Source organism: Tripterygium wilfordii, chromosome 20 (genome assembly GCF_013401445.1).
Source record: "Tripterygium wilfordii isolate XIE 37 chromosome 20, ASM1340144v1, whole genome shotgun sequence".
Classification (NCBI taxonomy): domain Eukaryota; kingdom Viridiplantae; phylum Streptophyta; class Magnoliopsida; order Celastrales; family Celastraceae; genus Tripterygium; species Tripterygium wilfordii.
Genome location: NC_052251.1, coordinates 8,953,741 through 9,092,922, shown reverse-complemented (window position 1 = coordinate 9,092,922; position 139,182 = coordinate 8,953,741). Strand labels below are relative to the sequence as shown.

At 36.4% G+C, this 139,182-nt stretch overlaps 18 protein-coding genes, 2 long non-coding RNA genes, 2 other non-coding genes and 2 pseudogenes across 34 annotated transcripts; 9 read left to right on the top strand and 15 right to left on the bottom strand.

Annotated features, from left to right (window-relative positions):
* Positions 1–9,133: 9,133 nt before the first annotated feature.
* LOC119986938 (stemmadenine O-acetyltransferase-like) lies at positions 9,134–10,492 on the top strand. Its single transcript, XM_038831627.1, has one exon. The coding sequence runs from the start codon at positions 9,134–9,136 to the stop codon at positions 10,490–10,492; it is 1,359 nt and encodes a 452-aa protein (XP_038687555.1).
* A 3,194-nt stretch (positions 10,493–13,686) lies between these two features.
* LOC119987192 lies at positions 13,687–31,677 on the bottom strand. The gene is made up of 20 exons (XM_038832005.1): positions 31,481–31,677; positions 31,260–31,329; positions 29,824–29,866; positions 27,788–27,865; positions 27,586–27,670; positions 27,372–27,454; positions 26,635–26,692; positions 25,706–25,816; positions 24,517–24,574; positions 24,218–24,314; positions 22,957–22,992; positions 22,175–22,311; positions 21,831–21,901; positions 21,660–21,713; positions 19,070–19,212; positions 17,144–17,284; positions 16,405–16,638; positions 16,166–16,225; positions 14,934–15,179; positions 13,687–14,080 (listed from the first exon to the last, which is right to left on the bottom strand). The coding sequence occupies exons 1-20, from the start codon at positions 31,617–31,619 to the stop codon at positions 13,952–13,954; spliced, it is 2,073 nt and encodes a 690-aa protein (XP_038687933.1). The 5' UTR covers positions 31,620–31,677; the 3' UTR covers positions 13,687–13,951.
* Positions 31,678–37,382: 5,705 nt separating this feature from the next.
* On the top strand, positions 37,383–39,209 carry LOC119987560 (NAC domain-containing protein 100-like). Its single transcript, XM_038832495.1, has 3 exons — positions 37,383–37,913; positions 38,039–38,316; positions 38,417–39,209. The coding sequence occupies exons 1-3, from the start codon at positions 37,733–37,735 to the stop codon at positions 39,038–39,040; spliced, it is 1,083 nt and encodes a 360-aa protein (XP_038688423.1). The 5' UTR covers positions 37,383–37,732; the 3' UTR covers positions 39,041–39,209.
* A 3,767-nt stretch (positions 39,210–42,976) lies between these two features.
* LOC119987193 (pentatricopeptide repeat-containing protein At2g02980, chloroplastic-like) lies at positions 42,977–46,546 on the top strand. Of its 3 annotated transcripts, none has more exons than XM_038832008.1 (2): positions 42,977–44,603; positions 46,417–46,546. In XM_038832008.1, the coding sequence occupies exon 1, from the start codon at positions 43,023–43,025 to the stop codon at positions 44,592–44,594; it is 1,572 nt and encodes a 523-aa protein (XP_038687936.1). In that variant the 5' UTR covers positions 42,977–43,022; the 3' UTR covers positions 44,595–44,603; positions 46,417–46,546. The 3 variants fall into 3 exon arrangements, with proteins under 3 accessions (XP_038687936.1, XP_038687934.1, XP_038687935.1); XM_038832006.1 differs by having other exon boundaries at positions 46,405–46,539; XM_038832007.1 differs by lacking the exon at positions 46,417–46,546 and adding an exon at positions 46,150–46,286.
* Positions 44,613–47,149, bottom strand: LOC119987194 (non-functional NADPH-dependent codeinone reductase 2-like). The gene is made up of 4 exons (XM_038832009.1): positions 46,400–47,149; positions 46,092–46,332; positions 45,258–45,434; positions 44,613–45,118 (listed from the first exon to the last, which is right to left on the bottom strand). Exons 1-4 carry the CDS (start codon positions 46,834–46,836, stop codon positions 44,894–44,896), a joined length of 1,080 nt encoding a protein of 359 aa, XP_038687937.1. The 5' UTR covers positions 46,837–47,149; the 3' UTR covers positions 44,613–44,893.
* Positions 47,150–48,455: 1,306 nt separating this feature from the next.
* Positions 48,456–51,746, top strand: LOC119986937 (annotated as a pseudogene).
* Positions 49,911–52,107, bottom strand: LOC119987195 (non-functional NADPH-dependent codeinone reductase 2-like). Its single transcript, XM_038832011.1, has 4 exons — positions 51,611–52,107; positions 51,303–51,543; positions 50,511–50,687; positions 49,911–50,370 (listed from the first exon to the last, which is right to left on the bottom strand). Exons 1-4 carry the CDS (start codon positions 51,925–51,927, stop codon positions 50,146–50,148), a joined length of 960 nt encoding a protein of 319 aa, XP_038687939.1. The 5' UTR covers positions 51,928–52,107; the 3' UTR covers positions 49,911–50,145.
* Positions 52,108–53,158: 1,051 nt separating this feature from the next.
* Positions 53,159–55,728, bottom strand: LOC119987196 (2-hydroxy-palmitic acid dioxygenase MPO1-like). The gene is made up of 4 exons (XM_038832012.1): positions 55,272–55,728; positions 53,594–53,656; positions 53,403–53,474; positions 53,159–53,318 (listed from the first exon to the last, which is right to left on the bottom strand). Exons 1-4 carry the CDS (start codon positions 55,629–55,631, stop codon positions 53,202–53,204), a joined length of 612 nt encoding a protein of 203 aa, XP_038687940.1. The 5' UTR covers positions 55,632–55,728; the 3' UTR covers positions 53,159–53,201.
* A 3,355-nt stretch (positions 55,729–59,083) lies between these two features.
* On the top strand, positions 59,084–60,957 carry LOC119986535 (thioredoxin-like 1-2, chloroplastic). Of its 4 annotated transcripts, none has more exons than XM_038831119.1 (5): positions 59,084–59,648; positions 59,753–59,935; positions 60,107–60,274; positions 60,356–60,478; positions 60,509–60,957. In XM_038831119.1, the coding sequence occupies exons 1-5, from the start codon at positions 59,409–59,411 to the stop codon at positions 60,647–60,649; spliced, it is 855 nt and encodes a 284-aa protein (XP_038687047.1). In that variant the 5' UTR covers positions 59,084–59,408; the 3' UTR covers positions 60,650–60,957. The 4 variants fall into 4 exon arrangements, with proteins under 4 accessions (XP_038687047.1, XP_038687050.1, XP_038687051.1 ...); XM_038831122.1 differs by having other exon boundaries at positions 59,086–59,648; positions 60,515–60,957; XM_038831123.1 differs by having other exon boundaries at positions 59,098–59,648; positions 60,110–60,274; positions 60,515–60,957.
* A 14,362-nt stretch (positions 60,958–75,319) lies between these two features.
* On the top strand, positions 75,320–77,353 carry LOC119987473 (ribonuclease 1-like). Its single transcript, XM_038832398.1, has 2 exons — positions 75,320–75,521; positions 75,598–77,353. Exons 1-2 carry the CDS (start codon positions 75,392–75,394, stop codon positions 75,858–75,860), a joined length of 393 nt encoding a protein of 130 aa, XP_038688326.1. The 5' UTR covers positions 75,320–75,391; the 3' UTR covers positions 75,861–77,353.
* Positions 77,354–77,854: 501 nt separating this feature from the next.
* On the bottom strand, positions 77,855–81,033 carry LOC119987474. Its single transcript, XR_005465454.1, has 2 exons — positions 78,776–81,033; positions 77,855–78,285 (listed from the first exon to the last, which is right to left on the bottom strand). It is a non-coding gene; the product is annotated as an uncharacterized LOC119987474 (long non-coding RNA).
* On the bottom strand, positions 80,019–80,103 carry LOC119987601. Its single transcript, XR_005465489.1, has one exon. It is a non-coding gene; the product is annotated as a small nucleolar RNA R44/J54/Z268 family (small nucleolar RNA).
* LOC119987600 lies at positions 80,460–80,545 on the bottom strand. The gene has a single exon (XR_005465488.1). It is a non-coding gene; the product is annotated as a small nucleolar RNA R44/J54/Z268 family (small nucleolar RNA).
* A 1,174-nt stretch (positions 81,034–82,207) lies between the features above and the next one.
* Positions 82,208–83,657, bottom strand: LOC119987092 (chlorophyll a-b binding protein 4, chloroplastic-like). Its single transcript, XM_038831838.1, has 3 exons — positions 83,356–83,657; positions 82,656–83,071; positions 82,208–82,510 (listed from the first exon to the last, which is right to left on the bottom strand). Exons 1-3 carry the CDS (start codon positions 83,565–83,567, stop codon positions 82,374–82,376), a joined length of 765 nt encoding a protein of 254 aa, XP_038687766.1. The 5' UTR covers positions 83,568–83,657; the 3' UTR covers positions 82,208–82,373.
* A 3,371-nt stretch (positions 83,658–87,028) lies between these two features.
* Positions 87,029–90,326, top strand: LOC119987093. 4 transcript variants are annotated; one of them, XR_005465367.1, is made up of 6 exons: positions 87,029–87,251; positions 87,635–88,228; positions 89,040–89,294; positions 89,718–89,802; positions 89,852–90,008; positions 90,099–90,326. It is a non-coding gene; the product is annotated as an uncharacterized LOC119987093 (long non-coding RNA). The 4 variants fall into 4 exon arrangements; XR_005465364.1 differs by having other exon boundaries at positions 87,030–87,251; positions 89,852–90,172; XR_005465365.1 differs by having other exon boundaries at positions 87,031–87,251; positions 89,100–89,294; positions 89,852–90,172.
* Positions 90,327–93,065: 2,739 nt separating this feature from the next.
* On the bottom strand, positions 93,066–96,145 carry LOC119987091 (cyclic dof factor 3-like). Its single transcript, XM_038831837.1, has 2 exons — positions 95,861–96,145; positions 93,066–94,797 (listed from the first exon to the last, which is right to left on the bottom strand). The coding sequence occupies exons 1-2, from the start codon at positions 95,999–96,001 to the stop codon at positions 93,538–93,540; spliced, it is 1,401 nt and encodes a 466-aa protein (XP_038687765.1). The 5' UTR covers positions 96,002–96,145; the 3' UTR covers positions 93,066–93,537.
* A 3,449-nt stretch (positions 96,146–99,594) lies between these two features.
* Positions 99,595–101,464, bottom strand: LOC119987370 (GDSL esterase/lipase At1g74460-like). The gene is made up of 5 exons (XM_038832257.1): positions 101,200–101,464; positions 100,986–101,116; positions 100,658–100,897; positions 100,212–100,461; positions 99,595–100,113 (listed from the first exon to the last, which is right to left on the bottom strand). The coding sequence occupies exons 1-5, from the start codon at positions 101,456–101,458 to the stop codon at positions 99,857–99,859; spliced, it is 1,137 nt and encodes a 378-aa protein (XP_038688185.1). The 5' UTR covers positions 101,459–101,464; the 3' UTR covers positions 99,595–99,856.
* Positions 101,465–102,828: 1,364 nt separating this feature from the next.
* LOC119986418 lies at positions 102,829–108,345 on the top strand. 2 transcript variants are annotated; one of them, XM_038830976.1, is made up of 5 exons: positions 102,829–102,987; positions 106,777–107,129; positions 107,263–107,401; positions 107,795–107,880; positions 107,986–108,345. In XM_038830976.1, exons 2-5 carry the CDS (start codon positions 106,863–106,865, stop codon positions 108,115–108,117), a joined length of 624 nt encoding a protein of 207 aa, XP_038686904.1. In that variant the 5' UTR covers positions 102,829–102,987; positions 106,777–106,862; the 3' UTR covers positions 108,118–108,345. The 2 variants fall into 2 exon arrangements, with proteins under 2 accessions (XP_038686904.1, XP_038686903.1); XM_038830975.1 differs by lacking the exon at positions 102,829–102,987 and adding an exon at positions 105,046–105,289.
* Positions 108,346–110,524: 2,179 nt separating this feature from the next.
* LOC119986936 lies at positions 110,525–112,974 on the bottom strand. Its single transcript, XM_038831625.1, has 5 exons — positions 112,635–112,974; positions 111,970–112,226; positions 111,291–111,746; positions 110,890–111,189; positions 110,525–110,779 (listed from the first exon to the last, which is right to left on the bottom strand). Exons 1-5 carry the CDS (start codon positions 112,972–112,974, stop codon positions 110,525–110,527), a joined length of 1,608 nt encoding a protein of 535 aa, XP_038687553.1.
* LOC119986417 lies at positions 111,441–114,687 on the bottom strand (annotated as a pseudogene).
* A 685-nt stretch (positions 114,688–115,372) lies between these two features.
* LOC119986935 (protein RKD1-like) lies at positions 115,373–116,559 on the bottom strand. Its single transcript, XM_038831624.1, has 4 exons — positions 116,471–116,559; positions 116,245–116,363; positions 115,812–116,131; positions 115,373–115,717 (listed from the first exon to the last, which is right to left on the bottom strand). Exons 1-4 carry the CDS (start codon positions 116,557–116,559, stop codon positions 115,373–115,375), a joined length of 873 nt encoding a protein of 290 aa, XP_038687552.1.
* Positions 116,560–118,020: 1,461 nt separating this feature from the next.
* On the bottom strand, positions 118,021–120,312 carry LOC119986557 (protein EMBRYO DEFECTIVE 514). The gene is made up of 2 exons (XM_038831167.1): positions 119,908–120,312; positions 118,021–118,593 (listed from the first exon to the last, which is right to left on the bottom strand). The coding sequence occupies exons 1-2, from the start codon at positions 120,277–120,279 to the stop codon at positions 118,267–118,269; spliced, it is 699 nt and encodes a 232-aa protein (XP_038687095.1). The 5' UTR covers positions 120,280–120,312; the 3' UTR covers positions 118,021–118,266.
* A 3,647-nt stretch (positions 120,313–123,959) lies between these two features.
* On the top strand, positions 123,960–129,586 carry LOC119987265. 2 transcript variants are annotated; one of them, XM_038832132.1, is made up of 8 exons: positions 123,960–124,109; positions 124,874–125,177; positions 125,944–126,015; positions 127,598–127,665; positions 128,024–128,180; positions 128,435–128,515; positions 128,594–128,683; positions 129,143–129,586. In XM_038832132.1, the coding sequence occupies exons 2-8, from the start codon at positions 124,899–124,901 to the stop codon at positions 129,263–129,265; spliced, it is 870 nt and encodes a 289-aa protein (XP_038688060.1). In that variant the 5' UTR covers positions 123,960–124,109; positions 124,874–124,898; the 3' UTR covers positions 129,266–129,586. The 2 variants fall into 2 exon arrangements, with proteins under 2 accessions (XP_038688060.1, XP_038688061.1); XM_038832133.1 differs by having other exon boundaries at positions 124,076–124,224.
* A 2,757-nt stretch (positions 129,587–132,343) lies between these two features.
* LOC119987356 (probable arabinosyltransferase ARAD1) lies at positions 132,344–136,508 on the bottom strand. 3 transcript variants are annotated; one of them, XM_038832244.1, is made up of 5 exons: positions 136,349–136,508; positions 136,058–136,223; positions 135,857–135,952; positions 134,914–135,598; positions 132,344–133,127 (listed from the first exon to the last, which is right to left on the bottom strand). In XM_038832244.1, the coding sequence occupies exons 3-5, from the start codon at positions 135,883–135,885 to the stop codon at positions 132,606–132,608; spliced, it is 1,236 nt and encodes a 411-aa protein (XP_038688172.1). In that variant the 5' UTR covers positions 135,886–135,952; positions 136,058–136,223; positions 136,349–136,508; the 3' UTR covers positions 132,344–132,605. The 3 variants fall into 3 exon arrangements, with proteins under 3 accessions (XP_038688172.1, XP_038688170.1, XP_038688171.1); XM_038832242.1 differs by having other exon boundaries at positions 134,914–135,952; XM_038832243.1 differs by having other exon boundaries at positions 134,914–135,952; positions 136,058–136,164.
* Between the last annotated feature and the right edge of the window lie 2,674 nt (positions 136,509–139,182).

Here is a 139,182-nt window from a genome sequence, read left to right as displayed (position 1 = left end):
GAGTTCCCGTCAATTGTTGCAGTGGGTGCTTTCCATTTTATGTTCTGTTTAGATCTTAATTAAACTCTGTATCTAGAAGCTCCATTCTAACACAGTTAGGAATTCTAATATGTATGGCCGATAGACCATGATATTATTTTGGAGTTACTAACTTCATGTAAATTATGTTTTATTCTTCATTGTGGAGCGGTCTATTATCTGTTATGAGGCTTGCTTGGCCTTGGTGAGCTTACGAGTTCATTGAGGTCATGTGCCGGTCACATGTCCTATTTGGGTCGTGACAACTTCAATGGGCTCCAGTCCGTTGGGGTCATGCGCCAGTAATGTGCCCTATATTGATCATGACAAAAGTGGTATCGAAGCAAAGGTTTCATCTCTAAGTAATGAGGTTATTCTTTGGTCATTGTGTTAAGAGAGCAAGTGTCTTTTAGTAGAGTCCCGATTGAGTGTGAAGCCGGTCATACTACGATTGAGACTCTACCAAGACCTGTTAGGATGTCTAGTCCCTTCCGTATTTGATCTTGTCTTTCTGGATCCGTTGATGTTCGTATTCCTTCATATTCGATTCAGTCTTCTGTTTTTGATGATGTCAGTATTCCTCTTAATCGATTAGTCTCTCTGCATTCGCTTACTTTAGATCTATTGGGTATTTGATTCGATTATTCCTTATCTGACAACTACTGAGGAACGTGGTACATTTGGAACGGTGTCGACAGACACCAAAAATTATAAGGATTGTGACTCTAATTTGTTCCGTTATGATATGGCAATGGTTGTGGATGACTCGACGTATGAGGTCGTCAGTAAAAGATTAGGTCCTAGGCGAGGATTCTTCTTATCTATTACATTTACGAGATTCGTCTGTATACGCTTCTTTACGGATTTAGGATGCTCCGTACTCGTTTGATTATGATCATTCGCTATGTACGTCTCAGCAAGAAACTTAAGACGTAAAATGAAGTTTGGAAAACGATTTAGGTGAATCCGTGGGAGGTATAATAATTTTAGGATATCGACAGATAACATGAATTGGTAATCCCTGATATGATTGTTTTGAAAGAATGTGAAAGGAGAACTATGAAAAAATGGTGAATAGATCTCTAGAAAGATCAATTGTATTATGTGACTATATCCAATGACTAACGCTTACGTGAGATAATGTGGAGGTAAATATCGATGATATTTTGCTGTGCTCAATATTCTTGTTTTATGTTGTGAGTATTGATGTGTTTGGCCAAGGAAGTTAGTACTCCATTGGTAAAATTAATTGAAACATAGACTTGAATATGGGAACTAGATGTATTGCTGACACACTAAATCCTTTTAAATAAAGATAACTCATTATTTGTCTTGGGTTTGTGGTGTTGTTATGGAATGAATGTGAATTAAAAAAGGAAAAAAAAAAAAAAGAAGATGGTAGTAATCTTTTGGTTTAATTAATGAAACTGATTAGCTTAATCAATGAGAGCCTTGAGGGACAGCATATTATATAAATTGAAACGAAGTATTTGATCTGTTAAATAAATTAAATTGAGTACAGTAGAAAAATAAATATTAATCATAATAGCTACTCGCAAAATTAATCATAATAATATATAGCAACTCACAAATTTTGACCTGGAGCGACACATATTACTTCAAATATATCTAAGCACATGTAACCATGACATTAAGAAATGTGGCATAGGACTGCTTCGATCTCGAGACTACTGATCACTTTTTTTAATTGTTGCTTAACATGTCATACAAGTTGCCACGTGAAGATGAAATTTAGTAATGTGACACAAGTTTGACCCAAATAACGATCTAGTCTAATTGGTAAGTTTGGTACATTACAAGCAAATTGCTCATTTGGGACGGAATTTTCCTGTATTAATTCCGTTACAGATTTAGTGCAGTAAAAATAGTTACTTTATACGAATTTATGTCAGGAAATAGATATTAGCGACGGAATATCAATTCCGTCGCTAATTTAATGACGGAATTTGAATTTCCCCACTAATTTTTGTCACTAAAAGTAGATATCTTTTAGGACATATGTTAGGAGATAGAATTAAAATCCATCGCCTAATGTGTGTCAGTAAAAGTTGATTCTCTTATGCAACTGGCCAAGAAATACATATTTTTCTATTCCGTTGTTAATTTGTATTACATATTTTTTAAAGATGTGTGTCATGAGATAGAATTTGGTGACTGATGTGTCAAATATATACATACATTTGTGCATCCTTTACATATAAGTTCATTGCATTTTGAGTTGATTAAGAGTTAATATTGCCTAAGAAAGCTATATTTGCATATTGTAGGTGTCAAGGCAAGAAAGGGAGGAAAAGAGTGCAAAATGAAGACTTGGAGCCCAGGACTAATTTCCGATCGATCGGCCATATTCCCGATCGATCGGACCTGCCAAAACACCTAAAAATATCATCGAGACAGATTGTATTTCCGATCGATCGGACTATTCCCGATCGATCGGAGTACTATTCACAGCACTGCGCAGTTTCGCGGAAAAGACCCGAATTCACGTGTTTCTAAGCCAAAACGACCCCAACTTGTTTTGGAAACGACATAAGAGTTTGGAGAAGTATAAAAGGGCATAAGATAGGGTTTTGGTGGAGAGCTTGGAGGCTGGGGAGCTGGATTTCGTGCTACCTCCATTGGAGAGCTTGGAGGCCACCTTGGAGCTTGGAGAAGAAGAGGATCTACAAGGGGGTTTCCTCTCTCCTTTTCTATCCTAGTTTCTATGGTTGATTTCCTTTGTTTAATGATATATTTTTCTTCCATGAGTGGCTAGATTTCCTACTAGGGTCTTAATGTAACCAAACCTTGAAGATTCAATAAACTTGATTTCCTTATTTCTTGATTTCTCTTTCTCTCTTGATTGTCTATGGGTGTGATTAATGTTTTTGAGTGTTTGGCCATCATTCAATTGATTTGCTGCCTAGATTGAGACCGGAAGGAGATATCTAGGGTTTGCCTCAAGCCATAGATGACATAGGATGCATGAACCATAGGAATATAGGTTTGTGACTTATGCAATCGCTAAATGATTTCCATAGTTCGTAATGGGTTTTTGATATATTAATCCGATTGTTAGGAATAACAGGGATTTATATTGAAAATACGTTTGATGTATCTAGGAATAGAACATTGAATAGGTTGGGAAATCGATTGTCATTATTGAGAGATGAATTAGGGATTAAGGAATCAAGGGAATTGAATTGGATAGGTGAAGTGAAGTTAAGTACCCTAGTGCTTTCCATCCTTGATTTCATATTTGTGTTTGATTTGTTTTTGTTCTTTTTAATTAGTTTAGTAAAAATCAAAAACCAATCGCTAATCATTTTCTCCAATTTACATAATTGTAGCTTGTTTGACATTGATTTCTTTTGCCAACACATCCCTAGTGGAAACGATAATTTACTCATCTTTATATTACTTGTGCGATTTGTGCGCTTGCAATTAAATCCATATCAGCGACGCATTTCATATTTCGTCTAATATATTGACGGATTACCATTCCATGAAAGGAGGGTAGCAACTCGCAGAGGTACTCCAGAGCGGACAATACCTTGATGCAAAATTGTAAACCACATGGAATTGTACCAGCCAACAACTATTCACACCAGAGGTTATATGGTGTTCATTAGTTGACAGCCTAAACTCACTGTCAATATAGCATATAATATATAGCAGCTCGCAAAATTTGACCCGAGAGCGACACATAATACGTAATATATATATCCATGCACATGTAACCTCAACATTAAGAATTGTAGTATAAGACTACTCACATTTTTTTATTGTTGTTTAACATGTCATATAACCTTGCAAATTTTTGTGTTTATAATGGGAGCTCCATCTGGCTTGTGGAGAAAAGAAAAATGGAGATTGAGATAATATCAAGAGAGAACATCAACCCCTCTTCTCCGACACCTACTCACCTTAAAACCCATGTCCTCAGTCTCCTTGATCAATTTGCACCTCCCATTTATGCTTCAAACCTCTTATTTTATTCTGCGAACGATGCTGCCTCCATGTCCATCTCCCAGAGATCACAAGTTTTGAAACAATCGCTATCATGAACACTAACTCTCTATTATCCATCGATTGTAATGTAGTTTGGTGTTGTCCGACACCAAAGTCATATTCAAAGGGTATCTCCAATGGAGATGAAATCATCGTATTTAATAGTTGGTGTAACTCGGGCACTTACAATATTGACTTTGGTTGGGGGAAGCCATTATGGTTCCCAGCTTGTGTTCTTGCCCTAGGGATTTCTGGATCTGTGGTTCAGCTCGTGGATGCAAGAAGCGGTAATGGAATAGAAGCATGGGTGTCTTTGGATGAAGAAATCATGGCTATGGTAGAACATGACAAAGAACTCCTTTCAGCAGCCTCTGTGGATCCTAGTCCTCTTGAAATTGATTCACTCAATTCAAGGCTTTGATCATCGTATTTTTCAATATTGTTGTTTTTGTTTACATCGAATTCAAGGAAAATAATAAATGGAATAACCTTCCTGTGTGTGCATTTGATCTAAGTATAGTTTTGCAAAAGAATTTTGTTATAGAAACAGGGACCAACAAAATCCTTCTTTTTTTTGTTGACCGAGAGAAGGCCTTAGCCTCCCAACGGCCAATTTGTGATCTCTGGGTCAGTTTTAAACCCGACATGACTACTCTATGCATACAATGGGCCACCAATTCATTATTTTGTTGAACAACCTGTGAGGATGTTTTGTACACTGGTTGAATCATTCCTTATCTTGATCAAGTCTCACTTGAACCATCATGATTATCGAATGCTTTTAGTTGACCAGGTGAGGATATAGCCTTATCTCTCCACAACAATTTCATGTACCACCTTCTCTCTACATAACAACTCCTTATTTCCCCTTTTATCCTCACGTGACTGAATGATATCATGATCAACAGCTGCAATCTTTTGATTGCTTTAACCCCTATCATCAATCTTGAACTCAGCGCATTATGTCAAACATGCAAGGAATAATTCTAGCAATATTTCAAAAGTATGAAAAGAAGGAAGATATCATCCTAAAACTTCTTCACATACCAAAGGTTTTACATCAAACTGATAAAATTAATGGTTATTACTTTGGAACAACATGTGATTGATCAACACCACTAATATACCACAATGTCAATAATATGGACATATGGTGGGTTGCTAGATCTCCGTTTGGGGATGACTTGGTTTCAAGAGAGGTGTATGATCAGCGGTCCATTAGCATGTTTTAAATTTCACGCAATAAGTTGAAGCACAGATAGGAATCATTTCCATGGCTCTAGATCTAGAACTAGATTTAGATCTACTTTCATATTTGTTTGGAGGATTGCTCATATTGATAGATCTACTTTACTCAAGTTATTTCCTTTGGTATTTGTTTGTTTAGTCTAAATGGATACATCCCGGTGTAGTTTGTAGTCCGGTTTATTCTTGTGTAGTAGGTATAATCCGGTGTTTGTAATTTCTTAATGTAGTTTGGTGTTGTCCGACGTTTGTAAATTCGTAAACTGCTTTTGTTGCACTAAGCTTAATGTTTGCTATCATTGAATGAAATGTTGGGATTTCAACCTTTTTATAAATAAAAAAAGGAGGTCACGAATAGTATTGTTAAACAAAGAACAATAATGAAGAAATAAAAATTTTGAGATTGTGTATTCCAAATTTCCTTAGTGGAAATCAAGTTACGTTGGCTTAGTTGTAAACTACCCGATTGATCTTTACTTCCACACTACTCCATTTCAATACCTCTGAAGAAGCAGAACCAGTAGCGTGGTGGCGGTTGGAGTGGTGGAAGCCGAGGCAGACAATGGAGGGGGACTGTGCAATAATATCGTTGGTGCTCATAAAGGTCTCCATTACGGACTGAGGGGACCTCCTTCCTCTTTTTTTACCTTCCTTTTCTCCTTTCAATCCCGCTCTCTCTCTTCGTCACAATTCTTTAATCATACCCTAACCAGAGATGAATTCACCAAGACACTGCTTTGCACCAGACACTCGCCTATTATCACCTGCAGCAACCATCAGTCTCAGTGGCTTCCGTCGCCTCCAACCTCTCTACCTATGGCCCCTCCCTAAGCCCCAATCGTCGACGCTACTGCCGCTGTCTACTCTGTCACCATAGTCGTCGAGTTGGATCCTTTGGTGCCAATGATTGACGCCAAGTCATCCTCCCTGTGGGGCAAAAACGAAGTCCATCTCTGTCTCACCTTGTGTGTTAATTGTTTATAGAAATTCGGTTTTCAATTTCGATATTCAACTATTGTATTTAATCTGGATTTTTGTCGTTGATCAAATCTGTATCATATCTTTACAAATTAATCGTTCCCTGGTTTGCCAAAGATTTCTTGGCTTGATCATAAGAATTATGTTGGAATTTCGTAAATTTAGAATGGGTTTGGATTTGGAATTTCATCAACCCCTCATCCAATTTATATAGGATTTCTTCCTCCTTCATTGATGGCCATCTTGAGAGGCAAAATCCTACTCCAATACCAATTGACTCAGTCTGTGGACGTAAGAATCGAATGATTAGTTCACGACTAAACTAGCGTAACTTGGAATCCACCAAGGAAACTCGAAATCCATCCAGAAAATTAAGAGAAATCTCAAAATTTATATTAGTTATCATTATTTTTAGCAAAAGATGGATACAACCCTATAAATGTCAAAACTATAAAATCTTAATAGACATGAACTTATCAAAAAGTACTAATAATGAAATTATAAATACTAATTTGACTATGATTGCTATTAACTAAAAAAAGCATAATAATTCATAACAAAACAATAATAATTCTTAATAATTAAGTAAATAATGTAAATCTTGTCCTACGTCACGACTCATCTCTTCAATTTTATTTTAAAACCAAAACTCTGCTAAACAAAGAGTCTTAACAACCTATTTATATTTGGTTTACAAACTCCTTGAAAAATCTAATTAAATCATAACTTCACTGATATAAAAAAAGATACTTGATTTCTAAAAGATACAACTTGACTTATAATAAAAAAATAATAAAAACTAAAATTATGGTCTTTTAAGCACATATGGGTCCAATCCTCTTGTTGTCGATCCTAATTCGAATAAGATAAAAATTCCCCTCGAGTTCATGATCTTGATTCGTATCTTCTCCTTTTGTTAGAGAAAGTTCGACCTTGAGTTTTGAAGAGTTTCAGTAGGAAACTTCTTGACATCTTGATCCACATTAATTTTTCTGTTGGACGTGCTATCTGAGATATATGTCAGACTACTGTAAGCCCAACTTCTTAAAGCGTTTTCTTCAACCACAAACAGATAAAGCTTACATTCAAAATCGAATTTCTCCAACTTCTTAAAAGGGGTTTTCTTCAACAACAAACAAATAAAGTTGACATTCAAAACCCGTATTCACCAAACAGCCTCTCGGTTTGTTTTTTTTTTATTATAGGGGAAGGAGATAGGGAGGTTCGAACGCGAGACCTCCAGTGGCAGACCTATGCCTAATGGACCAGGGGCACGGGCCCCCAGTGACTTCCAAAAATTTTCACTAAGTATACATGTGTTCTTGACAATTTGATACATAGGCCACAAGTCAGAAAAAAAAAAACAAGGCCCCAATCTACTAAAACCCACTGAGTAACTTTGACTCAATCCTCCTAAGTCATAGTCCGTAACCCCATTCTATTGTGTTCTCTTTAGGCAAAAAGATACTTTTCGTCCCTCAACTATGAGGCGAGTTTCATTTTTGTCCCTAAGCTTTTTTTTCTCCCATTTACGTCCCTCAACTATTGAAAAGTATCATTTTCGTTCTTTTAAGTGAGATTGAAGTTGGGAAAAACCTGATCTGACGAACAATATGATGTCACGTAAGATTTTTCAATGGTCAGATTTATTCGAGGGATAAACAAGGTAATTTCCCATAGTTGGGGGACGAAAAAGGGAAAAAAAAAAGAAGCTAAGGGACGAAAATGAAACCCGACCAATAGTTGAGGGATGAAAAATACTCTTTTGCCGTTCTCTTTACCTTGTCAAGTCTAATTGCCCAAACCCCTCAAATTGCTAACCCAAGTCTATTGTGTGTCATTTATATTGTCAAGCCCAATTGCCCTTTACCTTGCAACCAAATGAATGATCACTTTTTGAGTGATTGTCTTGTATGTTATATAGAAAAAGAGTTGCTTGGAACTAATATTGATGTATAATATCAAGTTATCAAAATATGAAAACTCGTGGAGAATAATTGTGATAAATTACAATGTATTACATAAAGAAACCTAAACAAAATTCCGATGCCCCCGCACCAGTTTTGTGTCCCCAGTGATCACAATTCCTGGGTCCGCCATTGGAGACTTCTATGAGATATCACACACATGAGTGTCATCTGAGTTTGTCGTGATTCTTCAATCTCTCGGTACTTTTGTTGTCGCATATGAACAGAAAATAATTCACAGAAAAATGAAAATACATTACATAATTAACAGCTAACAAACTAATTTTGGACGTTTATTCCATTACTTTTTTTCTTTCTTTGTTTAATTGTTGCTTAACATGTCATATAAGTTTGCTGTACAAGTTTGACCTCGGAAACAGGCACATGGTGTTTTTTAGTAATCATAATAGCAGCTCGAAAAATTAATCATAATAACATATAGCAGCTCCCAAATTTAGACCTGAAGCCACACATAACACTTTATATATATATATATATATATAGATAGATAGATAGATATATACACACATGTAACCTTAACATTAAGGGTATGCAAGTGGCCAGGAAGTACATGTTTTTCTATTCCATCGCTAATTTGTATTAGATTTTTTTTTAAAGATGTGTGTCATGAGAGATATTATATGGTGTTCATTACCTGACTACCTAAACTCACTTAGATCAAACATTAAATATTAGCAGCTCGCAAGAAAAGACCCGAGAGCGACACATAACACTTAAATATATATCCATGCACATGTAACCTCAACATTAAGAATTGTGATATATATATATATAAGACTAGTCACATTTTTTAATTGTTGCTTAACATGTGCATAGAACCTTGCAAGTTTTTATATGTGTGTTTATATATAATCATAATATTGGGAGCTCCATCTGCAAGTAGAGAAACAAAAATGAAGATTGAGATAATATCAAGAGAGAACATCAAACCCTCTTCTCCCACACCTGCTCACCTTAGAACCCATGTCATCAGTATCCTTGATCAACTTGCACCTCCCATTTGTCATTCAGGCCTCATCTTTTATTCTGCGAACACAGCTGCCTCCATATCCATCTCCAAGAGATCACAAGTTTTGAAACAATCGCTATCACGAACACTAACTCTCTATTATCCTTTCGCTGGAAGGAACATCAACAACTTTTCCATCGATTGTAATGATGAGGGGCTTTCCTATACAGTGGCTAAAGTCAGTTGCAAATTATCTGATTATCTCAAGAAACCTAATTTCTCAAAGTTTCCAAAATTTGTGCCAGAAGAAATCATTCTCTGTGAGATGACTCCAGGTTGTCATCTTGTTAAGATACAAGAAACTATGTTTGCTTGTGGTGGTTTTGCAATAGGCTTTGGTACCACACACAACATTATCGATGTAACTTCTTTAATGGCATTCCTCAATGCTTGGGGTAGCATGGCGCGAGAAGGAGCAGCTCTATCTCCCGATTTCAGCTCCTCATATATCTTTCCTCGAAACAAATCATTGCCACTAGATCTAACTGCCTCGGCTTCAATGACTCGATTCTTACAAGAAAAGAGCATCTTTGTCGGAAGGAGGTTCGTGTTTGAAGGATCAGTGATAAGCTATCTTAAGGCCAAAGCAACGAGATTAGGCGTGCAGAATCCAACGCGAGCAGAGGTAGTGGTTGCACTCCTGTTTAAATGCATCATATCTGCATCCAAGGCAAAATCCGGTGCCAAGAAAAAGTCAGTTTTGTTATCAACTTCGGTGAACTTGCGCCGAAGGGCTGCACCAAAATTCCCACAAACAAGTGTGGGAAATATACTTTTGCTTGCACCGATAAAAGCAAATAGTGAAGAAACAGATGCACGTAGTTTCGTGTCTCGGATGAGAGAAACATTATCCCCAATGAATAGTGATTTTGTCAAGAGCCTTCAAGGGGAGCAGGGATTGAAGTCTCTCTGCGAATATTTGAGGAGGCTTGGTGAATCATATTCAAAAGGTTTCTCCACTGGAGATGAAATAATTGTGTTTAATAGCTGGTGTAACTCAGGCACTTACAGTATTGACTTTGGTTGGGGGAAGCCATTATGGTACCCAGCTTGTGTTCTTGCACTAGGGACTTCTGGATCCGTGATTCAGCTGGTGGATACAAGAAGCGGTGATGGAATAGAAGCATGGGTGTCTCTGGAAGAAGAAATCATGGGTGTGGTAGAACGTGACAAGGAACTCCTTTCAGTAGCCTCAGTGGATCCTAGTCCTCTTGAAATTGATTCACTCAAGTCAAAGCTTTGATCAATTTATGTCTTTTAAAACTGTTTTGGTTGTTGTGATTCTCAGTGGATCCTAGTCGTCTTGAAATTGATTCACTCAATATTCTTGTTTTTCTTTTTGAACATTAATAAAAAGGAATATCCTTCATGTGTTTGCACCTGATCTAAGTATAGTTTTGCACAAGAATTTTGTTATAGATACGGGGACTAACAAAATCTTCTTTTTTTCTGACCGGGAAGGGCTCAGCCCAACTACCATTTTGTAATTGGCAAAAGTATATATTTAATTTGGTCCCTCAATTATACCCTTCATTTCATTTTTGTCGCTGAACATTTTTTGTTCTTAAATCGTCCCTCAACTATTCAAAGGTATCCCATTTATCCCTCAAATAATTTCGATGTCAGAAAAATTATACGTGGCATCCCAGTTGGCATAATTTTTACACCTATCATGTCACTTCACTTAAATTTTATACCTATCATCTCACAAAATCCCCAGAATGCCGAAATCTTCAAATTCTCCAAACAATTTTATTGTATAATTTAAACACCAAAAGTACTAGACATTAATAGTTTAGAGATAATATCGTTCAGGTTTATCAAAGTTTGCCAACTAGAATTACTCCGATATATCAAATAGATGTCAAGTTGGATTTTTCCGGCTACTCTCTCGCTTGAAAGACGAAATAGATATCTTTCAATAGTTGAATAAAGTTAAGAGAAAAAAAATTTAAGGACGAAAGTAAAACTAGGGATATAGTTGAGGGAGCAAATGCCATATTTTGTGTAATCACTAGGCCAGTTTTAAATCTGACATGACTACTCTATGCTCACAATGGATCACCAATTTAGTCCTAAGTCGAAATCCAACAAGTACGACTAGTTGTAGGCTCATAATACGGCTCTTAACCCCTCCTAGGAAACAGGTTTGTGCCCTCGGCTCACGGAACCAAGAAATTCCATGATATTACGTCCCATTGGTTCGAACGTCCGACCTAAAGGATCTTTCACCTCTAAATCTAACAATATAACCACTAGACAAATCACATAGTAATTAAGAAAACATATAGACATATTGTATAACTGAATAATAAAATAAAATAAACGAGAGATAAATTGCATAGTATTTTGTACCGGACGAGGGAAACCATATCCCAAACCAATGGCTACCTTTTGAAGAACCAAGGTGATCAAGGATTACACCGGTTCGGCGAATATGTGAAAGAGCCTAAATGATGCAATTTCGCTAAATGATGAACAATTATCTGAATCATTAATTCAGGGTGGTAAAATTCTATCCAGAATAGATGATCGAATTTGTCCAACCATGATTAAATCAAGTTTGAACATTCATTAGTACATTTTATCTTACCACTTTTACACCTAACATAACACATGTACATGGCATCATCAGTTTTGACATTTTTTCTTTTTTTAAAAGAAACTTCAAAACGATTTTTCTCTCAAAATACATGACGAATTTTAAAAAGAAAATTACATACTCTCAATCAACGTGAAAAACTCTTTCAAACAAGATCATTCATCGATATATTATGAGATGAAAAAAACCTCGCATGTAAATTTAATTTATCTACACTACAATGAATTTATCTACACTGCATGTAATTTATCTGCACTAAATTTGTTTGCATTGCACTGCATATGAATTCATCTTCATTTCATTGCATATAAATTTGATTTATTTCCACTGTATATAATTTTAATTTATCTGCACTGCATATGAATTTATCTGCACTTCATATGAATTTCATTTATCTGCACTGCTATGAATTTATCTGCACTGCATGTAAGTTATCTACACTACAATAAATTTATCTGCACTGCATATGAATTTATATGTATTGCACTGCATATAAATTTAATTTATCTACACTTTATATGATTTATCTAAACTCCATATAATTTATCTGTAAAACTTCTTCACATACCAAAGTTCTTACAACATCAAACTGATAAAATTAGTGGTTATTACTTTGGAACATGTCAACACCACGAAAATATCACAATGTCAAAATCATAATACACAGAGTAAATATCCATTTTGATAACCGAAAGATATGGCTATTTTTAAAAGCAGTCACCTAATTTTTAAAATTTTCGACTTTGTCATTCACTATTCTTTTTTTTTTCCTCACGGCGGGTCACTCAATCATTGAAAAGCGACGCGTGACAACCTGTGTATCAAGTGGCATCGACAGAGCTCCACGTGACAATTTTTACCCCGTCAATAGCTTTTTGATTTAAAAAAAAAAACATAAAATCATCTCTCTCTTTGAAATTGAATTCCCTTTGTGTTCATCAGATCTGAGCTCTGGTAAATCAATTCAGTGGAACCCAAAAACCCAACTCCACCACTCCATTCCACGACATAATCAGAAGTGATAGGGATCTCAGTCATCTCAGTAATCAATCATGTCCCTTGATTGATGTGCATCAGGTTTTGTAGGCCCCTACACTTACATCAATCAATGACCAAGATTGATTACTGAGAAGATTGGGATCTCATTTATTGGGATCCCTAACATTTTTGCGACATAATACACACAAAGGTCAGCAACCTAAAAACCAACCTGACCACGCCCGTTTGGGGGGAGAGCCCCCCTCAATAAGAGCTTGGAGACGCTACTAGAGGGTTTCTTGGTTAAGAGTGACAAAAGGCTGAGAGTGAGTCAATTAACATTTGCATAGTAATATAGTATTGTTAAACAAAGACGAATAATTAATAAATATAAATTTTGAGATTGTGTATTCCAAGTTTCTTGGTGAATTTTAAGTTAGGTTGGCTTAGTCGTGAACCAACCAATCGATCTTTATTTCCACACTACGTCAATTTCAATACCACTGAAGAAGCAGAATCGGTGGTGCAGTGGCGGCTGGAGTGGTGGAAGCCGTGGCAGACGATTGAAGGGGACAGTGCAATAATATCGTTGGTGCTCATAAAGGCCTCCATTACAGAGGTGTTATCGTCCGTCCATCCATTCATCGCCATTTAAAATTCACAATTAAATGAAAGAAGATTTCCCACCAAAGACAAATAATTTGACCATACCTGTCCTTTAAAATCAAAATGGCTAGTGCTGATTTATCACACCCTTGCGTTACATTCTTAAACACAAAACTGCAACCATGACTACTTTACATATCAATGCCAAGTCAGGATCTGGGATCTGACAATAGCGCAGGTTGACAGAAAGGTTATTTGAACTGGATACTAACTTTAATAAAAATCCCACCATCAAAACCTCGAGCGGCTAGCTATCACAGCAACTTCTCAATAATTGCTCAATGTAAGCATTAAACCAAATCTCTTGAGAGTTATAAATTACACCCCAAATTAAAAGAAAATTCATTCTAACTCAAGATTTTTTAGAACTAACCGTTCAGCAGTATATTTGGCCACATTCCTTTTGTTAGATAAAGATATGACAAATCTTTCAAATCCTTCCCTTTCAAGCAGCATCTACTCGGAGTCGGAATCTGGCAGTGGCATCTGGTAAGCATCTTTTGGCTCTGGGTCAGTTATGGATGGAGGTGTATTTTTGCTTGAAGTATTTCTCCTTCTCTCTCTCACTTGTGGTCTAATTTCATCCTGGAAGACACATATTGCAGCCTGTTACTAGGATGATCTCACATTTGAGCATCTAAAACATAGAAACAGAGTATGATGGAGGGGATGTACAATGAGAAGGTTAAAAGCATACATCTATTACTAACAAAGCAAGCCAATTATTCATACTTTAACCACCATAAATTCAAACTGTTAGGTTGTATTTGTATGCCAGATAATAGAATATTCACACTTGATGGCTGAAGCTACATAAAATAGAGTTGTCAAGCTGTATAGTAAAGTTGCTTTATTGCAACCCAAGTATCAGCAGTTCAAACCAAATTAACAGCCTCCCTGCAAAACCAGCGTAAAGCTGCTTATACATGCCCTTTCCACCTTTGTTAGTAGTGAGAGATTATATGCAAAGTAATTATTGCAAGTTGCTCGGCTGACCAAGCAGAATATTGACTCTTGCTAACAACTACTGCAGCATTGAATATTCCAACTCAGAAGCCACACATAGCAATAATGCATAATAGAATAAATCTAAATTCTAGCTTCCACTTACCTGTTTGATTAAACTTCCTACCATTTAACGTCTTATATATTTGAGAATATGGTAATTGAAAGTACCAACACAGACCTTCTCAAAAGAACAAAAGAAGAAAGTAAAAGATATGCTACCTAAGCTAGTCAATCAAGTTTCTTGGCATCATCCAGAGATGCAGAATTAAATCCTGATATGAGATTGAGGGGTATTATAGAAGCAGAAGGGCTATTCAATAGACTGTAGCCCAGCCAAGTGACAAGAAAACAAAATCCATATGACATAATGTATAATGATTAACTATCACTCAAAAGGACACCGACGAAAGAGGTTGAAGCCCTTAATTACCTGGTTAGTAGATTGACCAGGTTGACTTGGCTCACGTGGGTGCCTTGGTTGACTCCTAGTCAGCCAGATGGTACCAAAAGATAATAATGCCGCCAGAAGTAAACTTGGACCAACCCTTGGATCTCCTAAGAGATCGTAATTTGCGCTCAAGATGCTAAGAATTCTCTGCTTGATTTTGATCCGTTGAACACCACTGGACCAGTTAGGTTCAGAATCCTCAGGAACAAGCTCAGGAGTTTTTGCCCTCTTCATTGTAAACAGAAATAGCTCTTACTCAGTCAATAGAAAGTCTGCTAGTTTGACCAAAAAAAATCTATAAACCTCCATACAGTATGCACTTTTTATATGTCCAGTTACTTGAGTATTGTTTATAATCCCCATCTAACAAACTGAGCCATCAGCTAAGGATCCGCAAGTTAGAGAGGAATGCCTTACAGCGATAGCTGCAATACCTTCTCTAGCAATCCACGTAGTCCATTGTCAATATTGATGTTCCATTGTTCCTTAATATGAAATTGGTTCCCCATTGGATTTTTGGACTCTCTATCCGCTTACTTTAAGTAATCATACTAATAAGTCAATTTTCTGCCATTCCCTTATATTTGTTGCATCTGGAATGGTAATTCTGTTTATGTCATCCATGTTATTCTTGCAATCTGAAATTTGTGCTATACCCTTTTGTTTTCATCTCTCCCTCTCTCTTTCTAGGGCTAACCAACTTGTTTGTAGAGCTGCTATTCTGCTAATACATTCAACTATCTCCTTTACCATTTAGCTCCTTGATTAAAAAAATGTAAAAAGGAAAAGAAATGTGATAGAGTCGTGCCCATACACGCTCAACACCCAAGGCCCAACCGACACCCACCCACATGGGCCGGCTGTACCCAAGGCCTCCCAGCCCATACTAGAAAACCTTGGGTACTAAGGGAGGCCCATACCTCCCCCCTATAAACAACACCTTAGCTCCACATCTTTCGATGTGGGACAATCCTATCAAAATGAAACCACAGAAGCTTTGTGGCAAACAACAGGTTTCAGCAATAGGTGATTGCAGGAACCAAACAGGAGAAACACCCTTTTATAATAACAAATAGAAACACAGTCAGGTATGATAACAAATAAGGCTGTCAGCTTTGTTGGACCTCACCAAGTACCATAGGAAGAAAAAAAAAGGAAAAACATTGGGATACTTGTTTTAAGATTTGCACATAGGGAAAATAAATGTTGCTTACGTAGAAGGGGAGATCTCTTGTGTCACCATCCCGGATTATTTCTGAGATCCACTGCATAATCTGCAGCACAGTTAAACGGCATAGAGAAACCAATCAGAAAATAGCATTTCTTTAGCATCTGACAAAAATTTCAACAAAAATACAGCATGATTGCAAACGTAACAAGACAACTGCAATAACAATAATAATAATGAAGCCATTTAACACAACCAGCCAGCACATGATTAAACGGTTCATACCTGTGGGATTTCAACTGAACCATTGTACGTCACAACTAGCTGGGATACAGGATCCACATCCTCATCTAGTAATCCATCCCATATATGCTTTGGCTTTCTCTTGACAGTAATATTAGCCTCAGAACTGTTCCTTTTGTAACGCACAATATACAAACGAGGTACGTCAATCATTGTCCTCCTCGGTCCACAAGTTTCATAATTGGATGCTGATTGGACATAGAACGAACAATAACTCTGGAAAATAGTCGATAGTCCTCAGTTTCAAACAGATTCACATTTCAAGAAGTTCAGAAAAGCCTTGAAAATAGATGTGCAGAGCCTATCCAAAATCAACTTCTATTGGACATCAGATTCAAGAAAAAACAAGAAGAATAAACGGTCTGCCATATAATTAGAAGCAATACCCATAACTTAAATTATGCAGTAATGCTAATCACAACCTACACATTCTCGACATACTCTTCCCCAATGCTATATGATTGAACAAACCTAAGATACATTAAAAAACGAGCATCCATTGCATAAACTTCCGCTGCTGCAGGGTCCCAGGATAATAAGATCTAGTCTTACTCTGCATTCTCGAGATGCTACCTATGTAACTTGAATCCTTGATGCTTAAGTTGCTCTGGAGAATTTATTTGACTTATTCGAAAAGTAGTGCTCGAGTGTATAATCTTTGTCGATGTTTATTGATTACTTTTACTACCCACTCGAAAGAAGTGGAAAAAATATCCCTCACCTTTTGGGCTTCGCCATCAAGCCAAGAAAATGTCAGCCGCTTTTCCCTAAGCGCAAATGCCGCTGATGCTAAGGTTTGATCTTTATCAGCTTCATTCAACTCGCTATCACTTGACATTATTTCTTTAATCCTGCACATGGTCTAAAAATGTATGTAATTCAGCAGTTCCACAAAGTCAGAAACATATGACAAAGTAAACAAAGGTGCTCTTGCCAGTCTTGTGGCCTAATGGTGGTGAGCTCCTTACACAAGGAGCAAGGTTCAACTCCCCCCATCCTCAAAAAAATAAGAATACGACCCCTATCTTCTTAAAAAAATGACACAAAATAAGCCATGTCGCATTACAACATAATAGCCAGGAAAATATAACAGAAAATATAAAGGAATTTTGAAGCATAGCACTGTCATAAACATATTTTTTAAAAAAGTAGAATGCGTCTACCAACCCAGAGCTTTGAATAAAGAAACAGATGGCCCCTCTAGTTTAAAAACAACTGTTTATCGCCCTATAGGTATGAAACAATGTACAGCTTCACCCCTTATTAAGCAACTGTTTATTGACATAACAGGAAACTCAAATTACGAACGGAATGCCTAAATTACACTTTATGGAGTAGTTCTTTCCTTTCCCACAAAATCCCAAATGCCCAACTCCCAAGCCATGGTTACTTGTGGCAGCAGAGATGGATTGGGTTAATAAATAGCTCAATGAATAAAGGCCTTCTAGGTTTATATGATCTGAAATTTTGCAGATGAAGGTCCTAAAGCTTGGTAAGGTGGTAAACCCAGATGGAAAAGTTCCCTTTAAAGTTCAGGAGCTTTGAGTTGGGGTCTTCCACGAATATCTTTATTTACAGTTTTTACAGGTGTTAGTAAAAAATCGTATGCTTTCATTTTTTGTCAACTATTGGCTTTTTGTAATTATCAATCAATTGGGTGTTGTGTTTGTATCGTCTTTAAATAATGTTGTAAGTTTGTCACCTGTTATACTTACAGATTTGGAAATCAGAGGGGAAGCGATAGCTGATAAATATGCAAAGAAATCCAACCAAAGACAAGACAAAGATGTATGAAATATCAAGCCCATTAGAGCCTAATGAGTTGCATGTATATAGAGGGATGACATAAAATCCTCAGTCATCTAATCAATTACTTCCCTAGACCAACTCAATTCCACTAATTTTGATTCCTTTCAAGAGTAAAAATTGCTTGCTTAGATCTTTACAAGAGTTTGATATGATGATTTAAATAGCATATTTTTTACAGAATAGCACTGTTTTTAATTGTCGACCTAAATGTGATTAGGAATCCCACATTGAATAAGTAATTAAAATTAAGGTATTCAGACAAATGGATGAACACAAAATCAATAGGCTCAAGGTTTTAGGTTCAGATGGGTATCCTCACATGGAATCAGACCCCCTGTTGCGCTCATACGGCCATAGGTTTGACAACTGTGGAAGCAATGTGAGAGGAAGTTGCTCACCTACTTTTTGTTATTGATAAGTTATAATAAAAAAACATCATTCCAACATTTTAATCTTTGATAGCTTTTAAATATGATTGCTTTTTTAAGATGAGCATATTATAGAGATTAAAGAATCTACTTATTCCATTTTACCCTCTATCCCACCATACCAAACATAATCATTCCCACACTCATTCTCATTCCCTCTGTTCCAAATCTTAACATTCCACTCCCACTCACATTTCAGTCTCACTTCCACTCTCACCATAAAGCAAATGCTCCTTAACCTTGAAGTCTCTTAGAAAAGATTCTGTGATATCTACTAACACTAGCAATGTTACTGCCTTAATGGATTATTAACTCTCCAAAAATAAAGAAAAATAGAAGTTGCTAGTTAATTATAGTGGTATATTACAATTCATAATCTATCCATAGACTATAATGGCAAAGATGCTTACTTCACGCATTTTGTTGAGTTCCAGGCTCTGTCTTCCTGCTAGAACAACACAATACCATGGGATGGTATCATTACCAGCAGGAGAATGGCCTCTAGCATCGCAACCCAGCTGCATCGTTGAGACACTCCTCAATTGGGGTAGTTCTGGAAAATATAATACATAAGGAACCCATACAAAAGGAAGGGGGAAGAAATGACAGAGTAGCTATTCAAATTTAAGATTACATCACAATAACTTGAAAAAAATTATGTTCTGACCGTACTTGTCATTTTTCATCCATATCTTTTTCATTTGCAGGCATCAATAAACTATTTGACATTCTATTTTATTCAAATCTTCATTTGTGTGCCTACTGCCTACGCCTGGTAAACTATGACTTTTTAGCAATGGGGAGAGATGAATGATATATACTTGCAGCTAAAGCACACATAATTTTGAAAGGCACGCAAAGGAAGGAATTGGAACAACATTATAACTTGAGTAATTAATTAAACTGAAAAAAAAAAAAAAAAAAAGGTTGAAGGAAATTGGATATGGTCTATAAAGGAAATGAATTTCTTTTTCTAATATCCTCGGATGTCCGTCTGATGAAATTCAAAAATCATATCTTCTATTTACAAAAAATAAGCCACAATATTCAGATGAAGAGATAATGAAGGTTGATATCATTTGTAAGAATATGGTCAGAATATTTTCATCAGTCTCATATACAATTGATATATGTTTTAGATTTAAGTCAATGCACTCTTGAAATAGAAAGGGGAAAAAAAAAGTACCATGTATACTTCATCTTCAGGATTTAAAGTTGAGAATGGTCAAACAGTTATAAAGAAGTTGGGATTGGATGAGGAAAAGAATGTCATAATAACATATGGAGAATTGTTGGGAAAGATAAGGAGGGAGAAAGAAGAGGAATGTTTAAAATTCCATCACAGACAATAAATACTAGCCAAGCATTGTTACTGGTGAGACGCAGTAAAGGAGAAGCTCAAAACCGCAATGAACCAAATTAAATAAGCCTGAATAACTCAACCAGTACAAAGATATTAAAGGCCAAAATCTGCTTGAACACATAATAAAATCTAATAGAGTGAAAACATCTATATTTTAGAATATTCTACTCATCCAGCTTCACTAATACCCTCATTTTTAGTTTTAGTTCTATAAAAGTCACACCACATATTCCATCTCGAACTAACATCTGCTAATCCTTATAATTCCAAAGCATCTCTCCACAATCCAGCTTGAACCTAACATTGCCTCAAAATTTGACAGCTAATACTTCAACCCATCTAGTACATATGTACATGCAATTACTATAAACGTATCAACGGTCAAATGGCCCACCGCCAATGCTTCCAACGAGTACTCTGCGTCTTTGCAGTATATATGATTCCATTATTAAGTTCCTTGGTTGAAATGAAGTAAACCGATGCTTCTCATGAAGTTTGATTCAGATTATTAGTCATGCATTTAAAATAGTAAAAAAACAGGACATTTTCCAAAACAATTTGAGCAAAGAGTCGAAACTTATGTGTTTGAATTTACTGTATCCATTTCGTCAAAACTACAGAAAGAATGTCATCACGTCCTAAGCAAAAAAAGCGTATTATTACTAATAATCTCTTTTCCCTCTAAAAGTATTGTTCTATTTTAAATGGTGTTCTTCAATTTTAATTTAGAACAGTATTATTCAAGAAAAAATTTGTGAGTTTTAAGTAAAGTGTGTATTTAACATTTTTCTTTATTTTATCACGAGTTACTTAAAAGTATGTATAAAATTAATAGTTTGTAAATATTTTACAAAACTGTATATATATTATAAAAATTACGAACTTATTCGTTCATGCATGAGTTATTGGTTCGTTATTTATAGAAATATTTAATAAAACAGTCAAACCCAAATTTAAAATAGGAAATATGAAAGAATTTACATCATGTCTAATACCAAAAAGAAAAGAAAGAAAAACAAATAGCGAAACATGAACTACAAATTTACATCATGAAAAGACTGAGACTTTCACAAGAACTCAAGAACAAGAAGGACAAAGAAGATCCAGATATTTCTCATTAATAAACAATAAACCAAGAGTACAGCCTTAAAGCTATCAACACAAAGAATAAAATAATGAGAAGAATAGATTGTCCAGTAAAGAGCTCCAAAAGAACCCGCCTAAACAAAGCTAAAAAAGACTAAATACAACGACATCGTTTCACTCCTTTAACACATCACATCTAACGTTGAATGCAAATTTAAAACTAACAGAAATTAAATTAATCAATAAAATTTCATGTGAACAAAGGTAAAAAGGGTTAACAACACCCGTGCACAAGACTCCCGCAATGGCCAAGTCGGAGACAGGTAAGATGTACACAGGCCTTACTCCCACATACTATGTGGAGAGACTGTTTCCAGAAATTGAACCTGTGACGTGACATCTAGGTTGCACCCCTGCAACTCTACCACTAGGTCACATGTTTGTCTATTTCATGTGAACATGGCAATGAACAAAATATAGCCTTCTATTCATGTTTATATAGAAACTTACTTCAATTAAAATAAAAGGCCTTATACAATTGATAGAATTACCTAGTTGCTTGTTTTGTTCCATGATATCTAAAAGTCTTGAATTGTTGATTGGTCCTGCACCAGAATATACGGTCCTTAGCTCATCACATGAAAGCACACAGTTAATACCAGAATGTCCCATCAGCACAAAGCATATATGAAAGTTGGCAAAAACAAGGGTATTAAATATACCATGGTACACAATAGGTTTTACGCCAGGATCTTTCAAGAATACAAGAGCAGGTGCAGATTCCACATTGAACCTGTTAACAACGATTTAAACTCTGTAATGGTCACATGCTATTGAAGAAAACAACAATAACAGCATACTCCTATTGACACTGCCTCAATTCAAAAATTAAATATGCAAGTCGCAATTTCTCAACAAATGTTATAAGTACATTGACAAAAGATAATTCTTGTGCAGCAGTGTATATTAATATCAGAATACTTGTCTTTTAAAGAAACTATAAGATCCTCTTTCAAGAAAGGATTTTAATATGCAATTCAGGAGATATGAAAGCATATCAACGTACGTATTCCACCAAACGGAAGAATCCTCCAGCCTCCATTGTACAAATGCAAAAGATGCATATGCCCAATAATTTTTAGCAGTTTGGCGAACAAATGGAGTAGCACGCTCCCCTGTCTTTGAGAAGAAAATGACTTTCACCTATGAGTCAAAACGTGAACATCATCAATCATTGTCATGCAATTAAGAGCAAATCATGCACTCCAGTACAAAGGTAACATGCCAAGTGGGAAAAAAAAATAACAAACAAACACATAACACAAAACTGTCAAGTAATAACAAAGCCATGAGACACCACTGGTAACATTCCTTATATAATGCATGCTGCAACAGTGACAATGAATTTGCTAAAGAAATCGACTTTCCACGTCAGATGCTAAAGTTTAACTTAATGAATAACTATAGAAAGCAGAAAATAAGACTACCTGGCCATAGTCCAGAACAGAAGGAAAAAAAAATTAAACAAGTTCACAACTTCTTTCATTGAAAAACTGAAACTCACTGAGACCGTGTGGTAAATGTCCTATGTGACAAGCTATCACAACAATAGGGACAGAAGTATCCATTCTAAATTTATAATCAAATGGAAATATGTATATTGTTGAATTAGAAGTAAAACAAATCCTGGTTCCAATAAAATAAAAATAGTTACTGCATTTAGTGCTAATAAATACCAGCATCACTATCAAATGCGAACAAAGGTAACAAATGGAATCATGAAAAGAATTATGTATAACAATCATTAAACATTGGAACTAAAGACAAAAGAGGGGGGAGGGAGAATACCTTGTGTGGACCACTTTTCGCCAGAAATTTTTCTCCCTGGTGCCAAGATATAGTATCATGTCATTTATACCAGTGGAAGAGAATGACACTAAAGCAAGTGAAAGAATATCCATAAAGAAAATGAATAAGGAAAAAATACAGTTCTGCATCTCTTTACACAGAGTTAGCTCTACCATAGATTAAATAGCCTTGTTTTTATTATACCATTCCTCATTGTGCCACACATCTAATGGAACATTCTCATTTTACTATATTCATTTTCTTGAGCACGTACCTCTAACAGCCTAACATTCCGAATCTTTTAGTATAGCCTGATTTCAAAAAAAAAATACCAAATGATCTTCTTCAATTCATCCAACAACATTCAATCCTATGCAATACATCATTTTCAATATATTTGTCATTCTGAATTGTGGACCCAAGATACTCAAATCCCATTTTTTTGGCATCTCTGCCTCCTCTATTTTAACCGTGAATTGTGGACCCAAGATACTCAAATCCCATTTTTTTGGCATCTCTGCCTCCTCTATTTTAACCGAACCTCTCATACAGCATCCTAATTGTGCTAAATTTAAATCTCAAGCTTCTACTCCCATTTAATCTAAAGCCGCTAGCTTCCAAAGTATGTCTCCATGTAACAAGCTTTGAGCTTACTACTAATATAGTCTACCCCGCAACAACCATGCGTGCAAACGACATAAGCTAAAAGATTCATCCAGAACAGACAACGTAAGCACGTTTATCACAATACAAAACAAGAGTGAAACTATTCCTGGATGTAGTCATATACTCATATTGTGATAGAAAATTCTTCCGTAGATCCTCCCCTTGTTCTTAGCCTCGCCCTGTCACCTCCATACAATCATATACATGTAGATAAAAAAATAAAATAAAATAAAAAAACCCACTATATTACTTCGCCAACAACTTATTAATAAGTCATCAACAACTGAGGGCCAATGGAATTTCTTTATGCCTTCCAAATAATTTTACGACTTCATTTTTATTTGATAACTACCATCTAGTGACAGCTAAGATTGAAAGGCAAGAACCACCAAGCTATCAAAATAAACTATTAAATATATGACGGTCGGGGACTTTTTTGTCAGAGAATCGTTCTTTTGCTTTTCTTCTTATTTGTAATGTCACACTTAGAAACACTAAAATAATTTCCAATGGTTCAAGCTATATATATCTCTGAAAAAAGGGTAAAACAATAGTTCCTTATTAAACACATGCATTTAAATAACTCCTTCGTTACCAATGACTCTTTTGGGTAATAGTATATGCGAGGCAAATTCAGCACAGATGTTGCAAACCAATCCATAACTGCATCAACTGTGAGATCTCCTTCATACCTAGCACAAAAAGTACATTCAGTATCATTCAAATTTATAATAGCAAGTAAATTAATGTCAATTAGTACATGATCAACAGAAAATACTATAAACTTCCAAAATTTAAACAAACAATGTGCATTACGCTTCTGCGACTGATTTTAAAATCTTAGCTTAATTACTTTCTCAATCTTGAATTTAAATATTTTAAGTTCGAACTCACCGAATGAAGCAATCCAAAGAGTTACAGCTGGGTGGAAAAGCAACAAGCGAAGGAAGGCCTGTGCATTTGGCTACCAAGTTAAAAGGCAAGAAATAGGCAATACACTTGGCTATTATTGAAGTTAATTATCCAACAAGTTGGTGAGCATGACTGCAAAAGTACACAATTAAAAAAACATTTGAATAGTAAGTCTTGAAAAGAAGCATTGTATGAGCTAATTACAGGAGAGTCGGGAGACAATAACCCCCCATATAGGCATACAATATTATATGCTACAAATAATTTTGCTGTTCTCTAGTTCGATCTAATATATCCTATTTACTCAAAAAAAATGTTCATAGCCAATCGATGACAAGCACGTGAGCTTCCATATACAAGACAACTGAATACCTCGACCAACAGAATGATGCAATGAATTGCAGACAGGCGATCCTTGATGGTTAATAAGTACAACCACATGAGCCTAAGTGCCTAACAACATCCTCTTGCTAAATCTGAGTAAATTATTAGTGCCCACTAACCTAGATGCCAACAAACAGCTGTCTAGGATATCCAAGAATAGAACAAGCCAGACCAATACTTAAAAGAAAGTTTAGAGTAGTAAGCGCAAAGACTATAGATCACTCATTTTATGTACATCTTATTACTTTGGCTATTCAATATGATCACAAGTCCAACAACATGGCATTTATAATACCCTTATGACTAGTCAAGAAGTCGGGTTGAGAAATAGTGGGAGAAATGAACAAAGAACAGAGACAAGAGATGTAATGGAGAACCCACATGAAACATTGATGATACAATTTCAACCATTTCTCAAAGATTTATAACCCAACGCAAAAGAAGTAACTGATGAGATGACTGCAAATGGGAAATATTCAATTCTTCAATGTACAGGGTATCTTAGCCTAAAGATTTATAACCACTTTCACCATCCGAAATGGAGTGTATAGCCAGCTGATCACGTTACAATTAGCCTACCCTTCCATAAGATCTTCCTCAACAGAATCTTTATAAACAATTTCTCTTTTAGTCATCCATCAAATCTTTTTTCTATCACAGAATGAGCTTCTAATTTTCAATCTTTAGAAATTTAAAGTTGGATGAGAACACAAACAGCACTCGGTAATTATTGGTCTCCTTCCTTTTCGATACAATGGTCAATGATTAGAGCAGTAGTAGCACTTACCATTTCTAAAGAAAACTTGTCCGATCATCTTTCTCTCAGCAAGGAGTGTTGCGAGATGAACATCACCAAGTTCCACCATAGCATTCTTTGCAACCCCATCCAATAAAGTAGCTGAATACAGAGAGCAAAACGAAAATAATTAAATACAACATGTTTTATTCACAAAAGATAGTCAGAAAAACACAACAGATAGTCACTCCAACATCAAATGTTGGGAATACTTTAAAACATAAAACACTTATGTTTTACTTTTGTGTCAGTGTCACTAAGAAGTGTTATGATGAAAAAGTGAACATAAATAGTTCAAATCCAGCCCGTCATTTCCTTGTTTGCAGGGCTACAGATCGACATAGTTTTATAAATTTTGAAATGCTTGATAACAGCTAGAGTTTATTTCCAAAAGTCCAAAACAGATCATTAAGGAAAATAGTCTTTTTTCAGTCTACCAAACTCATAAAGTCAATGAAAATATATGCATATATGTAGCAGCGTTTCTCTCTTGTAGATACTTGGAATAGAATGCCACCCCCCATGGTGCCCCATGCTACATAACTTCTTCTTTTGTGTGTTCAAGAACAAAGTTGTCATTAGTGAAAGCTTAAAGTTAGGGCTATGGGTTTCTACAATATTTCAGTTAGAACAAAGTCAGTATTCTTTGTCTTTTTAGCTTCTCATTGAAAATATCTATTTTTAAGTTCAATCAAGTCAGGTTGGCCTTTCGATTGTTTTTTCTTTGGTAGCAAAAAGCCTTATAACCAGGTGTAACTGTCTGACTTGTATTATTATCATTAAGCTTTCATAAATAAGAATTTCACAGTGTTCTATAGAGGCAGGAACTATTCAAATTTTTCAGACATCGAGATGTAACCTCAAACAAAAGCAACCAGCACGGACTTTTGGACTTTCACCTCTTATAAAGTAAAACATACCAATTGTTTTCCACGCAGTAGAAAACTGAGCACAGCGATCACTCCCAAGTGAATATACCTGCACCAAAGTTCCAATTAAACATCTGTTAAATATACCGATAGCCAGGTATTAATTAGAAGTACATCGCCATGCTGGTATGCGTGCAGATTAAAATAAGGTGAAAGATGACACCAGAAGAACATACAAATTCCAAACTTTCTAGCTCTAAAGCACCATCGACCAAAACTATTGTCTTCTTCACTAAATAACTCCTATCCCAAAAAATCTTTATCTTAGAACAATACAAATTAGAATTGTACAGCATCATTCATTGTATTCCATTAGAACTTCTACCACTTTTATGCTGTTCTAGATTCTTTTGAAACAGAGACATCCCCATGGGTATATCAGCACATGAAAAAGCCAAAAAAATTACAGCCAGATGGAGTTCAAAACTCTTGATCATAAGAAAATAAAGATGAAGCCATTACTGTGAAACTTCGACCATTTTAAAAATAATATTTCAGACTCAAGTAGCAGCATAAAGCTTTTAGCAAGCTGATTAAATTTAACCATTTTTTGCATTTAAAAAATTAATTCAGTTAAAAAAACTCATTTTAATTTACCAAATTAACCTCAAAGAAAAGAAATAATTCTTACAAAATTTGGGGAGGAGGGTAAAAGAAAGTAAAGGAAATTAGGAAAAACAAGGTTCTAATTTCAGTAACATGCTACATATTATAAGTTAAGATCATACCTGAAGTAACCATGAGTGAGAATTATTAAACAAAGACTGAAAATCCTTCATTGTAATAACATTGAAAGCTAAATCTCTGGGATCTGATGAGCAGATAAGATCGTATAATCATTAGTTAATGCAAACACTACAAAGAGGTTACTCTAAATGCATATAAATATCACCTAAAGGTAAATAACATGACAATTACTTCAAGGACAAAAATTTGACTAACCGGAAGGAGAAGCATTAAGTAATGGGAGCTCTACGCTTGAGAAACTTTCCCCAGCATATTGCCGTTTGATGTTTTCCAAGACATGCTACCCTCAAGAATCAAGCCATTTTAATTGAACAAAACCAAGCAACGAAAGAAACAAGTTAAACAAGAAAGGATACCAACAAATAGTAATCAATAAACAAAGAAACTAATTACTCACAAGCTGTTCATCAATGCCAAATGTATCGTAGTCCCTTTTCAAGAAAGGATTGCTAAGCAACTCATATGCATACTGGATCTGCAAGAATAAAAATTTTCACACAATCAACTGTAAGGTACCTATCTTGGTCTAAGGTGGTAAGGTAGCACAAAAGCAGTCATCACATAATTCGAAAGCTTTAAAAATTATTTTTCTGGTAAAAATTTCCTTGCATTGCCTTTTGGCATTCTAACATCTTACAAGGTTTTTGAAATAAGTAATTTTTTTCGTCTTTATTGGAAAGCTTTTAGTAGGCTATTCCACATATCCTTGAACTATACACCATTTTTTGGTTGGTTCTATCCTCAATTTTTTTTCATTTTTGAATCTATCCTGAACTTCCATATTACTTTTCCATTAACATTTTATCAGTCATTAGGGGCATGGGCATAAAAATTGTAGAAGTTCAAAGATAGAATACGCGAAGAGAAAAAGTTTGAGGATCAAATCGAAAATCGTTATATAGTGCAAGGATATGTGGAATAGTTTAGCCTTTTATCAATCATTTAAGGAATCCTCTCTTCAATAGGATTATACTTTCAGTTCTCACTATTGTATTTTCAACTCCTCAACAGAGGAAGGACAATAATCATATGCAAGTGAAGGGAAGGCATCAGAATAATCATTGAATAATGGGAATATAGTGCTTGTAGGGGTATGGAAAGAGACCAAAGTTGTGTAGTCTGATGCGGGCCATGCGGCTATGAAGTCAAGGTTGATGGCTCTTTGAAAGCTACAAGCAGTAGCGTGGGTTACTCTAGCTGGCTAATCATAAGGTAGAAGATAAAAAATTGTGCTCTAAAAACAGGTCTTAAATGAACAAAACTTAATCAAGTAACAGTTATGTGAAATGAGATGGTAACAGTTAAGAATTAAAGCAGAAGAAAAAGAAGAATATGAATTAAGTGCTTTGAAAAAGAAGAAGCTGAAAACTGTGTGCCCCAGACCCCAATTCATATACTTAAGCTGATTTTTTTTCTGAGCAGAAAGAAAAACAGAAATTAGAATAAGGGACATCAAGGGCATGAGGGCATCCTATGCCAATACAGACCTAAAGATTTTTCATATGTAAAGACAGTCGAATCATATGTAAAGACTATCTGAGTGGTTTAGTTAGACAAAATCTAAGCTTTTCCAAAGTTTATGAAAAAGTTCTACTGATCAGAAACTACTTAATAACCGAGAAAGTAAAATGACTCACATTTCAGACTATGGATATGCCAAGTGACTATAGTACCATGATACACATAAAATGGGGGTCCACCTTCATACAAAAGAGAAGTCGATAGAACTCTAAACTGCTCAGAAATTAATAATAAATGCAAACTTGCCCCATGGCTGAATCAAGCAAAGACATTTCTGAAGCATCTCCTTGTTATTAATGTTGCGAAATATTCACTCCATAGCAAGCACAATTTTGATAAACTATCATCATTCACAAACTTGCAGACACATTGCTTGTATATTGTCTTTTGAGATAAAAATAACAAATGAAAAGTAGAATTTCTTTACTACATGAGGCCAGAACTACTTAATAACACCAATTAATGAGCATTTGAATGTTATTCAATTGTTTCTATCCTGGACTGAATACAATCTGTTCTCCCTGTCTGGATGTCGGCTATAGGAATATGTCTTATCGCCTCAAGTAATCGTACTTCCCAATATAAAAAGTTTAAGGAAAAAGATGAATTATTCACTCCATATTCCATAGTTTTAACGAGTGATCTGACTCTTCAGTGGATGGATCTTTATTTCCATCTACTTTTGGCACTCTCCCGTCTCTGAGAGGCATTGTTTTAGAGACATCTATCGTACTACATACTCGTTGTGACCAAGAACTTCCAATGAAGTTATTACTGATAAAAAACAATGGCTGATAGCATTTTAACCGTTCATCATGCAGAGTGCCAACACAAAGATCAATGAACTAAGATCCAACAAACATTTCTGTAAAGCTAAAATCAGTCTTGGATTACAGATGAAGAATTACTGACCTTTATAAAATCAATGGTACTAGGAATTTCTGCACCTGAGTTCCTGTAAAAACCACATATACAAATTTCCTGATTCAAAAGTCATTCTAAGAAAACAACCTAGAATATCATACAACAGAGATAATATCTATCCTCCTTGATATTTCTCAAGAAATTTATACATTTACTAAACAAAGAAATTTCAGATAGGAAAAATTAAATTAAAGATCAACAAAAGTTGTATTGATTTGCACTGAGAAAAGAATCGCCAAGACAAAACTACATTTTGTGTTTTAAAAACTGCTGGAGAAAAGAAGAAGCTAACTTAATTTTATTTTACACTGTCATGAAAGCTACACTGGGCACTTGCCAAGTTGCCCAGGCAAGGACCAGACACCTTGTCAGCCACCAGGCAAGACAACGTCACCTAGCCATTGCCTAAACGAGCACCTGAAGGTGGCTTGAGGAACTCCACTTTTGAAGATTATAATTGTGGACTTAAATAAATTACTAAAAGCATCCAGCAGCAGTTTTAGGACCTAAATATATCCCTTCATAGAGCAGTAATTGTAGGCCTAGCTGAATTAAATAAAGAATCCAACAGCTGTGTTTTAAAAGTTCTAGCACCACGAGCATGGACCCGGTGGCTATGGCCCAAGACAAAGGGTATGTTTTCTGTTGAAACAACTTAGCAATATACCAGTCCCATCAGCAAATTTTAACTCTGACAGGATACAATTAAGAGCTTTCCCTTCACCCGCCAGCACAATCAGATTCAAATATTTTGAACATAATGACCACAACAACAGCCCCTAGTATTTCCTCCAGGGAGTTTCTTTGAAGGAAGAAGCCCAGACTAAATATGACTATTATGTAGTCAGTACACAGTACCCTTTCTCGATGCGGCAGAGAGGTTATAACAAAATACTAACAGGATCAACAAAAGACTTGATTTTCCTATCGTAAAGGACAGAATAAAAGACATTGCACCTTACGTTTTGAGGACGTGGAGAGTTAACAGTGTGCTTGATAAGAAGGGAAAAGAGAAATAATAACTGCGAAGAAAGAAAAGATAATTGCAAAACTAATGAGGGGAAAAGAAAGATAGGTCCAGTTTGCCATTAAAAAAAGATTCACATTATCTAAAGTTAATAGCAGCACAAACAAAATGAACAAGAGTACCTTTAGTTGTTTTAGTTGTTGCCAAAACTAAACAATTTGCACAAGCACGAAGTGAAACCATAAGTTATTAGAAACTCGGCTATAATTGACCATCATTCAAATAAATAATTTCAATTGCTTAGTTCCCACTTAACTATACAATCACTAACTAAAAATTACAGTTGAAGTCCATTGACGAATCAAATTGTGTAAACCAACACATAAACAGACATTCAAGCTACATCAGCTAGTGATCAAGTATAACAAATGAGCAAAATCAACGAAGAAAATATTACCACTTGGATGAGAAGCTTTCGTATGCCTCTTTAACTAGTGCGATGGAGCTATGCCTCTCTATTCCCAAAACTAAAATTAACCAAAATTGAACGAACAATAAGACAAATAAACAGAGAAAGTATTAGAAACACTGTAATCAAATTTCATGGCTATGTAGACACTGTGGTTGTTTGTTTTTGCAGACATAATTTACACACAAAGTAAAGAAGGAGAGAATCACCGTCGTAGTGAGAAGGGGGGAAGGAACGAGGAAGGACAAAAAGCTGATAGAAGATGGCAATTGAGAAAAGAACAATAGGAACGGAGTAAGCTTTGATCGTCGACGCCATGGACGACCTCGGTGCTTGATCCCTAGCCATAGAGAACCCCCCACTGATTCAGTCCGGGTTGAGTTTTGAATAGATACGACGGAAACCACAAGTGAGAAACAAAACAAAAACAAGGTTTTTTTTTTTTAAATGTATAATTACAATATAAACCCCAATACTTTCTTTTTTATCAAAATTAACACCGACATCGAGATTGAGGGATAGCCCAGTCGAGTAGGCCCATATTGTCAAACTGAGTTAGCCCAACTTGTTGTGCATTTGCAATGTTTAGGTCCACGCCTAGCTCAAGATCTTAATTTGGGTCCAGCCCACAAGGACAAAAAGGGTTTAATATGTGCATTTTATAAATAATAAGAGAACACATTTTTTTTAAAACATAGAAGGGGAATTCAAACCCTGATCATCATAGTGATAAGCATCATTCTTACCAATTCAACTAATGACCCGGATGTTAAGAGAACACATTTGTAGAGGCTGAAAGGCTAAATATTGAATTGAATATCAATAGGTCTATTTCAACCCATTAAGTAATGGACTTTTCTTCTTCGGCCCATTAAGTATCACATGAGACTTTTTTTTTCCCATTTGTTTTTCGTGATAACATGACATGGAACTCACAACCAATACCTCTCAAATGTGCATTGAGCAAACGCATAAGCCTGTGCTTCCAGGCAAGCATATAGTAACTCTATGTATGTACTGAAGTAGGAATCCAACCTACGATTTATAGAGAGAATGCTTCCTCCTAACCGTAAGCCTAAGAGTTGATTTTCAAAATAATGCTCATATTAGAAATATTACTTAATACCTAGAAGCTTAAGGAAAGGGGAAGTTATGTGAAAGGTGAGCGTAGCGTACCAGTCGAGTATGGTATAGTATTATTGATGTGGGTTGGTTGTTTTTGTATGCGGGTGTAGTTGTAATTTTGAGTGCCCTGGGTAGCTGGTATGTAAGGGTTAAAATCCTAGCAGAATGTACTACTGGAATTCTCATATTGAAAACAATCGTAAACACCGTGGACATAGACAAATTGTTGAACCACGTAAATAATGTGTTCTTCTCTTCTCTCTCATTTTATCGATTATTTCTTTATATTGTTATATTATCTGTGATTGTTTACGGAGGACATGTTTTGCAACAAGTTATATATTTTTAATTTGACCGAAAGGATTGTCCACATGAATAATTATTAGTGTGTCGACCTTGTTTATATACGTGGAGGTCTCATTGTATTTTCTCATACATAATTATTAATTCTTGAATCGTAATCTGGTTAATAATTGATATTTATGTAGGGTTAAGGAATTTTTCTTTTTTTAGGTTGGTAGCAAGTCCTAATCTTTGCTTTATATTGTTGTATTATTGTACGACCTATCCACCTCAACACTTATAATAACAACAAATTTAAGTCGAATAGCTGTCGTGCACTAGGTATAGGGTTTAATTTCCCATATACAAAAATGTTTTTCTATATAAAAATTACAATTGATTAAACCATATATTATAATTGAAAATCGCCAAATAAATTATGCACGTATGGATGCATTTTAATATTTGTTTTACTTTGAAATAGAGAAGATCAACACTCTTGTGTCCCATTTATATAAGAAGAGAGAATGATGACCTGTCAAATAAAGGTACAGAAATATTGATATTTTTATTTTTTTGAAATACTATAAATATGTTTCTCATTGGAATCGAACCTTGGACACAAAAATACCTAACCTAACTGATTGTCAACCGAATCACCTCTCGTTACAGATCAAATTATATTGAAGCAAAACAAACGGAGATACAATATAGGGCATCCGAGGATGGTCTATGATGAATTATATTTATAAGTTTATATAATTTATACTTATAAACATAATATAAATTTAAAAAATAAAAAAAAAATATTTTCCACATATTGTATGCTAGCGTCAGTTATAAATTTCATTAAACATCTTACTGCTTATAAACTACCTTATTTTCCACAGGCAATCAATTGTTTTGAAGCACAAATTGCATATAATAACATCAATCGAATGGTAGAGGGATGAAGAATCTATTGTGCTAAAATCAAATAATTATCCAAACAATAACACCAAATAGGTTGATCAATCAAGCACCAAATCACCAAATAAGCAAGTAAGTCAAACAAGAAGTAAAGAGACACGAAAATTACGTGGTTTGACGGAAAGTCTACTCCACGGGCGGTAGAAATCGTTTGCATATGTTGGTGAAGAGATACAAAGGAGAAATCCACACCATACAATAAGATCAAACTCTCTGTAGCTCTCTCTCTCTCACTCTCAAAGGGTGTATTTTGTCTCACAAAGTTGGCTCTCACAAGTTCTTTTCGAAGTTAGAATGAAACCCTATGAACAAATTATATTTAAATGGGTTTCACTTGCAGATCTGGGCTTGCTGTCCGGACAATCTCAAGGGGTGTCCGGACAGCTCTTCAAAATTGATTGACTGATCGATCTGCTAAACCCCTGATCCAACAATGATGCAGCAGTTGTCTGGAAAGCACCCTTGGGTGTCCGGACAGCCTTACCCAGACAGCTCGAATTGAGCCAACAAATCACAGAATCAATGTCCTACTCACCGCATTAACAATGTATGATAAATCCTAATAGTCAAAGTGTGCTTATCTAAACTTGACACATTTAAACTTGTGTGGGTATCAAAAGTTTGGGAAAAAAAAAGAAGAAGAAGCCTATTATGTATATTTGTAGAACAATTTCATTTTCTCCCTTTCCTTCATTAAGTAAACTCATATATACGTAATCTTTAGCATAATTAAACTATAGGAAAGACAATTATAGACTAGTCAAATGTAACTCTCTAGAGTTTAACCTTCCTTGCTTTCTTATGCACTTTTTATAATTAAACTACTCTCTACTCTCACTATTTTTCTATATATATAAAACAATCTTCATTTGCAATGTTGGCCTCACCACAATCACATCTTACTTAAAAGTTAGGCATACCCATGAAAACACATAAGTCAATCATTTTGAACCCCTCTAATCAAAACCCTAAAAAATTCAAGGAGTTCGGACCAAACACAATACAACACGTTTATATTATATATATATATATATATATACATGAATTTTTCTATAAGTATTCAAAGTAATGACTTAAAATAAGTATAGTTTTTTGACCATTGATTTGAGTGAAATGACTAGTAGGATTCACTCTTTTGGGTCTCACATATTTTAAATCAATGATGAAAACATATGTACTTATTTTAAGTTCTTACTTTGAGTACTTATAGGAGAATTCCTCTATATATATATATATATAAATTCTCATATAAGAGTCTAATGTGAGGGTATAAAATAAGGGTTATATTTTAATGGTGTGGATGAATGAGATGACAAGTAGGATCCACTATTTTGGGTCCCACATATTTCAAATCAAATCAAATCAAATCAAATCAATGGGATAAACATATATATATATATATATGGCGTTTGATCAATACACACTTGTTGGAACAAAAGAAACAGAGTCAACCCTACCCATTCATTTGAAGATATACCACTGTAATGGGCAAATCAGGGAACGCCAAGTGGACTTTGTGTAGTAGGTTCTGATAACTGTCAATTTTTTAAAGAAATTATTTTTTCGAGTGCAGACGTGGACGTTGAAAAATCGTGAGGTTACCGACTCGATCGAAATTCCTTACACAAGCGGAAGCTGACACGTGTCAAACATAATTCTTTAAATGGCAATCCTTACCATAAATAGATATTCCAATTATTACATGAGAACTTGTTATTTTTGTAAATAACTTATGGGGAAATTAATTTAAATTGGCTAAATTTACTTTTAATTGTCTATTAATTGTACTTATTAGGACACAACAAGACAACACACTATACATATCAGGCAATTTTACTTAGATTTTTATTTTGTACTCTAATTTAGCTATATTGACAATTTGAAGAGAACTCTACATTTAGGTTTTTTTTTATTTGGCCTTTCTTTAATATAAGTTTTAAAATGTAATTTATCGTCATCATACGTATTTTATTTAAATTTTAACATCATCAATATACTATAAAAAAAATCTAAACTAAATTGGTAGTTTGTAATTTTTAATATAACCAACCAGAAGTGATCGAGTTGATTGGAGAGGAATCTTTCCAGTAAAAAGACGTAAGTTCAAGTATTCAACTCTCCATATTAATATCCTAATACTCTTTGTTAAAGTAATTGAGAAAAGTAAGACGATTCAAGTACTCAAATTTATGCCAAGAATCACTGATCAATTGAGATGGTTAAGGCATACACTCGACTTAATAGTACTCATATTCAAGTCCCCTAGACTCCTGTCCTCGACTTGATAGTACTCATGCTCGAGTCCCCCGGACCAAAAATACATGACTCACTCGTCATAAAAATTGCAAATATAATTGGTCCAAATTCATGTTAAATATTTAAAGCCTACATAGATATTTTGTTAATTAATTTTAAAAATACGAGGTGTATAAAAGACAGACTCCAAGGATCAATTTTAGGTATTTTTAAATAATAACATTTACCTTCCAAACCCTAACAAGTTTTTCTTCTTAGACAAGACAAATTAGCTTCCGTTATACATATCACAAAAATCTTCCAATCTTTTCAACTTTCTTTTCACCTAAACAATTTCAAATCACAAAAGCACTTGCATCATCCATGTAAAAAAACGAATAAACTTTTATTAATAAACCAAGTTTTAATCTTAATTAACTAATGATCATACGAAAAAAGAAAGATGAATGAGGTTAAGAGAAGTAGATGTATAGATTAATCATATGCATATCTGTTTTTCTTGTCTTATTTGAGGGTTTATATATATATATATTAAAGTATGTGTTGGGAAACAGCACTAGCCTAGTAGCCTAATCATTTTTTTTTTGTAAGGATTAGTATTAATAATTTTGAGAGAGGTCCCATGATGAGGGTACTATAGGATCTATTTCTTTTCTTTTTGCCTATAGGTTTTTTTTTTATTGAATTGAATTTAAAAGAAAAAAAAACATTCTTTTATTTTTCCAATCAATCCTTAAAAAGAAATAAGAGTGGGGTCATATTGGTCATTTGATTGGATTATTGAATTTTTAGCTAAATTTTGATAGTTGAAATGTAGTTTTTCTAAATCTCCTTTTACACTCATCACCATTATCATCCGAGCATTTATCCAAAAATTTAAAGTCAGTTACATAAATCTATGAGAACATCACTGGAATATATTTCTTTTCACACTAAAACCGATAAAGAAAAAGAAAAAGGTCTTGTAATGCAAGTTGGATTGGTCAGGTACGCAGGTGAAACAACCTATCAAATAAAACCAAAACATCATTATTCCGCTCATTTTCCAGGATAATATCTTACTGAATAAAATAATAATAATAAATAAAATTAGGCTTATCCAATCCAACCCAAATTACCCTATTAATAGTTACATAAGAAAGACAATTACTTTCACATTAACTTGATATAAGCTTTGAAGAACATGCATGCAATAGAGAGATGAATTGTGTCTGGTCAATTTTTTTTTTCACAAGGCTAGAGAGTTTTTATTCCATCTATTAGAAAGTGTTTTTTTTAACACATATATGTCTAAATCAATCGATTGGATTGCGAACCAGTTATCTCTTGTTAATATTACAAAGTGTTACTAGTAAGAGAGAGAAGTAGAGAACTACAACACAAACTACCAAAGGTTTCCTTACATACCACGTTTCCTCTACAAACACAAGTGTTTAGGGAGCTTTTTGTGTGTCTTTAACATCTCTTGAGAGCTTTGAAAGTCATTGAACTTTTTTTTTCTTTCTTTTATAGTTTCATGGCTGCCCCTGCTTTTGTGCTCTCTCTCTCTCTCTCCCCTTAAACTTTTTCTTCCTAACTTCCTAATACCTTTATATTAATCTGTTAACTTTCCATTGGAAATCATTTTGAGGTGGTTTTTGTTTTTCTCTGTGAGGTTCCTTGAACACACAAGAGTTGTTTTGGTCACTCTCCATATCCTAGCTAGTACTATTTAGAGAGGGTCTCAAAAGGCTCAATTGGGTATGGGAAAAATTCAGTCTTGATTGCTTCAAGATTAAGACTTTTTTATTGAGGAGACAAAAGGGTTTTCTGGGTTTTCAAGGAATTTAATGGAAAACATTTTGGGAGATCATGAAGATCAGATGGATTTACCACCTGGTTTTAGATTCCATCCAACTGATGAGGAGCTTATCTCTCACTATTTGCACAAGAAGGTCCTTGACACCAACTTCTCTGCTAGAGCTATTGGAGATGTGGACTTGAACAAGTCTGAACCTTGGGAATTACCATGTAAGTTTGTGTGTGTGTGTGTGTACACACACACACACATATAAAAGCAGTTTAATTCTTTTGTTGTGATGGGTTTCTTCAATTTTTTCTAATTTAGTGTTCTTGTTGTTCTATTTGGTTTGAAGGGAAAGCAAAATTGGGGGAGAAAGAGTGGTACTTTTTCTGTGTGAGGGATAGGAAATACCCAACTGGTTTGAGAACAAATAGAGCCACTGAAGCTGGTTATTGGAAAGCTACAGGCAAAGACAAGGAGATTTACAAAGGAAAACCACTTGTTGGGATGAAGAAAACCCTAGTTTTCTACAAGGGTAGAGCTCCTAAAGGGGAGAAAACCAATTGGGTTATGCATGAATACAGATTAGAAGGCAAATACTCTGTCCACAACCTCCCCAAAACTGCCAAGGTAGCTAACTTACTGCTGTGTTTCTTATAATAACTCCTCTGTTTTTGCTCTGTTTTCAGCTTGATTGTCAATTGGGTTTTTGAATCATTTTTGTTTGCAGAATGAGTGGGTGATTTGTAGGGTATTTCAAAAGAGTGCTGGTGGGAAGAAAACCCATATTTCAGGATTGATGAATTTAGGGTCTATTGGGAATGATTTGAGTACTAATTGTGGTCTACCACCATTAATGGATTCTTCCTCCTCACCTTCTAGTGGTGGAAAGACCAAACCACAGGCCAATTTGGCTTACGTGCCCTGCTTCTCCAACAACAACCAAATTACTAGTATTCAAAGAAACCAAGAATACCCAACTCCCTATTTCAACAACTCTCACATTTTCCCTAGAAACATCCCAGTCTCCAATTCACTCTATCCCTCTCAATCCAGCCCAGTTTTGGCAAATTTGGGATACCCACCAAGCTCAATTTTGATGCAAGATCAGTCAATTTTGAGGGCACTGATTGAGAACCAAGGGTCCAATAATCTCTTGATGCAGTGCTTCAAAACAGAGAGGGATATGGTCAGTGTGTCCCAAGACACAGGCCTCACTAGTGAATTGAACAATGAAATCTCATCAGTTATGTCAAATCTTGAGATGGGTAGGAGGCATCATCAAGAGGCACCACCACCACCATCTTCTACCTCAGCTGGCCTTGTGGACCTTGATTGTTTGTGGAATTATTAGAAGAAGAATTAAGATGATGATGATTATCTTGATGTGGGTCTTCGTTGTATGGGTTCTCTAAATCTATTGGGTGTAATTGAAGCATATTGATATATGTTATGTACTATTGTGACTTTGTGAGAGTTTATTATATATATATATATAAAAAAAAGCATATATATTATGTATTGTATTGTGTTTGTTAATTGTATTTGCTTACATCATAGAAGGTATTGTGATCAAATTATTTATTATTTATTTTATTATTGATTGGATTTTGAGTATCAAAGTGTGGGGACACTTGAATATGCTTTTACCACACGTCTAGGAGGAGTTGGTATTTGATGAAATTTCTTTCCAATCTTCACATTCCAATAAAAGAACAAATACACAAACATATGCCCATGCTTAATCTCAATTTTTTTCAAACTTGGGGAGTAATTAATACCATCCCTTTCTCTTTCTCCTTTTTTGTCAAACAATAAGTCTTCACACAATCCATGTTTGGATAAGATTAATTAATAAAGTGAGAAAGGACACTTTAAATTCTTCAAGCTATTTATATATATATAGTTTTGGTTTACTCTGAACAATTGGATTTCAATATCATGTGAAATTATTGATGCACCGAGCAGAGTAGTATATTTGTTTTGTATTGTGTTTTCTTTTTTTTCATAATCGAGTGTTCTATCTGGTGTAATATTTTCGATGTTCATTGTTATTGGTAAGTTTTAATCTGTTTCGTTTTGTTGTTGAGTCATGTCTCGATGAGTTTCTTGTACCCATTGGGTAGAGAAAATTACCACAGGATGTGGTACTTAGTATTGATTGTTTACTAATGCAATCAAGTCTTTTGAACTTTCCTTTTAGCATATGAATTTGAAAATTTAAACACATTTTGGAAATTAAATTATTATTTATTAATGAACATAAATAATAATAATAATAAGAGTTGATAAAAGAATAATTAATAACTAGAAGACTACTATACAAACATGTGGATTTTCTTTTTATTAATTACAAAGCTAATGCATGCATGCATGGTGTGAGAAGCCAAAAAAAAAAAAAGGTAAAAATAGTAACATTGGAGGTTCCCAAGATGAGAAGTCATTCCACATTTATTGATCCTTATCTCATTCCATTCATTCCTTCATTCTTTTACTTTGTCCCATAATTCATCTTAACATATGCATGGCATTATCCATTCTCATTCCACAACCAATTAATGATGTAACAAGAATATCTTGATGTTTTTTAATTTAATTTTTTTGTTTGTTTGTGAATTGAAGCATGTGATGTTTTACATTTAGTCACATGCCTAAATCTAGCAACCTTTGTATGAAACAATTTAGAGTCCTACACGAAATGAATCCTTAACAACATTTGGAAAATAAACGAGCTTTGTCATTTGTGTGACATTAAATGGAATCACCAACACTAATGAGATGCCACAACCAAATACCTCTTTATTTCCCATGTCATTTAATACTTTTGAATTACATGTATCTTATTCTAAAATTCAATGTTAAGGTTAATATGGTATTGCTAAACAAATTGATTTTCGTCATCCCTTAATAGTATTGCTAAACAAATTGATCATATTCAAATGGTCGAATTGGCTGATGATGAATCATTACAAATACGTATGTGATAGCATAACAATTCAAATACTTATTTGGTACACAATTATCTCGTCAAAACATGTTTAAAATACATGCCCCTATAATTAATTAACTCATTTTGTCGCACTAACGTATATCTTGAACATGTTTTTTTGGCATTGAGTGTTAAAAATTAAAGGGAATAATGGAAATCAAGCGAATTTAGTTTTTTTATTTCAATTTTTTTAGTATACAACAAATTTGAGGAGGGTATTTTCGTTATTTAACGAACTTTTCGTTTGTCCAAACAAGGAGTGACGTCATATCCAGAAGCTTAGTTAGGCCCCCTTTTTAACGGTCGACACGTAATAGCATGGGGCCCCGCAAACGATTCCTGCGCTAATGAGACACGCGGTTCTGGTTTCGCTTGCGTCACCAATCTTTTGGGACAACGAACTTGACTTTCCGCCATCTGCATCTTGCCACGTGGAACAGAAGGCCTCATTTGGGCCCCACTTCCAGCTGGTTGTCGTGCTCGCTCGCTTGGGTCCCGATGGAATGAAACAAAACTACAAAAGTATTAAAGAACAAGATTTTAATATTTTATTCTCTCCTCCTCACATGTCCATGTATGGATGGAGAAAATAAAAATTAATAGATCTTAAATTAAATTGAAAATTAATACCAGAAATTCACACCCTAAACCACCAATCATATTATCCGTTTTGAGGTTCAGATTCCCGTGAATACATTGAATCCCTCACAAATTTATTCTTCATGGACCCATCAATTGACTCGAAGTGAGACTCGAAGTCCAAGTCACTAAACCCATGAAAATGCTTGATTGATTGTTTGAAGGTGGGCTTAGTCATATATTTTCTCTCAATAAACTTGTGTCTTACCGAAGTGAGACACATTGTTTTTAGTATCATTTATGAGAGTTTTTCCTTTCTGAAAGCCGTGAGTTTGATTTTCATTGAATGTGAATATAAAATTTTCCTGTATTTACCTAACATGGATGGTTTATGAGTTATTATGTGGTCATATTCAATGCATACCCCAAAAGTAACGATTGGAAACTCCTATATGAAAAATAAAAACTATTGATAAATTAATTACCCCTTTCTATGTACGAGAACAAAAAAAATACAAAGTGAAATCAAAAATTAAATTGGTTAACATGGATTATATGAGAAGGGAAACAAAAAAAAAGATGGAAGTAATTGAATGATAAAAAAAAAAGTTGGTCAAGATTGAACTTTGACCAACAAGAAATCGTTGCGAATTTTACATAATTACATCATAAATATGTCATACAAAATAATACTATAAACATGTATTATCAATATCATTACTTTATAAGAGTGTATTTCATAAATTAGTGGCCAATTCCAATTAGAAATACTTGGTGATTTTTTGATGCAAAACTTGAAGGGTTGAATACATAAGAGCATATATGTGTAGATATTGAAAACAAAATGTAATTAGTGTCATTTGATTTTGAATACTAAAATATATTTCTCCTCTGTTTATGTCATTGGTATGAACAGGGAGGATTTACTATTGGCCCAGGTTGGACTCAAGACCACCCTCGAATTTGTGACAAAAAAGAGTATACTACTAAATACTCAAACCCCAAAATAAACCTACTTATTTTTAATTCAAACCAAGTCTAAGAAACTTATAATGCTAAAACGAGGAAAACAAGTGTAAGGTTGTCCAAAATTATCGATCATAATTGAACCGATCGATAACCAAATCAATCGATCCATTTTTTTCAAAAGATTTACATATTTCTCTAAACAATTGATTGATGACTGAAAAATTAAAATAATCGATTGATCGATCGGTTAAATTTATGCCTAAAAAATGAGGAAAAATCGACCGTGTTCACCTCTAAACAATTGTCTCACTCTCCTTCCCATTTCTTGCAAGTTCATCGTGTTTATGTTTCACTCGTTCTCAACATCACATTTTCACAAAATGACAAGCAAGAAATGGCGAGTGATTGTGAGCCAAACTGTTAATTGTCAAAAAAACTCAAAACAACTTTGATTTTTTAGTGTTGTTCTTCATCATTTTGATTCTTGAAAGCATAATTAATGAATAACCCAAAAAAGTTCAGGTGACGCTGCCCATGGACTCCTGCACAACTTTGTACCCCGCCCGAAACAAAATCCTTCATCCGCCCCTATTGGTATGTTGATACCAAAGGAAGTTTTTCCTTGATATATAATAATAGAAATGCTTTTAATTTATTTTTCTTATTTCATTTTTTTGTAAGGCCGATCTAGGTGGGGCCCTTTGGTGACCTATTGATTAATTGAGGTAAGGGCCATCTACGTAAGCGACTCAAGCCATGTCAGGAGCCTAGGCAGCGCACAACGAAGTTGCTACTGGCAATGACCATGAACTCCTTGCAACGGCTTCGCTACGTCCGACCCAAAAAAGAGCTTGCATATGTTCTATTGTCTCGCTCAAAACACACACACCCTTCTTTTTCTTCTTCGGATTCGGAGATAACAACAACAACGAACCCGAAGCCAAATGACAATCTTTCCCCTAAAGAGCAAAAGCTGATGCGGCATTTCAAGAAATGTTCCACCATGAAAGATATAAACCAAATCCATGCCGATATTGTCAAGTCTGGCTTTGAATGCAGTCTCTATCTCATCGGTAAGATCATCGTCTTCTGTGCTGTTTCAGAGCGAGGAGATATCGGTTATGGTGTTTCAGTTTTTCAGAGAATGGAAAACCCAGATGGGTTTTCATGGAATACAATGATTAGGGGGTTTATCAAGGCTAATGAGCCACAAATGGCGTTTGATTACTATAAAAGAATGCAAGAGAAGGGAGAGGTCGCTGACAATTTCACATTCTCGTTCTTACTAAAGGGGTGTAGTCAGTTGGATTTGGCTGAATTGGGCAGGCAAATGCATTGTAGTACTATAAAACTTGGGTTGGAGTCGCATGTTTTTGTAAGGAACACTCTGATTCATATGTACGGAAACATGAAGCTCATTGGATATGCACGTCAACTGTTCGACGAAATGCCTAGTCCACAGCTGGTGGCTTGGAACACTATTATTGATTGTCATGTCTGTTGCGGCAACTGCAAAGAAGCGCTAGACCTGTTCTCTCTAATGCGGGGAAGTTGTATAGAACCGGATGATGCCACATTTGTGGCGACACTCTCTGCTTGTTCTGCTTTGGGTGCATTAGATTATGGGAGGAGGATTAACTCCTGTATCAATCGTAGTAGATTTCATAGCGTTGTGCAGGTTAAAAATTCACTCATTGATATGTATGTTAAGTGTGGAGCGGTTGAAGAAGCATTTGAAGTCTTCAATCAGATGTGCAACAAGAATACTGTCACATGGAACACAATGATACATGGCCTTGCAACACATGGTCATACGAATGAAGCATTGCTACTCTTCTCAAGGATGTTGGAAGAAAAGTTCGTGACACCAGACGTTGCTACTTTCTTGGGAGTTCTTTGTGCTTGTAGTCATGGAGGCTTGGTTGAAGAAGGCAAAAAATATTTCCATATTATGATCACGGACCATGGAATCAAACCAACGATAAAGCACTATGGTAGCATGGTGGACATTCTTGGTCGAGCCGGCTTTGTGGATGAGGCATACCAATTGATAAGGAGAATGCCAACGGACAGCAATGCAGTTGTGTGGAGGACATTGTTGGCTGCATGTCGGTTACACGGAAATGTTGAGATCGGGGAGCTGGCGAGTAGGCATCTGCTGGAATTGGTACCAGATCATAGCAGTGATTACGTTCTCTTATCAAACATATATGCCAGCGAAGGGCAATGGAATCAAGTCCTGAGCGTTCGGAGATCAATGCACTATAGAAGCGTGCAAAAACCCCAGGCCGGCAATAGCTTCATTGGCTTGCATCCTAACGCAGAATCAGAGATGGACGTCACTGAGACTTCTTATGAGACCAAAAACTAAGCAAACAAGGTGTGTATCTATCGTGTAAACTCTTGGTACATACTTTATTGAAGCACAATCAAACAGTACATAAATTGTTCTCTTGGCAGATCATTCGTCAAATCACTTGCCGAAATTTACCATTTCAGTTTAAGAACTCAGCTACAAAATAAGCTCACACGAATGATTTGATAATACATGATAGTAAATGGGGTTTGTCTTAGATAAAAACCAATTCTTCACTCAACATTAAAAATAGTCCATGAAAAATAGTCCATGCCATTAACTCTCTATAGTAATGATTTTGTTGTGGATGGTGTTCATATCTCTCCGTCCCATAGCTCAATGAGAGACTTGTAAGGACCTTCATCGGAGACGAATTCTTCTGCCAAAAGCCCTCTCTTCTGGGGGATTTGATCAATCTTGTGCAGGTCTTCTTCACTTAGCTTCCAATCAAATATCCCAACATTCTCTTTCATTCTCTCCTTGTTGAAGCTCTTCACAACAAGGCTCACTCCTTGTTCATAAACCCATCTCAAACATACCTTTAATTTGTAAAAATGCACCAAAACCAAGCTCTTCCTATTAGTTCATTATCATCATGAGTATATATGTATGCATGTATCTATATAACTGTGCACTAACTTGGATTTCAACCCAAAATAATGTCATAGAATTAATTACCTGAGCAACTGTTTTTCCGTTAGCATTGGCAATTTCTTTCAGTACATCACTGTCCAACACTCCCATACTGAAAGGTGAGCCTCCAGCACCCAATGGAGAGTAAGCAGTAACATGGATACCCTTCTCATCACAAAACTTCCTCAGCTTCTTTTGCTGCCAAAATGGGTTCATCTCCACCTTGTCCACATAAATAAATTGTTGGAAATTTTTTTCCTTCATTCAATTATTTGTTCTAAAGAAACTTACTCAGTATTACATTGAAGATATTGTTTGCTCTGGGCCGTGGGCCCGTAAAAATTTGTTCTCCATAAACCATTGGTTCTTAGGCCCAGTAAATGTGTCTTTGAGGGATTGGTTTATTCCAACTCCTCTCGTAAGATAATGTCCTCTTTGTTTGGTTCACTGTCGATACATCGGTTTACCCTAAATGGTTTTATTTCGGAGTTGGGGCTTTGCTTATAAAGCACTTGGGGCGAGTTAGAGACCAGTCTAACTGGACTGAGGTCCAAGACTTTTCTATGATACCATGTTAAAATTCTCAATCTAAACACATTGAAGATATTGTCTGCTTTGGGGTTCCGGTTCACTGTGGATAAATCGAGCTATCCTCAACGTTTTTATTTATATGCTTCTTTAATGTGAGAGTAGCTAGACTTTGCTTATAAAACAATCGGCGAGGTTATGACAGATCAATGTGAGATTTTAGTCTTGAGGTAGAATGTTTATCCGGAGTTGAATCAGGAAGGCTTGAGGTTGAATCAGGAAGGCTTGAGTTTGTTCTCACGCAAAAAATAATAAAGCAAACAAAAAAAAAACAAAAACAAAGGGACTCACTTGATTGACAGCAGGAGGGATTTTTGAGATGTCAAGTAACTTGATAAGCTTCTCGCAGGTAAAATTGCTTACTCCTATCGACTTGGTGAGGTTAAGATTTTGGCACTCTTCCATGGCCTTCCAAACAGATTCTAAATCAAGTGCAACAATGTCTTCCTTCTGAAACGGATATTGAGTACCTGGCTTTAAGCTCCCCGGAAAATGAATGAGATATAGATCAATATATTCCAGTTGAAGGTTCCTGCATCAACCACAAAGTAAATTTCCCTCATCTTTTAGAAAACTAATAGCATAATCTTATGACTTACTGCAGGGATTTTTTCAGTGCAGGAAGGACAAGGTGACTGTGACAATCGCCGCTACAAAGCTTTGAGGTGATAAACAATTCATGGCGAGATTTGATGAGGCCGAAACGTAAAGCTTCTGCAATTGCTTCTCCTAGAGGCACCTCTGACTGATAAATTGCTGCAGTGTCAAAGTGACGATACCCAACTTCAATTGCTTTGAGGATAGACTGTTTTATGTTTTGATTCACCCCGAAAGGGAATTCAGCTGTCCCAAAGCCTGCAAGTGGGATACTGGTTTTGTCGAATGTATTCAACTGAGCTGTTGGAATGCTCACCATTTTCTGTGATACTGCACCACAAGAGAAATCTTGCTTGGTCTGCTTTGTCCGCACTGTAGGACAAGCCGGACAGGGTAGATGATGAGGCTTTAGAACTGCCACTCCCAACTGGAAAAACATACTACGTCGAGCTTATGCATCGAGAAACCACTTGGATGATAGCGAAATGGTGAGTCTCTTTGGGACCAAACGACTTAGAAAGTCTTGAGTTCGAGCAATACTCTTGTGGCTAAATGATGAGTTTTGACCCAACTTACCTGTTGATATGTGGAATACTCATGTTTAGACTCACATAGAATACTTGTGTGGCCACTTGCTAGGTTTTGACTTAATTTACCTTGTCTTTGGGTGAAAAATTTATGTGTATACGGCTCTAACGATCTGTGTTTAGACTTATATAGAATGTTCAAATGGTAAATTTGTATGACCTCATTCTCGGTAAAACAAAAAAAACAAACTACTTATGCATCAACAAACATCAGAAAAATGGTGTTACAATTGTTCCCCGACAGATGACTTTAATCTTTTAAGTAGTGTCACATATTACATGTATAGTAGATTCAAGATGTGGCACGACCTGCATAATTGCATGAACACATAACCTAGACATGGATTTTTTAGAGTGTTGGTTTTTTTTTATAAACAGCAATATACATAGAATCCAAAGAAATGCAGGACAATAGGGTATCACATCAGATGGGATGGCACAAAAAAATCTGCAAAATCCTGCTCACCATTGTCTCTGATATTGCACCACAAGAGAAAATCTTGCTTGGTCTGCTTTGTCCGCACTGTAGGACAGGGTAGATGGTGAGTCTTTAGAAATGCCACTCCCAACTGGAAAACAAGTAGGTGGTGCTTATGCATCAAGAAATCACTTGGATGATAATATAGGGGTGAGTCTCTTGGAGACCAAACAACTCAAAAAGTCCTGAGTTTTAGCAATATTCTTGTGACTATACGATGGACTTTGACTCAACTTATCCCGTCTATCTGTGGAAAACTTCTTTGTGCGAGACTTGACGGCTTGTGTTTAGACCCACATAAAATATTCTTATAGCTATGCGTTAAACTTTAACCCACCATAAATTAGCACAAAAAGCCATCTTTTTGAGTTTTGGTTAACAAAAGAAAAACTTCATTGAAGCACATCAAAATGTACATTAAGTTTTTGCACTTGGCAGATTATACATTGGCTATGAACTATTTCTTTTCGTTTGGTTTGAAGTGTTACACAATCAGCTTGCTCAAGTTGGTCATTTCATCTAAGAAATCTTCTTCTGTTTTCTGTCCTCAAATTCCTTGAGTTCAGCTTCAATTCTTGCTTTTACACTTGCATGGAACCCCGGATACGGTTCATAGCCGCAACATGTTTGCAGAACCTGCAAGTGTAGCAACCACCAATCCATGCTATTCTTTAAATCAAACAAATAACTCTACTATTAAACTGAAGGAAGCGAACTCACCTCCAGCATTACAAAGAAAGGTTCCATCACAAGGGCTTGAATAAAGTAGTCCACACGAGCGGAAACCCGTTTCTGCAGAAGAATATCTTAGTGACATGAATACGATGATAATAATAATAAGAGGATGATGAATAATTCAAAATGATACCTCAAATACTCCATGGCCTAGAAACAGTCCAGTCCCACAGAACAACTGTGCTGGCAGAACAACCTGAATACATGATCAAGTCACAAACCATTAGCTGATGCGGCATTTCAAGAAATGTAATGTAAATAACGAACCCGAAGCGAAATGACAGTCTTTCCCCCAAAAAGCAAAAGCTGATGCGGCATTTCAAGAAATGTTCCACCATGAAAGATATAAGCCAAATCCATGCCGATATTGTCAAGTCTGGCTTTGAATGCAGTCTCTATCTCATCGGCAAGATCATCGTCTTCTGTGCTGTTTCAGAGCGAGGAGATATGGGTTATGGTGTTTCAGTTTTTCAGAGAATTGGAAACCCAGATGGGTTTTCATGGAATACAATGATTAGGGGGTTTATCAAGGCTAATGAGCCACAAATGGCGTTTGATTACTATAAAAGAATGCAAGAGAAGGGAGAGGTCGCTGACAATTTCACATTCTCGTTCTTACTAAAGGGGTATAGTCAGTTGGATTTGGCTGAATTGGGCAGGCAAATGCATTGTAGTACTATAAAACTTGGGTTGGAGTCGCATGGTTTTTGTAAGGAACACTCTGATTCGTATGTACGGAAACATGAACCTCATTGGATATGCACGCCAACTGTTCGACGAAATGCCTATTATTGATTGTCATGTCTGTTGCGGCAACTGTAAAGAAGCCCTAGACCTGTTCTCTCGAATGCGGGGAAGTTGTATAGAACCGGATGATGCCACATTTCTGGCGACACTCTCTGCTTGTTCTGCTTTGGGTGGATTAGATTATGGGAGGAGGATTAACTCCTGTATCAATCGTAGTAGATTTCATAGCGTTGTGCACGTTAAAAATTCACTCATTGATATGTATGTTAAGTGTTGAGCGGTTGAAGAAGCATTTGAAGTCTTCAATCAGATGTGCAACAAGAACATTGTCACATGGAACACAATGATACATGGCCTTGCAACACATGGTCATACGAATGAAGCATTGCTACTCTTCTCAAGGATGTTGGAAGAAAAGTTCGTGACACCAGACGTTGCTACTTTCTTGGGAGTTCTTTGTGCTTGTAGTCATGGAGGCTTGGTTGAAGAAGGCAAAAAATATTTCCATATTATGATCACGGACCATGGAATCAAACCGACGATAAAGCACTATGGTAGCATGGTGGACATTCTTGGTCGAGCCGGCTTTGTGGATGAGGCATACCAATTGATAAGGAGAATGCCAACGGACAGCAATGCAGTTGTGTGGAGGACATTGTTGGCTGCATGTCGGTTACACGGAAATGTTGAGATCGGGGAGCTGGCGTGTAGGCATCTGCTGGAATTTGTACCAGATCATAGCAGTGATCATGAGCGTTCGGAGATCAATGCACTATAGAAGCGTACAAAAACCCCAGGCTGGCAATAGCTTCATTGGCTTGCATCCTAATGCAGAATCAGAGATGGACGTCACTGAGACTTCTTATGAGGCCAAAAACTAAGCAAACAAGGTGTGTATCTATCGTGTAAACTCTTGGTACATACTTTATTGAAGCACAATCAAACAGTACATAAATTGTTCTCTTGGCAGATAATATGTTAAATCACTTGCCGAAATTTACCATTTCAGTTCAAGAACTCAGCTACAAAATAAACTCACACGAATGATTTGATAATACATGATAGTAAATGGGGGTTGTCTTAGATAAAAAACAATACTTCACTCAACATTTTAGCATATGAATTAGTAAGATATATGATTCCATGAAAAATAGTCCATGCCATTAACACTCTATTGTAATGATTTTGTTGTGGATGGTGTTCATATCTCTCCGTCCCATAGCTCGATGAGAGACTTGTAAGGACCTTCGTCGGAGACAAATTCTTCTGCCAAAAGCCCTCTCTTCTGGGGGATTTGATCAATCTTGTGCAGGTCTTCTTCACTTAGCTTCCAATCAAATATCCCAACATTCTCTTTCATTCTTTCCTTGTTGAAGCTCTTCACAACAAGACTCACTCCTTGTTCATAAACCCATCTCAAACAAACCTTTAATTTGTCAAAATGCACCAAAACCAAGCTCTCCCTATTAGTTCATTATCATCATAAGTATATATGTATGCATGTATCCATATAACTGTGCACTATCTTGGATTTCAAGCCAAAAATAATGTCGTAGAATTAATTACCTGAGCAACTGTTTTTCCATTAGCATTGGCAATTTCTTTCAGCACATCACTGTCCAACACTCCCATACTGAAAGGTGAGCCTCCAGCACCCAATGGAGAGTAGGCAGTAACGTGGATACCCTTCTCATCACAAAACTTCCTCAGCTTCTTTTGTTGCCAAAATGGGTTCATCTCCACCTTGTCCACACAAATAAATGGTTGGGAAAAATTTTCGACCATTCAATTATTTGTTCTAAAGAAGCTTACTGAGTAGTACATTGAAGATATTGTTTGCTTTGGGCTGCGGGCCCGTACAAATTTGTTCTTCATAAACCATTGGTTCTTAGGTCAAGAAAATGCATCTTCGAGGGATTGGTTTATTCCAACTCCTCTCATAGGATAATGTCCTCTTTGTCTGGTTCACTGTCGATACATCGGTTTACCCTAAACGGCTTTATTTAGGAGTTGGAGGTTTGCTTATAAAGCATTCGGGTGAGTTAGAGACCACTCTAATTGGACTGAGACTTTGCTATGATACCATGTTAAAATTCTCAGTCCAAACACATTGAAGATATTGTCCATTTTGGGATTCCGGTTCACTGTGGATATATTAATCTATCCTCAAAGGTTTTATTTATATGCTTCTTCAATGTGAGAGTAGCTAGACTTTGCTTATAAAACAATCGGCTAGGTTATGACAGATCAATGTGAGATTTTAGTCTTGAGGTAGAATGTTCATCAGGAAGGCTTGAGTTTGTTCTCACGCAAATAATAATAAAGCAAAAAAAAAAAAAAAAGAGCAAAGGGACTCACTTGATTGACAGCAGGAGGGATTTTTGAGATGTCAAGTAACTTGACAAGCTTCTTGCAGGTAAAATTGCTTACTCCTATTGACTTGGTGAGGTTAAGATTTTGGCACTCTTCCATGGCCTCCCAAACAGATTCTAAATCAAATGCAACAATGTCTTCCTTCTGAAACGGATATTGAGTACCTGGCTTTAAGCTCCCCGGAAAATGAATGAGATATAGATCAATATATTCCAGTTGAAGGTTCCTGCATCAACCAAAAAGTAAATTTCCCTCATCTTTTAGAAAACTAATAGCATAATCTTATGACTTACTGCAGGGATTTTTTCAGTGCAGGAAGGACAAGGTGACTGTGACAATCGCAGTTATAAAGCTTTGAGGTGATAAACAATTCATGGCGAGATTTGATGAGGCCGAAACGTAAAGCTTCTGCAATTGCTTCTCCTAGAGGAACCTCTGACTGATAAATTGCTGCAGTGTCAAAGTGACGATACCCAACTTCAATTGCTTCGAGGATAGACTGTTTTATGTTTTGATTCACCCCGAAAGGGAATTCAGCTGTCCCAAAGCCTACAAGTGGGATACTGGTTTTGTCGAATGAATTCAACTGGGCTGTTGGAATGCTCACCATTTTCTCTGATACCGCACCACAAGAGAAATCTGGCTTGGTCTGCTTTGTCCGCACTATGGAACAGGGTAGATGATGAGGCTTTAGAAATGCCACTCCCAACTGGAAAAACAAGTATGTGGTGGAGCTTATGCATCAAGAAACCACTTGGACGATAACGTAGCGGTGAGTCTCTTTGGAACCAAACGACTCAGACTGAGTTCTAGCAATACTCTTGTGACTAAATGATGGGCTTTGACCCAACTTACCCTGTTTATATGTGGAAAACTTTTGTGTGCGGCTTGACGACTCATGTTTAGACCCACAGAGAATACTCTTGTGGCCACACGCTAGATTTTGACTTAATTTACCTTGTCTTTAGGTGAGAAATTTATGTGTGCACAGATCTGACGATCCTTGTTTAGATCCATATAGAATGTTTAAATGATAAATTTGTATGACCTCATTCTCGGTAAAAAAAAATAAAAACTTATGCATCAACAAACATCAGAAAAATGATGTTACAAATATTCCCCAACATATGACGTTAATCTTAAGTAGTGTCACATATTACATATGTATAGTAGATTCAAGATGTGACACGACCTGCTAGCATAATTGCATGAACACATAACCCAGACATGGATTTTTTAGAGCCTTGGTTTTTTTTATAAACAGTAATATATATAGAATCCAAAGAAATGCAGGACAATAGGGCATCACATCAGATGGGATGGCACAAAAAAATCTGCAAAATCCTGCTCACCATTTTCTCTGATATTGCACGAGAAAATCTTGCTTGGTCTGCTTTGTCCGCACTGTAGGACAGGGTAGATGATGAGGCTTTAGAAATGCCACTCCCAACTGGAAAACAAGTATGTGGAGCTTATGCATCAAGAAACCACTTGGATGATAATATAGTGGTGAGTCTCTTTGAGACCAAACGATTCAAAAAATCTTGAGTTGTAGCAATATTCTTCTAGCTATACGATGGACTTTGACTCAACTTATCCAGTCTATCTATGGAAAACTTCTGTATACGAGACTTGACGGCTCGTGTTTAGATCCACATAAGATATTCTTGTAGTCATGCGTTAAACTTTGACCAACCACGGATAAATTAGCACAAAAAACCATCTTTTGAGTTTTTTGTGCTAATAAGAGAAAAACTTCATTGAAGCACATCAAAATGTACATTAAGTTTTTGCACTTGGCAGATTATACATTGGCTATGAACAATTTCTTTTCGTTTGGTTTGAATTGTTACACAATGAGCTTGCTCAAGTTGATCATTTCATCTAAGAAATCTTCTTCTGTTTTCTATCCTCAAATTCCTTGAGTTCAGCTTCAATTCTTGCTTTTACACTTGCATGGAACCCCGGATACGGTTCATAGCCGCAACATGTTTGCAGGACCTGCAAGTGTAGCAACCACCCATCCATGCTATTCTTTAAATCAAACAAATTACTCTACTATTAAACTGAAGGAAGCGAACTCACCTCCAGCACTACAAAGAAAGGTTCCATCACAAGGGCTTGAATAAAGTTGTCCAAACGAGTGGAAACCCGTTTCTGCAGAAGAATATTACAACGACATGGATGAGATAATACTAATTGGATGAAGAATATCTTAGTGAGATGAATATGATGATAATAATAATAAGAGGATGATGAATAATTCAAAATGATACCTCAAATACTCCATGGCCTAGAAACAGTCCAGTCCCACAGAACAACTGTGCAGGCAGAACAACCTTCAAGTCACAAATCATTAGAGTTGGAATTTAGTTCTGCGACTGGTATCCATCCAGTTTCCTTCGTAAAAAGGCTTAATACCAAAACATATTGAGTTTTCACTGACATTTCATTCACTTATGTTCCTTTTTTAGGTTGGTGCTAGGGGGCGTTCAAATTCAGCATGTACCGAGACACAAGGCATTCAGCAACTTCATACAAGGAAAACAGCAGCAAAGACAAACCCTGTGACTTAACTGAGGCACTCCCTTATTTTCATTTGAAACCGATATGGCTATATTTGTTCCACGGAGATACTTTGTCAAAAACTTGGGACTGCAATGAGACCAGCTCGGAAAAGTTGCAAATGCATTCACTTTTCAAGGTGACCTGAGCTGATTCCACAGAGCATCAATTTGTGACTAAAAGGACTAGCCCTCTAAAGGTAGACTGCTGTTGATCAAGATCAATCAACAACTGTAATAGAAACCAAAACAGATGAGCAGCAAGACTTTTAAGTTCCCTTCCTTGTTAAGTCAATTCTCATACTAATTGCAAATGCAATTCCTAATAAGAGGAATTGCAAGACTATTCAGTACGAGAACTTCCGATTCAAATAATTGTAGGTTCAAATATATTTTCTTTACATGTTCCCATCATTCTCTATCAATGAATTATACAGACCCAGCATAAACCTCACAAAACTGAGAAACATTTATGATTGGTTAGACCTGGGAAATTGAGAAAAACTCACTGCAGGAGGAAAGAAGGAAAAAGGGGCAGAAAAAACAATTGAACGGTGACCCTAAGTTAGCAAAAGGAATGTAAGCTTCCAAAAAATTTTCTGATTGATATTTTGCCCGCCTGGCTGCCTACCACACGGAAACGCCTAATAGGTAATGTTTAGGTATTCAGGCAAGAAATTTCCAGAATGCAGAAATTGTATTGTTACGGTGGTGGAAGGCGGTGGGAAACTTTGTTCGAGCCCACCACCGACACAGAACGAACATCAATTTAGAAGAATAGAGGTATTAGTACAATGAGTACTATGGTAATTTGCAACAACACAATGTAAATGTTACATTGCTGGTTGTTCCCGGTTTCGGCCTGATTTTCAGTGAATTACCTACAAATAAAACTGACAGACAACACAAATGGATGAATAAATGTTCCCCAGAGTATAGGCCCAACTCAAAACCGATCATGAAAAATTCGTCTCAACAGTAAATAAATAAATTTTGATGAAAAATGGTAAGAACGAAGATTAACTCAAACCATAATCATCAAGCAGTCAGGAACAACCAACCCTACCGCTGCAATAATCATGAGGCAACACCCAACACCAACCCTCTATGGAAATTAAATCCCAAATTCACATAAAAGTACAAATTGTATAAGCAGTGATGAAATGAACAATCGAGTCAGATACTCAAATCGCCCTTAAGATGTCGATTAACAAGTGAAATGTGACAAAAATTTGAAACGATAGATTGTGTGCTAAGCAATTCCATCGCTATAATAATACACAAATCAGCAAAAATCAAATGCCCAAAAGCCAAATTTATTTGAGTTCCATCCACTGACACAGCATCCCACAACAAAACAAGCCATGAATATGCAAGAAAGCAGACATACCTTCCAAGCCAGAGAGAACCCAAGTCTCGCCGCAAGAGAACTGGCACCAACCCAACAAGCAAGAAAGAGCAAAGCAGCTAAAGACCCGGCTTTCTTATCCAAACAAATAAAAGTCAAGGCGTGGATTATAGTCAAGAAGAAACCCAAATTCAATACCAAGCCTTGATCAAGAAACCCTGATGGGATGAACCCGGTATGCGAGATACTAAAAAGAGGAGGTACGAAGTTAAGAACAACAAGAGTAGAGAAGATTATCGGCCAAACAAACAAGGTATGCATCAAAACGTTAATTGGGTTCTTGTGATAGGTTCCGTGAAACACAAAATGATTCTCCAGATCAAGCAGCCCCGCCTTACCCATCTGGATTTTCTCGAGGAAATGTGAAATTTTTTCCGGGAAAGTGAAGATAAAAGAGATCTGAGATTGAGAAAAGGGGAAGTATGACCCTGGTCACCACTCAATTATTCAATTAATTATTATAGTCATGTGAATTTAGTAACTGGCGTTGGAATAAAACACTTAGATAACCTCTTCTACTACATCTCATGTGAATTTTCAGCTTTCTTATTTTTTCTGATCAACATTAAATCCTCTTATTATCTTTGGATTGAATAAGACATTTTTGCGGTGAGGAAGAATCAGATTGCTGAAGTTCAATAAGGGACGTTGAATGCAATTGCAGTGAGTGAAGAATCAAATGTTGGAGTTCAATTGGGAGTACTTCTTTACCATGGAGTTACTTTTATTTGGGTATGAAGTCTTAACCAATGTTAATTATGGTTTCTAGTGTTGCATTAGATTGTTGTCCATCTTTTGAGCAATTTTTCACCAGTGGTGGCGTGAGTGGCTATGGCCTCAAATTTTGTATCTCGTTTTGGTTCATAAAAAAGATTTTCTTGTAAATTAAATAAAATTTATAAAAATTAGATTTTTTTTTTATAATTAATCTTATCTTTCAATGGGGGATCAATAGTTCAACACTCTTCAATTTTTTTTACCCTCATTTTCTCTTGATAGTTATTTTTCTTCTCCTCTTTTACATAAATAAACCAAAATTATACAAAAGGTATAATATCATGCTTAACTTTAAAAATATAAAAATATTATACTTTTTAAATTAAATATTAAAATGATAAGATAAATTAAATCTAGATGGTTTATTATATCTTCTTCTTTTCTTTTAGAATAAATTTATTAGAACTATTAATGTTGCATGGTGATTAATTTATTAGTTACACTAGAGTTTATGTCAGGAAGGACTAAATGAAGGATTCAAATCCCCCATCTCTTCTTTTACAAAACTTTTCGGACATGACAAGTTGTTAGACCAAAATTTTTATGAAGACGACTACATGAAGGATTCAAAAAACTTTTTTTTTTTAACTGATAATGATATTATACAAATTTATCTCTTGAAAATCTGATATAGGTCTAAATTCGGGCCATCAAGTCTAGCTTGGAGCCAGAGGCGGACTAAAGATCTAGGATGAGTGGTGTCAAATTTATACTTGTTTGGGGTAATGGTAGAATTTTGAAATTCAATGGGGGTAAAATTTGAGCTTTTTATAAGATATAGGTACAATTTGCTATAATATTAATATAATTTTTTTTAATGTTGGGTCAACTTACTCCACTCAACTATGCTTGAGTCCGTCTTGCCTGGAGCCCTTTGGGGATCGAACTTTGAAACTTCGAAATTTATGACCTCATAAAGATTAACCACTAGTGTATCACGCAATTGATTGATTCAAATATCATCTCTTCTTTTTCTTTTTCTTTTTTGAAAAGGTCATAACCCTAAACTTTATTGAAGATTAAAAAAAAAACTTCAGAAAAAAAATATGCTTAGTGAACTCCACTGTTCACCAATAGCACACTGTACACACCCATTTTCGATGTTTCTCCATGGCAGAACTTGTTGTTGGTTGGGTCTCCATGACCATGCCGCCCGTCAAGGTAGTATTTTTTCCGTGATAGATGCGATGCACAAGAACTAAATGAGGTCTCTGCCCGCATCCATGAGCCATATTGATCCGACTTTCCATTCCGATGAAGCCGACGAACAATACTAACTGGACAACCCTCCAATTCATGCACAATACATCCATAATGAAAACACATTATTTTTTTCCGTGATAGATGCGATGCACAAGAACTAAATGAGGTCTCTGCCCGCATCCATGAGCCATACTGATCCGACTTTCCATTCCGATGAAGTAGACGAACTAGCGGAACAACCCTCCAATTCATGCACAATACCTCCATAATGAAAACACATATTGGGAAGGTTCTCATATTTGAAGCTCACTGTGAATTTCCAACCACCAATCAACATTTTTTGTTTTTTTGCCCCTCAGTAATGGGTGCTTAAGAGGAATCCATACCCGAACCCTCAAAGAAGACCCCCGATTAGACCCATCGCTCAAGGTATCCACATTTTCAACATGTCCAATCGAACCACCAACAAAAGATCCAATTAATACACCTCATGTGAAAGATTTACTTTTATGATATATAAAAAGACTTGCAATAAAAATAAAATAAAATAAACTATTGTCTATGCCCCATCAAGTCTTCTTTGAAATCTGTTGGCTCTTTTACCCAAGTTATGAGAATGGGCAACCCACAGTTCCAAACCAATGGGACCAAATTCAAGAAAACTATGGGCAAAAACTAGTGATGATTTGTTTTGTGGACCAACAAGGAGAATCACATACTACATGGGCTGTCACAATTTTACTTGAACGTAAACAACACCAGCCTCGCTGACCAGGGTGCTTAATTGAATAAAATATTTAAGTAGTGATAACGTTTGTTGTTTTTTTTAACCGAGAATAACATCCTATCAGTTTTTCATTTAGACATTTAACATAAGTCTAGATTCAGGTAATTTGTCTCATGTGAACATAAATTTTTCACTTGACCACAACGTAAAGTGGGCCAAAATATTCTTACTTGAACACTACAATTATTCTTGAAGAGCTAATGCTATTTATTAAAAAATTTGTAGTAAATTCATGGTGTTAATTTGGTTATGATCAATCTACATCCTTTTAATGAAATGTATCAATTTACACATGTACATTCAATATAATTGTGTCCATATAATGTCATATATATTATACAATAAATGCACCCTTTAATATTTTATATTCCCCACCATGTGGTATATATTCTGCATTTATTATTCCAATATTTACCTTTCAAATCCGTCTTTTATAGCAAAGATGAAGATTCTAAATTTGGATTATTAGGCTCCCACGAACAGAAATTTCTCACTTGACGACAACGTAAATTGAGTCAAAACTTAGTAAAGATTAAACTCAAGATCTTTTGATTCCATTTGGTGTGATCGCAGAAGAGATTCACCATTACAGTATGTGGTATGTTTTCTCCATTTATTATCCCAATATTTACCTTTCAAATCCCCTTGTATGTTTATAACAAAGATTTTTGTTTTTGGTTTAAAGAATTCAAAATACATGGAAAGTTTAATTTAAATCATCCAATAATCCAATTATTAAGTCAAAAATAATTAAATAAAAAAAGAAAACATATCCCTAGTTTTTTGCACAAGCCAAGTAGATAATGCATCATCTTTAAAAAATCAGCCTTATCAGCTGCGCGTTTTAGCCGGGAGAGAGTATGGGCAACTGCCAAAACATACAGTAATAAAAAAAATCAAGGCCAAACCCTAATCCGAAGATCAAGCACTAATTATTAATTAAGTAATTATCTTCTACAGGCAACTTACTTATTTTGGGTGTCAATTATCCAAAATAAATCCAAAAAGATAAACTGGATAATGTTGAAACCATTGAATTTATTCCAATCAGCTGGAGAAGACCCTACTCGGTTCTTTTCATCTTTAAATTGCTCGCCACAATATATTTTTTTCCTGCTTGTCTTCTCTGCTTTGGAGCTTGGAAAGAGCAAGCTAAATCTCTCTGAAAGATCCATGGTGGTAAAAAAGACGACCTTTTTTTGACTCAAGCTTGGATTTTTTGTTGAAAAAAAAGTAGGACTTGGGTTAGTTTTCTGTTGTATTGGTTGATTAGGGCAAAACGGTTTTGTATTCTCTTAGATCCAAGAGGAGAAGTTGTGGGTTTTGATTGTTTTCAATCTACATATTGGCGCATGGCTTGTTCATTGGAGAGTCAATTTTGTGTTTCTGGGTTGAATGAGTCCATGGTGAAGGCAGGAACCAAAGGGCTTGTTGGGTTTTGTTCCTCTTTTTATCCATCAAGGTTTCAAGAATCAAAAGCAAAATCTTTCCCTAAACTGGGGACTGATTTCGGGGGCAAACCCATTATTCTATCAGATCAAAGGAGTTTTATAGATGAAAGTCTCAAGGTCCCAAACAAGTTCTTCATTCAGGTAATTGATTCTCCTCTGCTTTCCTGCTATATTTTTGTTTTTTTGGAAACCTTTTTTTTCCCCCTCTTTTGGGTTTAAAACTAATTATGAAAATCTGATCTCAGGTTCAAGCATCAATCTGCACAAGCAGGGCTATGAAATGGTGGGAGAAAACCCTTGCCCCCAACATGGTGGAGATCCATTCTGCTCAAGTACTTGTGGATTCATTGTTAACTGCTGGTGATGAATTGGTTATAGTTGACTTTTATTCACCTTCTTGTGGCGGCTGTAAAACTCTACATCCAAAGGTAGTTTTGATATTTGGTGAATATTACAATTTCTTTATGCAGTATGGAGATGGATGTGCAGTTTTTTTTTTGTCATAGATGGACTGATTTCTTGTGAATTTTTTTTTTATTTGATTTGATCCAAATAAACCTCAGAATATATTTTTCATTAAGAAAGTGTTACCTCTCTAGCAGATTTGTCAGCTGGCAGAATCTCATCCCAAGGCAATATTTCTCAAGGTTAACCATGAAGAACTCAAAAACATGTGTGACTGTCTGCACATCCATGTCCTGCCATTTTTTAGGTTCTACAGAGGAGCAGAAGGGCGGTTATGTAGCTTCAGCTGCACTAATGGAACAGTAAGTGTTAACCCTCAGTCTATTTTTTTTAATTCATTGTTTGTAATCCAAGTTCTAAGTCTGTATTTCACTTGTTTGCAGATCCATAAATTCAAAAATGCACTGGCAAGACATGGAGCTGACCGATGTAGCATTGGCCCTGCAAAGGGTTTAGATCACTCTGAACATGCTAGATTGGCAACACTGGGTGAATTATCAATTAATTTGCCATTGCCATTGCCATTGCCATTGCCATTGCCATTGCCATTGCCATTGCAGACTGTTGATGAAGAAAGAGTGGAGGATTTGGTTGTGAAAAACATAGACTTGCCTGGTCTATGGAGCAAAACAGCACCCAATAAGCTGGAGCTTAAACAAGAGAGCTTAGTAGTATAGGTTTGGTATATGCTAATTAGCATATTTATTGTCTTTTTTTTTTCCTTGAAATTGTAAATAGGGTTCTTCCAAAAAGGGGCTTCTAGGTGTTTTAGTGAGTTGAAGCCTGCCAATTTGTTTAATTTCTGGATTGGAGATTGTATTGTAGATTATTGTTTTAGAACACTTGACTTTGGAGTTGTGTGGTGGATTGTTTTAGAGTTGAGGCTCAACTGCATTGTCTGTGTGCCCTGTGTGTCTGGAATCAATGTGGTAGTTGAAGCTGACAAGCTTTCAATGTCAATCCTCCTGGCTCCTTTTGAAGGTCCCTCTCATGTGCCACAATTTGTAGACATTGTTGATTGTCCATGTAAATTGTCTTCTCCATGGACTATCCACTGTTGCCAAATTATCCAAACTCTAATGTCATAGGCCATGAATATTCCCAATTGGAGAAATGAAGTTCAAACCTTAGGAATGAAGACACAAGATTTAATAAGGTTCGGCATAACTTGCTTATATTGGGTAAAGAACAATGAAAAATTCCACTAATACGAAGAATATTACAAAAGAGATGAACTATTGAACTCAAGAACTAACTATCAAATCTCTTTTTTTTAGACTCTCACATCTCAAACCCCACTCTCTAAAACTCTTTGAAAGTTGCATAAACCTTAACTTTTATAGGCTATCCAAAAACACAAAGAAGGAGACCAAATTTGTTTTGGATTATAACTAAAAATTAAATAGAATTCTGATTTTACAACTTAAAAACGTAATTTACTTCATAAAAACTTACGAATGTAGCAACTTTAACTTTCACGTCTGACAGTTTTGACATTATTTCCTTACATGGGTTCATGGGAGAGACTTTGTGGAGTTAACTCTTTGTTCTGGGCTTCGGCTTTGTTCTCTCTACACGCGTTTTGGCCAGGTCTTACCTGTCACGTGCTGAGTTCACAGTTTGAGTTTAGAATTGACTCAATTTTTCGATGAACATGTTGAGTTGTGAAATTTTCGGTTAAAAAAAAAAAAAAAAAAAACTTGACCTAGGTTCATGAATGTGGTTAGATTGTTATCCTGGAAAAATAGGCATCAAGCTGCACTACTCCTAGACCCCCATCAAGAAATTTTTGTTGAATTACTAACTCACTAGTTTATTTTCTGTCAAAGAGTAAATGGGAGAATAAGTGGGAGCAGAGTGGGGCTTCAGTCAATCTTGCCATCAGTTTATTTTTCTCATTTTTTAGATATAAAGGAATTTTGTATAAATCTCAAAAAATAATAAATAAAAAAATTATGTAATATTTTGACTGTAAATCATGTATTCAACTATTAGATGTTAAAAAAATATATATATTACACACTTTGTATCTAAATGTTTAGAACGAGGTTTTTTTGCTTTAATGAATTTGATTTTTTTATTCAACATAAAATACAAAATTAAATTCAAAAATCAATGATTCTTATCATTTATTATTTTAATATCAGAAGTAAGGCATATGAGGAGCTGCTTTCGACCCAATCTGTGAGACTGAAAGATACCGTGGCACTGACTAGGATCTACAAGTTTCCTCATCAGCATGGGTCCCACAATAAGCAATTTGGATTAATAAAAGATGTGCAAGTGGACCAATGATTTATGTGAAACTAATTTGGATATGGATAGATACTTTTTTTTTTTTTACTGTTATTATTATTATTAATATATTTTAGAACAAATTCATTTAAAATATTGTCACATTTGGATTATGTCTTTCGATCCGTAAGTGTAAAGGGGTAATAGCACTTTTGATCACCGGTCATTCATTTTTCAAATGTTTTAAGTTGGGTTTCTAAATTTCAAATTTGTGTTAAACTACTTGCATGGACAATTTTTTATCTTCTCAGTTAGTCAACATTTGACATTCTTTTTTTTTTTTGGTAAATATTTATAATGTTGTCATCTTGGTGTTCCAGTATCTTGAGTGAGAGTATTTAATAAAATTTGAAGATACCCTACTCTTTTATAATAAAAAAGGGGTGTGTGGTGGGTAAATTTATCGAGTTACTCTAATATTTCATAAATCATACATGTCAGACAAGTTCACAAAAAATCCATTTTGAATTTATTTTGAAGAGGATTGATGCAAAACCTCAAAATTTTGTTAAGGGATAACTGAAATTTTTATAAAAGAAGAGAGGTTAAATTACAAAAGAGAAAGACTTGAGGGTTCATAACTGAAATAAGGAAAAATCTGAAAAAAAAATTTTGTCTCGGGATTGGTGAAAAGCAAAAAAAAAAAAAAAAAAATTCTTCTCTCGTCCCCGTCCCTCTCTCCCCGCGCCGCACGCCCTCCCCACTCCAACATCGACGTCCGGCCACATCTGATATCGGCGTGGGTGCCAAATGGACTCCCCGGATGACCCAGGCGGCATTTGAATTCGTTCACGATGAAATCAAAAAACTTGGAATCTATCAAGAATAATTGAGAGAATCTCAAGAATTTTATTACAAACGTTTATGAGACTATTTATAGTTTGTAAAATAACAATCAAACCCTAATCGAACTCCTAATTAAATTAGAATTGAAAATACAATGAATTAAAATGTGCAGGAATTTAATTAACTCCGTTGGATTATAAACGATGCCTTTTTTGACATCCTTCCGAACCTCAACTGGGGCTTTAAGTCTTCAAAATCAGTTCTCGAAAACATATTATAATAAGGAAACACATGAGTGGATCAAAAGTTACAGACGATCAAAGTTGAAAAACTGAAACTTTAATTCAAAAATAACAACTTCAATTCCGATTTCGATTTGGCTTCTTCCGAACACGTTCCAACTTCTTAAGGAATTCTTCCGAGGCCCGTTCTACGTCACTGGACACCCAGAACCATACCCAGCAATGTCTGCCGCCAACGACCACGAGAACCCACCGGAATTTCCGCCTTGAAGCTTCGAATCACCGAGGGAGGAAGAGGCCGATCCGGCCAAACAGGAGGTAAAAACACCACCACCACCATTCGACTTGCCGTGCCAAGACGCATCTTTTCTGACCAGTTTCAGCTGGAACCGACATCGAATACCCGCTTTTAACCAAGGCGTCCGACCACTTTTGGTTACCTGAATACCCAAATGGGTGGATCCAATATACCTCTTATTTTGTTTAATTGAATTTAATTCTTAAAGAATTTATTTAAATTAAATACATGTGGAGGGTTTGGGTTGGGCTTTGAATGACATGTAATGGGTCTATGGCCCGTGAAGTAAGAAAGAGAGATTGACCCACAATTGTGGGCTGGCTTGAAAAGTGGTCCTAGTGGGCCACTTGACTAATGTGAACCACATGTTCTAGAGGTGAAAATGGTCGACCTTGAAACAACTCACCATATATGAAAAAATGTTACAAAGAATAGAACCATAATTCACTCTATTTCTTTGAATCACAACCCACCTTTATCTAATGCATGTTTCACATAGCAGAAATCTACCCTAGCTCTACCTTAGAATACACCAAGGATTTGCAACAAGACAATCTTGTTGGAAATCCACTGAGCTCAAACCAACCTTGGAGTTCATCAAGGGTTTTCGGGTGACTGCCTATAAATATAAAATTCACCCGAGAATTTTCAATAAAGATGTGGTGTTTTTCACTCACAATTAATTACTCTCTTAATTTCCTCCTCCGGTGCTATTCTAGCCAACCAATGGGTGAGAATGGTATGCCTAGGTCTGGGTTACACTCCCGTGGTGGTGGCTTGCGATGGCGTCTCCGACGATCGGATCAGGCAATTTTCTTCACGTGTGGCCGAATCTTCAAGGTCAAATTTTGGTGGAATTAGCAGTCGACGACAACAAATGATGACTGGGGATTGATCGTGATGCTCCAGCACTTCTATTTGGTGGGTCGGCGGCCTTAATCAGTGGGGGGATGACGGTAGTCCACCATACTCATGAATATGCATAATATGTTATGAGTTTTTTGTATATGCTTGAATTCTGAAACATGAAAATTTGATTTGGTAATATCGTCACAACGAAGGCTGAAACACAAAATTTTTTGTTTATCCAAATATAATATCATCAAAACAGATATAATATCAGCAGATCTGAAACAGATAACACATAATCATATCTAAAATCAAAATGATTTTCAATCATTTTACCCGATCGAGTTCCAAATATGATGCGCCTTGATACATGGAGTTGATGGTCGTCGACGTTGGCCGTATTGGATGGATCAAGCTATTTTCCAAACAGTACCGTGATTTTGCAAAGCTTTTCCAGCGACTTAAGTGATAAACGACGGTAGATGATGACTGGATTTTGGTTGAGCTTACCTAGAGCTTTGTTTCGGTGATTCGTTCGTCGAAAACGATGGTTGAATAGACATTCAACACGGTGTCAAAGACGAAGAAGAGAGAAAATGAAGAGGAAGATGTTTAACATGTGAATTTTGAGATGGAAATGAAGTAGAAAAAATAGCTCAATCTTAGATTTTTGGGAAGAGGACAAATAAAACAAATAAAGATCAGCGATCAGAATTAAGTATATCTCCTAAACAATGACCTCCTCTGTTACCTACCCATGTCATGCATGACGCCATTTTTATTGTCCCAAGTGTGATGCAATCGAGGTTTCCATATTGTATAATTAAACACAGAAGAGTATAATGTGCTATAAAAACCCCCCACCATTAACACAAACCAATGCACAAGTTTAATGCCCAGAAAATTGTCATTTGAGAAGAATGTAATTACTTCACTTGCTATGATCATGTTCATATTCTTAGCATTCAATTCAAAAGTGCAAAGTTTACGTGAATTTGATTTTGTAAAATTGAGCTTGCGATGGCCTCAATCATTTTGTAACACAGGAACTATGAGGCGTCGATATCCTATCAAACAACATTTCGCCAGTCATGGTCTATGGCCAATGTATTGGCCTAATACTCAAGTTTCTCCCTATTGTAGTACCCGATTTTCGTCCGGTTAAAATACAAAAAAATACAAAAATGAGAAAAAACACAAAAATGCAAAAAAACACATTTGTTGTACCTATAAGCCCATAAATATTCTCTTTCTTGGATTCTTAAGCCCACAAATACTCATATCTTAGCCAAATTCATACCAACCTATGTTCAACATTTGTTGGCCCATTTCATGAAAAGCTAATTTGCTTGTGTCCACTACCATCTTGACCAATGTCTTGATTATCATTTGAAAGCCCACCACATGATTTGTCAAACCCATTACTATTTCCACCTATACATATATACACATATATGTATATCTCTCTTGACATCATTCCATGCATCACCATCATTTTAGTGCAAATTGATGTGCAACTCCACTTAAATTCAATGGTGGTGACTCCATTTACATTCAATGGTGGTGAATCTATCATTTTAGTGCAAATTCAATGGTGGTGACTCCATTTACATTCAATGGTGGTGAATCCACTTACTTAGTGCAAATTGGTTATTCAATGGTGGTGACTCCACTTAGGTTGCCATGGTTGGTCATTCAATGGATGGGTAGCTCCTAATTTCCTATAAATAGAGAGCTAAGGGAGAGAGCTAAAGGAGGAGAGCAAGATAGAGAGCTAAGGGAGAGAGCTAAAGGAGGAGAGCAAAATAGAGAGCTAGGGGAGAGAGCTAAAGGAGGAGAGCAAGATAGAGAGCTAGGGGAGAGAGCTAAGGGAAGAGAGCAAAAATAGAGAGCTAGGGGGGAGAAAAAAAAAAGAGAGAAAGAAAAGGGGAGAAACTTCTTGCTATCAAGTTCATCAATCATCAAGCTTTCCTGTTATATTTTTTGCTACAACAATCTTCTCCAATGCGAGTCTCTACAATCAAGGACTTCAAACTGCAGGATTTTCAAGACCCTAATCTGTCCGAGATTAGCAGACTGCTTTAAACTTTGAATTTTGCTCTGAAATTTTGATATAGTGTTTATTGAGGTGTTGTGACATTGTATATAAAATTTCGTTGCATTTCGACCTCATTTGATAGGTGAAATCAGAGTTGAAAAATCGGTGCGCAGTGTGTGGTTTGAAAATCTGTTTTGTGCAAATCTTGATTCTTTGATATGTTGTCATTTCAATTAAGGAAATCATAAGTTGATTTCATTTATCTGGATTATGGACCATATTTGATTTCATTTATGAATTTGCCATAAGTTGGCAATAATGGATTAAATTGGCAAATGACATTTTTTCCAAATAATCATTTACATCATAAGTTGGTGTTTAAAATTAAACCTATCAAAAGTTGGTAGGGCATTTTATCATTTACACCATAAGTTGGTGTTCAAAATTAAACCTACCAAAAGTTGGTAGGGCATTTTATCATTTACACCGTAAGTTGGTGTTCAAAATTAAACCTACCAAAAGTTGGTAGGATATTTTATCATTAACACCATAAGTTGGTGTTTAAAATTAAACCTACCAAAAGTTGGTAGTGTGTCTCCAAATAAAAACTATCATAAATTGATAGTAATATTCCAAGCTATTTTTTTCAAACATTATCATAAGTTGATAAGTGTGTTGAAAGTAATAATTCAAACTTTAACAATTATATCTTGCAAAGAGCAAGTATCCATAAGATAGCCATGAAATTAATTAGGGTAACTGTTTTCAAACGGGAGTTGTGGGGTGCCTAACACCTTCCTCACACTCAATCGATCCCCGTACCCTTTTCTCTGGTTCGCAGGTTTTTACGGTGTCCAATTGCACCTTAAATCAATTGGTGGCGACTCTAAACATTTTTCATCCTCCAACGCCGGTCCGCGTCGTGACCCCGGTTGCGACAACTGGCGACTCTGCTGGGGAACACCAGGTTTTTTTTAAACCTAAGAGGGTCAAGCCCATATGATTAAACTGATTGGCTACGGTTACTTCTTTTTGTATGATTAATTGTTTGTTTCCTTTATATGGCAGATATGTTGATTTATTTTGTTGTGGTAAAGTATTTGTCATCTCATACATTTACACTCACTGTAGCCTACCAGCTAGGCTCTACCTTTAGTATTAGAGAGGGTTGACCACTATTCTCGTGAGATTCCGTCTCCGCATGGGTAGTGGAAGATATCCTCACCGGATCGACTTCCCTTAAAAGTTAAGGGAGGAGCTTTTGTCCCAATAGTTGGGATTTTAAAAGCAACATGATCTGGGACCTCGCGGAATAGTTAGAAAAACTTACCCAAGCACTTTATAAAGCCCTAGATCCATGTCCGAAACCTCTAGAAATTTAGGTTACCCCGTGTAATGGCATATTCTATTTTTGTGTGATTTATTCATTTGTCGTTGATGTTTTGTTTTACACATTTTTAATTGTAATTTCCATTATTGGTTTCTTCTCTCATGCATTCACGTAGGCACAGTCATTGCATTTTGTCAAACTAAATAAGTTCATAGTCATGCATGAGAAACAAAAAAAAAAAGAAAAATTCACTCATATCATCGCCATCCTTATTACACAAGATTACAGTTGTGAATTGCTAAAACAATGAAAAATGAGCAGCAAAAATACTGGGGCAGTTTTTGAGGAAATTGACTCTTAATTTTCTTGTTGATCGAGTTGGAATGGATCATTCTTTGTCTGATTCTGAGGAGATTCATGTTTTGGCTATCGATGACAACCTTGTTGATAGAACGGTCATTGAAAGGTTGCTCAAGATTACTTCCTGTAAAGTGACTACGGTGGATAGTGGAATAAATAGTACTTCAGTTTCTGGGATTACACGAGGAGAATAATTGTTCTGTTGGGTTTGATAGTTTGAAGATGGATTTGATTATCACCGACTACTGTATTCCTGGAATGACAAGATACAAGTTGCTGAAGAAAATCAAGAGATCGTCTGCCTTGAGAGAGATTCCAGTGGTAATCATGTCATCTGAGAACGTAGTGACTCGATCAACAGATGCTTGAGAGAAGGAGCAAAGGATTTTATTGTAAAGCCAGTGAAGTTGTCAGATGTGAAGCGCTTGAAAGGTTACATGACCAGAGATGGAAACCAAGAGAGATGCATCAACAAACAAAAGAAAGCTTCCGGGGACTTGTGATCTATGTTCATCATCACCGTCACCGTCATCCTCCACTCTTAGCTCTCCGCCCCCATCGCTGTCAGTTTCTCCTTCACTACCACCATCACCATTAGAGTCATGTTCTCCACCACCGTTGGAATCTCTTATCAGACAGCTTAAAAGGTCCTGCTGGGATTAAATCCTGATCGTCTGTTATGTACCCTGCCTCACTGTGCAAATATTCATAATTTCTTGGGGAGTGTGAAAGTTTTTTTTATTATTATTATTCTGTTTTATTTTTATTTAAGTTGAAAAAAAAAGAGAAAAGAAAAAAAAAAGAGAAAGAAAAAAGTTTGTCCTCAAACGGGAAATGAACAGTTGAGTGTGACAGTTTTGTTTTTTATTATTATCTAGTTGAAAAAAAAGAAGGAAGAAAAGAGTTGTCCTCAAGCGGGAAAATAACAGTGGATGGTGACAGTCAAGTAAGTACTGATGTGACAGGCACCGCAAATGTCTTCGTATATGCAGAGCCATTTCCGTCTTCATCTCCATCTCAATTGCAAAAGTGTGTTTTCTCTCTGAGCTATCTTCATCTCCATCTCCATCTCCATCTTCATCTAAATCATTCCTGACAAAAGTGTGTTCTCTCACAAAGATCAAGAGCTATGCCGAGACGCTCGCGCACCATCGCCTCAAGATTACAGTCCAGGCTTGCGTTGTTCAACAAAGCTGAAATTATTCCTGAATGTAGAATCGAAGAAACGGTACAGCGAGAAGCACTCAACAAATGGGCGATGCGCTACTTGAGGGAGCATTCCTTGCTGTTTCTAGTAGACCCAGATCCAGAAAATGACTTATTGGTGTATCCTCAGATCGTTCGCTCCTTCTATCACACTCTCATCGAGCTACCACGAAGTGAGCGGACTAGGAATCAACTGGTTTATCAGGTCATTCTAGATGGTATAAAAGTTCAATTCACGACAGCAGATCTGTGTTGCTGCTTGGGATATCCACCAGTAGATGATAAGCCCACTGGATCTCGACAACCGATCTGTACGTCAAAGCAGAAAATTGTTGATGATATGTGTGGAGGAAAAAAGAATAGGCACAGCAACGCTACACGCCGTGCTTACTTGCCTTCAAAGATGTGGTTGCTGGATGATGCTGTCAGGAAAAATCTGTGCCCTATTAGCCATGAGCAAGAACGACGAGGAAAATTCTTGTCAGTCTTATACTCTATGTATAAAGGGCAGTGGTTTGATATTGGGAAGATCTATCTGGCCATTATCTTCAAAGCCAAGGATTTTGTCGAGAAGAAGCCAACAGAGGTGGGAAAGTTATTTTTCCCACGGCTTATCACAAGGTTGCTTTTGTTCAAAAGCATTCGACCTCCTCGGCCTCGAGCCTCTTTGGGACATCAAGTCACCATGCTGGAAAGAAGGACATGGCGTCAGAGCATCAGCCATTTGAAAACAACTTATGCTGGAAAGAAGCAGACCCAAGAAGGTCACTCAGTATCACCACCTAGTGATTCCTCATCAACAGTTGCAGCATCTCCACAATCAGATCGCATGCGTGCAGCGATAGCCCGGCTAGAGATGGGGCTACAAGCACTAGAAGAGGGACAGCAAAGGCTGGAGCACATGTTGGCCGCAGTCATGGATATGGTACGGAAGTCCAAACACTAGAAATTTTGGGGAGTTATGCTTTAAACTCAGTAACTGGACCAATTTGGAATTGCCAGATTCTGTCAGCAGCCTTCAAGAGTAAAATCCATCTGCACTACCATTTGTGGTCCAGCTCACGGCCATTGATTGGGTTTTAATAATGAGCATGTCTTTACTTTATCTTTTGATGAATTCGCATAGTAAGGCCTTTGCATGTTCTCATGTTTCTGATGATTCTGATATGCTTATCATACACGAAAATCGTTGCTCATAATTCTCACATCTATTCATTTCATTTCATCCATCACCTCCAAAATTCCAAATCTTGCAAATTCCATTTTGACAGGATTGAAATTGATGATAATGAAAAGATGAACCGAATGAACCAGATTTTGGGGCACCCATTAACAATGTCGAGTTTGACTTGAACATTGAGGATGAATCTGAGATATAGTCAGAAATGTTGAAACAAGTTTAATCAAAAAGAAAAGATAATTCAAATGGATGAGGTTGTTAATTTGGGGTTGGAAATTTGAATTGGTGTAAACTTGGAAGATTAGAGATGAAATAAAGAAGCAATTTGATGCGGGATGTCTTGCTGTAGTAAAATACCCCGAATGATATGGAAATATTGCACCAGTACTGAAGAAGGATGATTGTAATCAGATCACGATAAAGAGGAAATTACTTTCATCACTTTATGTGATACCTTTTGCTATGAAGTCATGCCATTTGGTCTAAAAATGCAGGAGATACTTATCAGCAAACCAAGGTCATTCTGTTTCATGATATGATGCATAAAGAGATTGAAGTGCATGGGGATAACATAATTGCCAAGCCAAGTGAGGATGAAGATCACATGATTAACTTGGAAAAGTTTGTTCAAGAGGTTGAGAAGACGCTAGTTGAAGTTGAACCCCTCAAAATGCACATTCGGGACAATTTCAAGGAAGTTGTTAAGTTTAAAAAAAATATTCCCGCTAGAGTGAAAACCCGCAAGGGCGCTCTAGGCAAAAATAGGGGCAAAAAAAAAAAAAAAGAAAAAGAAGAATTCTGCTAAAGTGAAAAAAACCCTTATGGGCATTTTAGTTTGGGCTGCAAGATGGTTGGATCACGAATCTGTTGAATTGATGAGTATTGCCTGAGTTGACTGTTAACTTGTCTCACATTGACATAGGTGGGAGTGCAAAATTAATTTCGTAATTGAAGGGTTGGAGATCAGTTAATTGGACATGCACCCAAAACTGGGGTAGATTTTGGGGTGCTCTTGATACCATCAGATATTTTACCTTGCTAAGGTGTTAGTCTGTTGCATAGAAGAAGAAGTTTGTTGGCAGAAATGGAAGGTTCAGAGATAGCCTCATACAAGTCAGATTTGATTATTGTTAATTGGGTGCACACCAAAATTGGGGCAATTTTGGTACAATCTTTGAATTATCACATATTTCATCTTGAATAAGTTCAGTTTGTCCTTCTTGCCTTTGACCTCCCTAATTTCTTGTACATATTTCATTCTAAAATATTTTATTACCACCCATCCTTTTCAATAAAAATTGTGAGGAAATTCATTTCTTCAATTTTGTGGTTTGTAGTCTCCTTTTACATATCTCAATTCAATTCTCATCTGATACTCCAAGAAACAAATTATGAGGAAATTCATTTCTTCAATTTTGTTGCTTGTTGTCTCCTTTTCCACATCCCAATTCAATTCTCATTTCATACTCCAAAAATTTATCATTTGCTTTCAATAATTGACAAGCATGGCTGTACTTTTGAATTTATCACTGACAAAGTTTTGACAGGAAATATAATGAGTGCATCAGGACAATACTTTTGATAGGAAGTTGATGGATTTTGGCATCCTAAGCTGGAAAGGATCTGAGTGAAAAGCCTGAAGCTGAAGCAGGTGTTAGCAGGAAAGAGAAGCTCACATTCCTAAGCCGTGCAAAAAAAAAATATTAAATTGAATAAAGAAATTCAGATAAATGGGTAGCTTTGAACTCAGATGCGTACGAACATGCAAATTTCAGGGAAAATCAATTGATTATGGGAATGCACATTGGAAAAGGAAAAGAGATAGCCCAAGAGCTAGAATCCAGAATGGAAAAAGGCCTTCACTAATCAGATTAGAGAAGATACATTGAAAGCTCAGTGAGTCAGAAGGTCAACCCTAACAGAGAAACAAATTTGGTTTAGCAATTCGTAATTGTGCGCTTGTTGGAGGATGGCAAAGCCTTGAGAAAACATGCATTCATTCATTCATGAGACATTCATAATTGAGCAAAATAGGTCAGTGCATGCATCATCGCTGCATAAATAAAAATTTTTCAGGCAAGCCGGGAATGACTATAATGATCCCAAGCATCTTTTTCTCAAAAAAAAAATCAAAAAATCAAAAAATCAAAAAATCAAAAAATCTTTTCCAGCCAAGTCGGGAATGGCTACAATGATCCCGAGCACCTTTTTCACAATAAAAAAAATCAAAAATAAAAAATTTTCAGCCAAGCCGGGAATGGCTACAATGATCCCGAGCACCTTTTCACCAAAAAAAAAAGTCAAAGATTAAAAAAACATTGGCCAAGCCGGGAATGGCCTTGTGATCCCGTGCCCCTTTATTTTCTTGCACAAATATTTGGCCAAGCCGGGAATGGCCTTGTGATCCCGTGCCCCTTTATTTTCCTGCACCAATATTTGGCCAAGCCGGGAATGGCCTTGTGATCCCGTGCCCCTTTATTTTCTTGCACAAATATTTGGCCAAGCCGGGAATGGCCTTGTGATCCCGTGCCCCTTTATTTTCCTGCACCAATATTTGGCCAACCCGGGAATGGCCTTGTGATCCCGTGCCCCTTTATTTTCTTGCACAAATATTTGGCCAAGCCGGGAATGGCCATAGTGATCCCGTGTATTTCAATTCTCGTACGAAACTCGGTTGACTATACCTTTGTTTGCCTTTTATTTCATAAAAGACATACAAAGGGGGGCAGCTGTAGTACCCGATTTTCGTCCGGCTAAAATACAAAAAAATACAAAAATGAGAAAAAACACAAAAATGCAAAAAAACACATTTGTTGTACCTATAAGCCCATAAATATTCTCTTTCTTGGATTCTTAAGCCCACAAATACTCATATCTTAGCCAAATTCATACCAACCTATGTTCAACATTTGTTGGCCCATTTCATGAAAAGCTAATTTGCTTGTGTCCACTACCATCTTGACCAATGTCTTGATTATCATTTGAAAGCCCACCACATGATTTGTCAAACCCATTACTATTTCCACCTATACATATATACACATATATGTATATCTCTCTTGACATCATTCCATGCATCACCATCATTTTAGTGCAAATTGATGTGCAACTCCACTTAAATTCAATGGTGGTGACTCCATTTACATTCAATGGTGGTGAATCTATCATTTTAGTGCAAATTCAATGGTGGTGACTCCATTTACATTCAATGGTGGTGAATCCACTTACTTAGTGCAAATTGGTTATTCAATGGTGGTGACTCCACTTAGGTTGCCATGGTTGGTCATTCAATGGATGGGTAGCTCCTAATTTCCTATAAATAGAGAGCTAAGGGAGAGAGCTAAAGGAGGAGAGCAAGATAGAGAGCTAAGGGAGAGAGCTAAAGGAGGAGAGCAAAATAGAGAGCTAGGGGAGAGAGCTAAAGGAGGAGAGCAAGATAGAGAGCTAGGGGAGAGAGCTAAGGGAAGAGAGCAAAAATAGAGAGCTAGGGGGGAGAAAAAAAAAAGAGAGAAAGAAAAGGGGAGAAACTTCTTGCTATCAAGTTCATCAATCATCAAGCTTTCCTGTTATATTTTTTGCTACAACAATCTTCTCCAATGCGAGTCTCTACAATCAAGGACTTCAAACTGCAGGATTTTCAAGACCCTAATCTGTCCGAGATTAGCAGACTGCTTTAAACTTTGAATTTTGCTCTGAAATTTTGATATAGTGTTTATTGAGGTGTTGTGACATTGTATATAAAATTTCGTTGCATTTCGACCTCATTTGATAGGTGAAATCAGAGTTGAAAAATCGGTGCGCAGTGTGTGGTTTGAAAATCTGTTTTGTGCAAATCTTGATTCTTTGATATGTTGTCATTTCAATTAAGGAAATCATAAGTTGATTTCATTTATCTGGATTATGGACCATATTTGATTTCATTTATGAATTTGCCATAAGTTGGCAATAATGGATTAAATTGGCAAATGACATTTTTTCCAAATAATCATTTACATCATAAGTTGGTGTTTAAAATTAAACCTATCAAAAGTTGGTAGGGCATTTTATCATTTACACCATAAGTTGGTGTTCAAAATTAAACCTACCAAAAGTTGGTAGGGCATTTTATCATTTACACCGTAAGTTGGTGTTCAAAATTAAACCTACCAAAAGTTGGTAGGATATTTTATCATTAACACCATAAGTTGGTGTTTAAAATTAAACCTACCAAAAGTTGGTAGTGTGTCTCCAAATAAAAACTATCATAAATTGATAGTAATATTCCAAGCTATTTTTTTCAAACATTATCATAAGTTGATAAGTGTGTTGAAAGTAATAATTCAAACTTTAACAATTATATCTTGCAAAGAGCAAGTATCCATAAGATAGCCATGAAATTAATTAGGGTAACTGTTTTCAAACGGGAGTTGTGGGGTGCCTAACACCTTCCTCACACTCAATCGATCCCCGTACCCTTTTCTCTGGTTCGCAGGTTTTTACGGTGTCCAATTGCACCTTAAATCAATTGGTGGCGACTCTAAACATTTTTCATCCTCCAACGCCGGTCCGCGTCGTGACCCCGGTTGCGACACCTATGAAGAAAATAATGAATGCACAAGCATTCAACCACTGCCAAAAGATCGACAACATCACGGTTCGCATATACAAACTCTTGATCTAAATTTTAGTATTAGTTTTGATGCCTTCTTATTCGTTGCTCGATTCTACTGACAATTATCTTTTTTATCTTGTTATTTGCAGGATAGTCTATTAAATCTGATATTATTGGATGATATGAGCACTTATTGGCCAAATCTCCGCGATTACAAATACGTCTCTCAGTATCGGAGATAAATATGAACTTTTGGAAGTACCAATGGGAGAGACATGGAATGTGTTTTTTGCATCCTGACAGGCCTTCATTTTATTTTCAAGTCGCTATAAATCAATGGAAGAATCACAATTTGCTGAACATGCTAAATACAGGTAACTATATATGTATATATACACACATGCATAGAATTATTTGCTTCTTTTTCATCAAGTATCCTTGAAACTGCAGGAGGAGTTCGTCCCAATAATCGACAATATACACGATTTCATATCGAAAGTAGTATTGAGAATCGGTTAAGAGTAGCTGCGCAAATTGTTTGCAATAGAGACGTTCATGGAACTGTACAATTGAAAGAGATTAACATATGCTTCATGAAGAATGCTTCACTTATGGCATGTCCACAGTTCTCCAACGCCCATCGTAACGACCCGAGTAGAAGACGAGAACTGATAAAGTTCCCTACTCCTTATCCAACTTCAAGACGAGGGTGAAGCCTGAATTAGGAGCTTTCTCTTTCTCTCCCTAATTTCATCTGGGGATGAATAACTTTGCAATGCCTGTTAACTTTACACTGAAGCCAAGCACTAGCAACAAGCGGGTGGGTTCGAAGCCCATGTTGTTTGGTCCGCTGTCGTTGTAAGTGAGAGAATGTGTGCCCATAAAGATAGTTAATCAACAATAAAAAGAAACAACCGGAATAATAACCATTTCGGTTATTAACCATGTTGTGCTAAGAGTTATCCCAATCAAATTAACCATTTCGGCCAATACCAATTTTTCTTTTTTGATAAGCAACAATATATATATAAACCAAAGAAAGCAGAACGATAGGGTATCAAATGGGATGGCTTAATAGAATTGCAAAGAAAGCAGAAGGAAAAAAAACGAAGAGACGCAACCAACAGCTAACAATATAACAGGTTACAATACATGAAGAATGACATAAAATAAAAAGGAAGGGGAAAATGGCCTTCAAAGTGGTCAAGGTAGCAGCCAGTGGAGCCGAACATTAGTGGTAGAGGAGTTGAAGGGATCAAATGGAAAACTGAGAAGCTCTGCATCAAGAGGCATTGAATTGGATTGGCACCATGCTTGACAACTTGAAATGGCACCAAGCTTGACAACTTGGCACAATAGAGATACATGAACATGAATAGAAGCCAAAAAACCATGAAAACTAGACCATACTTGGCAAGCTTGACTGCGATGGTGGTTGAAGAAGGAACGTTTGAATAGAAATAATTCTATTGAAAGTAGTTTACAAATTAACTCTCTCTCTTGCATTCCCCTTCCTTGTATCATTATTCTCAAAAGGACATTTATATGCCTTAAAATCTATATGTAACAATATATTTCTCCTACTTTTTATACTTTTTAACATTCTCTTTCTAAAGACAAAATCTATATCTTGATTTGGCGTGTCTATATGAATTGGGGTGCTTGGGGACTCGTATTTCTCTTGGCTTGCACCGTTGAACTACACCCTCTCATTCAAATCTCATCTCCTCCGAGCCCAGTGTGTAGGTAGTCACAAGGGTATTACGCTAAGTGGAGATCGAACTCAAGACCTTTCGAGTCCATACGGTTTGGTCCAAGAGATTCACCACAAGACTATCACCCAAGTACGTGGATTTTATAGCTCCATATATGCTTCAACTTCTCTAATACTTAGAAAAATGGGCATGCAAAATATATTTCCAAAAATGCATTGGAAATTAATGATGGCTAATGTTTCTGAGCAAAAACAAAAGGAGTTAATGCATGATTAACATATGAATGTTGAGAAGGAAATGAAACCTTACATGTATGGAAAAGAGGACAAATAAAACAAATAAAGATCAGCCAACAAAAATATATACCTAGGTAGGCATTGACTTCATCTCTACTTGATTAGCTGTCGTCGTTGTTTTGTCTTTGTCCCTCTTATGTGCCTTGCAAACCTTGACATTGTAATTCCCTTAACATTTAGTGTATATTGTCTGAACTCAACCAAACGGTTACTTTTGAGGACCTTGTCAAACAGCTTACTATGTTTTTATTGCCAAACAAGGATTCAAGACAAACCCCACCTGGCCTAAGGTTCTGGGTTACCCCTGAATCCCTTTCATGTATGACACCATATACCCAGAGAAACTCTAGAGAGGGGGACAAAACCAAAGCCTCCCTTGTCCCCTTGAAAACTTTGAAATGGTAATTCCCATAACGTTTACCAATAGTTAGTATTTGTGTGTATACATACATATATTTCAAAAATGACAACCATTCCAATGCGTGTGTGTGTTTTTTTTTTTGTCTCAAAGCTCTCAGCCATCCCAAACATTGAGAAGGACACACTTAATTTATATGAAAATCATGAATTACACATGATTCATATAAAATCGTATACGTCCATTTAGTATTTGGAATAGATGACAAAAAAAATAAAATTGGGATGCATAAGACTGATGTTGAGGTGACCTATCCATGTCACATGCATGACACCATCTTATTGTCCCAAATGTGATGCACTCGAGGTTTAATATAATTAAACACAGAAAGGTAATGTGCTTTAATTGCAACTCTGGTGCTATAAAACAAACCCCATTAACACAAACCAACGCACCAGTTTAAGAGTTCTGTTTTCTTGTTTGTTTAGAATCAATAGCCAGAAAATTGTCATTTGAGAATGCAATTACTTCATTTGTTGTGAACATACTCACATTCTCAGCACTCAATCCAAAAGTGCAGAGTCTGCATCCATTTGATTTCGTAAAATTGAGCTTGCGATGGCCTCAATCATATTGTAACACTCGCACTGTTAGGTGTCGGTTTCCAACTAAAGAACATTTCGTCATCCATGGTCTATGGCCAATGTATTGGCCTAATGACGATGTTCCTCCCTTTGAACTAAATAATGAATGCACAAGCATTCAACCACTGCCAAAACACAACATCACGGTTAGTATATTTACAAACTTTTATCTAAATCTCGTTATTCTGCTGCTACTGACAAATATCTGCTATCTTATTACTGGATACTGGGGCAAGCAGGAGAGACTATTGGGTCCAATAATGCAGGATATGGCAACGTATTGGCCAAATCTCCGCTATTAGGTACGCGTCTCAATACTGGAAACAAATATCAACTTCTGGAGGTATCAATGGGAGAGACATGGAATGTGTTTTTGGCATTCCAATAGGCCTCAATATTACTTCCAAGTTGCTATAAATCTCTGGAAGGCCTACGATTTGCTTAACATGTAAAATGTAGGTATATATAAACACATATATACAAGTATATATATTGATTTCACCATAATATATTGATTTCAAGAAAGTTATGAAGTAACTCCTTGAAACAGGACTAATTCGTCCCAATAATGGACTATATACAAGAATTCAAATTGAAAGTACCATTGAGAATTACCTGGGAGTACCAGCACAAATTTTTTGCAATAGAGATTTTCATGGAACTGTGCAATTGAGAGAGATTCACATATGCTTCACCAAGAATGCTTCACTTATCGCATGTCCACAGTACTCAAACGTAGATCCTGAGGACCCAAGTAGAAGACAAGAACTGATAAAGTTCCCTAAACCTCATCCTACATAAAGAGAGTGAAGCCTTAAGGAGCTCTCTATTTCTCTCCCTAATTTCCATCTGGGGATAAATAAATTCACAATGCCTCCAAACCTTAGTGTCAAGGGGGTCTCTGTGTCTACATATTGCTCCTCCAGCTTTGAATTTCCTTGTGATACATGAATAATATCATAGTATCTATGAGCTGCGCATCACTTTCTCTCAACCACTAGGACCTTTGGCATACCATATCAAATGAACACTACTTTCTTCAAACCAACCATAAAAAATTGACACCCAACAAAGTAATAATCTAATCATTAAAAAATAATCATAACAGCCAAGAAGAGACAATTTATATAATTTCACAGTAAAATTGCTTTAGAAAAGTAAAATAATTCTCTAAAGCAATTTTCAAAAGCTCACTTAAAACTGTAATAATCAGAACCCAGTTGAAATAATGACCCTATATATTCCAGAATATACCTGGACATCAATAAACAAACACTAGTCCAGAATGCAAGCCTTCATATTCAACTTGAGAAATTATTACACGGAATGCTTTTGGAGCCCAATTGTACTTAGGCTACTACAATAACACCATTCAAATCTCCGTTCTTATGGGATAATCACAAGGCTGTCTAATTGAATTCGGAAACAATAATCCAACATGACATAAGAAAAAGGAAGAATAAAGATTAAACCAATGCAAACACCCGCCAAAGGGCAAGGAAATACAAAACTGCAAGTTATTGTCATGGAGGTATAAACAACAACAACTGCTATACTTCAAACTTCAATGTAGATTTAGTGACCCAAAACTTTTGTAGTGTCAAAATAGTCCATAGAAAAAGGAAATAATTGATTATAAGTAAAGAAAGAAGAAAAAAAGTAAAAACTTCTATCTGAGGCCTCAGAGGTAGTGACAATAAGGTATCATCGTTAGTTATCTGATAATACGTGCAATGAATTGCATCACTGGCCTACAGAAAAATTCTATTATACCAGAAATTGGGATAAATATACAATAATGCATGAAACAGAAACATAAGCAACTGATAAAGGTAAGAGAAAGCCGAATGCAATGTCATGTGCATCAGAGAGATTCCCAAAGACAACTCATCATAATCAAGCAGAGTTCTGATGTCCCTGTCTGATTTATCGTCACTTGCACAAACTATACCTTGTTGACAAGAAAATGTAAACTACACCTTGTTGAAAAAAAAAATATAAAGCCAAAATCTGTTAACTAATATGATCATAATTTAAACGATAAATTCTAAAAGGCAACAAGAATCATAAGAACGGTAATTCTCAAAAGAGCTGAATTAGCTAAGAAAAATTAAGCAGTTTCAATCACATCAAAAACCACTAGGAGTTTGCAAAAGTAGAGCATCTGGTAAAGACAATAATTTGTATAAGGAATTGACAAGTAAAGATAAAAAAAAAACAGAAACTACAGCATTAAACAGACTTTAATATACAAATTTAGATGTTCAACTACTAAAGCTTGCTGATTTCCTATATGCATCAAGCATCAGAGAGATTCCCAAAGACTGAGTCAACATTCTCGTATAGAGTACTGATGTCCCTGTCTATTTTCTCATCACTTGCATAGAAAAGCTTTATAATAGACACCTATTATCACACACCAGCTACTATAAGCAAGTTCCATGACAGAAAGCGATCTACCAAGAAAATTTTAGTATCTAATTACAGGCAAAAATTTTAGTACCAAGAAGAGCGAGATCAAAAAAAATTTTTCCTGACTGCCTAGGATTAAATTAATTTCATAGAAATAACTCTCAAAGTATATTTAATCTCATCATGATCACAGGCATTAATTTTACACAAATAAAACGAAAGTAAGAGAAAATTCAATGCAACGACGGCATAACCATCGACAAAGATCTTCTTCAGCAAACAAACAACCAATCAAAACTAAAAAATACTGAATTACCAGACGAGAAGTAAGAACTAAGAAGGACCCAAAGGCATTCGCATGAAGAGAATTACAGGGGCGCGACGTCTAGGGTTCATGGCTTCCGCCGATTATATATAGAACAAAGGACCCCGAATTAGGGTTTAGAAATTAATTGATATTTCATTTCCGCCGCGGCGTTTTATGTAATTTACCTGTTCAGCTATTTTTGGTGCTTTTTTGGGGCTGAGCGGGATTTAAGAGTAAGGCACCAAACCCAAACCCAAACCCAGGCCCAGCCCAAATCAAGATCAGTACCAAATATGCCTAAATTAGATGAGCTTTACTAAGCTTAAAAAGAGAAGAAAAAAAAAGATGAGCTTCACAAAGACAACGTTGTCCTAATAATGAACAATTCTCACATTGATTTGGTTTTACATGAAATCTATCATCGAGTTCGCACAGTTTTGTCCTCCTTAACCCAATTGTTATAGGTCGAAGTCCAACTTATTGAGCAAGCCTAGTTACTATGGATCAAAGTCCGACTCATTAGGTTAAGAAAATGTCTTGTTGTAATGTTAGGAATGGGTGATGAGATCCCACATTGATTAAGAAAGGAATGAGTGGTTTGTCGAAAGGAGTTTCCAAAACTTAACACAGTATGAGCGAGGATGTTAAGTCTAGAGGAGCAAATCCGTGAGGGCTTTAGCCCGAAGCGAACAATATCATACTGTTGTTGCGCTTGTGAACTACGTCAAATCTATCCAAAGTTCAACCCAACTTTTCGGAAGATATAAAGACCTTCATCATTGATACTTTTATTGAGAGAACTCTACAAAGGTTGTGGACTGTTAGTTGAGTCAGTGGCAAGCAGATAGTGGGCCAATATATGACTTGAACGTGCCATAAAAAAAAAGGCAAGAAGTCCAATAAGTTGGAGAATGGCAAGAAAATGCCAGAGGACATACAAACTCCTTCAGGGGTGGAATGATGAGATTCCACATCGATTAAGAATTGAAGGAGCAGCTAATAGATAAGGACTTCCCACAACTTAACCCAGTATGACCGGCCTTCTGGACCTAAGCGAGGACATTGGGCTTAGAGCTGACAAATATCATATTGTTGTTACGCTTGTGGGCAACGCCGAATCTATCCATGGTCCAACCCAACTTGTCAAAAGATATAAAGACCTTCATCAACGGACATGCACATATATACCATTCATATTCTATTATCAATATTAGAAGTGCTTGATGGGGAAAGTCTCTATCTAATATATTGATTCATCTTAACATATTTGTTTTGGTACAAAGCAGTAGGTTTTACTGGTTCTTGCTTTGATAAAATGATGAAACCATATGCATCTAATTATACGCCACACCTCTCATTAGAAATGCCATCTGAATTCTCTCCTGTACAACCAAAGGTTTCTTGTTTACAACATTAAGGCTCTACAATCTCCACCCACACAAACCACTAATTCCCCCATCACCATTACAAGAGAAACCCAGCATTTCTGAGATTCTAGTTGCCACTAAGTGTTTGGATAATGGTGTTGTGCCATGGGTCTGCCACATGCTGCAAGAGGTTTTCAAATGGTCCTTTCCCAGTTATATTGTGTTGAACCACAAATCCCAAAAATGCCAACATAGCCAATCTCCCTGCAAAAAAATATCAAACCAATCAAGAATCAGAGACCATGACTTATGTCCAAACTTAGTTTAATCCGTCTAATTCGGTCATTCGGACCGAATAGAGTTTTGCCACCCTACTATTGAATACACCAAATTCTATACTACCACTCACCATTGGCAAGCTCCTTCTCCTTAGCCTCAAGAGTGGGTGCAAAATTCAGAGGATTGAAGATCCCACCAGGGTACCCACATTCATTAGGAGGCAAGCTGTATTGCTTAAAGATTGGATCTTGATTCACACATCCTGGGTTCTTTATGTCTTGCCACCTTCTGATCTCCACATAATGGAACAAAATGAACTCAATCACAAACAGTGTTGATGATGATGCAAAGTACTCTTCTTTCCCTGCATCATACCATTTTGGGACATTGATTATCCCAATTTTGGTGAAAACTTCAGGTAATAGCATTCCTGCTACACCCAACATCGCCCATCGACTGTTCACGAGCTCTGCCTGAACATACCATTTCAAGTTCTCTGGGTCCTCCGCTAGCCCAAGAGGGTCAAACCCATTGTCACCTGGAAGACTGAATTTAAAACAACAGTTTTAGTACTTTCAAAATTTGGAATTCCGAAATACACACCCCTATACATGCTAACTATATTATCTGTTTTAGGGTTTCGGTTTCCACGAATACATCTATTTACCCTCACGGACCAAGCCTTACCAAGTGACTAAACCCATGAAAAAGCCTAGATAACAAGGGGTGGGTTTGTCCTTATTAAGGTATTATATCCACAAATAGACGTGAGATTCTGACATGGAATGCTAATCATACAAACAAACTTGTTCAGAGTTTGGTTTAAGTACCTGCCGTCCAAGTAACCTGGAGAGGAAAGACCAGGCAACCACTCTCCCTTGGCTTCAATTTTGAAAGAAGAAGAAGTGGTGGAGGAAGAAAATGCCATTGGTTTAGTGGACAAATCCCTGTTGAGTCTAGCAGAAGACCCAGTAAGGAACCTCGATCTTGACACGCATGGCCGGAACACGGCGGCGGAGGCCTGTGTGGTGACGGCTGCCATCTTTCTCCGGCCAAAATAATTGAGCAATGCAGATTGGTTTGGAGGAGGAGGAGGAGGTGGTTAATGTGTGAGTGAAAAGTTTTTGTGAATGTAGCGGCTTTGTATTTTCCTTTCAAGGCGTTCTTGTGGTTATGCTTTGTTGATGAAAGTGGACGGTTGATTTGCCAGATTTTGTGAATCAACGGCTGAGATGGGTTTGTGGGTTCCACGTTAGCCAATGAGCCAATGAGATGGCAATGAGGGTTATCACTTTATCTTGGTGCCATATCCACAGATCTGTTTCTTTGTTGCCGTTGGTCATCAAAGATCCTGTGGGCCCATGTTATGCCACGGAAGACTGGATAGTTTGGGTGTGAAATCCTTCCATGTCAGCTAATTATTGCGTGACATGTGGCTGCCAACTGTACATCTGGACAACAATAAGATAATGCAGTGTTGTCTCAACTTGGTCCAGCCCATTTGTATAATTGGACTCCACCCAATTACAATTGGGTCCAGTCTATTAGGGCATGTGATGAACAAAACTACAAAAGCATCAATCTCACTTGGTGGTTTTTTATTTTATAATATGATACCAAAATACCATCCACTAGAATCTTGATATATGGCACAAGATGTTTCTACTTTGTTCTCCTTATTTTTTTAAAAAAATCCTATATGCTCTCATTTTTAATCTTGTCTCCTTTAAAAAAATACTTTTCCAAATCTATTCCATTAAACTTTTTTTTTTCCAAAGTCATTTAACTTATCCTTAATACTAGAAGGCCAAAATCCAAATCCACTTTGACCTCTTTGCAAAATATCAAAAGTATGAAGGTCTAGACCCACTCAATTTTGTTCCCTTAGAACTACAATGTCAAAGTCTGAACCACTTTGTTCTCTGTATAAGGTACACAATCACGCAAAATTATATCATACCTTTTGAATTATATCAAGAAAGTCAAATAACCACCAACGAGAGGTAACTCGATTGACAATCGGCTAAGTTAAGCATATGTATGTCTAATGTTCGATTTCAATGAGGATCAAATTTCTCAATGGTATTTAAAAAAAGAAAAAGAAAAGAGAAAGTCAAATAACTATGATATGACAGAGAGATTGATTCGTTTAGTGTTAACTCTTCATATTTTCACGATGACTATAGAACGAGCATTTTCAACTATGATTTTCTATAAATAGTCCTAAAATATTCGGGGTCGCTGCCCTCGAATCCTAGCAAAATTTTTTGTCCCCATTTGTCTAAAATTCTGGCTCCGCCCATGCCTCTATGAGATATTACACACATGAGTGTCATCTGAGCTACTCCTGATTCTCACCTCCATCCATACCTAAAAGCAACAAAAATTGATGGAGAATAATCCAACTCGGATTATTAAACTTCTAGAGTTCTAGTTAGGTACTTAGATCTGTGCGGCTAGTTATTGCAATTACAATTTTAACCTTGAAAAGGAAAAATATAAGTTAGTTTATTATTGTAGCCGTCTGATGCGAGGGAACCCTAAACTAGGGAGGGCAATGGGGCGGGGCGGGTATGCCATTCCTGTCCCCGAACCCCATCCCTGCCCCCTTGAGATTAAGGGATCCCCGACCTCTATGGATCCCCGACCCTGACTAATCCCCGGACCCGCGGATCGGATTGTCATCCCTAAGTACGGTTTGAGTTCGATATTACCTCATTTCTAGCTTCTACATTGGGACTTGTTTGGATAGGAGGAGCACTTGCACTTGCACTTACACTTTCACCTACTATTGGAGCACTTTGGATTGTTGGAGCAGCCCCACTGTTGGACTTGGAGCATCTCTTGCTGATGGAGCAGCACCTACTGTTGGAGTAGTCCCAACTGATGGATTCTCCTTCTCCATCACAATTCTGGAACATAAATCATGTGAAATAATTAAGTCAAAATATATCATTGTCATGTCTACATGCTATTGTTACTGTCTTGCAAATCGGAATACAAATGATTAAATGAAAAGCAAATCAATAACCTAAATAGAGATAGGACCAACCGGGCAAGTAGCAGTCGCAGAACTCGAACAGAGAGAGACAGAGACGTTGAGTTGATTCCAGCCTGAGACACTCGAGTACTCGATAGAGAGAGACCAATCGTGGCGTGAGTTGCGGCCTTGCGGGGACTTCGTATTGTTCAACTTGCGGGTCTACGAGAATTGAGATTGGGAAAGACTGAAAGAGTGACTGAGTGAGAGACCGGAGAGGATTTGAACTATCTGAAGTTCTGAACGAAGGTCAAAGTCGAATTGAATCACTGATCGAAGGTTGATGTTACGGACCTTGCGGTGCGGCACTACGGCTTTAGCTGTTAGGTTTCACTTTCAGTCTTTCACCATTTCAAATTTTCAATATACTAAATTTAATCAAATAATCAATATTTCAAATTTTCAATAGTATTACTCAGTAAAGTAATTAGTAAATGAGTAACAAACTACATATACTAATACTCTAATATATACTAATAGTCTAATTATCTAATATAAATGAATGAATGGAATGGCTGTTAAAAAAATGAATGAATGGAATGTTTAAAACAAACTACATTATCAAACTAGTATATTTGAATATTTATTTTTTCATAAACTTAAAAAGAAATTATACTAATAATCTAATATGGGTTCGGAGAGGTAGAGTCGTAGAGTTTCTCATAAACTTAAAAGGAAATTATACTAATAGTCTAATATGGGTTCGGAGAGGTAGAGCCGTAGAGAATAGAGATGTGGTGTATGCCGTATAGAGTATAGAATCGTGACATCGTCCTCGTATGGTTTAGGGTTTTAGGGTTTAGAGAATTAGAGATTATCAAACTAGTATGTTTGAATATTTAATTTGTGATAAACCTTAAAAAGAAACTAGGGTTTACGTATATGATTATAATAATCCAAATTAAAACAAAAAAAAATATATTTTGGTTTTGCTATTTAGTTAGGACTCATGGTTTATCGGTTTAGGGTTTAGGACGTATGATCCGAAATTTCGTATATGATTATAAATTTATAATGATCAAATGTTTTAACAAAAAATATATTTGAGTTGTTGAGTATTTGACCTAATCGACACCTCACAAGTCACAATTTGATTTCACTATTTCAATTTCCAACTCATCCGATTCTATAGAGTTTATAGTATACTTTACTTAATTACTTTTAATGAATTGAAATGAAGTATTGAGTATATAATATGGATTTGGAGAGCATATCATATTTTTCATTATGAAAAGTTTAAGAACATAAATATACTAAATACAAATTAATATTCTCATATATATGTACAATATATTATCTATGATATATCTATATAAATATATATATATTTATTAAAGTATTAAATTCGGGTCGGATATGACATTATCATATCCTATCCATCCCCACAACAATTTATTCCAGTGACACCCTAACCCGTACCCGAAATTTCGGGTCCCGGATTGCCATCCCTACTAAACACGTACAACCGCCTCTTTCTCTCACGCTGTTCATTCCTCTCTCTAAAATGGACTCTGCCCTTGTGTGTCTCTATGAATTTGAGCCATTTTAGGAAGGGAATGAACATTGTGTTATCTGAGAAATACCCCAAACTAGTTCTTCTGCTACAAATGCCCGTCCTACCCGACCTCGGTCGATAATCCTCGACGAATGTTTTGGACAAAGATTAAGGAAGAGAAACCTGACAAGGTACCATTCTCACATCGAATAATTTTACTACCCTGTCTGTTGGGTTTCTGGGTGTTAATTGGGGATTCAGGAGTTTTATTTTTAGTGTTTTGTATGGCGATGATTGAGAACGGCATAATTTATTATTCTCTCTTTGGGATTTTGGGATTTGGGAGGGCTGGAATTTACAACCGATGAAACTTGATTGACGAATTTGATTTGAAATTTGAAGTTTTCAGTTTAGCAATTTAGCTGTGACTTGTGCATATGCGTATTTCTGTATGTGTAGTTTCAGTGAAAAACATCAATACGAGTTAAATTTTATTACTTCCTTTGGATTCACAATAGATAAAGAGTTTGGAGATTTCTTAAGTGATAGTTGTACCGGTTAATTTAAATTTCAGGATTTTCCAGCAGGAAAAGCCCAGACACCCTGCAACAAGGGTGCTCTGCCTGCAAATTCAAAGATTATTATAAGTGAGAAAGAACAGGGTGAGACTATGAACTAACAGGAGAGTAATATGAACAAAGTGGGACAAGGACAACACGAAATCAAGAAAGTTTTTAAATCCAAATCAATAGAGAGTTTTTAAAACCAAATCAAGAGGGAGTTTTTAAAAAGTTGGGATGTGATCGATTGATTTACGATTTGGGAAAACTGTTTTGTAACATTTGTCAATATGGAAACTAAAAACACGAAAAGTTTTAAATCAACCCAAATCAAAACATGTAAAAAAGTTGGGATGCGATTGATTGACGCCACATCCATGTCTGCGGACCTTCAAATTACTCAGGAGTCAGGACAATAGTGCAATCTCTAATACCAATAACCCCAGGAGCTTCCCTTACAGCGTTAAGCAGCAATGTTGGGAAAAGGCTGAGAAGGTCAAGGGCGGAGACCCTGATCATTGGCGATGAGACGCGCTAGGTAATATCGTCTTGTTGGGTGTCCTGGCTGCTTGTGTCACGATTATGATCACATTTGGCCTTACTCCAAGGTATTATGCTTTCTTTCTTTTGTGTTAAATTTCATAGATTTTGTTTGTTTGATGGGATTGCTTTGACTTCGCCAATTTAAGATAAATAACAAATAAGCTTGTTTGACTGAGCTCAAGGTCTTCTTGCTCCTCTCTTTGATTGTTTGCGGAGAACTTTGTCGCTGCTTGGAATGGTGTTTTCAATGCACCTGCTAATGCCTGTTTCTAAAGAGTAATTTTTACACCGAATTTCTGCAAGAATATAGGCTATTTGGAATTAAGCTTCTATAGCTTTTTTTATGTACCAAAGGTTCTGATTAGAAGAAGATTCATTCGTTCAAAGAAAATGAAACACAATGATAAATGTGTTTCGTGAACTTCCGTATATCAAAGCAATATCAAACATTGATTTGGGTTTGTCTTTTGGCATATTGGGTAGCCCTTTAAACTTATAGTGTTTGTTTGTAGAAGCCTTTTAAGAGTAATTTTCTTCAGGGTGGTAGCGTGATTAGCAGGTCTGAGTTTTGTCTTTTTCCCATGCTTCAAAATTTTTTTATTTAAATGTACTGAATATATTTGGCTTATATATTATGTAGTTACATATCAGTAGATGTTGAATTTTGATGAACTTCAATTCATTTTCATGCATTCCTGGATGAATATACGTACATTTTGCATGTCCCCAACCCCATCCACTGCGGGACCACAGGTGCTCTTTACCTTTTACGGTTTTACTTACCTTTATATAAATATTGTCTTTTGTATCTTTTGCTGTTGTTTTGGAACATATTCCAAATATAAATGTTACTTATTTCATTACTGTTTTTTTCAGTCTAGTTTTGAAAGATTTTTCTTTGTGTGGATGCACATGCTTGCATTTCCAACTTTGCAGAATCATTCATGTTCTTGCATCCATTTCAAATAAAGAACTGTTATGAGTTCGTGAGCAACTTTGTATTTCGAATATTCTTGGTTACCGCCATGTGCTTCTCACCTTTCACATGGACTGCGGAAAAAAGATATGAACTCTGGTTCGGGAGAATCCATTGTGGTTTAAGGATGCCTGGCAGTGTTTCTTCCTCACCAGGTCTTTGTCAAAACTTCCAATAATTTTTTTAACTTGTTTTTGTGTTCAATTACATATCAGAGATGTAAATGTATCTTCTTGTTCACTGAGAACATTAATCTTATGTGTGAACTCTTTTGAAATTGAAAAGAGATATGGCTGTGAAGTTAAACTGATAGTTGTCTGATGGTTGCCTGTCATGGATTCTTTGGTGAAGCTGAAGTAACATCTCTCATTATGTGGATCAACTAGTTGGGTAATTTCATAAGAAATGTTTTATCTCCATTATCTGCACATTATGATTCTTGAAGGCCTAAAAATATTAAGCATCGTCATTGGTATCTCTGAATCCACTAGACTCTCTCTCCACGCAAGCTCTGATGTGCTCAACTAGTATAGTTGTGCGCTTGAAGAAAGCTTAATCCTTGCCTTTTTGTCCTGCAGGCAACTGTCATTCGGCCAATGGGTAATCGCACCAAGATATCCAGATCAGATCTCATTCGGAGAAGTTCCTACTGAAAAATTTCAGGTAGTGTTAGGATTCGTCAACCCATTCATGTCCTCAAAACATCTGAAAGTCACTTGGTTTGACCGAATGCGGGTCGAGACATGGATCTTCTTGAAGTTACAAGACTCTGGAGGTGGAAAGTAACCTAATTTACCAACATAAAGATTCAGAAAAGAGAGAAGATGCTCAATCTTTGAAAAATCGCCTTGTGCTTTCGTGGAGTATTAGTATGATCTGTATCCATGATTCAAGTATTCTAATCTAAATTCCAATGCTCTGAAAGGTAAATTATTGCATCAGTCTGATCAATTTTGCAGAAGGGAATGTCACCTTCCAGAGGTAGAGTAAGCACTCAGAGCTTTAAGAGCTGTTGGACTTCAAGTTCAGGTGATTTACCTACATTCGAGAAACCCCTCATCACACAAATCTTGAACCAGTCTCGAGTGATGCTCATGTCTTATCAATCATCTCATAATTACCTCGAAACACACGCTTATCTCATATGTAGTAATAAATCAAAATATTATATTTCCTTCTTGATTAGTTCTCACACACGTCTGGTGCAAACGTTCCTTGTCCAAATCAAATATGAAGATCCGTATCTTTAGTCTAAAAAGCCACAATCTAAGGAGGATTAGACCTCCGTTATAAAGAGGGATCTCCTACACCATGAAAGGGGATTCAATGAAAAGAAAAGAAAAGAAAAGAAAAGAATATATATGGAAAAATAGAAATACAGGATTGATTGAAACACTATTGACTTGATCGTCAGAACTTACTTGACCGGAGCCCCTTCGATCAAGGATCCTCTAACGTCTCTCGTTAGTGTATGGGCCAAAAATTGTTTGCCCGAACTACTTAAGCCCACGAAGGCCTGGGTCAAGTAGGACCAGTCGTTCGTCCGAAGATAAACCCACGATGGGCGAACTCAAGCCCAAAAGGGGCGAAGGCCTGTGACTTGAGCAAGTGCAGGACTATACACACATTTTGGGCCGAAGGTTCAACCAAAGCCCAATGGTCGAAGCCCGTCCGTACGATCAACATATGTTAGTCACGTGAGCTGTAAAACTATAAATAGAGGAGGACCCCCTTCTCATTCACTCTCTCTAGAACTTGGTATCTCTCTCCCTCTCTCTAAAAGCTATTCATTTCTCTCACTAAAATATTTCTCACTGTTGACTGACTCGACCTTTTGAAACTTCCCCGGCCTGCACCACATCGGTGCCCAAGCTTCGTGGTCGACACTTTCTTTGATCTTATAGGGTTATCATAGGTCTCGATCGACGATAATAAATTGATTGTAGATTTTTAGATCTACAGTTAAGACTAGTGATGCCCAGATATAAATCATTGATTTTGGAATTTTGCCCGGCAAATGGTTTTGTTGATATGATTTATTGGGTTGCACTTACTTTTAATGCTTGGAAAAAGAGGAAGGAAAAAAGTTAGTTTAATGTTTGACCTCCTTTACATCTGCTTCAAAAGCTACTTTTTTTTTTCCTTCTTTTCAACAACAATTTTCTTTTCTTCTTTTGCGTTTTCTTTCTGATCATGCTGATGTTTAAAGAATGAAACTTCATTTTCGTTCTTTTTCTGATGCAAAGCACGCGTCTCCTCCAATTCATGACTTCAGAAAATGAGAAAAACTTAGTCAGAGCAAGAGAGATAAGGAACAATAGAAGCAGGAGATAAGTTAAAAGTGGGAGCTTGACTTGTTCAACCAATGGTTCAAGTCTTAACTTTTTTTTCTCAAGTCTCAACCAGTTAGCTTCAGCTTCAGTGTGTGGCCACTATATATATATATATATATATATATATATATGGTCATTATCTTATCAGCTGTGGTAGTGGATTTTGACATTTTGTGGAAGTAGAGTGGTCAAAGACTTTGACTGAACTCAACTCATAAACAGTGTTGTTTCTATATGGTTATGCGTAATTATGATCATAGCGATATAACCCAAGCAACACCTTCGGTTTTGTAGTATAGGCTCGAGAGGTTATGAGTTCGAGCAATATTATTATGATTACGCGTTGAGTTTTTACTCAATTTATCTTGTCGTTGGGTGAAAGATTTCTGTATTCACGAGTTTGATAGCCCAAGTGTAAGCATACTGAACCCGACTTTGATAAATACATGAAAATACCATATAGGCAGAAATAAAACGGGAAGAGAGTAAGATAAAATATCAAACAAAACTTTGAAGAATAATTGGGTTCAAAAGGATAAGACCCATCTCTTAGAACGAATGAAGATTGTCATTTAATGCCCAAAAAGCAGAAACTTTGGTATGTGGAGGAAAAGTAGTGACCAATTGCTTTCCCTTGTAAAGGAAAAACAGCAACAAAAAAGGATGGAAGAAAGTGCGCCAAGAAAGGATTCATGGCATTATGTGCAATTTGGGTCCCCATACCACCAATTCTGTGGCCTGAGTTTGCTTGAAACAACAAAATATCTCTCAGTTTCTGTAATTTTTTAGTTGGTTAGACCAATGTGACACACATGGTTGGATCTTGGTGTCTGAAGCAACAAATGCTGTCTTGAAAAAGAAAAGAAAAAGAAAGAGAGGGTAGCTTTATTGTTTTGTCAATATTAATATTTCATTCCCCCACTTGGATGTTGATCAATCACTTCTGTATCACAGTTTGAGTTATTGCCATTTTTTTTTCCAATCAACATTAACTCCAATCAGAATCAGAATGAAATTCTAAATTGCATGTCATATCTGCCAAAAATTTTCTAACTTTTTTATATTGGGATAGAAGGGATCTTTTGGGATCAGCTCAGCCAACATTGTCAACTTCCATTTCACAAAAGAAAGTGTGAAGAAACATGATATATCTACAACCTCAAAACAAGTGGTTTGTATTCTATGCTGCAGAAAGTTGCAAGAATTTTGGGTTTGGTTGGCTCTCTCTTACTCTGAAAGGTAGGTACTTTTGTAAAAGAAGAAAATGCATTCATTCTAGCATCCAACCTTTTGTTAGTTAGGTAAAACAAATCATTTGGGTGATAGTCTTGTACTCAAGAGGTTATGAGTTCGATTTCCACTAAGAACAATACTTTTGAAGTCACGCTCTACACTTTAGCACAACTTTTGATAGCCCGAGTTACAACTCATATCGAATAAGTAAAGCACAAATTTGTATGGTGTACCTTCCTCTTCGACATATACCAGAATTTTAAGGGATTCAATTTTGGACTCATTACACATTTAGTCATTTACACTGCAACAACTGATCTTCAGACCTTTTGTGATCTGTTGCAACTTCTTACACGCTTGTTCAGAGAAACTCTAAGATAGTCCATTTTATAAAGATACAACAGAGAAATTACTGACTGAGAGTTAGCATATATACAGAACCCAGGAAAACGACGGCAGTGTCCAACTGTCCATTTTCCGGCTCTAGAAAGAGAGTTTTAACCCAGTATACATAGATTTTCATCCATCTAAAGATCTTTCTCAACTATACACTATCACTACTACACACACATACTTAGATATTTACAGGAGACACTAAGCAAACCAAGCAGACAAAATAAAGGTATCTGTGCATAGTGTTACAAAGAGGAACTTTTTCCTGCCAGATGTTTTATCGTCAACCAGAAACTTATCTCCCTTGGCCTTGCTTCCAGTCAATCAGCTAGCTAGTTCAGTTAGGCATTAAGGCTGATCAATCAAAAATAATCCATGAAGGATGCTGGCAAGTGCTGCCTTAATGAAACACTAGGTACTACAGCAAACTACCACACCTTCAAGAGCTCTCCTGGAAATTGATGGATCTAGAGAAGGCGGCAGGATTTGCTTGCAATACCCGAGCTGTTTCAGATATATGATTCTTTTCATCACCCTTTGATTTGAAAGACTTGAATAGTCCTCCCCCATTGATTGATCCATTCTTGATTCCCAGTGTTGCCCATATGGAGCTTTTTGCAGCCTCAGTTGGGTCGTCAATTCTTAGAGTCTTGGGGACCAAAACACATCCATTTTTTTGTTTACAAGGCTCTTCCTCAAGATCATCTGATTTATCCATGTTCCTATCCCTTGAATGCTTCCCTAGTGTGGGAGAATTTGGACTGCAGCTTGGACCCTTTTGGTTTGATGAGGAAGATTGCGGAGATAACAAAGGGATGTTCCAGGTGCCTCCATAATTACAATTCCAATAGGCAGGATAGAATGATATGGGATATCCTGGGGGGCAGAAAGCAGGTGGGGGCACTGCAGAGTTACATTGATAAGGCCAAGGAAGACAAGGAATTGGAGAAGAGAATCCATTAACATCTTGCATTGGTGGTCCTTGTAAGCAATTTCTGCCCCCTTCCTCCATTGAAGTAGAAACTGTGACAGAAGATCCACTAGAGCAGTCATCACAATTTTCTCCACCTTTGCAAGGACCTGGATTTCTTTGCTCCCCATGGCCGTGAAACCCATTTCGGGTGCCATTCAAAACTTTCTTATCCGAAAGAGTTAATACAGAAGCCATAGAACTACATATTGGCGTGTCTAACCCAAAGCTAAGGACTCTACCATTGCTTTTCAATAAAGGATGGTGAGTGCCATTCGGAGTTTCCATTCTAGCAGCCTGAAGTGCCTCAGAGATGTTTATGTGACGATAATGGGATGCAGAATTCTTGTTCTTGCGACGTCCAGCTCCAACAGGCACATTTCTCATTGTACCCCCTGCCGTCCAATATCTTTGACAGGCTTTGCAGAAATGACGGGGCTGGTTGACATTGTAATTGTTATAGTAACAGAACTTTGTATCCATGCTATTGCAGCGGGGGCATGGAAGTATCTTGTCCGGCTTCTTCAAAGTTCTCTCTTCTGAGTTCGTTGTCCCACTCTGTTCTTTCTCTGTCATGGTAGTCTCTGATTTAGCAGATTCTTCATCCATAGAAGGTGTCTTCGGGTTCACATCACTCTCTTTCATATTCTCTGGATTTGCCGATTCTGTATTTTCAGGGAAAGTATCATCTTGTTGCATGGTCTCTGCGGATTTTCCTGCTGGAGAATCCTGAAATTTAAATTGAACATTTATTAGATACAGTCATGACTTCTCTATCTTTTGTGAATCCACAGAAATTTCTAGAATTCAAGCCATGTCAATGTTTTGCAAAAACTATGAATACAGAAATGAAGATATAAAGAAACAATGGAATTGCTAGAATTGACAATATAAATTTCACTAAGCCACGGTATGAACATTTCAGGTGTAAGACAATAAGACAAAAGGCTATGCGTAGAATCTGCAATTTTTATAATATAAAAGGGTATCAACAACAAAATCAACACTGAAAACCAATGGAACTCTCTAGGTTCCCAAGATCTTGAACAGCTAACCAAAAAGACAAAACCAAAAGCATCCAGAAGCAGAGAAGAGAGAAGAAAAAGAAAGGGGAGAACAAACAAGGGACATTCAGTACCCAAAGGTTGCAAAAACCATGTACAATCAACTGATGGTTGATCAAGACTACTACAGTACTGACTGTTGATCAAGAGACTTATCCAGTTCTAAGCCAAAATCATTCAAAGTTACATGAGTGAAAGAAGAAAACTTCATAGAGAAGTTCAACTCATTTGTCAGACATTAGAATAGTTCAGATACATAAATGAAGGAAATCAAAGTCAAAGCAATAGTTGCTTGGACGAATAGTGTTCACCAAAAATAATGAAGAAGAAGAAGAAGAAAAGAAACACAATTAAAGACCTGGAAATTCTTGTATCCCCAATTCCCAATTGTAGAACAATAAATTCCATCTACTTTTTCTGATTTTAATCAAAATTCGGACCAAACAAAAACAGAGAAGCAAAATCTTTGATGTGAAAAAAAAAAAAAAGAACTTAAAACCGTAATTAAAACCAACAATCCAGCAGACAAGGTAGTCAAATCTATGGAGTGAAACCACTAGTTCGAACGTACCATTACAAGCAAACAAAACGAAAACACTGAGACCAAATAAAATCAACTCTGCAACTCATTTTGCATCATAAGAAACACATACACTATCCACAAATTCCCACACAACAGACAAGTCTCTCTCTCTCTCTCTGTCACTCTGTCACTCAGAGAATTGTACCTTCTCTGCTTTCTCTTCCTCTGAAGAGTCCGTCCCAGTAGAGCTCCGTTCAAAGTCGAAGATCTCCGGAGTAGAGAACTCCGCCAGAACGAGGATTTCCTTTCCGAAAAGCTTGATAGCAGGGTCTTTAGTTTCCAGCATTTTCTCGGTAACCAAACAGGAGGAAGTAAGTTGGCCGAGTCGTGATTTGGGCAAAGGAAGGAAAGGGAGTGTCGTCTCTTCTGTGTAATTGATCCATTTAAATCAAAAGTCGGCGCCACGTCATCATTAGGGTTTGATTCTCAGCCACATGTTTATGTGGCCTTCAGATTTTCTTACTTTCCCCACAAACTTTATAACTTTTAGTTCGTAGTAGCACGGAACAACGGTGCACCCGTTCTGCAAAATCCTAGTCAGCATTATAAGCTCCTTGGGAGTTGCAAAAGTATGGAATAATGGGAGAGGCCTTCAATTTCAATTCCAATTTTTTCTCAAAAATAATGTTAAATCGTGATTTTTCTTTTAAAAAAATTACATATTAAAATTTAAGAGTTAGAAATTAGTATTTAAGTTTTAGAGTTTAAGATTAATTAGGGTTTAATTTTTAATATTTAGAATTTAAAATTTAATATTTAGATTTTTTTCCCAAAATCTACTATATTCTAATATTATAAACACTAAAATACTTAATCACACATTTGTCTCTCAACTATACGTCAACTAGGCAGTCACGTATGATTTTTATGACTTTGAAATAATTTAAGGGATGAACAACGTATCTTTGAATAGCTAAGAGACGATTTTAAAAGTAAAAAAAGTTCAAGGATAATAATAAAATTAATGGTATAATTGAGAGATTAAATGTATATTTTTACCCCATTATACTTCACAATTTAACATAGTTTTAGAGAGAATTAGAGTCGAAATTGAAACTTTCACTCCCCAAAAGGATTGGTTTGCCGTGGTTACGTGGCACATAAATATTGGTTGAATAAGGAGTACTCCTATGATGTTATTCCAAACTCTTTAAACTTTAAAGTTGACAGGCTTTCCAGTTTTTGGATTTTTTTTGGGTAGTCCATGTGAATAATATTTAATAAAGGCCGGCCGTGACAGCTCATAACAATGTTTATTTGGAAAAACCTATTTCTTGCTAATTAAAATTTATAAAAAAATAGCATCTAAATATCTAATATATCGAGATTTTATTTTGATCATTAATAAATTGGTTTTCTCTAAAAATTTGGATGATATTATGAAATATTCAAATCCTTTTTTTTTTTTTTTTAATTTTGTGTTTGTTAAAACTTCTATCGCGCATCGATTAGGTGTAAGCCACCGATGTCTTTGATAAATAAATATCAAATCCCTATCAACCAAGATGATCATTTTAAGGACAAAATTGTGTGGGCCTTAATCCCAGAGCGGACAATATATTTATAAGTTGTTAGAGTTGGATTTATGTGATTCTCTCACGAGTAATATATTTACAAGTTGAGAATGGGAGGTTGGCTAGTTGGTCAGGTTATCTGCCCAGGACTTTAAGGTCTAGTGTTCTATTCTCATTAGGGGATTTGGGATTTTGATAGTTTTTCATCTGCTGTGGTGGCCTTCATGTGGCTTTACGTGTGTGTGGCTTGTGGGCCTTTTAAAAAGAAATATATATATATTTACAAGTTGTTAGAGTTGGATTTATGTAATTGCATTTAAATGTAATTGTTTTATTAGATGATTTTATTGTTAACAGTTAAATTTCACTTTTTTGTTTAATTCTATTGAATATCATTGTTTTGTTTTTGCCTAATTCAATTGAATATCACAGTTTTTTTTTTCTTTCTAGAATTTCACTATTTTTGAAGCGAATATCATAATTTTCTGCACCATAATTAAAACCAAAAAAAAAAGATTCATAATAAATTAATTTCATAATATCACAGTTTTTTTATCCTTGTCTTATTCTTTTAGTAATATATGTGTTGAGACTTTTAGTAATATATATGTCATTTTCAATATTTATCCCATTTAAATAACTAAATTATTATCTCAGTTCAAAGAATATTTCTTCATATCAGCTCATTCAGTGGGTCCCAGCATATGAAAAGGCCAAAGGTTAAGGGTGATTTATTCTCGATAACTTGAAGAACATAATCCAATTATTTTGAACACGTGTCCCGTGTTCAATAGAAAGTGTGTGTCCCACCTTGGCATTTTTCTCTCCTTTTCTCAGGACGGACAACTTTCCACATCATGCCACGTTTTCCGGAATAAGAGGGGCTCCAATTTCGAAAATGACTTATAATCCTTGATATTTTCGTTCATAACTAGTCATAACAGTATTATATTATATAATTACATTGAATTTCGTTACTATAATGTTTAATTACATTGACTTTTGTTACTCCTACGTTGTCTAATTACGGTTGACTATGACTGAATTTGTTAGGGATATTTAGAGCTGCCGCTCCAATTCTTCCCAAAAAATCATATTAAATCATGATTTCTCTTTGAAAATGACATACTAGAGTATAGGAGTTAGGAAGTAGTACTTATGGTTTAGAGTTTAAGGTTAAAGATTTAGAATTTAAGGTTTTGAACTTAATTTTTAGTGTTTATGGTTTAGAACTTAAGGTTTATGGTTTAGATTTTTGTTATTTCCTAAAATCTACCATATTATAATATTATAAAAATCAAAATACTAAATTATACATTTTAATTCATAATTTAACATAATTTTGGGAAGAATTGGAGGCAAAATTGGAGCCCACCTATCCCATTTTCCAATATTATAAATTTGGTACACGTAATGGGGATAAAAAAGTAAAGTACTCTCTTTGGAGACCCTTTTTTCCATCTTTCGGTGTAAAAAAGTCAACGGATAAGGTTATGTACTAATCACATAAACTAAGCTGCTTTTTTTTTTTTTCTTTTTTTAAAAAAAAGAAGCATATAAAGTAAGCTTGGTATTTAAAAACGATTAAGATATATAATTAAGATGTTACTTTAGAGATTAAGTTGGCTTTGTCAATTTTAGGGCGGCCGCGTGTACGATTAAGTTACTAAATATTATATAAGTAAAAGCTTAATCTTGAGTTTTGGGTAGGAAACCACATTTTGATTGGGACAGGCAATAGTGATTATTAAGCCAATTAAAAATTACCTAAATTTATTCATTCCAATTAACATTAACATATATGGACAGCAAAGAAAAAGACAACTACTTCATGACTATAACGCTCAATACAGAGATATTTATTTACAAATGGATCAAGCCTTTTCAATTTTGGGCCAAAAATTGAAAAGAAAAAGTTTTGAGTCCAAAAAGACAAACAATTGGTGTCGTAGGCCCATCAACTAGTGGAACGGCTACTCAAATCCCATTTGGGGATTTTTTAGTTTGGATGTATGTATATATAACTTAAAGCGTTATATCTCTTTTTATTGTGATGTTTGCTGTTTATTGCTTTGGTTTCATATTTTGGTTTCAAAAATGTTAGGGATCCCCGTAAAAAATATCACAGTTATCTCAATAGTCGATCTTATCCCTTGATTGATGTAAGTGTAGGGGTCCACAAAACCTGATGATTGAACTAGATAGTGACAGATCTCTATCACTTTTGTTCGCAATTCTTAATTATTATTATTGTTCGACAATTAATTAAGTCCCTAGTTAAAAACCCCACATAATTTCCAAGAAATCTGCATTAATTGTTTATTAGTATAATTAAGAACCAACCCAACATTGTTAAATTGACAAATCCTTGGAATATCTTAATCCAATTTCATAGAGAGTGGATATTGAGGTAGAACCCACCATATATTCTACAATAGGGGCTACAATTTTGTCCACTTTATATAACAATTTCTCATGCTTTTCTTCTGAAATTAAACTTGAAAGTATTCAAGCATTTCTCTTTTGTACCATATGCTAAAAGTATTACAAAATCAAGCAGGATTGAATTCACAGCTTGACTTATTTGTGTATAGAGTATAGACTTACATAGGTAATGCAACAATTTGTTAATCGTCTGGAGATGGAGCAACATCACCATCGACGTAAGGAGTAGGAGCAGGAGCAGGAGTAGGAGCGTCGCCTAAAAATCCGAGTTTATTGATAAGCTCCTTGGCGATTAACTCATTAGCGCTATCACTTGGATGGTATTCATCCCAAAACACATACTTACTCCTATCTTTGCACAATATTGATGCCGGAACACATGTGAGTGCAGGCCTAATACGCCCGAAGGAGCAGCACGGTGAGTCCGAATTATTGAACCCTACATCATTCACAAACACTTCAACTTCTATATGAAAAAGAAATCAATAATGCGGATTAGAAACCGAAAGCTAATGATGTATTTGAATTACTACATACCGTATTTGTGCGGATTGCTAATCACATCGCTAACGACATCATAAGCATCTCCAAATCTGTAATTAGCATTGGCTAATTGGGTAGACAAGCTGTTAACTAACTTGCTTGTTGCTTTGTTGAAGCTTAGGGCTAGTTTGTTTGTTCTATCTTGACAATCCCCACTTGTGGTTAGCACTCTTTGGAGTGGAATACAGCCCATTGGGCCTAGCCCAAACACCATTAGTTCCCGAGCCCCTAAGCCATGCAATTGCTGTTACAGACATTGCAATTTATAGTTAGTGAGTAGTGACACTTCATAAATCAAAATAGTAGTCTTGCAGATCCTAACGTTTTTTTGTCTCAGTTATCGTAAATACTGAGATTGACGCACACGATTTCATACATGTGGGGTCCATGATTTCACGTGGATCATATGGTCCATATCCGATTTTAGGGCAGATATATACCTTGAGTTGTCCTTGAAGAGTTTCCATTAGGTAGTCGATGAAAGTTTGATCATTGTAGTTCCATGAGTCGCTGTAAACCGGCATTAAGTAGTTGTTAATGAAGTCATTACTCCCTAAAGCAACCACATAACGAGCTTCTTGAAAGAATTTCGCAGCCGATTCTTCTCCGATTTTGGTCTTAATCAGCTCTTGTGTTCCTTGGAACAACTCAATTTGCTTGTTCAGAGAGAACCTTTGAATCTGAAACAAGAAAATTAAATTATCAAACTAATACTTAAACGTTTGCTTTAATGAAAAATGATGAAGATCAATGTTAATTAGAACATACAAATAAGCCACCAGTTTCATTCAGAATCCCACCACCACCAGACGCATAATTGACACCATTCTCTAGTATCACATCTTCACTCAAAGACGGGTCTAAAAAAGCCGGCGGCCTCGGGAGGCCCGTCGCGTCCCCTGTTATATTCACAATCTTATGATTAGCACAACAATTGAATATTTGATCGATCTTACGAAACATTGTAGCTATTAATTTGTACCTATAATATCAGAAACCGTACGGCCATTAGTGAACCTGCCGTTAGGGAGGCCGTTGCCAAAATCGATACCGTACCACGGCAGGCTAGCCTGAGCAAGGCTTCTGGTGAGGTACCTGTTATTGCCAACATCAGAGAGGGAGTCTCCAAATATGAATTGCACAATCTTGCAGTGACAACCATCAATATTGGCTAGGATGATGGTTAGAGTTAGTGTTGTGATGAGTCGTAGTAGTAGTAATGAGGGCTTCATAGTTGTCATGGAATTATAATTATGGTCTTGAAAGATTTAGGGGTTAGTGGATTTAAAGAGATGGTGATTGTTTTTGAATGCAAGAAAAGGTAGATTTGTTTGATGAACAAATTCTGTACCTTTTGATTCAAACCTACTACAACAACCTTTGTTTTTTTGTCACAACAACAATATTATAACTTTATTCTCTAAGAATGTCGTGGAAGATATTGAAATCAAGCAATTATAGTTATGATGGGTTTACCTAAGCATGTCTAATTTAACTTATAGGAAAGAAATAAGGATGAGGTGGGTAGATATGTTAGACAACAATTCATGACCGATGGAATCACGTATCTTGTGCTGTTGTACTTATAAAATAAAGGGGCGGTTAAATACACCGTGTAATTGGTATCACTTATGTGGAGTTGTATATATGTGTGCGAGTGTATTTTTTTCAAAATATATTAAAGGGTATGATAGTAAAATTGGGGTAGTATAAAAACACATACATTTTGAATTGATTTTGTGGTGTATTTAACAAAAAAAACTGCAATGTATTTAACTATTCCTAAAATATTATAACATGATTTTTCAATTGTGCTTTGTTTTATGCTTTGAGATGTATTTTTCAAAGATTCTGTGTACTTTGTTTTATGCTTTGGATATATTTACGCAAAATATAACATTCGGTCCCTCAACTGTACATCTAGTTTCACTTCCGTCATTATTTTTTTTTTGTCCTTAACTTCGTCTTTCAACTATTGAAAGGTATATATTTCGTCCTCCAATCGAGAGAGTAGCCGAAAAAATGCAACGTGACAACTATTTAACATATTGGAGTAATCATAGTTGACAAACTTTGATAAACATGAACGATATTATTCCTAAATTATTAACATCTAACACTCTTAATGCTTAAACTATACAACAAACTAGTTTGTGAATTTTGTAGAGTTAGACATTTTGGGGATTTTTTGAGATGACATGTGTAAAATTTAAGCCAAGTGGGATGACAGATGTAAAAATTATGATAACTGGATAACTGGGATGACACGTATGATTTTTATGATGCCGAAATTATTTGAGGGACGAACGGAGTACCTTTAGATAGTTAATGGACGATTTTAAGAGAAAAAAGGTTTAAGAACAAAAACAAAATCAATAATATAGTTGAGGGACAAAATATATATTTTTGTCAATATATTTAGTAAAATCTGGGATGCGTTTAAAGATTTCCAAATAATACTATAAAAAAATTCACTAATGCCAAGTATAAGCCCAATTACAAATCATACACAGGCCGTGGAGTGAGGTAATCCAAGAAGGCCCAAGGCCCAATCAATAGTACTGTACTGGGTCGGCCAGGATGCTTGGATTGGAAGTAGAAACTAGAAAGGCAGAATCGAGAGGAAGCAGATAGGCGGTGGATTCGGGAGCACGCAGTGATTTGTCGCCAAACCAAACATCGATCCCAATAAAAAGCTCGCCTTCTCTCAATTGGCTTCAGCAGGCGTAAGGAGAGACGCGCAGCAGCAGCAGCATCTCTGTATTTACTGGTACTCTCTTCTCTATCATTTGTTTTATAGTTCTAGATCTGATTCTCTTTTATATGTGTGTCTTTTACCTTTCCTTTGGTTTCTCCGTGTAGTTATGCATATATGTGTGTTGGGCTTAGATCTGTTGCTCTTATGGGTTGTTTTCTAAGATATGTGTAGTTTCAGGTCAATGAATTTTTATAGCATTAGAATTTTTCTGCGGGATTTTAGTAAGACGATGTCTTTTTAATTTTTCTTTTGTTGAGTGGTTCTTTGAATTAGAATTTAAATACAATTTTCTAGACCCTTTCCTAAATTTTAGACATGATCATGGAAGCTGCTAGATTTTCAATTGTCTGTTTTCGTGAAACTGAAAGAGATGTTTCAAAATGTGTTTTGGTTGCTGAAAACTTTAGAATACAAATTTGTAGAGAACCCTAGCCTGAAACATGAAAATCATTTAAATGGACGAAGATAGTCAAATTTGTTTAAAAAATCGGTCTAGTCGGCCGAGTAGTCGCTAGTCGAGGCTTGCCACTTCGATTAGAGGGTAATTGGGTCACTTAATTGGTGACCCGATTAAATACCGATTAGTCGGAGCTAGTCGGTCTAGTCCTCTTTTTTTGGGCATGGGCTTTTTTTTTGACAGGGCCATTTTTGGGCATGAGCGTTTTTTTTGGGCCCCATTTTTTTCCTTTTGGCCCAGTTTTTCATTCAAGTCCAAGTCATAACAGCCTGATGAGAATCCCATATCGGAAGATGGTGGGTTTGGAGTCTAGCTTATAAGGGAGGACAAACCTCTTATTGTCAACCTGAGTTTTCAATAGAGAGTTAGGCCCAAACTTGTGATGCTAGACTTGGGCCCCCATCCCGTGTGACGGGTATTCATCATTGGTGCTTTCATTGAGAGTGCACGCGCCTGCGTGTAGGCCCGTGGACTGACACTATCGTAGGCGGGCCTACCCCAAAGCCCATTCCTTTGTGGAGTTGGGTTAGCAGACAGTGGGCTGTGTCCATTGTGGGTGGGTTGAAAAAGAGAAAAAGGCCGTAAAAAAAAGAGAAAGAAAAAAGGCCGTTATAAGTAACTGGGAAAGCCCTAGATCCACTGGACCTGGCAAGGCTATGTGACCCTAGCTCGCAAGGCTTGGGGCGGTAAGTGGGCCGTATGCCGAAATGGTACAGTCAAGGCCATGCACGAGGACGTGCATGCTTCCAAGGGGGGAGGATTGATGAGAATCCTACATCGGAAGATGGTAGGTTTGGAGTCTAGCATATAAGGGAGGACAAACCTCTTATTGTCAACCTGGGTTTTCAATAGAGAGTTAGGCCCAAACTTGTGATGCTAGACTTGGGCCCCCATCCCGTGTGGCGGGTATTCATCATTGGTGCTTTCATTGAGAGTGCACGCGCCTGCGTGTAGGCCCGTGGACTGACACTATCGTAGGCGGGCCTACCCCAGAGCCCATTCCTTTGTGGAGTTGGGTTAGCAGACAGTGGGCTGTGTCCATTGTGGGCGGGTTGGAAAAGAGAAAAAGGCTGTAAAAAAAAAGAGAAAGAAAAAAGGCCGTTATAAGTAACTGGGAAAGCCCTAGATCCACTGGACCTGGCAAGGCTATGTGACCCTAGCTCGCAAGGCTTGGGGCGGTAAGTGGGCCGTATGCCGAAATGGTACAGTCAAGGCCATGCACGAGGACGTGCATGCTTCCAAGGGGGGAGGAAAGGCCGTTATAAGTAACTGGGAAAGCCCTAGATCCACTGGACCTGGCAAGGCTATGTGACCCTAGCTCGCAAGGCTTGGGGCGGTAAGTGGGCCGTATGCCGAAATGGTACAGTCAAGGCCATGCACGAGGACGTGCATGCTTCCAAGGGGGGAGGATTGATGAGAATCCCACATCGGAATATGGTGGGTTTGGAGTCTAGCTTATAAGGGAGGACAAACCTCTTATTGTCAACCTGGGTTTTCAATAGAGAGTTAGGCCCAAACTTGTGATGCTAGACTTGGGCCCCCATCCCGTGTGGCGGGTATTCATCACAGCCCAAAAACTCCCCTTCTAGTCCTCTACGCGACGCAAATTGCAGATAGCTTGAAACCCTAAAATTTGCAATGTATGTTCGCTTGTTGCTGCAACCGATTGCTTCGGGGAGTACAAAACGACTGAGGCGCTGGTGATTTCGACTCAATTCTTTGCTATTTTCTGCTATTCGCTTGTTCTATTCTTTGCTGTCGCTTGTTCTAGTCTCTGCTGGAGCTATTCTGTATTCTCTTCATTGGTTGTAGAGGTGTTCCTGTTCGTCGCTTGTTCTAGTCTGCTGGTCGACTCAGGTTCTGTATTCTATCTGCTATTCTGGTACCCTCTCGTGTTCTGTACTCTGTCTGCTAGTCTCTGCTGTTGTGTTCTTCGATTCAAGCTGTTGTGTTCAGTACCCTATCTGCTGTTCTGTACCCTCTCTGCTGTTGTGTTCTGTATTGAAAGGAGGAATGCCCACAATCAGTTCAAATAAGATGACACCGACAAACTACCAATCTGCCGTTGTGTCTGAGGAAGATGGACTATAATAGTTCTTTTCTAGACATCTGTACGTGAGCAACCGTTGTAACATGTCATGGTATTGAAAATTATGCTTATTTTTACATGGTATGCAAAATCTTACGAACATGTGCCCCCACTACAGAGTACAGACATGCTCTGTCTTCAACTAATTTTTTTTGTCAATTATTGGCTTTATGCCTTTATGTTTCACACTCGAGTGTTTAACTTTAATTTGTGTTTTGACTCTGTTAGTATTGAATTTGGTTTGGTATTGCATATGATGATTGCTTAATTTACCTTGAATTTTTTTTTGTGATGAAATATTTGTTCTGGTTGATAATTTGTCATTAATCTGTATGTGTTCAAGGTATTATTTTCATTTATATCGTGTTTTTACACATATATATATGATATGTATTGCATATATATATATATAGAGGGATTCTCAAGTGCGGGATCCCACACTTTATTTAAAGTGCGGGATCCATCTAACACCATTCACTCGTGGGCCTCATCACGTGTGGGGACCACACTTACACATAATGAATGGTGTTAGATGGATCCCTTATTTTAAATAAAGTGAGGGATCCCTCACTTGAGAATTTTCATATATATATATATATATATATATATATATATTTTAATTAAAGAAACTCAAAACGATTAATCCAATTAATCCCCTACTAGTCCCTGATTAATCCAATTAATCCCTAGTCCCCGCGAGCCGCCTAGCAATTTTTGCAACCATGGATTTTCCCCTTCATGCATTTGCTTTTGGTTCTGTTTCATATGTCAAAGCTGAATTACTGTGTATCTCCATTGCTGTCCGAATACATACTTGTTTTTTGTATAGTTGAGAGTTCGCCAAGTACTTAGTTTAACATGTAATGTCTTCTAATGTTATTTGTTCCATGCGTCTAACCTGGAATGTATGTTGACATTCAGTAAATTCTAGTTTCTTTTTGTCATGAGAAAAAAGACATTATGATAGCATCCTACTCAAATTTGTAAATTTAACAATATTGTATCATTTGCCTAGATGTTTAGTCGAAGTTTTTTTTTTTTCTGTGGATTCGGTTTTGTCTTGAGAATTATTGACAACGTTGGAGTTTCTTGCTTTCTTTTAGGGAGCCACCATTTGCACACTTACTTGAACTCACCTCACAAACATATTTAGCACACCCTAATTTTTTTAATACACACATTGAGCTTCCCAAGTTATCCTTTCAAACATATTAATTACATAATACTTAATATCATAAACTACCTTCTTGCCCAGTGACGATTACATTACAATACCTTTCAGAAAACCAGGCTAGTTTTAACCAAAAGTCAACCGATATCTGGTGACGCGAACACAGAAAAATGTGCATCAGTGACAGGGAAGTGCCTCGCGGGCTCGTTATATCGGCCAGCGAACCGATTCGATCATTCCTCGATTCAGCATCTAGGGATCCAAAGCTCTCCTCTGAACTGCAGGAACTCGCTCTAACACTCTTTTCTCAAAGCAATGTCTCTTACAAGTCGCTCAGAAGTGTATGGGTTGGGTCCAACCCGGTGACTCGACCACACTTGACTTGCCTCTTCTCTGGATCTCAGTTCGTCTTCACCAGCCCCAAACCTAGGGAAAAGGTAATGTTTTGGAAGAATCCACTTTGAAATCCGAAATTAGTTGAATGGTCAAGGAAGAATTGGGAAAAAAATTGAAAATTTTGTTTCAAGAGCTTCTTTTGGTTTGAGTTAATGTTACTATTATTTTGTTTAGAGTGAAGAATTGAAGGCCAGATTAAGGAAGCTTGAAGAATTGGCAGAGAGGAATGCCTATCAAGAGCTTGTTAGGGATATCACGCCGAGGAAGGGTCCTGAAGAACCCTTCTCTTCTTACAAGGATCAGCTTGGTTTTGGTAACTGCTCTTGTACCATCTCATATGCACATAATATGCATACCACATGCATATATGTATATTTTTATTGATAGTATATGTTTATTAATTACTAGTACCAATGCGTTTTACTTGTTTACGAGCTTGTATGATGAGGATGACGCCGAACAAAAATTTTGAATTTACAATTGCATTTTGAACTCCATTGTAGTTGTGACATATGGTGATGGTTCACTTGTACAACATATTGGTCTATTTGCCTATCTTTTAAGGTTTTCTAAAGGAGAAGTAAAATAAATGTTTGATACAATTCTTTGGAATAAGTTGCATCCAAAAACTTATTTGGATGCTTTGTGAAACTTTGCGTAGTTGTTTGGATGCTCTGTGACAAGTTATCAATTATGACTTCTACAGGTTTACATGTTGTTGTCATAATGTTTACTGGCTATTTGGTTGGATATGCTGGATTCCGAGCATTGTTTGATCACAGTCCTGCCATGGTAACTTCAGAAATATCATAGTTTGGCATTGTTTTACTTAAGTTTTGTCAGCTTTTATGGATGTGCTGAAACTGATGTTATACTCTCTCTCTCTCTCTCTGTCAGAATGCTGCTGGAGGGATTCTCGGACTGGTTGGTGGGATGCTTGTAGAAACTCTTCTTTTCATTATTAGATCTACCAGTGGGGATCGTCATAGATCATCGTCTACCACTTCGAAGCTAAAGAAGGATCAATAGATGTAGTATGGAGAGAGTTTGGTCCCTTTTTCTTGTTCTCAGTGTTAAATTATGATGAGTAACGATCTGTAAAAAGATGTGAGGCGAGGCGAGGCGTGGAGATGAGATGATGATGATTATTTGTATAATAAATTTAATTAAAAAGATTAGGGTTATAATGTTCAATTCAATTTAATTGTACTTGTTCTTCTGCACCCAAATTATGCAATTCATATGTGATTTCAGCCACATAACCAGCAATCTTAAGCTGTTTGTTTATCCCATCCAGCTTTTCGTAAATTTCCTTATTCAGCTTTTCACTCCTTTCACCTCAATATTACTACGTCCAGGTGTTGTTTGGAAACCTTTCTCCTTTATATAAACGCCCTCAATTCCAACATTTTGTCCCAATTGTCAATTGGGTAATATATGCGCAACAACAGAACATAATCCCAAGCTTCCTCTGCCTCGAATTCAACAAATGACCAGCTATGCGCTCTGCCATTATGATGTATGTTGGGCAATATTCCGAACTCTTTCCTCATGCAATCAAAAATCATCATTGCTTCGTCAACGAAACGAAACAACAATTACTACAAGCACAAAAGCTCCTGTAAAAGTTTGTTCATGCGAGTAAGAATGCTTGCACTTTGAACAAGAAATACAGAATCAAGAGATCAATTGATTCATTCCAAAGTAACTACAAAGAGAAGAAGAGAAGTAAGCTAGAGCTTTACAACGGTCACTGAATCTAGACTGAAGAAAACAGAGATGTCAATTCAACAACGGTTGAGAAGACCTAGAGCAAAACGACATCGTTAATTAAGAAAAGGACTGTGATATAAAACGCTTTCATATGAGAAGGAAGTAAGGCAGAGACGTATGTCTCCTAACACTCCCTCTCAAGCTTAGCATGGGTGTTAACCATGTTAAGATTAAACATGAATTCTTGAAGCTTGGCAAGAGACATAGGTTTTGTGAACATGTCAGCAGGTTGATGAGAAGTCCGAATGCGCCTCAGGTGTATCAGCTTCTTCTCAACTCTTTCTCTGACAAAATGACAGTCTATTTCAATATGCTTTGTTCTCTCATGGTATACAGGATTTGTAGCAATATGTATCGCAGCATTGCCGTCGCAGTATGGAGGAATTGGTCTGGTGATAGGATTCTGAAGTTCATGAAGAACAACATTGATCCATATCAATTCACTGGTAACCGAAGCCATTGATCTGTACTCGGCCTCTGTTGATGATATGGACACAGCTGGTTGCTTCTTGGATCTCCATGCAATCAAGGCCTTTCCCAAGGAGATGCTGTAACCTGTGATGGATCTTCTGGTGTCACCACAGGCAGCCCAATCTGCATCACAAAAGGCCTGAAGATTTGTAGTTCTTCCAGCTGGAAACTGAAGTCCTTGACATGAAGTTCCTTTGAGGTGTCTGAGAACACAATGAGCAGCTTTAAGATGTTGATCAGTAGGACTCTTCATGAACTGGCTCAAGGTGTTGACAGTATAAGTTATATCTGGCCTTGTCAGAGTCAAGTATATCAGCTTTCCAACAAGTCTTCTGTACATCATTGGATCATCCAGGAGATTTCCTTGATCATTTGACAGTTTGGAGTTGAGATCCATTGGAGTGGCTATCTCCTTGCAATCCCTGAAATTACAGTCAAGAAGCAAATCCAGTATATATTTTCGTTGGCATATAGTCATGCCTTCAGCAGTCCTGTATACCTCCAATCCTAGGAAGTATTTAAGCTTCCCTAAATCTTTAATTTTAAAACAAGAACTAATGTATTTCTTTACTTTGCTAAGAAGATCAATGTTATCACCTCCAATGACCATGTCATCTAGATACAAAAGCAACTTTGTATCCATTTTCTTTATAAATAACCAGAGAATAGTCACATTTTGATTGAGTAAAACCAAAGCTTAACAGAGATTGCTTACATTTCTCATTCCATTGTCTTGAAGCTTGCTTCAAGCCATATAAAGATTTATTAAAATTTACAAACATAGCTTGCATCATGAGTTTCATATCCTGGAGGCATCCTCATGTAGACATCTTCATGAAGGTCTCCATTTAAAGAAGCATTTTGCACATCTAAATGAAGAACATGCCAATTATTTGCAGCAGCTATAACAAGAAAAATCCTAACTGTAACCATCTTGATCACAGGAGCAAATGTCTCCTTATAATCAAAACCATAAGCTTGACTATATCCTTGAGCTACAAGTCTAGCCTTGTATCTCTCCACAGTTCCATCTTTCATTTTGTAATCCCACTTTGATCCAATGGGTTTTCTTCCTGCAGGTAACTTGACTATTGTCCATGTATTGTTCTCATTGAGAGAATTAATTTCTTTGTTCATGGCATCACACCAATGAACAGATTTTGATGCTTCAATGAAACTTTTAGGTTCACAATTAGATGTAAAGGAAGCCAAAAAAATGTTCATGAGAAACAGAATCAGTATATGAAGCAATCAGATTATCAACTTTTGAGTCATGCATACTGACATTGTTACATCCATAGTCTTTCAAGTATAAAGGAATTCTCTTCTTTCTTTTCATTATATGTGTTTGATCATCATGATCAGTTTCAATGTCATTTTCTACATCAATTACTTTGTCATCGGCCACTTTATTACACTCTACAAGTACTTCCTTAACAGGAAATCTCTCTTCATGAAATGTAATATATAAATCAAGAACTTTATAGCCTCTCTCACATTACTGGGATAACCTAAAAACACACAGGATTTTGCTCTAGCATCAAATTTCGATCCTACCTGTTTAAGAATCTTAACATAACATTGACAACCAAATATTCTTAGGTTGCTATAATCTGGTTTCTTATTATGTAGAATCTCATAAGGACTTTTCTTATCAAGAACCCTAGATGGCAATCTATTTATCAGATATACAACTGTAACAACACAGTGACTCCAAAATTTTTCAGGTAAACCTGATTGTAATCTTATAGCCCTACTCACATTCAGTATACGTTGATGTTTCCTTTCTACTATGCCATTTTGTTGAGGAGTATAAGTGCATGTTTTCTGATGAGTAATTCCCTCTCTTATAGAATTCTAGCATGTTAAACTCCATCCCATTGTCTGATCTAATGAATTTAATCTTTCTGGTAAACTGTGTCTTGACATAATTACTGAAATACTCAATGTGGTCTCACTTCAGATTTGTTCTTCATTAGAATAATCCATGTTGCTCTAGTGAAGTCATCTACAATGGTCAAAAAATATTTGTAATCATCCATAGAAACCATAGAATTTGGTCCCCATATATCTAAATGTATAAGATCAAATGGAGCACAAGTTTTACTTTCACTAACAGAGAAGGAATTTCTTTTCATTTTGGCTAAAGGGCATACATCACATTCCTTACAATTTTTGTCTAATATAGAAGGCAACATTTCAGACATCCTAACAGATGGATGTCCTAATCTGTTATGCCACAAAAAACTCTTATCAATTGCATTGACAGAGACAAGATTCCTATTAGCTAGGTTTACAGAAATATGGTTTTTCATAGGTGCATAATTCCTCTTCTCTGGTTTCAGTTCTTCAAGCAAGTGGTACAAATCATTATGCATGGTTCCCATCCCACTCTTCCTCAATGTGGTTGAGTCCTGCAATACACATGAATTTTCTGAAAAAAATTAATGTGTAATTTCGATTTGATACCAACTTGCTCACTGAAATCAGATTCAAGTTAAAATTTTTCACACATAAAACATCTTTCAATATTATGTTTCCTATATGACTAATTTCATGTTTCACTCCATCAGGTAATGTCACATAAGAATTTTGCACTTTTCTATAAGCATAGAAATAATCAGTCAAACAACACACATGATCAGAAGCACCAGTATCAATAATCCAGTTTGAGTTAAGAAAATTGTTACCCTCAACTGATGATACTGATGTGTTGCCTACTCCTGCAGTGTTGGCAGCATTTGCCTTTAAGATTGATAGGATTTGTTGATATTGGTCCCCTGACTGCTGCAAAGAGGATTGCGAATTTGCATCCACCTGATTGATATTGTAGTTCCTCTTTTCAGCATATCCAGAATTTGTTTGTTTCTGCCACTTTGCTGGATTTTCCATGTCTGCAGGGTATCCCACCAACTTGAAGCATTTGACAATTGTATGGTTCGTCTTCTTACAATATTTACAGAAGAGCTTCTCTCTTTCCGCCTAGTTCCTTTTTCCATTCTTGAAATCTCTGTTTGTCGTGTGAGATCCCTTTGCAGACATAACCATTGAGTCTTGTACAGCCACATCCTTTTGAACTGTCAGTCCTTCTTGTTGTTATGAATTGTCAGCTTCTTCTCCACTTGACCAATTTGAGCAAAAGCTTTACTGACCGACATTTGGGAGATGATCCATTAAAAGTATCTGGTTGGTGACGTATTCATAACTATCATCCAGTCCCATAAGGAACTGCATCAGCCTGTCCTTGTTTTGTTGTACCAGAGCATCTTTCTCCACACCACAAGTGCATTATCCATACTTACAGACGGTTGACTTCTTGTATTGATCTAACTCATCCCACAAGGATTTGATTCTTGCATAATATTCAGTTATCGACGAGTTTCCTTGTTTGATAGTAGAGATTGACCTTGCTAGCTCAAAGTCCCTGGCAGAGTTAGCAGCAGAATATCTATTTCGCAAATCCTCCCATAATACATGGGCAGTTTTAGAAGTAGAAATACTCACCAAGATGTCTGGCGAAACACAGTTTGTAATCCAGTTTTTCACTAGACTATCGCATTGCGTCCAATCCTGGAAGTTTGGATCATCTTCGCCAGGCATCTGGAGGGTGCCGTTGATGAAGCACATTTTATTTCTTGCCATCAATGCCGTTTCGAGCTGGTTGCTCCATAAATGGAAGTTATCCCCAGTCAAGACCAGACCAATGCTATCAGATTTGAGTTGAAATCAGAATGGGTTAGGTAGTATGGGTTTCGAAAAGGGTTTTGGTTCTGATTCATTGCTTGAAAATGGGATGACTGATGATTCTGAAAGTTTTCCATCTGTGGTTGATAATCGGCAGCGGGATTTGAAGAAGAAGTTTTTCGATTGTTGGCAGCGATTTTTGAAGAATTTGTAAGCGATTAAGAATGCTTGCACTTTGAACAAGAAATACAGAATCAAGGGATCAATTGATTCATTCCAAAGTAATTACAAAGAGAAGTATTTAAGCTAGAGCTTTACAACGGTCACTGAACCTAGACTGAAGAAAACAGAGATGTCAATTCAACAACGGTCGAGAAGACCTAGAGCAAAACGACATCGTTAATCAAGAAAAGGACTGTGATATAAAACGCTGTCGTATGAGAAGGAAGTAAGGCAGAGACCTTTGTCTCCTAACGTTCATCAGGCAAGATAGCCATTCTCTGCATCTCTTCAAATGCTTCAATGGCTTCTCTCCCATACCCATTGGTTGCAAAACCAGGAATCATAGTGCTCCAAGAAACCACATTCTTATTGCGCATTCGCTCAAATACTCCATAAGCTCTCTCCTGACAACCATATCGGGAATACATTGCTATAAGTGAGTTACTCAGATTCAAAGCACCATGTTCCTCAATATAACTATGAATGCTTTGCCAAAATTCCAAACGCACAGCACCCAAACTGCTACAAGCCAGTAGGATTAGCAAGCAAGTAACATCATCAGGTTCACACCCATAAGCGCCACGCTTCATAAATCAAACAAAACCAGAGCATCCGGGTCCTTCCGTTACGCAAAAAACAAGAAATTAATACATTCCATGCGACAGTGTCTCTTTGGGGCATCTCATCAAACAGTTTACACGCTTCCTCACCTCTCTCGCGCATTGAATATAAATCCATGAAATTGGTTAACAAAAGACTATCTGATTGATGCCCATCTTTCAAAAGACATCCATGAAGCTGTTCCCCGCCATTTTACGAACATAATTTTAACGCAACACTAGATAACAAACATGGAAGATAATGGGTTTGCGTGTATACCTCTCCTTCTCATTTCTTGATACATATTAAATCCTTCCTCAGCTGAATTTCTCAAAGAATAAGCCCTGATCATATTGTTGTACGCGGAGACATATGGGTCTGGCAAATGTTCGAACCTAGCGAAAATAGCTCAAACTGCGAAACGGAGAGAGCGCAACACGAGACAAGAAGGGGAGGGAAATGGAGGGGAATTGAAGAAGGGATGTAGAGATGATATAGACATGGATTTGAAGAAAATGATTGTATTGAGAGCATGATTTTATGAGAAACACCGGATTCTGTATTTGTGTTTGATTTTGTATGTATGAGGTGGATTTCATTAGATTTCGGTGGTGGTGGTGATTCCGTAATAGTGTTCTTTCGATTTGGGCATCAGTAGCGTATCGGAAAAGAAAGATACAGTAATGGCGATTGAGAGTGAAACATCGTGAGTTTCCGATGTGTGACACTGCCGGCATTTGAGCTCTCTCAAAACGTTGAATTAACAGACGCCTTACGCGCATGCAGCAGCATCATCCTGCCAACATTTAGAAGAGGGGCTTAATTGGGTCGTTTTTGAGAAGGGATGAAATGAACACTATCATACAAGCTCTTCCTTTTGAGATCCGATATACACTTTAAGTTAATACCGTTACGTCCGCACGCAAAAACTTTTCACCCAACGACAAGATAGATTGAATCAAAACTCCGGACTGTGATCATAAAAATGTTACTCATAATAGTCAATAACTTCCCGATAAACTCAATTGATGTTGACCATAAAAAGTTACAATACAAAAATAAATGCACCAATATCCCACCAACCTTGTCAATCATGGGGAGCATACATATATAATATTATGACAAATTAATGACTTACCTTACTTTCCTATACATATACAAAACAAAATGTTATTTTGGGTTTAGGGTCACTACTCCCATATATGTGGCTAGAAACTTTACTAATCGACCGCTTATGTTATAAAATTAAGGGTCTTGTTAGTTAGTGTCTTAAGAGCAATGGTTAAGAATTTGACATAGTTTGTCATGTGTGATGAATATTCTCATCTAATTTTTTAAACTTAAAACACATATTCTAATAGATACCAAAACATTCTTATGTCATTTATCCAATGCCCTAAGGACACTAAATAGCATTATCTGAATTAAATTTGACAAAACGAGGGGGTCACTTAACAAAGTTTATCAAACTCACAACGTTTCCCTACATTACATATATATATAGAGAGAGAGAGAGAGAGTGCCATATATATAATTACAGCATATAACTAGAAGACAAGGGATCAGACAGAAGTGATTTGATTTCCTCATCCACTTCATTTTCAGCCGTCTGATCATTACTATCATTAGCCCTTGTGACATTCAAACAAGCATCATGACCACCAGTATTGGATGATGAAGAAGAAGAAGAAGAATCCATATTAGTATTGAACCCCAAGAGCCTCCTCTTCTTGTAATTAGCCTTAAAACAAGCCTGCCTAAGCCTCTTGGTCTTGTCCTCCAGTTGCAAGTCTGGCATTTCCTCCAACATCTTCTTTTCCTTCTCTAATATTTCAATTGCATCCCTCACCTTCCCTTCTCTCCCCTCTCCCTCCAAATCCTACACAACAATCAATTAGTCAAATTAAGATTATATATATATATATATATAGAATGTAGAATGTAGTAAAAGAAGATAAATATTGTAACATTACTTGGACATTCTTGATTAGGGTTTGGAGGCTCATGAGCTTTCTATGAGGCCACCTACAAATACCCAATTCCCTACACCTTTTCTTCAAGAGGGTCAAACCAACATTGAGCTCTTTTGCTGCTTGTGTTATTGGCATGTAGAAGTACTGTGAAATTACTTTCCTTGTTAACATTTTTGAAGTGCTTGTGATCTTCTCATCCTTGCACTTCTTGGCTCCTCTTCTTTCTTCATCTCTATTAACATTTTCTTCATTATCACACAACAATAGTACTCTCTCTTTCTCTTGCTCAAACATTGCACCATACCCACTATAGATATCCCCTGCATTAATCATAAATAAAAAAAACCCAGATAAATATATGTGTGTATATATATATGTAAGTATGTGTGTATATATATATGTAAGTATGTATGTATGTGATCATGATATGTACCTGGAAATATTGTTTGGCATGGTTCAATATCCAGTGAATCATAGAGAGGGTCACCAGCTATCATCAATGGACTAATTTCAGGAAAATCAAGTTGCCATTGCATAGAAGGAGGACACCCACTTGAACCCAGAAATTGAAACAGATAAAAGACAAAATTAGGTTAAATATATAAACCTGTACAATGAATCCATGAACAGACAACAATTTCAAAACACACTATTCTTACCTTAAACCAAATGTACTAGGAAGTGGTCTTGGGAAGGGAAAATGGACTTCAAATTTAGAAGAAGAAGAAGTGATATTAGTATTTGACATGTTTGTTTTACAAGATGTTTGGGAATTGGGAGAAGAAGAAGAAGAGGTGCATGTTAAGGAAGAAGATAAGTCACAAGAGATGTATATATCTATATATATATATATATATAGATACATGTATATATATAAATGCACAAACTATAATGAATCTGTTAAAAGTATTTAATTGGCTCAAGGGGACGTGCGCCGTCTCAAGTGTAAAACTGGCCATGCATGTACAGAGTCACATAATTATTGGTTACTGTGTTGTGCTTGTGAGAGTTACAATGTTATTTTAATTATTACTGCCTAGCAAAACAGAGAGAGAAAGAGATATTAACACTAGCAATTATTACATGTTCTTGGAGAGAAATAGTTGTGAGATAATGTGTGTGTGTGTGTATATATATATATATATATATATAGAGAGAGAGAGAGAGAGAGAGAGAGAGAGATTAACATTAGCAGTTATTAGTGTTTGTAGGGTAATAATTATGAGATAATATGGAAAGTCGAACCTACTAAGTACTAATTACCATTTAACGTCATGCATCACTCAGTAATCAGTAGGGCCTAAAAAGTGTTTTTATGTACAAACTCAGTATATATTTCCAACAAACATTCATCTCTAAAAAGTTATAATGACAAAAATCTTTTACCCACTTTCTGCTTTGATTATTTGGTTATCCCAAATAAGATGAGATGTGTTCTTCATGAGCCGTCTTTATTGATACTTAAACCTATAAAAATGCATTTTTAATATAAGAAAAGTTGGACTTTACTTATAAATAACTCGGTTCAATTATGTCAAAACCGATGTGGAATTTTAGTATTGAAAACAGTGTTTGGCTTTCTTTTGGAATGAGATCAGATCATGACTCAGTAACCACAAAATGAATTCAATCAGTGTTGTTTATGCATGTAACGTATCAATCATTTGGGGTGAATCTTGTTGGGCTTATTTATTAGAATAGATATATTGTGCACAGAGTATTGTGGGAGTTGCAGTTTGTATAAGATATTATTCTCTCTCTGATTGCTATTTATTACTATGCAGAATTTATATTTCCTATTTATGGAGAATGAGTAGCCAATTATAACTACTAACACATTAATTGATCATATTATTAGGTGTATTGATAATCAAGGGTGGAAGTTACACTAAATATTAAATGATTTTCACATTTTTTCTTGTTGAATAGAGGTTTCTGGACCATCATATTCCTCTCATAAGTTCTCGTTTAATCATAGAAGTATATAAGTCATTTAATTTAATTGATCGTTAACTGAGAAAAAAACATACTTATTTCTGTATAAATAAATGATTGCATAATGAAGTTCCAAGTATGGTATGGTTCATAGTTTACTGTAAAAAAAAAACCCAAGAGCAGAAGTAGTTTCAATGAGGGTACCTTGCCAAAAAGTTTGCCCTAGAGAGAGGGAAAATATCATCTAAAAGACTTCTAGTATTTAGAGAACACATTGGTCATACAAATTGGAGGCATGAAGGATCAATGTCATTATAACATAATTGTGAATTCATAACAAAGAGCCAAGTGCAGTGTGTAAAAACCAGCAAATATCCATCATCAACCTGAACAGATTAACAAGCAAATATTTGGCCACATTGGAGCTTAATTAGCAGTGCAGAATAGAAAACAAAAGTGTTTTGAGTTTTACTTCTTCAAAACTTTTGGATATAGATCCAACTCCTCTATTCCCATTCAATTACCTCCTACCACCTCTTCCACGGCCACGACCGCCTCCTCTCCCACCACCTCTTCCTCCTCCACCCCATTTACCGCCGCCGCCGCCACCTCGAGCCTTGTTGCTTTCAGGTTTTACTTTCATGTCTTCTGGCAAGGGAAGTATATGATCCACACATTTCCTAAAGCTGAAATCATCAGAAGAATTATCTTCCCGAATTAGGAAGAAACACCTGCTTTTCCATGATGGATGAACTCTAACTTGGAAAGCTTGGATCCCTACCCCAATCTTACTTTCAGGCTCTGCATGACCTTTCTTTAGTAAGTCCATCAACACCATCTCCTCATACTGTAAAAAAATTCAACAAATCAAACATGAGATCCATCAATAAAAAAACACAGTTTAATCAGGCCCAAATCCCATATTCATTACTTTTTAATTTGCATCATATAGATTTGTAAATGAATTAGCTATTTTACCAGTACTATAAGTTTAAAAAAATATGTCTTCAATCTTAATTCATAGAGGAACAGCCAAGAAATATTGTACAGAAAAGTAAGCGTCGAAGATCATTTCTCAGAGGCCACATCCAGTACTAGCTGCTCAAAATTGCAATACTGAACCAGAGCGTATTGAAATGGTAATTGACTCCAACCAATTCTAGGCAGACACTCTTTTAGATCGCAACTATCATTTAGTTTGCTTCCAAGAGGCAAGACCAAACCCCAGGGATGGAAATAGAGAATAGAAAACCAGATAGCATGACAAAAAGCAAAGATACGGCCCTCCATTTATGATGCTTAAGTTGGAACCTAGCACATCTAATGCCAAAAAGGGATAAGAAACTCGAAAGTCAAAAGCAAACAAACACCCTAAATGAAGAATGAAGAAACAGTTCTAAATTTGTATTGCTCAAGCAAAGTAGGAAAATTTCTAATTTTACCACAAAAATTCTGTACTGAAAGCCCCTTAAGCAAATTTTATCTTATGCCAACCAAAACACAGCCACAATAGGGAGTCTCAGTACCTCCTTTAGACTGTGCTCCATCTGGCAGACACAATGTCAGGCATATAATCTTGCACGACTTTAAAAAACAATGTTGAGTCAAAAGTGATGTAAAGAACACAGTTAACATGGTATACTAATATCCCAAAGACTGATCCCGGATTTCAAATAATTGAATAATCCCAAGGAGGAAAAGATCGACATCACTTAACACTCTATGTAAGATTCGGATTCAGACATATTAGAGCATGGACAACATGTCATCAGCTTGAAAGATTTAAACTGCCAGACTAGGAGCTCCAAAAGTCATTGATCTTGGAAATAATTTCTTAGCAATTAAACTATTCCAAAACCCCCCAAAACTATTGCCAAAGCAAAGTATTGTACGCCATAGAGTATATACAAGAATGATCAACAAAAAAGGTTCACCATATGTCTAAGCATCTATATATCGCAAGTTCTCAACAATACCAATGGACATAAGAAAAAAAAATGGAACAACGATACGACTGTTGAGAAAATAGTTTAACAAAGATCTAACTTTGATAATTACATTATACTAACTAGAACTTCTGCCCTTAGAAAAACAAAAGATAAGACTCTGTTTACTAACTCACATCACCATAGCCAACAAAAGAAAAGGGAAAAGAGTATACCTTGTTAATGTTGAGATCGGTAGGCCAGTGGTGAAGCAGCTTAAAGAAGTAATCGAACATCTCAACAGAGGATTCGAATTTCTTCGGACCTAAAGTCACTGGACCAGTAACCAGTTCCTTCTCACGCCCTGCCTCTTCCTCCCCATCTCCCTCTCCCTCCAGCCCTTCCAATCGGTCTTCCTCCACCGACTTCTCTACCTTCTGCTTCTTCGATCCGGCGTCCGTCGCTTTGTCCCCTTCATCCCTCACTCGCTTCCCATTCGACTCGCCATTGGCTTCCGAATCAACGCTGAGATCCATGTTATCGGTGGCTGAGTTCACACGATCCGAGTTGGTAACTTCGATCTCTGTAATAGCCACCTCGTCCGCCATCCCAAAACCCTAGCTTGAAAACCAAAAGTAACAAACTAACAACACATAAAAGGGGCAGAAGTTATAGGGTTTTGTGTGGGCTTCGAAAATAACCAATGGGTCGGGTTATGGGTAATTCGGGTCGGTTCTGACCCGAGCCAACCAAATAAATTGTCAATCCATCAATTATACATGATACAACAAACGATCATTCTCTTGCACGAATGGCTAAATATATCAGTGAGAGGTCTATTTGGTTGGCAAATTATTTGTCGGAGGTTGCTTCCCTTGTTAAATCATAATTTTTTTTTGTTTGAAATGACATATTAGAATTTAGGTATTAGTAATTAGTGTTTAGAGTTTAGGACTTAGGGTTTATAATTTAGATACTTACCAAAAAAAAGGTTTAGGGTTTAGATTTTAGTATTTAGGGTTTAGGTTTCAGGGTCTAAAATGTAGGATTATGAAAAAAATATGCTACATTCCAACATTATAAATACAACAATACTCAAAAAAAAATAATTTAATTCATGATTTAACATAAAATTTGGAAAGAATTGTAATAAAAAAATTGAAACCCCCTTTATCCCTATCATGTCATGTAACATGACGTCCTCCGCATTACCGCTTTGTCTTCTTGGGTTCAACATCAACTCATATTAATTTGAGCATAAGAAAAGCGTTTATTACTAATTTAAAAATTTGATCGATTATATTTTGTATATCTTTCATTAGACGATATGGGACAATAGACTTAGCCCATCCGTCACTCGTTCACCACAACTTGTCCAGCACCATCAAACTTGATACTGTAAATATTTATGGCCTTCCCCACTCGAGCTGGTTGCTACATGTCAAAGATCATATCAGTTGCATAAGGAAAAAAAGTTTTTTCCAAACTTATAAGCAAACATGTCCACTATAAACAATAAAAATCATCATTAGAATTTAGAGTGCTTACCACTTTTGATTAACTTCATTTGGTCAATGTTTCTGACTTTCTTCCAAACAACAACTACCTGAGCGCGTGTAGATCATGACTCGTTACAATTTCTTTCATTTTGTTTTCCACCTAAAAAATGACGCAATGCGGTGCGTGTCGACAAATTAGATATGGAAATTTTGGACTATTAAATATAAATTTGAAATATTTCGTATATCTCTAGCGATGAATTAATTTTTGTTTGAGATAAAAAAAAAAGTTGCTGGACTCGTATATTCGATCAAATGCTTTCATAATTTTTTTTAAAAAAATATTATGAGCTGTAATTTAAATTATAACCGAATATGCTATACCAGACTCCTGATATGGTTGGTGTACATAACGCAAGAGTAGTAACGACTGTGCTATTTTATTGCACATTTTATTTAATTTGAAATAATGTTGAATGTAAAATATAAGTGATTTCAACCTAAGATCTTAAATTCATCTTGGAAATTACAAAAAATTATTACTTAATTTTCATCATATTTATTACAAACTTTTTCCTTTTTTGTTGAATTTAATTTTTTATAGAGAAAAATACATAATTATATTCACATCTTTAATTACTTTTCAAAAATTTTAAAATAATTAAGTGCACTGGTCTATTGTCCGGTGCTAAGAGCAACCATAATGGTTGCATTTTGCTTGGGCATAGATGTTTATATATTGCCTCATATAATGGGGCATAGATTAAAAGGCTTTACATTCGCTTACTTGATGGCCCCACTTCCAGCATACTCACAACCACATGAAAACTAATACTAGGTCTCACCTCAAGTACACTAAGAATCAAACTAATAAATTTATATTATCGTATCAATACGTATAACATTTCATTTACATTCCCAACAATATCAGCAAAACACACATTCCAATATATTTTGTTGTTCCGACCACCCACTTCCCAAATTTTGAGTCCTCGGAACAAAATCCATTTCTAATAAAATCATCTTAATAACCCATAATATAAGGTTATGAATGAGCCAATGTCCCACTCTATGCATTTTTTTTCACTTATATATGCATCGACTTGAATCTTTTACTTCTCAAAAAGAAGTAAATCTAATTTAATCTTTTCACGTTCCATTTACATTTTTTTCCTTAGCATTTAAATATTTGAATTAAATAAAAACAATAACAAAAAAAAACATAAAATACCACGATGTATAAAATAATAGTAAACTATTTTAATATCACAAAATAATGTCATGTTTATAATACAAATTTTGTGATAAACATTGCACAAGTTATTCTTTTTTAATACAAAAAAAGGGGATGAGGGAGATTCGAACTTGAGATATCTTGTCATATGAATTATTCGTGGTTTTTCACAATGGACACATATTATTCTTTTAACAAATAGAAAATACAAAATTTAATACGACAAGAATCCTATAATTTCCTTACAATCATCAATCATCAATCTATATATATATAACTGAGGATCCACAAGGCTTCTCCTTAATTCATGGTGCCACGTGGACGTCTTTACAAAAAAGCCTACATAGACAAAAGAAAATTTTAAAATATATTAGAAAACTTTAAGACCCACAACCACACACATAAATATATTGCAAAACTTTAATACCCACAACCACATTCATACACTTTAAGACCCACAACCACACTCATACAATTAATAGTATTCAAATAATTTTAAAATTATATTGAATTGTATGAGAATTTAATGTTTCATAGGAGTGGTTTGATGTTGTTTTGGTTTCTCAAAGGCCATTTATTGCTAATTATGAGAGTCTTTTGATATTACTCAATTAATGAAATTCATTTGTACTATTTAGTTTGAAAACATTTTGCGTGTTTTGGCATTAATTACCATCATTTTGTGTGTTTTTATCATTTTGTGTGTTTTTGATGTATTTTGTGTGTTTTTGTAGTATTTAGTTGATGTATTGTGCATGTTTAGAGTTTGGTCAGGTTTAGTAGTCTGTTTGGATTGCAACATACACAACATGAGAGGCTTTTCTCATGCTATATTGTTCTAATGTGTAAGTAAATTCAGCCCATTTGGTATTGGAACATGTAAGTGGTGACAAGAAAGCACGATAGAATTCAATGAGTTGTTGAAGGTCAAAGTGATTATAAGCATAAATCTACCAGTCATACATAACATTTCAAAAATATAAATTCAAAAATCTTATTCTAAAAATATTAAGAATTTTATTCCAAAAATATCATTTCAAAAATATTACTTATGGTACATTGTACTTCTCGATATTAAATGTCACTTTGTAGAGATTGTTGTACTAACCATACAATATTGTCTCATAAACATGTCTTTGGTGACCTATAACACTTTGTAGATACTAGCGACGCAAATAAAAATTGATAAACTCTTAACATACTTATTCCTTATGCATCAAATTTCTTACATCCTATTGGAAAAAAATTTTCTTAGCAAATTAAAAAACAAGGATTGTACATATTTTATCTTCATCTCACAATCATTTCTATTTTCTACAATTAAAACTCTACTGCTCTTCATGTTAACAAAGTATCGAAAAACTTTCACACATCTCTATTTTCCGATCAAAATATATACCGCACGAAGCGCGGGCATGTAACTAGTATAGTTCTAAGACGATGCCTACAAGAAAATCCAGTAAGACGAAATACAAATTTATGGGTGGTAAAAAAATTATTTTACAGCATAAAAATTAATAAAAGTTACCTCGGATTCCTTGTTTACCTTTGGACAAACGTCACCGAGCCTAAACCAGCTTCGTTTAAACCGAACCTAAAAATACGCGTCTTCCTCATATTCAATTCAAAGCCAAAAGCCAAAACAAGAGAGCTGACAATTCAAGGCTCTGTAACAAACCGCGTTTTCCTTCCACATTTCTTCCAGGTATTTCCGATTCTTCAGATTCTATCTCCTCTCTTGTTTACGGCCATCGAAGCACTAGATTTCGTATGTTTTCGATCGTGATCGTTTGGTTTTAGGGTTCTCTGTCCACAATCAGGTAGGAGTTGGGGGATTGTGTTTGTTTGATGTGCGTTTCCGTATTTTTAGGCTTCGATTTATACGAGTTTTGAAATTTGGTCTGAAATTTTAGGTTGATGAGAGAACTCATAAGTGGATGGTATTTATATTTCTGTTTGATTCTTTGGTCTTGAATCCTGGCGTTTAGGCCGTTTGATCCTCATTTTCTTTTGTTTTATCAACTGCCAAAAGGTTTGAATGGGGGTTGACTGTGGGGGATTTTGAGGTTTCACGTCGAAATGTTGACAATTTATGCTGATATACGATCTCCCTGTGTATAAAACGAAATTTACCTCTTGAGGAACGGAGATGAAAGTGAATGGTTTTTGAAATTCTGATGTTTTAATTGTTTTCAGTTTAGTTGCCTGCCAAGAGAACAAAAAACAAAAGGTTAATAATTAAAAGTCTTGAATGTCAGTGGTGCAAAATTGCATTAATTTTGTATGTCAGATTATATTTTAGTCGGAAATTGTGTGCATTTTTTTTGTGGTATATCTGATAATATTATCTGGATGGGAGTGGAAGAGAAGTCTAAGTTACAAAATTTTTTATTTGAAAATTATTGTTCTATATTAGTAACTAGACACATTAGATTTCATTGACATTATGGTTGTATTGTGATGCATCAGGAATTTCTATTACAATTGTATAGGGATGAGTGATCACTTGGTTTTGTGTGTTGACCGCCTCATAACACCTGAAAGTTTGGAATCACTGCAAACGACTGAGCCCGTGGGATCTTCTGACCAGGGTTCCTCTTCTCGTACCACTGGTCCACCTGAATGTGCCATTGATGTTGAACGTGTGGGGAAAGATGATGTATCTGGTGATGAAGAAGAACCACTACTTCAGACCGTAGAATGCCGTATTTGCCAGGAAGAGGATAGCATCAAAAATTTGGAAACCCCTTGCACCTGTAATGGAAGTTTGAAGGTTTGATCTTTAAAATCCATTTCGATTACGATTTGAAGAACTGGAGTATTTGGTTTAATTTTCTTCGGCAGCACTCAACTCAAAAGAGACATCCTGTTTTTGCTCCCGTATGAAACATGTTATGACTCCTTGTTTTGAGCTTAAAGTTGTAGGTTCAGTAAAGTAATTGAAAAATAGCACCTTGGTTGTTTCCTGAGCAAGAGTTTACTTGATTGAATGTACATTGTTTCTTTTTTCTAATCAGAAGTCTTCTCACTTTTCAGAACAATCAACAATGGATAATTTTTTTAAAATTTTTTCTTTTGTATATTTGTTGCTGTATTTTCGAAAATTGTTTTGAAATCTTCTGTCTAAACAAGGGACAGGCATTTTTGTTTTTTTTTTTTTGAGAAAAACTTTGTTTTGACAGTAAAAGGATGTTATTGAAGAGTAATCCAAGTTTGGTAAATATGCATGCCAACTGTACTTTTTGCTTGATGCATGCACACCTACATTTAGAGAAAATCTGTATGCAAAATATTCACTCTTGACACATGCACACCAACATATAGAAATCCAGGGTTTGAGGCATCATTTGTGAGCATAAAATCTAGACGATTTGGTGATAGCCTGTCGAATTCTCCCTCTTTAGAAACTCAAGGGTCCCTTTCAGAAAAAAAAAAAAGAAAAGAAATTCGAGGGCTCTTCAAATCTGTGTCTGACCTTATTCCTTACTTTATATGTACATTTGGAATACTAATTGACACACTTTTGTGTATTTATCCAGTTTGCCCATAGGAAATGTGTTCAGCGATGGTGTAATGAAAAAGGCGATATAACATGTGAGATATGTCATCAGGTGAGCTTCCTCTGCCTTATTAGATTTAATTTATGCTTATATTCATGAAAGTTGAGCAAGAGAGTATGTACTTTTATACTTAATCTTTTGTAGCACCCTTTCTTTCCATCTGAATCCTCTAAACCCTAATATGCTTATATTGTGTTGTATAGTTGTTAAGTTAGATAAACTCTTAGGTTTTCTTGAATTTTAGTTTCATCTGGTGCGCAATCTAACTGATGGCAGTTTTTTTCTTTACGAATTTAAAATATTACTGGGTTTCTGTTCCCTCCTTGATTTATATAATCATACTGTTTTCATGTAAATGCATTTGTCAACCGCAGGTTGTTATTCCTTATATAACCACAAAATGTTAAGAGAGTAATCATTTTGGAGTTAGATAGTATTATAGTAATAATTATTCAAAAACTTGAAGTTCCAACAGCAATATTAACAGCTTAAACACTGAACCAAATCTGTAGAACATTAAACCAGAATCACACCTCTAATTCATATAGCCCAACACAATTAAATCTTGTCAGATGATAAACCACCATGGGTATGGGTTTTGGAAGATAACCTTTCCATTGGAGAAATCCATAAAGCAAGTTAACTAAATATGCAAAGGGAAATCAAGTTTACCCGTCAAGAGGGGCTCGTTTGTTCAATCCCTTTTTGTGTTTTTCCTGTTTTTAAGACCTGCTGTCAATGGTCATTCAACTGATTATGCTCTTTGAAAAGAGAGTTAGCAGTTTGGAGCCGAAGGCAACATGCACTGTTACTGTAAAATTGCAATTCGAGGTGAGATTTCAAGTTAACTCCAATTGGGTATAAAATGCTAGAGCTTTAATGACTGGAAATCTTTGGATTCTGTCTAATCTCTAAGATACTGATAAGGCAATCTTAATCAAAATAAAGCTAGATTGAACTCATCAGCCAAGTGGGGTTAACTGAAACATAGCGCATGCTGCGCACCTTAGGCAGTGGATAGAAGCTGCCTGCGACACGGGAGTTGGTGAAGGAGTGAGGTTATTTTGGATGCTGCTAGGTCAAGCCTGGGGCTATTGTGTTTGCTCATAAATATTTCTCATAAATTTTTACTTAAATGGAGTCATAAACTCGTAGTCTTGCATGCCGTTCGTGATTAGTTGATTAATGGAATGGAGGGGAGGAACTAATCTCACTTTCCACCCAAACTGATCAATTGTTTCTCCTACTTCCTGTTTCTTTTGCGAAAGAAGTAAGCTGCATGAACTTGCTACCTTGAAAACCTTGGTTGTATGCATCACGATCCAGTTGTGTAGTTAGGGACATTGAATAGGAATCTGGAACTTCTATTTTACCTTTTAACATTATGCCTCAAAACTGAACTTTTACATCCAGTTTATGGTAGCATAACTTAATTTTAAAGCTGCATGCTTTCAGGTTTTCGCTTTTTTTTTTAATTATTATTTAAAGCTTGATGTATAAGTGTCAATTGTCAATATATAATTCAATGGACATGCAGAAAGTTATTTTGTATGCTTTGTATGTTTAATGTGGTTGACTTCCCGTAAAATAAAATTAATGATCTATTCTGTGTTCATATCTCGCGGACTAACAGCCTTACCAACCTGGTTATACTGCTCCACCGCCTCCTCCTGGATCGGATGATACTACAGTTGACATAAGGTAAGTTTTAATGCTTTACATGCTTTAGTTGTCGGCCAAATGTTTTAGATGTCTTATTTCTAAATGCATTTATAAGTACGTCACTTAATGTAATGAGCTTCTTTTTATTTTTCCCTTTTGTACTTGCTCCAAATTGAAGTTTTTTCGCATCCTTGTTATTCCTACAAATCTTGTTTATTGCCCATAGAGAATGGTATTATTTTTCTTTCTTGTTATTTGTTTTCTTTTATGAGAAGTTTCGGTGTCTTGGGCTGGAACCCTAAGTCTCTGTATCATAAGTGTAATACTGCTATATTACTATGGTACTTTCAATTGTTTCAACCATTTATGTTTATGATTCTCAACGTTTCTCTAACAGTGAGGCTTGGACTATCTCTGGTTCTCCTTTGGACTTGCGGGATCCTCGAATTTTGGCAATGGCAGCTGCTGAACGCCATTTCCTTGAAGCTGAGTATGACGAATATGCTGATACAAATGCTAGTGGAGCTGCATTTTGCCGATCTGCGGCTCTAATTGTAAGTTGTTGAGCTGAAAGGATGCTGATAAAAATTGTTGTTTCTTTGTAGTCTCGAGCCCGTAATAGCAGGTTATTGCAATTTATTTCTTGTGCTCAATGCCCTTGGCTTGGGCGAAATATCTATTCTGAGTTTCAAAAAGGAGAATTGTGATTTCATGTCGTAAAACCTCTTTATTAATAATTAAGCTATAGATTTCAATGTTGGGTGTTCATGTAGTTCTGCGTTTTTTTGTCTTCTCTGTTGTTTCACAGTTAATGGCTCTTCTTCTCTTGAGGCATGCTATGACACTCGCCAATCCAGAGGGGGATGATGATGCTTCTACTTTTTTCTCTGTAAGGAGACATCAAAATATTCTTTTTCTTCTATTTTTTCATTATTGCATCGTTTACCAAGTATATCATGCTTCACAGCTTTTCTTGCTTCGGGTCGCTGGTTTTCTTCTTCCTTGTTACATCATGGCCTGGGCCATTAGCATATTGCAGCGTCGCAGGCAAAGACAGGTTAGTATTTTGCTCTCGCTTATATGTAGAAAGAATGGCCAATAATATTATTTTTCTCCAGGATGAGGTTAACGGCAGTGAGATTATTTGAGGAAATTTTTAAGCAGTCAATGCTTCTCGTCTTTCTAAAGAACTATGTTATTAACTGATCTATTCCGAGAGAAGTTACATTTGTATATGATAGAAAACAGGTCCTAATATGGAAATGTTTTGTCATACTGAGCTTGCTGTATCCTTGTTTCCCTGGCAGCAAGTGATAACTGCATGACTGCATCAATAAATGGAATTTTAGATGTTCTTTTCTTTTCTATCGGTGTAGTGTTTGAGTGTACATCTTCTATCCTTTCACTCTCGACAGCATATTAGATGCTTGAAAAATGAACCTTTTACATTTTATTGCTAATGTTTTTGACATATATCATACTAAATTTGTTTGTATTGTACCCTTTGTTGACTCAGGAAGCGGCGGCACTTGCTGCAACTGAAGTTGCATTTATGATACAGGCCGGGCAACGTCGTGGCCTGCAGTTCACGATTGCTCCTGGACCTGCATTGACTCCCCATCAGGAACCACTCCAATGATACAGTTTTCTTTATTTCAATAAAGACGTTGTATTGTTGAAGATATATATACCATCAAAATTTGAGTTTGTTGTGTTGCTCATGCTACCAGCACTTGAAGTTAACGTGAATATTGTATTTGTCATGTTCTATATCTCGAATTGGAAACTGTGTTGCTTGCCTTTATTTTCCTTCTCGACATCTCCGTGGTAATTTATTCTCCTACCATTATGTATGCAGATCTCCTAGCTGCCATAGAGCTGCTGGGAATTTGCTGTTTTAGCACAGCCGTCTGATGTATGAATATAATCACAAGCTTTCTTGGAGATTCCTTTGTTTTTATTTGAATTGATACAGATTGGTTACATATGCATTAGATATTGGAGATTTTTTGTTTGTTCAGTTGTATGTGGCGATTTGAAGGTTACGATTGAAGGCTAGCTTCTTAGGCCTCGCTTGGCAGCTGGGTTTGGAGGGGTTACGGTTGGGAGGAGTTTGTCATGAATTCTTGTTTAAGACGTTGGGTTGGAAGGAGTTTGTCATTAATTGTTTTTAGAACCTAATAAGCTCATTAGAAAGAAACAAGAAAAAAAAGAGAAGAACGAATACAAGTATTTGAGCTCTCAAGATAAAGAAGCAGAAGTTTTTTCTCTAATGCATCCAAGGAAGCAAATTTTGGGTAATCCAGAGTGTATGTAAATATTGTGTCTTGGATGACTTGGTGAAGAAATCTATATATGCTTTGAGTATTCCCTGGAAACTAAGAAAACCCTGCAACAGAAGTTTCAAAGTGTAAAATGTGATGGTGAAGTATGATGGATGATGTTGGAAAGCAACAGTTGGGTTTCATTCTTTTGCTTTAAAATTGTGCCCAAAAGCAGAGCCCCGCCTCAGTTTTAGAGTATCCAACCTGTTTAATGTATTAGACCATGACCAGTCTCTCTCTCTCTATCTCTCTCTCAACTTGCTTTTTTTAAACAAACTAAACCTTCTTTTTCTTTTTCTCAAAATTATGTATAAGCCAAGTAGGTTTCTTCATCCCCTTAATTTTTCCTTCAGCTTTTAAAGTTTTATTAAAGAGAATTTGAATAGAGAGATTTCATAGGTAGAAGAGAAAAAGAAAAGATGGATATGAGAAGGCCAAGATATATATGAGAGAAGCCTGAACTTTGAATGAAGGGTTTGGAGTTGGGGCTATATCCCCAAAGAAGGAAAAAAAAAAAGCATAAAGGGAAACCCATTAAGCACAAGAAACCAAGACTGAATTTTTTTTGTAGCATGGAGAGAAGAGCTTGGAATTCTAAAGTTAGGGTTTAGCTAAGCATAAAGCAAGTGCTTGTTGTTTTGTTTTTTTTTTTTTCCTGGGGGGTGGGGAGTGGTTTCTATTCCTCATATGCTTCTCCCAACATCTCTACTTTTAATGGCTTTCTTGCTTCTGTAGCAATCTCTCCATTTTGCTGGCTTATGCTCCTTTTCTTTTAGCAGCCAAGATCATTATGGTCACTAGAGCATGGCATAATTATATGTAAAAAAGCATCAATAATATAAAATATTGCTTAATTTATTTATTCATAATTCACAAATGTGTGTAAATTAGAGTTTCAGACACATATTACTATGAGTAGTTTGATAGAACACACAGATGAAATACTAATGTAGTCATTATTGCTTAATTATTAACATGATCAGGCAAACCTCACAGTGGAACTGACACTACAATGGAGCTTTAGCAGTTTTATGCAGTCCACTAGGGAATACAAGGGCAGATATGGTGTGTATGTCATGTCCATGTCAGCTTGGTCGGATGACGTGGCAAGTCGGCTAGCTAAGAAGAGAGTTCAAAAGACTCAAGTTGGTCTTTGTTTGGTAAAAAAGAGCAATAGCAAATGATAGGGAGATGTGGGGGGAAAAAGATGCTTATCTTCCCAAGGATATTGTTCCAACTATCAACTTTTGTTCAAACCTGTCAGTGTCTTCTAAAACAGCCTTATTAATCTATTTCGCTTCCCATGACAGGCTTATGATTGAGATGAATCTACAAGGCTTCCCTACATGTTCTTGGTCCCTATCCTCTTGCTTTTATGCTTTTAGTCTTACAAATCCCATAAAAGATTAAAAAAACAGTCTTATTCCTCCATATATAAGGCTTGTGAAACACAAAGAAATGCAGTCTCAGACACACCACTCTCCTCTCATTATTTCTTCAAGCAAGAGATACACACACCTCTATCTATCCCTCTTTGAATGCAAAACATGGGTTTTTTGTTTCACAGAGGGCTCATCCTCTTTGTTTGTATTGGAATTTTAGCTATTCAACCAGACAGAGTGTCTGGTCTGAGAAGTATGGATCTTGCTCTAAGATGGGATAAAGGGTTACTGCCATTTGTTCAACATATGCGTATTCTGAAGGCTGTTGTTGTGGAGGATTTGGAAACAAAGAGAAGCTTGGCTCCTGCGCCATCAGCGATGTTTGATCCGAATCAGTCGGAGAAAAGAAAGGTTCGTAGAGGATCCGATCCCATCCACAACAGAAGTTGAGGCTTTCACAAGTGCAGATTGTATCAGGAAATTTTCTTGCTAAGGAACTTGATGGCCTGATTCAAAGAGGAAGATGAGGATGGAGGGTACTCCAGGTACCCAGACAGTTCTTCAGAGGGTTTGTGGGGGTTCCTAAATTTTCATTTATTCTAGTCTTAAGCTTTTGTTAACCTGCAGCATTTGCGGCTAAACTCGCATCTGTGAGCCAGCATGCTCCCTATATTGTATAAATTTTTAGGTCCTAACCAACAGGTAGATACTTCAGATGATGAGGGTGGTTCTTCCTATAAGAAATATAGTTAAATTCCTTATTTTTCTTTAAGATTTTTGTTTTGTTTTGTTTTCATATTTGTGAGTTTTATTTACATTTTACGACGGAAGTGATTTTTAAAGCTAATACAGATCCCCTTGATCCCTAACTCTACCTCTAGCTATTCTGTACCTTGTTCTCTTCTACTTGTGTACCTTGTTCTCTTCTACTTGCTATGTGTCTTGATGTTGTTTAAGAGCTTAAAAAGGAGAACAAGGGTCATAACAAACTGTCAAACTCTATCGTATAAATCCTAAGAAATCAGAATCACAGTTTTTAATCAGAAACTAAGAAATGTAACTGAAAATCCATAACAAAAAAAGAAAAGTTTTACAAGTGAAAACAGCATTGCAATTGATATGAACAAAAGGGGAACAAAAATCCTTACAGATCTTTCATAAAAGTAGGCTTCTGTCTTCCTTGAACAATGAGGACTCCAGTCAAACGTTTGATCAATCTCCAGTCATTGCAAGTCAAAGAAAATTTGTATCTTGCAAGTCATCATGTGTCACTTCAATTACTCGTTAACAGGAGCTGGGATCTGTGGTATCTATTCTGTCTGAAAATTTCGAATCGTTGGGACGATATCTTTCGTGAGACTGCCTTCCAGATCATATCAACAGCATCATCAGGCTGGGATGGATACTGATATTCAAAGTGATGCACTATTTCCTTCAATCTATCCCACATCATGGTCCACTGATCTTTCTCAATTCCCCTAAGGAAATTTAGGAGGTATCCTTTTTTAACAGCATCAGACGAATTAACAAAAACACAGAATTCCGAATAGTCTAACACATCTTCAAACGGGAGCTCTATATCATCGCTTATTATTACAGGAACACAGTGACTCACAATGGCATCAAATAGGCGATTTGAAGAGGGAGTATCACCAGCGATATTCAGGCAAAATTTGGACGAGGCCATTCCGAGGCCTGCAACATTGACGCCATTCCCTTGCGCTGTTCCAAATGTAAAATGTACATCTTTCTCATCTTTCAGAAGGTAATATAATTCTTGGCGAATAACTCCTCCCTGAGGTATATAAGAGTTAGTCAGGAAATCTCAAGACTAATATTTCCTCTGAAAGAAAATTCAACAGAAAGAAAGAAAAAAGTGGTGCCACAAAAAACTTTGGCATTAATTCTCAATAACACGGCAAAACAGTCCATCATAGGAGAAAATGCATAATGCTACCATACTATGGGTCCGTTTGGTGGGCTATTTTGAAAGTAGCATATATAACATACCATGCTTTTAGCGATAAACTGTGCTATTTAATGCCTAACTTTAGATAAAACATGTGAGAATGTGACATAATATCGACGAACCAAATCATTCTTTTGAATCTAGAGGAAATAAGTAAAATGCCATTCTCCACTTCAAATATCCAACCTGTTATGGCCTGCATCTATATTATTGCCCAATAACATAGTATTACTGTTCATCAAGCTGACAATAGCAAATTGGAATTTCATGATTAAATTGAATAAGAAAAATTGATTGTCGGTATAGACTAAACAAGAAGGGGAAAAAAGTGGAGGAGATTTTGAGAAAGGGTGAAGATTAAAGTACCCAAAAATCAAGGGAGAAAAAGATTGGTCTATACAAATGCAAAGAATGCTGGGAAAAAACAGGACAACAAAAAGGGGTGCCACAAAATGTACTATTGTACAGTATTATAACAGTCCATGCTCGTAGTAGCGAATACAGTTGATAGTGCTATTGAATTCCTCACTTTGGATAAGACCCCGCAACAAGGTCATACATGTAACTACTTTTACTTTCTTCATAAGCAGAGACATACACGTGTGTGTGCGTGTGCACATGCGTAAACATATAACTTACAACAATATATATTTTAACCAGAATCTTAGGAATTCATGAACCAATTGACTGTGACAAATTTATCCGTGTAAATCCATAGGAAATAAGTAAAATGCATTTCTCCACTTCACATATCCCAGGCTTTTCAAACATTACCCAGAATGGTGAATGCTTGCCCAATCACGGATTTATTATTCTAATTGGAATATAGATGAAGTCCTAATAACAAACTCACCGCTGTTTGTATAATTTAGGCCATGATTATTATTCTGAGAATCTTCTAATCACATTTAACTAGACCAAAGGACCCAGATATTTGATCCAAGACATCGTTGCAGATAGCCTTCATTTTCTACGGTAAACTTACAAGGGTCCACATGCAGAGAGTTCTTAAGTATTTAATACTTCAAATAATTATAAGAACCTGGACAGGCATAATAAAATGGTCATATTGCTATTCAACCTGCCATTCAATTATGCACATGTCCAGGGTGCAGCCAAAAATCCATTAAATACACTAATCCTGATACAGACCACACTGTTCAAACGAAAACTAAATTCAACAGCACTATCTGAACAGCTATAGGAATTATGATATAAGCGACCTTAGAATAAACTATCATCAAGTAGTGTAACGTTAGCTAGTACACATTTGGTTGTATGATCTAAATTGTAGTGAACAATTTTCATGACAGTTTAACAAAAAGAAAACAAATTTCATGACAAATGCAGTGGTATAGTTGCTTCATTGCACCCTAAATATCACAGGTTCAAGTAAGGATACAACCTCCCCGCTTGCCGGAGCTAAGGCTGTGTACATCTAACCTTCCCTAAGACTGCATTCACGACAAGAGTCTTGTGCATAGGAGCTGTTTAGCTATTTTGAGAAATCATGGTAAAGTTAATTGTCTTAATACTAAACAAGAAAAAAAAATACAAATTAAGCACCAAATAACTTTTACAACAGAATGGGAGACAGAGAGGAGAAACTTACGTCTTTTCTATATATCGCTCCCTGGAAATATACCAATATAGAACGTTTGTCATATGACGCTGATTCAACACTGGGAATGGTCCTAACTACATGATAGTATGGAGCAATAGTATCCTTCTCAAGATTTGCGATTTCCATTGGGTATCTTCCAAAATCGGCAAGTAACAGCATAGCAGAACCCAACTTCTTTCTTGCATCTAACATGCAATTTGGATGATGAGCTACAATTAAATGATCCTTCCCTCCATATCTCTTCCACTCATCCTGGCCAATCAGAAACTGCAACAATTTGTTCTGCAACATCTTGTTAACACTGACTTTCGCATTTCCCTGGAGCTTTGAATGCCTGTTGTAACTCAGGGATGAGAAGAATGGCACAAATACAATATCTGCATCACTAGAATTTTTCACTCTAATCGCACTGCAGGATCTGATCACTTTTGGTGAGTTTGATGACAGAAGATCAAGTGTGAGCCAATACTCCATGCTATGCTGTAAATTCAACCCATCAGCATATGGTGGGACGTGATTGGGGTTATTGATACTGGGCCATGTTTGATTTTCCCTTCCTTTCCAACCCAGTAACCCAAAGTGAAATTGAGGCGGCAAGTCATACATATATACCTTTAGGACGGCATCATTCGAGTCACAGGGTCTTCCTCTGCCTAATCCAGAACCCATTTCCCTGCCAGAATTGGAGTTTGAACATGCCACTCGATTTACTTTGGTTGGGTTAGTATCAATATGTGGAGGTTTATCAGAGTGTAAAGGATTTTCCATTTGTTCACTTTTGACATTCGAATTGAAGTAAACTGAGGTGCCATTGACAAGGATTAGCTTAAAAACCGATCTTGATATGAAAGAACCATGGCTAAATTGAAGAAGGAAAACAGAAGAAAGGATCAAGAGGAATGTCGAAATAGTCATTAAGCAAAACAGAAACCTTGAAGGAAGCTTGCTCTTCTCCGACATTGATGAAATCCTTAAGACCAAGTTCTGATAAGAGAATCTAACACCACAAGAACACTTGAAATGATGGCTATTAAAAAAAAAGGAAAGTAATTGAAGTCAATTCAACAAAAGAAGTAGGGTTCCTAGAGCAACTTTCCCTTGGAAAAACAGAACACTGTTTAAATGAACTCACCTGCAATGGGTTTAGGGCTTTTGATGCATCAAACAAGCTGGGCAATCAACAAAGCTCGAGAGAAAAGATTCCCAGTCCTAGAGATTAAAGACGGCTTGATTTTCGTTCTATATATGAGAAGAAAAGCAAATGTTCAACCCAATCATGTCCTCAAACACAGTACGGTCTGTGAAAAAAAATGCAAGTTTCAGCATTTTTGATTCACAAGCCAAAAATCCCAGAAAAACATCATTAACAGGGTTTCCAGGAAGCTACAAAATTGATAAAAAGTAGAACCAGCAAGAAGGGTACCTGATTAACTTCTTCTTCTTCTAAATTATGGGAGACAAAGGATTGAGCATATTTGCTCGAGATAATTATGCCTCAGAAATTATAAATATTTTATTTGTGATTGAAATTGTAAAGAGGAGCACCTTTTTGTTGTGATTAATAATGAAAATAAGAAAGTTGTTAACTTTTTATATTATTCTTTGTGGGTAATTTCATCACAAGTCTATTTCAGAGACCGGATCGGACAGAGCGAGTAGATTCCCGGGGACCCTTCTGCGTGTCCGAAGATAGAGATGGCAAACGGGCCAGAGGCCCGTCAGGCCCGTTTTGACTGCCGTGCTAGGCCCAGCCCATATAGGCCAGGCTGGGATATTCAGCCTACCAGGCCTGACTAGAGCCCAACAGCTCTTTTTTTTGATGAAATGTCAAAAATGTCATCCTAACAACTATATAAGGGCATCTACAACATGTCAACAATGACGCCAAACTCAAACTAGACTCCAAATTTAGAGTTTCAATTTTGTCCTTTTTTGAAAATGAAGCCCACAGGCCACATCAGTGACGCTAAACCCAACATCAAATCAAGTGTTCGCTACAGTGAAACTGGAAGTATATGATGTCTCTGTAGCAAATTGAACCAAATTTATTGATTAAAATATTGATGAGCATCTTCTCTCTTCCGAAATACAAATTGAAAAAGGTGAGGTAATAATTTATTTAATATTAATTAACTCATACATTATTATAATATTAATAATAGTTATTTAATATTAATAATTATTATAACTATTAATATTAATGTCAATTAATTTAACAATTTATAGATTTTATGGACAAATGATGTTGGAACTTAATTTTTACACAGATTTTAATGTCTTTTTTATTTAATAGATAAAAGCAAGCAAGTACACTAATGATTATTGAAAAAGACTAGTTCACATAGAGCAACTTCATTATTCACTGTGACGATTCAAAGATGATCGATTAATGAAGTTAATGACTTCTCTATCTCTTATAAGATGGTGACGATTAATGAAGTTAATGACTTCAGACGTGTTGATTATTAGTTATTGTAATAATATTAAATAATAATATTTATTTTAATTATTAATATTAATTTCAATAACAATTGATTATTATTTAATATGATAATATTTTATGTTATAATAGTTGTAAAATGTATTAACTTTAAATTAATTAAAATGATTGTAAAAATGAATATTTAAATGATTTAGAGTGTGGTTTAGAGTGTCTGATGTGTGGATGTACATTTTGAGAAACTGAAAATTTGTGGAAAGTGTGCAAAAACCTTACATTTGGAGTTTTTGTTAAGAGTGTCTGTTGTGAATGACTTGCTACAGCTAGCACAAGAAGAGGTAGAAGAGGACTCATTGCCTACAGACAAAGAAAACGAGGAGGAAGAATTAGAGGCTTCCACTTTACCTAGTTGTGTGATTCGTCGGATACTCACGGGTCAGGTATAAGAAAAAGAGGTGGATGCTTCATGGTTACGGACCAGCATTTTTCACACTAGAGTGGAGTTTGCCCATGGTGCCATTGACGTTATAATCGACAGTGGTAGTGGGATGAATGTTGTTGCGGAAGATTTGGTGAGACGGCTACGACTGAAAACAATAAACCATCCTAAACCATATCATGTTAGTTGGGTCAATGACACTTCCATTCCGGTTAAACTTCAATGCTTGGTATCCTTTTCTCTGGGCAGGTTTAAGGATGAGGTTCGATGCGATGTGCTTCCAATGACGGCCTGCCATCTTCTATTGGGTCGGCCTTGGTTGTATGACCATGATGTGGTCTATCGCGGTAGAGCAAATACGTACACTTTTGTGGATAATGGCAGGAAATTTACCCTTCGACCCATGCGGCCTGGCACTACTATTCCAACCATGGTACCTTCAGTACAAGAGCCCAAGGTGGAGCCTACATCAGAGTCCCCAGTCCTGACACTATCCCAATTTGAGGAAGCATTCCATGAGTCGCAAATATGCCTATTGCTGGTTGTTCAAACTGCCAGTAAACAGTCTGATGACACAGGGGTCCGCAGTGTTGCGTTGACTAAACTATTAGAAGAGCATGATTCATTAATGCCTGATGAGTTACCTGATCAACTTCCTCCCATGCGTTCTATCCAGCACGCCATTGACCTGGTGCCCGGTTGTAGCTTACCAAACCTGCCAGCGTATCGCATGAATCCTAGAGAGCATGTTGAACTCAAGCGTCAAGTGGAAGGTTTGCTAAACAAGGGGTTTATCCGTGAGAGTAGTAGCCCTTGCGCTGTTCCGGCCCTCCTCACACCCAAGAAGGATGGTACGTGGCGCATGTGCGTCGATAGTCGGGCAATTAACAAATTGACCGTTAAGTATCGATTTCCGATTCCCCACCTTGACGATCTTATTGACCAGCTTTGGGGAGCTAAGATTTTTTCGAAAATCGACCTCAAGAGTGGTTATCATCAAGTGCGAGTTCGGCCTGGCGATGAATGGAAGACCGCTTTCAAAACTCGAGATGGACCATACTTTTAGGGAGTATATCGGGAAGTTTGTTGTTATATACTTCGATGACATTTTAGTGTTTAGCACAACTGTCTCTGACCATCTAGCACACCTGCGTACTGTTTTCCACACTTTACAGGTTGAGGACCTCTTTATCAATCGGCAAAAGTGCCTTTTCTTGTAGACCCGAGTGACTTTCTTGGGTTTTGTTCTCTCAGATCAGGGTATTGAGGCCGATCCTGAGAAGGTGCGCGCCATTGTTGAGTGGCCAACTCCATCTAGCGTCCATGATGTACGCAGCTTCCACGGCCTCGCCATCTTCTATCGGCGGTTCATCCGAAA

Excerpts from the sequence above, each read along its gene's own strand:
- LOC119986938 (XM_038831627.1), top strand. The coding sequence starts at position 9,134 with ATGAAGATTGAGATAATATCAAGAGAGAACATCAAACCCTCTTCTCCC.
- LOC119987192 (XM_038832005.1), bottom strand. The coding sequence starts at position 31,619 with ATGGCTAGGGATCAAGCACCGAGGTCGTCCATGGCGTCGACGATCAAA. Across the intron at positions 29,867-31,259 it reads GAAAGCTTCTCATCCAAGTG|GAACTCAGGTGCAGAAATTC; the intron begins GTAATATTTTCT and ends TGGTTTTTACAG. Across the intron at positions 22,993-24,217 it reads ATTACCCAAAAGAGTCATTG|GGAGAAAAATTTCTGGCGAA; the intron begins GTAACGAAGGAG and ends TCTTGGCACCAG.
- LOC119987560 (XM_038832495.1), top strand. The coding sequence starts at position 37,733 with ATGGAAAACATTTTGGGAGATCATGAAGATCAGATGGATTTACCACCT. Across the intron at positions 37,914-38,038 it reads TGAACCTTGGGAATTACCAT|GGAAAGCAAAATTGGGGGAG; the intron begins GTAAGTTTGTGT and ends TTTGGTTTGAAG. Across the intron at positions 38,317-38,416 it reads ACCTCCCCAAAACTGCCAAG|AATGAGTGGGTGATTTGTAG; the intron begins GTAGCTAACTTA and ends TTTTGTTTGCAG.
- LOC119987193 (XM_038832008.1), top strand. The coding sequence starts at position 43,023 with ATGACCATGAACTCCTTGCAACGGCTTCGCTACGTCCGACCCAAAAAA.
- LOC119987194 (XM_038832009.1), bottom strand. The coding sequence starts at position 46,836 with ATGTTTTTCCAGTTGGGAGTGGCAGTTCTAAAGCCTCATCATCTACCC. Across the intron at positions 45,435-46,091 it reads TCCCTCCTGCTGTCAATCAA|GTGGAGATGAACCCATTTTG; the intron begins GTGAGTCCCTTT and ends TATGTGGACAAG. Across the intron at positions 45,119-45,257 it reads ACGGAAAAACAGTTGCTCAG|GTATGTTTGAGATGGGTTTA; the intron begins GTAATTAATTCT and ends TACAAATTAAAG.
- LOC119987195 (XM_038832011.1), bottom strand. The coding sequence starts at position 51,927 with ATGGTGAGCATTCCAACAGCCCAGTTGAATTCATTCGACAAAACCAGT. Across the intron at positions 50,688-51,302 it reads TCCCTCCTGCTGTCAATCAA|GTGGAGATGAACCCATTTTG; the intron begins GTGAGTCCCTTT and ends TGTGTGGACAAG. Across the intron at positions 50,371-50,510 it reads ATGGAAAAACAGTTGCTCAG|GTTTGTTTGAGATGGGTTTA; the intron begins GTAATTAATTCT and ends GACAAATTAAAG.
- LOC119987196 (XM_038832012.1), bottom strand. The coding sequence starts at position 55,631 with ATGGGTAAGGCGGGGCTGCTTGATCTGGAGAATCATTTTGTGTTTCAC. Across the intron at positions 53,657-55,271 it reads GGTTCTCTCTGGCTTGGAAG|GTTGTTCTGCCTGCACAGTT; the intron begins GTATGTCTGCTT and ends TGTGACTTGAAG. Across the intron at positions 53,319-53,402 it reads CTTTCTTTGTAGTGCTGGAG|GTCCTGCAAACATGTTGCGG; the intron begins GTGAGTTCGCTT and ends CTACACTTGCAG.
- LOC119986535 (XM_038831119.1), top strand. The coding sequence starts at position 59,409 with ATGGCTTGTTCATTGGAGAGTCAATTTTGTGTTTCTGGGTTGAATGAG. Across the intron at positions 59,649-59,752 it reads CAAACAAGTTCTTCATTCAG|GTTCAAGCATCAATCTGCAC; the intron begins GTAATTGATTCT and ends ATCTGATCTCAG. Across the intron at positions 60,479-60,508 it reads TGGGTGAATTATCAATTAAT|TTGCCATTGCCATTGCCATT; the intron begins TTGCCATTGCCA and ends TTGCCATTGCCA.
- LOC119987473 (XM_038832398.1), top strand. The coding sequence starts at position 75,392 with ATGAACTTTTGGAAGTACCAATGGGAGAGACATGGAATGTGTTTTTTG. Across the intron at positions 75,522-75,597 it reads GCTGAACATGCTAAATACAG|GAGGAGTTCGTCCCAATAAT; the intron begins GTAACTATATAT and ends TTGAAACTGCAG.
- LOC119987092 (XM_038831838.1), bottom strand. The coding sequence starts at position 83,567 with ATGGCAGCCGTCACCACACAGGCCTCCGCCGCCGTGTTCCGGCCATGC. Across the intron at positions 83,072-83,355 it reads CCAGGTTACTTGGACGGCAG|TCTTCCAGGTGACAATGGGT; the intron begins GTACTTAAACCA and ends TTTTAAATTCAG. Across the intron at positions 82,511-82,655 it reads GGAGAAGGAGCTTGCCAATG|GGAGATTGGCTATGTTGGCA; the intron begins GTGAGTGGTAGT and ends ATTTTTTTGCAG.
- LOC119987091 (XM_038831837.1), bottom strand. The coding sequence starts at position 96,001 with ATGCTGGAAACTAAAGACCCTGCTATCAAGCTTTTCGGAAAGGAAATC. Across the intron at positions 94,798-95,860 it reads AGGAAGAGAAAGCAGAGAAG|GATTCTCCAGCAGGAAAATC; the intron begins GTACAATTCTCT and ends TTTAAATTTCAG.
- LOC119987370 (XM_038832257.1), bottom strand. The coding sequence starts at position 101,458 with ATGACAACTATGAAGCCCTCATTACTACTACTACGACTCATCACAACA. Across the intron at positions 100,898-100,985 it reads ATGAAACTGGTGGCTTATTT|ATTCAAAGGTTCTCTCTGAA; the intron begins GTATGTTCTAAT and ends TTCTTGTTTCAG. Across the intron at positions 100,114-100,211 it reads TAGCAATCCGCACAAATACG|GGTTCAATAATTCGGACTCA; the intron begins GTATGTAGTAAT and ends TGAATGATGTAG.
- LOC119986418 (XM_038830976.1), top strand. The coding sequence starts at position 106,863 with ATGTGCATCAGTGACAGGGAAGTGCCTCGCGGGCTCGTTATATCGGCC. Across the intron at positions 107,402-107,794 it reads CAAGGATCAGCTTGGTTTTG|GTTTACATGTTGTTGTCATA; the intron begins GTAACTGCTCTT and ends TGACTTCTACAG. Across the intron at positions 107,881-107,985 it reads TTGATCACAGTCCTGCCATG|AATGCTGCTGGAGGGATTCT; the intron begins GTAACTTCAGAA and ends TCTCTCTGTCAG.
- LOC119986936 (XM_038831625.1), bottom strand. The coding sequence starts at position 112,974 with ATGGCAAGAAATAAAATGTGCTTCATCAACGGCACCCTCCAGATGCCT. Across the intron at positions 111,190-111,290 it reads TAATGAAGAACAAATCTGAA|AATTCTATAAGAGAGGGAAT; the intron begins GTGAGACCACAT and ends TTAACATGCTAG. Across the intron at positions 110,780-110,889 it reads ATGTTAAGATTCTTAAACAG|AGATTTCCTGTTAAGGAAGT; the intron begins GTAGGATCGAAA and ends TTTCATGAAGAG.
- LOC119986935 (XM_038831624.1), bottom strand. The coding sequence starts at position 116,559 with ATGTCAAATACTAATATCACTTCTTCTTCTTCTAAATTTGAAGTCCAT. Across the intron at positions 116,132-116,244 it reads ATGCCAAACAATATTTCCAG|GGGATATCTATAGTGGGTAT; the intron begins GTACATATCATG and ends TGATTAATGCAG. Across the intron at positions 115,718-115,811 it reads CCCTAATCAAGAATGTCCAA|GATTTGGAGGGAGAGGGGAG; the intron begins GTAATGTTACAA and ends ATTGTTGTGTAG.
- LOC119986557 (XM_038831167.1), bottom strand. The coding sequence starts at position 120,279 with ATGGCGGACGAGGTGGCTATTACAGAGATCGAAGTTACCAACTCGGAT. Across the intron at positions 118,594-119,907 it reads CCGATCTCAACATTAACAAG|TATGAGGAGATGGTGTTGAT; the intron begins GTATACTCTTTT and ends ATTTTTTTACAG.
- LOC119987265 (XM_038832132.1), top strand. The coding sequence starts at position 124,899 with ATGAGTGATCACTTGGTTTTGTGTGTTGACCGCCTCATAACACCTGAA. Across the intron at positions 128,181-128,434 it reads GCCGATCTGCGGCTCTAATT|TTAATGGCTCTTCTTCTCTT; the intron begins GTAAGTTGTTGA and ends GTTGTTTCACAG. Across the intron at positions 128,684-129,142 it reads AGCGTCGCAGGCAAAGACAG|GAAGCGGCGGCACTTGCTGC; the intron begins GTTAGTATTTTG and ends TTGTTGACTCAG.
- LOC119987356 (XM_038832242.1), bottom strand. The coding sequence starts at position 135,885 with ATGTCGGAGAAGAGCAAGCTTCCTTCAAGGTTTCTGTTTTGCTTAATG. Across the intron at positions 133,128-134,913 it reads GAGCGATATATAGAAAAGAC|GGAGGAGTTATTCGCCAAGA; the intron begins GTAAGTTTCTCC and ends TATATACCTCAG.